Source organism: Entelurus aequoreus, linkage group LG09 (genome assembly GCF_033978785.1).
Source record: "Entelurus aequoreus isolate RoL-2023_Sb linkage group LG09, RoL_Eaeq_v1.1, whole genome shotgun sequence".
Classification (NCBI taxonomy): domain Eukaryota; kingdom Metazoa; phylum Chordata; class Actinopteri; order Syngnathiformes; family Syngnathidae; genus Entelurus; species Entelurus aequoreus.
Genome location: NC_084739.1, coordinates 18,478,990 through 18,613,821, shown reverse-complemented (window position 1 = coordinate 18,613,821; position 134,832 = coordinate 18,478,990). Strand labels below are relative to the sequence as shown.

General features: G+C 38.4%; 1 protein-coding gene across 1 annotated transcript; it reads right to left on the bottom strand.

The window, feature by feature from the left end:
• Window positions 1–15,285: 15,285 nt before the first annotated feature.
• Window positions 15,286–113,322, bottom strand: mlip (muscular LMNA-interacting protein). The gene is made up of 13 exons (XM_062059621.1): window positions 113,307–113,322; window positions 98,746–98,914; window positions 73,167–73,277; window positions 58,166–58,297; window positions 56,458–57,906; window positions 52,761–52,832; window positions 49,449–49,532; window positions 49,285–49,368; window positions 49,160–49,189; window positions 37,168–37,206; window positions 36,558–36,620; window positions 36,325–36,459; window positions 15,286–19,607 (listed from the first exon to the last, which is right to left on the bottom strand). The coding sequence occupies exons 3-13, from the start codon at window positions 73,224–73,226 to the stop codon at window positions 19,470–19,472; spliced, it is 2,286 nt and encodes a 761-aa protein (XP_061915605.1). The 5' UTR covers window positions 73,227–73,277; window positions 98,746–98,914; window positions 113,307–113,322; the 3' UTR covers window positions 15,286–19,469.
• Window positions 113,323–134,832: the final 21,510 nt, after the last annotated feature.

Sequence of the window (134,832 nt, the reverse complement as noted above, 5' to 3'; positions counted from 1 at the left end):
GTTATAGTAATCTTTCATCACATATGCTAAAAAGATCGGGCAAAATGCCCCAAACATGTGTTTTCTTATAGTAAAATAGGTTTTTTTACAAATGTGTTTTGTATTTATCACTGTTCTGGGTAACTCACTCCAATAGTGTCTTATCATTTGAAGTATGTGTGAGTGAGATGAAAATAAAACTGCATTTTTTACAAATGCTTGCTTTTTTTTGATGAATGGGCATATGTTTTGACCGAAGTGTGTCATTTTGCAAATAATCCAGGATTTAAGAAATTTTAACGTGGTGTTTGGAAAAGTGTTTATATCCTTTTGAAAAAAGACACACGGTTAGTAAAATTGTGTGTAAGCAAATGGAAAAAAACTGTAAAAAGCTAGTTTCAACCAAATTAAATGAATAATTAATGTTTTCGTGCATGTAAACATACTGACTGAGTGTGTGTGTGTTTGTGTGGGAAGATGGTGTTAGGTTTAGGCTGGGGTGGGAGCCCTTCAGGAGTCTAATAATAATAATAGTATTATTAAATAAGTCATGTCTAGGGCCGCACAAAGCCTAGGGCGGGGGTCGGCAACCCGCGGCTCTAGAGCCGCATGCGGCTCTTTAGCGCCGCCCTAGTGGCTCTCTGGAGATTTTTCAAAAATGTATGAAGAATGGAAAAAGATGAGGGGGAAAAAAAATCAATTTTTTTGTTTTAGTATGGTTTCTGTAGGAGGACAAACATGAAACAAACCTCCGTAATTGTTATAAATCACACTGTTTATATTAAATATGCTTCACTGATTCAAGTATTTGGCGAGCGCCGTTTTGTCCTACTTATTTTGGCGGTCCTTGAACTCACCGTATAGTCTGTTTACATGCATAACTTTCTCCGACTTTCTAGGACGTGTTTTATGCCACTTCTTTTTCTGTCTCATTTTGTCCACCACACTTTTAACGTTGTACTTGAGTGCACAAAGGTGAGTTTTGTTGATGTTATTGACTTGTGTGAAGTGCTAATCAGACATATTTGGTCACTGCATGACTGCAAGCTAATCGATGCAAACATGCTATTTAGGCTAGCTATATGTACATATTGCATCATTATGCCTCATTTGTAGCTATATTTGAGCTAATTTAGTTTCCTTTAAGTCCTCTTAATTAAATGTATATCTCATGACACATGTAATATGGCTTTTAATTTTTTGCGGCTCCAGACAGATTTGTTTTTGTTTTTTTTGGTCCAATATGGCTCTTTCAACATTTTGGGTTGCCGACCCCTGGCCTAGGGTTATAACGATGGCTCCACAAGAAAGGAGCCTTATAGTTGAAGGCTCTCGCTCCTGTTCTACATATAACAATACTTGGAAGTAAATTGAAGCTCCTTCATGGGATTCAAAGGAGGCTGGACATATCATGCTGGGTATGTGAGGAGGAGAATTCAGCTTGTTGTATATTTGCGTCAGAATGGTCCTCCACAACATCGCCAGCATTCTTTATGATCAGTTAATCGGAAAATCAGTAGTTATTCCCATCCCTTTTATTTGTAGTGCAGGTTTAGTTTGCTGGGTCGAGTGAATGCGGTGTTAATGGAACAATGCACGATCCCTAGAATCCACTGGCACTGCCTCTTTCATCCAATCGTCTGACATTGTCATGTTTTACCCACTTATGTTCACAGTGGAGCTCTACTGAGTGTCATTCTACCGATGTACCAAGTAGAAATTGTTCAAAAATCAACCTTGACACAATGTTAGTGCAGTTAAAGCAGCGGGTCTGTTATACAGGAACGGTCGATGATGCATCTTGAATGTCAATAAGAGAAAGAAACTGCTTGAAGAAAAGTAATAATTTCTTCTTTATAGTGAACCTTTACAGCAATCGGTACATACAACACTGGAAGGAAAGAAAGGGTATTGACTTGAAGGGTTGTTTTCATACATAGAGCACAGTGTAATCACTTTGCTGGAAGACATAAATAAGAAACAAAACTGACATAGTGTACATACTGAGGGGATGGCGTGGCGAAGTTGGGAGAGTGGTCGTGCCAGCAATATTTTTCCCCACCTTCTACCATCCTAGTCACGTCCGTTGTGTCCTTGAGCAAGACACTTCACCCTTGCTCCTGATGGGTCCGGGTTAGCGCCTTGCATGGCAGCTCCCCCCATCAGTGTGTGAATGTGTGTGTGGATGGGGGAATGTGGAAATAGTGTCAAAGTGCTTTGAGTTCCTTAAAAAAGCCACTGGCTCTTAGGTAGCCTAACAAAGTAGTATTTGAAGTGGCTATTTCGACTGGTTGCTTACCAAAAAAGATCAATTACAATAATACATAATGTTGGATATAGAGAACATACAAACTTGTATTATTTATTAAATCACAATTATTGAAATTCAACGATTTGGTGCTTTTGCAAACAGCTAAAATTATGTACAAAGCAAACTATAACCTGCTACCCAATAATGTACGACAATTCTTCTCAACAAAAGAGGAGAAATATAACTTTAGAGGGAAATGTAGTTTAAAACATTTGTATACTCATACAACACTTAAAACCTTTAGCATACCAGTATGTGGAATTAAATTATGGAATGGATTAAGCAAATAAATCAAACAAAGCACCAATATGATTCAGTTTAAGAGACTGTTCAAACTACAAGTGTTCACAAAGTACACAGAACAAGAATTATGGTGAACCCTTTTTTTTTTTTTTTTTTTTATTAAGGCAAGGCAAGGCAAGGCAAGGCAACTTTATTTGTATAGCGCTTTTCATACACAAGGCAGACTCAAAGTGCTTCACAGACAACAAAGTGAAATGAAAGAAAATAAAAGCAAAATTAAAATGCAGACAATAAAAATAAAAACAGTGCAGACGTTAAAAGTTAAAAGATTAAAAGATTTAGCTGAAAGCTAAGGTGAACATAAAAGTCTTCAGTCTAGTTTTAAAAGTAGTCAGAGTTGGGGAGAGTCTGACATCTTCAGGAAGTTTATTCCAGCTATTTGTTGCATAGTGACTGAATGATGATCTCCCTTGATTTGAGTTTACTCTTGGAACCGCTAACAGATTGGTCTCAGAAGATCTTAGTGATCTAGAGGGCTTATTTAGTGGGAGCATATCAGTGATATACTTGGGCCCTAGACCATGTAGTGATTTATATGTGAGCAGGAGGATTTTGAAATCAATTCTCTGATGTACAGGAAGCCAATGTAAGGATTTAAGAATTGGTGTAATGTGCTCACATTTTTTGGTCTTTGTTAGAACTCTAGCAGCAGCGTTCTGAACAAGCTGTAGCTGCCTGACAGTTTTTTGGGGAAGACCTGCAAGGAGACCATTACAATAGTCTAGCCCAGGGGTGTCAAACTCATTTTAGATGGGGGGCCAAATGGAGAAAAATCTACTCCCAAGTGGGCCGGACTGGTAGAATCACGGCACGATAACTTAAAAATAAAGACAACTTCAGATTGTTTTCTTTGTTTAAAAATAGAACAAGCACATTCTGAAATTGTAAAAATCATAATGTTGTTGTTTTTTTTGTTTTTTTACACTTACATGTTGCGATTAATAGTTTATTTGTTGTTATTTATATTTTCTGAATAAATGATGTGATAATGTTCATCAGTCAACTCATTGGTGTTAATCAAGATAAAAAAATTATATCAAAATTAGACATGTCCGATAATATCGGTCTGCCGATATTATCGGCCGATAAATGTGTTAAAATGTAATATCGTAAATTATCGGTATCGGTTTTTTTATTATCAGTATCATTTTTTTTTTTTTTTTTTTTTTAAATTAAATCCACATAAAAAACACAAGATACACTTACAATTAGTGCACCAACCCACCCCATTTACACTCATTCACACTCATTCACACAAAAGGGTTGTTTCTTTCTGTTATTAATATTCTGGTTCCTACATTATATATCAATATATATCAATACAGTCTGCAAGGGATACAGTCCGTAAGCACACGTGATTGTGCGTGCTGCTGGTCCACTAATAATACTAACCTTTAACAGTTAATTTTACAAATTTTCATTAATTACTAGTTTCTATGTAACTGTTTTTATATTGTTTTACTTTCTTTTTTATTCAAGAAAATGTTTTTAATTTATTTATCTTATTTTATTTGATTTATTTTTTTAAAAAGTACCTTATCTTCACCATACCTGGTTGTCCAAAATTAGGCATAATAATGTGTTAATTCCACGACTGTATATATCGGTTGATATCGGTATCGGTAATTAAAGAGTTGGACAATATCGGCATATCGGATATCGGCAAAAAGCCATTATCGGACATCCCTAATCAAAATCAAATTACAGGATGTTATTTATGTAGTTTGATCATTTACCTCGACTGGTGCACTAACATCATGTGCTTTATTTTGTACATATGTAGCGTCATCTACAAAGATACAAAGAATTGTTATTGCGACATCCAGTGGACACATTTAGAACAGCTGTTTCTTTCATTCAAAAATTTCCGGTTAATTTTTATACTTGGCAAACTCATCCCGCGGGCCGGATAAAACCTGTTCGCGGGCCTGATCCGGCCCTCGGGCCGTACGTTTGACACCCCTGGTCTAGCCTACTGGTAATAAAGGCATGTACAAGTTTTTCAAAGTCTTGAGCTGACATGAGCCCTCTAAGTCTTTTTACATTTTTGAGGTGATAGTAGGCCGATTTTGTTACTGATTTGATGTGACTGTCGAAATGTAAATCAGAATCTAAAATAACCCCAAGATTTCTGGCTTTATTTGAGGTTTTCAGGGAGAGTGATTGAAGGTGTTGGACGACTTTAAACCTTTCTTTTTTAGCACCAAAAACAATTATCTCAGTTTTATCTTCATTTAGTTGTAGGAAATTTTGGCACATCCAGTGTTTGACTTGCTCAATGCACTGGCACAGAAGATCTATGGGGCGATAAGACAAAAAAAATGTATTTATGTAATTAATATTTGTTTGCTTACTATGGTATATGACTTAATTACAATTTATTTGTTCACTGTTCTGTTACAGAGAACAAGGACATTGGATTAAATTGCTATGGTATGAAAAGGGGTAGGATTAAATAAGCTCCGCTTCTTCCTACTCCTTTTCGGACGTGCTATAACACGAAAAAACTGGAAATGTGTGATGCATTACATTGCATCGTATGCATGTTCCAAATAAACTGAAACTGAACTGAACTGAACTGACTTCCTGTCTATGAAGCATGGCTCTAAAGAATCACTTCAGACGTGACGACACAGGAACGGGTGTTACTCGTTGAGTCGGCTGGGTGTCAACTCACATGGTAGAACGACCGCGTTGCTCTCCCGTCGCCAGCAACGTCTTTAATGATGTCACAGAATAGATTTACATAAAACGAGCTGCGTCGTTCAGCTCAGATACAGGCTGAAGTCGCAAACCTTCCAATTGAAATACACTAGAAATGACATCATAACGGTCCTGCACATATAAATTCCTTGAAATGAACTTAAACCACATTTCTTCATGGTATACTACACACCACAATAACACAATATGAACAATGCCTTTTATAGTAATTGGCGCTTATAGTATTTATAACAGCAAAAACTCATTAAAAAAAAAAAAAAAAACCTTCCCAGTATGGTAAGCTTGTGATCATTTAAAATGAATATAAAACATTTAGATGCATTTTGCTAGCCATATTCCTACCCTAGCAGCCCAGAGCATCACAATAGTATGATAATTAAACATTAAAACAAGTCCATGGAATGCAGGGGTGCCAAACTCGTTTTCAATAACTACTTTTACACTGCAGGCCTTATACACAGCTGACTGACAGTGACCTTTATCAGACCCTAACGCGGCCTCAACCAGTCTGTGTCCATGCACTAAATTAGTCAGATTTCTCAAATAGTTCGGCTCTAAATGAGCCCCCGACAGCCCATGAAAAAACCTTAATCCGGTCGTGTTCAGTTTTTGAAAAGTCGGACTAAAACTCTTGGATTATGCAAGAGTTGGGTGCGGTTTTGCTAGTTAAATTAACAAAGTATAATAAAATATGTTTTATTATGTCATATGTATATATATATATATATATATATATATATATATATATATATATATATATATATATATATATATATATTAGGGGTGTGGGAAAAAATCGATTCGAATTCGAATCGCGATGCTCACGTTGTGCGATTCAGAATCGATTTTCATTTTTAAAAAATCGATATATTTTTTTTTTTTATACATAATTTTTTCTTTTTTTTAATTAATCAATCCAACAAAACAATACACAGCAATACCATAACAATGCAATCCAATTCCAAAACCAAAACCGACCCAGCAACACTCAATAAAAAGAGCAATTGAGAGGAGACACAAACACGACACAGAACAAACCAAAAGTAGTGAAACAAAAATGAATATTATCAACAACAGTATCAATATTAGTTACAATTTCAACATAACAGTGATTAAAAATCCCTCATTGACATTATCATTAGACATTTATAAAAAAATAAAAAAAAAGAACAATAGTGTCACAGTGGCTTACACTTGCATCGCATCTCATAAGCTTGACAACACACTGTGTCCAATATTTTCACAAAGATAAAATAAGTCATATTTTTGGTTCATTCAATAGTTAAAACAAATGTACATTATTGCAATCAGTTCATAAAACATTGTCCTTTACAATTATAAAAGCTTTTTACAAAAATCTACTACTCTGTTTGCATGTCAGCTTGGGGTGGGGGAAAAAATCGATTCGAATTCAAATTGCCATTCTCACGTTGTATGATTCAGTATCAATTCTCATTTTTCAAAAATCAAAGTCTGAATTTATTGCCTCTTCTCGTGAGAGAGCTAATTCCATATCCAACCAAGGCTCCTCAATTTATTATGGGCTCAACCATTATTTACTTAAACCTGGTGGTTTGCTTTCTTCAAGTTGAATATAAACATTCAACCGACAAATCCATCAGACCAATCAGTGCATCAAAATGTGATGATGTCGTCCAATAACAGCGCTCATGTCCGCTGGCTTTCTGTCTGCTCTGCCGTGATTGTCACAAAATTACATTTTCAGTAATGAGTACCTTTGATGAAATCAGCGAGCACATGGTGCCCTCGCCAACTGGGCGCAGAAAGAGACGCTGTCTTGATTGCTTGACATAGTGTGGTCGGAAAGATGCCATCTATTGCCTGCGTACGTGTATAGCCACTATTTTCTTGAATCGTGTGTTTACTCTGCTGCTGGTGTCCTGTGACGCAGCTGTCATTATGTCGCGATGCAGCGGTCAATGTAAACCCTGAACTCACCCAGAAAAGGTGTTTGTTTGGATTAAATTAATTCATTACAGTGTTGGAATGGGCATTCCTCTGAAAAATTGCTTCTGTTTTCATTCACTTATAGAGCCAGGCTGAGACCAAATAGGTTTACCGTATTTCCTTGAATTGCCGCCGGGTATATAGTATGCGCCTGCCTAGAATTACCGCCGGGTCAAATTCAGTTCGCAAAATAATTAGCGCATGCTTAGCATTACCGCCGGGTCAGAATTACCGCCGGGTCAAACTCGTTTCGCAAAATATTATTTTTATTAGCGCATGTCTAGAATTACCGCCGGGTCAAACTCGTTTCGCAAAATATTTAGCATATGCCTAGAATTTCCGCCGGGTCAAACACCTCACGTCACGAGTGACACTTCACCTGTCATCATTTTCAAAATGGAGGAGGCTGATTTCAATAATTTAAAATCGCATAAAGGGAAGAAGATAAAGAGCTATTCGGTAGGATTTAAGGTCCAAGCTATTGAATATGCTAAAAAGAACAGTAAGCAGCTATGTTTTATTAATATACCGTAGCTGCGTGTGTCAAATATGAGTCATTAAATGACTCCCGCCTCTTGGTGGTAGAGGGCGCTAGTGATCCTTCTTGCGACTACTCAGCTGCAGAAAAAGTGACAACAAGCAGCAACAGTTAGCAGCGATCGTTTATTTTTTCCTCTCGCCTGGCCTTTTAACATGGAGGATTACATATCTAAAATAAAACAGTTTTCTAAACTGGACTTTCAATCGAAGCAGGAGGTAATAATTAAAGGAAGATCTCCATCGAGACAGAGAGACTTTTAAAACTGAAGAAAGATAAGGAAGACTTCTATAAACAAGTTATCAATGCTTTTGTTCAGAAGGAGCTGCGCATGGACTTCATTTATAAGTAAAGGTAAGACCATAATGACGTTTTTTTTTTATTAAATGTGCTTTTCATGATGGTATCCTTACATCACACTGTAATTTATTAGCGCAGGCCTAAATTTACCGCACGCCTTTGGTAAGCGCCGGAGTGAGACGCGGTTTTAAAATAATTAGCGCATGCTTACAATTACCGCATGCCTTTGGTAAGCGCCGGAGTGAGAAGAGGTTTTAAATTAATTACCGCCCCGGCGCTAATTCAAGGAAATACGGTAGTCCGTTTTTGCAGAAAGAAAACCAACGTATTGCTAAAAAAAGTAAAATGATCAGAATTGAATTTTTGTAATAAACGTGCATTTTTCAAATTGTGACTGTCATTTTGGTTGTTAGAAACGACGCAATTTTGATTGATTGATTGATTGAAACTTTTATTAGTAGATTGCACAGTTCAGTACATATTCCGTACAATTGACCACTAAATGGTAACACCCGAATACGTTTTTCAACTTGTTTAAGTCGGGGTCCACTTAATCAATTCATGGTACAAATATATGCTATCATCATAATACAGTCATCGCACAAGTTAATCATCAGAGTATATACATTGAATTATTTGCATTATTTACAATCCGGGGGGTGGGATGTGGAGGGTTTGGTTGATGACAGCATACTTCAGTCATCAACAATTGCATCATCAGAGAAATGGACATTGAAACAGTGTAGGTCTGACTTGGTAGGATGTGTACAGCGAGCAGAGAACATAGTGAGTTCAGAAAGCATAAGAACAAGTATGTACATTAGAAATACATTTGATTATTTACAATCCGGGGAGGTGGGATGTGGAAGGGGGAGGGTGTTAGTCAATTGCATCCCACATTGGCAAAACGACTGCTCCACAAAAAAAGATAGATTTAAAACAGAGATGTCTGTTTTTGGTTGGAATTGGGGGTTAAATCACCAAAAATGATTCCCGGGCGCGGCACCGCTGCTGCCCACTGCTCCCCTCACCTCCCAGGGGGTGAACAATGGGATGGGTCAAATGCAGAGGACACATTTCACCATACCCAGTGTGTATGTGACAATCATTGGTACTTTAACTTTAACTTTTGCATCTGGGGTCTTCATATTCCCTTCCATAGAAATATAAGTCGTTTGAGATACAGAGCACGTCGTGCAGAGGAGGGAGGAGGGAGGAGGGAGGAGGGAGGAGGGAGGAGGGAGGAGGGAGGAGGGTGCAGACTGCGACGGATTACGCGAGAAAAGAGTCAGGAGAGGCTAATATAGAATCTGATTAAATAGAGAAAATATCCAGTAATGACACACAATGCAGAGGAAATTGAATAAAAGTTACACCATCTACCACTTCATCATTGTTCAAGGCTATTAATTTTACACCTGCTGCTGGAATGATTGTATAAACTATAATGAGGTCAGTCTGACCTTTTTTTGAATGATGCAGCGAAGTTCAAAATCAAAACTGTCTGAAACAGCCAGTGGAACATTTGAATATCCGTGTGGAGTGTCTTCTATGTGCGTGTGTTTAGACATGTTGAGCTCATTGTAGGGTTTAAGTGGCATTTCTTGTTCTATGGTTGTCATCACATTTGACATTAATAACACACTTCTTTGGGGATGACAAGGAAACCGAAACATACTTTAGAAGTTTTTTTTTTTTTTTAAAGATTTTCAGAAGAGGCTTGTTTGAACTACAGGTTTTGTTTGAAATGTGCTGCGTATTTTTATTTACTTTCTTGGTTGAGCTTCATGTTGCACAAACTGTCCGGCAGAAGTGGCTAGAAGAGCCAGAAAATGCAGTCAAGTAAGAGGTGAGAGTACTGTTACTTTAGAGCAGTGGTAATTACCGACCTTTTCAAGCCCAAGATCCACCACATAAATACAGTATATATACAGTATATATACATATATATATATATATATATATATATATATATATATATATATATATATATATATATATATATATATATATATATATATATATATATATGTATATATATATATATATATATATGTATATATATATATATATATATATATATATATATATATATATATATATATATATATATATATATATATATATATATATATATATATATATATATATATATACATGCTAGGTCAGGAAAAAACACAGAGGCTATATCACCCCTACAAGCCTGCTCTTCAGGAGATTTTACAATAAAATAAATAAAATCCCCTGATGAGCAGGGAAACCTACGAAACAGGCTTGTAGGGATGATATAGCCTCTGTGTTTTTTCCTGACCTAACGTATATTCCGCTCTACTCCGGTATTGAGCACTTTATAACGGATAAACCACAGAAACCTTGACTATATATATATATATATATATATATATATATATATATATATATATATATATATATATGTATATATATATATATATATATATATATATATATATATATATATATATATATATATATATATATATATATATATATATATATATATATATATATATATATATATATGTATATGTATGTATATGTGTGTAAATACAGTATATATATATATATATATATATATATATATATATATATATATATATATATATATATATACAGTACAGTATATATATACATATGTATATATACAGTACAGTATATATATACATATGTATAAATAATACAATGTATACATTTATATATATATATAGGAATATATACAGTACATATATTAATACAGTGTATGTATATATATACATATATATATATATATATGTATATATATATATATATATATATATATATATATATAGACATACACACACACAGACTGTAACGATACTAAGAGCCATACATAGTCAATACGACAATGATAATGTCGATATTTTTAGTACCACAAAATATTTTTATGACCAATGTATGATCCTGTCACTACTTGGTATTGGATTGATAGCAAAGGTTGTAGTATCACCCAAAACTTGTGCAAAGAATCAAACCGAAAAATACAGAAAAAACAACACACATATACGTATATACACACACATATATTTATACTCATTTATTGCTGAAAAATATGTCAAGGAGTTGTGACAAGAACGTGTGAAGCCATCACGTCGAAGAAGAGGAGACACGCGGCTGAGTGTCAAGCAGGGAGGTAATGGGTCCCATTTTTATAGTCTTTGGTATGACTCGGCCCGGGGTTTGAACTCACGACCAATACAGAAAATGCATCAATATAAACTTGTTTGATTAAAAAACTTGTTTCACAAAAATCTAAACATGTGAGCAACCGTGTATTAAAGGCCGATTGTATCACTTTCCATCATATTAGCCAATTCCTAATGACCCTTTAGCATCCAGGTATTCTATACCAGGGGCCCTCAAATTTGTCCAAGGGTCAGAAATGTCTTTCAGCACAGTGTCAGGGCCAGATGGAGAGTAATTGGTTTAACACAAATAATCAATGTCAAAGAGATGTATTGTAACTTTCAAAGAGCATTTTTATACCCAAGAGAACACAATTCCGTGCAAGGTAAAAACATTCATTAAAAAAAGCTTATATCAGATGTCCAAACTTTTTCCACTGAGGGCTGCACACTGAAAAATGTAAGCATGTAGGGGCCATTTTGATATGTTTCATCTCCAAAACCAATACAATAAATAGATTTTTTTTTTTTAATCTTTGGGGTGTCAGGTTCAAACACTGATGACATCTATTAAACAAGACAAGAAGCAAGGAATTAAACAGAGACAGAATTAAATTTAGCTCAATGAGGAGAAACGCGTAGTGTCGTCCCACGCTCTGACGAAAGATTGTACGCCTCTTCTTTTATTTGGATTTTCCCTGATTTTCCCGGTCTGATTTTTATACTTTGCAAACTCATCCCGCGGGCCGGATAAAACCTGTTCGCGAGCCGTACGTTTTGACACCCCTGGTCTAGCACTATCACGAATAATACTTTAGTGTCTCTGACTACATTGGCAACGTTATTGCAATTATTCTGTCTGTCTGATGTTTTTGTAGTATTCGGAGCTGCACTTTTTGACAGCTAATAAAATGCCGAATGCAGTTGGCTGACATTTCAAAACCCCGAACAATACACGTTTTTATGAAGAAAGTAAGAAAAACTGTTGACATTATAGTCACGTTGTCTTGGTGAAGAGTCCACCAGTTTGACAGATTCCATGCGAGAAAATTCAAACGCTCCCTTACTTATGGTGTGAGAGGAAGGGATTTAGACATCGCATGCTCTGCAGTGCATGACATAATGAGAAAATGAGTTAAAACATGTCACTTGGAGAATGCCTTTGTACCAACCCGTGTCTATAATCAACCTGATTGCCAGCCCAGCCAACATTTAGTGAAGATTAGATCTGAATAACAAAAATACAAATCCTGCAGGACCCAGGTGCAACTGTCATCCAAATGACACTCGTGGCTTTTTTTTTTTAATGTTTATGGTCTTTGAAAATCACCATTTTTACATCAGTCATTTTACTGTATTGGTACCTTTTTACACATTACAGCAAACTATTGTGTACCATATTTTCCGGACCATAAGGCGCACCGGATTATAAGACACACTGCAGATGAACGGTCTATTATTTATCTTTTTTCATATATAAGGCGCACCCAATTATAGGGCGCATTAAAGGAGTCGTATTATTATTTTTTTCTACATTGAAAACCCTTCCTTGTGGTCTACATAACATGTAATGGCGGTTCTTTGGTCAAAATGTTGCATAGATTATGTTTTACAGATCATCTTCAAGCCGCTTTCTGACAGTCGCTGTGGGCGGTCTTATTTACGTGGCTCACCTTCGACAGCGTCTTCTCCACGTCATCTTTGTTGTAGCGGTGTAGTGTGCAAGGACGGGGGTGGAAGAAGTGTCAAAAGATGGAGATAACTGTTTTAATGACATTCAGACTTTACTTAAAGGCCTACTGAAATTAATTTGTTTTATTTAAACGGGGATAGCAGATCCATTCTATGTGTCATACTTGATCATTTCGCGATATTGCCATATTTTTGCTGAAAGGATTTAGTAGAGAACATCGACGATAAAGTTCGCAACTTTTGGTCGCTGATAAAAAAAAAGCCTTGCCTGTACCGGAAGTAGCGTGACGTCACAGGTTGAAAGGCTCCTCACATTTCCCCATTGTTTACACCAGCGGCGAGAGCGATTCGGACCGAGAAAGCGACCCCAATAATTTGAGCCAGGATGAAAGATTTGTGGATGAGGAACGTGAGAGTGACGGACTAGAGTGCAGTGCAGGACGTATCTTTTTTCGCTCTGACCGTAATTTAGGTATAAGGGCTCATTGGATTCCACACTTTCTCCTTTTTGTATTGTGGATCACGGATTTGTATTTTAAACCACCTTGAATACTATATCCTCTTGAAAATGAGAGTCGAGAACGCAAAATGGACATTCACAGTGACTTTTATCTCCACGACAATACATCGGTGAAGCACTTTAGCTACGGAGCTAGCATGATAGCATCGTGCTTAAATGCAGATAGAAACAAAAGAAATAAGCCCCTGACTGGAAGGATAGACAGAAGATCAACAATACTACTATCAGGAGACACCGAACCAAACACTGGACCTGTAACTAAATGGTTAATGCTGTGCCGCCTGTCGAAGCCTAGCAATGCTGTTGCTAACGACGCCATTGAAGCTAACTTAGCTACGGGACCTCGTCAGAGCTATGATAAAAACATTATCTCTCCACCTACGCCAGCCAGCCCTCATCTGCTCATCAACACCCGTGCTCACCTGCGTTCCAGCGATCAGCGTCGCGACGAAGGACTTCACCTGATCATCGATGCGGTCGGCGGCTAGCGTCGGATAGCGCGTCTGCTATCCTCAAAGTCCTCCTGGTTCTGTTGCTGCAGCCAGCCGCTAATACACCGATCCCACCTACAGCTTTTCTTTTTTGCAGTCTCCATTGTTCATTAAACAAATTGCAAAAGATTCACCAACACAGATGTCCAGAATACTGTGAAATTTTGCGATGAAAACAGAGCTTTTTGTATTGAGATACAATGTGTTCGAATACTTCCGTTTCAACTATTGACGTCACGCGCAAACGTCATCATACATAGACGTTTTCAACCGGAAGTTACACGGGAAATTTAAAATTGCACTTTATAAGTTAACCCGGCCGTATTGGCATGTGTTGCAATGTTAAGATTTCATCATTGATATATAAACTATCGGACTGCGTGGTCGGTAGTAGTGGGTTTCAGTAGGCCTTTAATCCAATAACGGAGCAGCTCTCCTCATCCGAAAACAACACAGGAAATGTGTCCCGTGAAAAACCGTCCGACCGGAACTCTAATAACTAAAGTTCCTTGGGTGAATAATGTAAACTCACTATACCGGTATGTTTTAGTGCTTTCATGGCAAGTTTACTGACAGATATAAGTAAGAACTTTACACTACTTTGTATTAGAAATGGCAACAGCAGAGAATGAATGTCCCATAACAAGAAGATAGAGAAAAAAGAAGAAGCTTATCGACTATGGTGTCGCCACGGACTACAAAGGAGGACGCGCGCAATTTTTCAGGGTTTATGCAGATCCCAAATACAGATCAGCAGGTACCAGAAGGTAAGAAAAGTTGCTTTTGCATAATATTGTGACACAAAACACCAGATAATATGTCTTACCTTATACACACATCATAATAATACTCGTATGTTTAATGCGCTGACAATCCTTCAAGCGGTGCGGCTCCGTAGCTTACCAAAGTCGTACTACAAAATTTTGATGGATTTTTGAGCGCCGTGTGTAATGTTCTACATTTTCAATGGCACATTTGAAATGTTGGTGTTGTTTACTTGAGACATATTGCAATCATATTGCAGTCTACACTTATCTCTTATGTTTGACTGCCATCTACTGGTCACACTTATCATTACACCATGCACCAAATAAAATAGCTTTGAGGTGGGTAAACTCAACCAAACGTATTCCGTACATTAGGCGCACCGGGTTATAAGGAGCACTGTCGAGTTTGGAGGGGGAAAAAAAAGGATTTTAAGTGCACCTAATATTCCGGAAAATACGGTGTTTAAAGTATTGAGTGCAGGCATTTGAAGGTAGAGTAGCATCAATGAAACACTAACACTTACAATGCAATCCAGCAAAGATCTTTATTCGCATGACAAAATGCAAGAAAAATAGACTCCCTCTCAGGAGTGAGAGTGCAGGAAACATTGCAGTACAGTGCAACTATTTGTACTTGAATCAATATGTTGTGGAAAAAAACATATGCCTAAAAGTCGGATAAAACGTATTTTGTTCAAACCATCTTCAAGCGTCGTATCATCAAATAGCATGAAGCTTTAACTCGCCAGCGAAAAATAAATTAACTCAGAAAAGTGTTGGATTTTTTTGGCTTTTTTGCGATACTACCACAGACAAAGCATTACCAGTGATGGCACAGAGGAAGCAGTGTGATGATAACCATAGAACAAGATATGGAACCTTCTCTGACATTGCTCCCTCTCCTCTCCATATGTGTCTCGAATGCATCGTTCTACTTTGTTTTAGTTGTATCTCATTTTATTACATGGTGGGTAACTTGTTACAATCTAATTAACAATGTAACTCCCGCGGTCATACAACCAATGAGTTTTAGCATTTAGTCAAAATCTATTTACTACTGTATAATAAGACTAAATACAACTAAAATAGAATGACACATGTATGACTCTGCCTCTGTCTGGATGTTATAATAGGTAATATGTGTCACCTACTGGAACCTGTTTATGAGCACCAAACCCGAGAAAAATCATGTTTACTTAGTTTTGAGACAAGAGTTACAGTGTGTGTGTGTGTGTGTGTGTGTGTGTGTGTGTGTGTGTGTGTGTGTGTGTGTGTGTGTGTGTGTGTGTGTGTGTGTGTGTGTGTGTGTGTGTGTGTTCTTGTATTCATACCCTTCTTGAGACATCAACAAGGAAAAGTACCTTCCATATGAGGACCGGTGAACAAGTTAGGACATAAATCATGGTCCCAATACGGAAAACCATTGCATCTAATAGACAATGTCTAATTTGCATCCCTGGTGGTGAAATCTACCAAAATTAGGGTGGTCCCAAACAGGAGGGATTTTTCTAATTGACTGTGTGTCGGTTTTTAAAAGTGCTCCCCCTCTGGCCAACATTTGTAATAAGGTGTGTGTAAAAAATTGAAATGCGCCCCTTTTGGCAAAAAAATAATTAAAACATTTAAAAAATATGTGTATGGAGACATACTGTAATAACTTGAAGTAAATAATGAAGACAAAAAAACAATTACAAACAAAAAATTAAAAAATTAACTAAAAGCAGTCTTTTTCTCACAATGTGTAGACTTTTTTCTTATAAAATTGGGAACAATTTCTCATATTCTTTCTGTTTCTGTAATATTGCAATATTTTCTCGTAAAATTATTACCTTTTTTTGTAAAATTATTACCTTTTAATGCAAAATGGTGACATTTGTCATATAAAATTCTGACTTCTATCACAATACTGACAATTTTTTTGTTGTTCTTGTAAAACAGTGACATTTTTTGAGTAAAACAATGACTTTTGTCATAGTTTTGCCAAGTAAAAATTCTGATTATTATTATAATATTGCCAACATTTTAAAGTTTTCTTATAAAATTGTGACTTTTGTCCAGTAAAATTACGACTCTTTTCATAAAATTGCCAAAATGTTGAGCTTTTCTTGTAAAATTGTGACTGTTGAGTAAAATTCCGACTTTTATCATAATATTGCACAAATGTTCAGTTTTTCTTGTAACACTTTGACTTGTGTTGAGTAAAATTACGACTTTTGTTATAATACTGCCAACATTCTAAGTTTTTCTTGTGAAATTGTGAACTTTTTCTGGTGAAATTCCAACTCATCTTTCACAACAAGCTTTTTTATATTTGCATAGTATGTATATCAGAATCAGAATCAGAAATACTTTAATATGTATTGTTAATGTTGTAAATAAACATCATTATATATCTAGAAAGGGTGGTCCTAAAGAGGTAGGCATTTTTCAGAGGTCTCGAGAAGGTACGGAATACAAGAATATGTGTGTGTGTGTGTGATTAAGTACACAATAACACGAACTATTGTGGACCGGTGTGAAAAAGCACAGCTCTTTGAGGTTAATACTACAGACACACTTTAGCCAGGTTTAATAAAAGCACATTTAAGCCATTTAAAATCCAGCATCAAGGCTAGATTTTGGCCAGAACACTGCCTTTTGGACTTTAAACTTACAACATGATTTTTTGGGCCTAGGAAGTCAGGATCTGCGTGGTAATTTTAACCAAAGCTGACTTTGCTCTAAACAATACATTCTTCTTTTAGTTATGTTGACTTATTGTTTGTGTAGCCACACGTCACAAAACCATATCAGTTTTGAAGTAATCGTGGACCAGGGTGACAAAAACATACAAGGGATGAAAATAAAAGTTTTACATGCCTTTATCCACATTGTCTATGCGGGAAAATGGGCTCCAGTTCGGTGGACTGCGTCACACTTAAAGGGGGCATATCGAGTTGGGCGATAGAAAGGGGCCGTTACATGTACAGTTATTTATCTACCCGTTACTAAAAACTAATCAATATTATGGGAAATTAACGCCAAATTAATTTTCAACGGCAAAAAAATTGTCATCTGGACGCTATGGGTCCGTTTAAGCAGCCGAGCATTTGTTTTCAAGTCTCGTCACCAAAGAAAACTTTCTTTTCATGGCTGAAGGACAGTCACTCCTTCCGTCACCATGGCAACAAGGAAAGAATACCAGCTTTTTGGTGACATGCAAGTTTCTCAGCACATACCAAAAATGGTTCATAGAGAGCTGCAACAAGCCTCAAATGTAATCTTGCACTCCTGTTGCATTTTAATCTTTTGTTTTGTGATTGTGTGATGTTTTTTGCCTGGACCCCAGGAAGAATAGTCTCCACTGCGGTGTAGACTAATGGGGATCCTTAATAAACTAAACTAAACTAAGCGAAAGAGCGATTTTAAGGCTTTTGTTGGAAAATAGCAAACTGAAAACTAATTGTTTTGTCAATCGGCAGCTCGTTACTCAACCCACGCCAAGCCGCCAAGGCAAAATCTTGACAAAGGGAGCTTTTATCTAACATCTTTTTAAAAAAAATTAATTTACGAATGCTTGTGTCGCATAGAGGGACGTACGGTGGGGACGAGTGGTTGGCATATTGGATTAACAGTTTGAATTTGCTTAGGCATTTTCTTGTTTCTCCAGGTAGTACAGTTTTCTCCCATCCATCCATCCATCTTCTTCCACTTATCCGAGGTCGGGTCGCGGAGGAAGCAGCCTAAGCAGAGAAGCCCGGACTTCCCTCTCCCCAGCCAATCGTCCAGCTCCTCCCGGGGGATCCTGAGGCGTTCCCAGGCCAGCCGGGAGACATAGTCTTCCCAATGTGTCCTGGGTCTTCCCCGTGGCCTCCGACCAGTTGAACGTGCCCTAAACACCTCCCTCAGGAAACGTTCGGGTGGCATCCTGAGCAGATGCCCGAACCAACTCATCTGGCTCCTCTCAATGTGGAGGAGCAGCGGCTTTCCTTTGAGCTCCTCCCGGATGGCAGAGCTTCTCACCCTATCTCTAAGGGAGAGCCCCGCCACCCGGTGGAGGAAACTCATTTCGGCCGCTTGTACCTGTGCTCCTGTCCTTTCGGTCATAACCCAAAGCTCATGACCATAGGTGAGGATGGGAACGTAGATTGACCGGTAAATTGAGAGCTTTTCCTTCCGGCTCAGCTCCTTCTTCACCACAACGGACCGATACAGCGTCCGCAATACTGAAGACGCCGCACGATCCGCCTGTCGACCTCACGATCCACTCTTCTCTCACTCGTGAACAAGACTCCCAGGTACTTGAACTCTTCCACTTGGGGCAAGATCTCCTCCCCAACCCGGAGCTGGCCATCCACTCTTTTCCGGGGGAGAACCATGGACTCGGACTTGAAAGTGCTGATTGAGCGACTTGGATGGGAATCGGCTTCCTCCCACATTCCAAAAACCTTCATGTTAGCGTAGCTGGAGACTCTAAATGCTGAATATGAACGGCTGTTTGTCTATATGTGCAATATGAAATGATGCCCAGGGTGTCGACCGGCTCCAGCTCACCCGTTACCCCAAGCAGTATAGAAAACGGATCTGACAAAGCACTAATGAGGACATTATACCTCTCAGTTATTTTCTTCCCCTATTTCTTAATTGATGTCGGCAAATGAATATCTTAAAATTATGTGGGGCGTGAAGAGTTGATTGATGTTTGTGTTGGCAAGAGAGAAATGGGGACATCTTCCTCAAAGGGACTGATCTGGCTCCCTGATGTGTAATTCACCCAAAGAGAATGGTCTTCGTCTCTCAGATTTCCTCTCTTCTTGCCCCATTAGACTTTGTCTACTTCTTCTTCCCGTATCTTCAGGGCTCACACTTCCCACCTACAAATACAAAATGAAGGTGTTTAAGAAGGACAACAGGGCAGAAATCTGTTTAGCCTCAGTTCAGCCCCCCCAGCATTTAAGGGTTCTATTATGCAAAATCAACTTTTCTTACCTATTGGTACCTGGTTTTGTGCATTTAGGATCTGCATAAGTCCTGAAAATATTAAATAAAACCATGGAGGCATGGCGGAGATATTTATTCCCCGAAAAATGGATTGACTCGCTGGAATATAAAGAGATTATAACATACATCCATAAACGTGGATGCCTATGCAAAAGTGCAATATATTTATCAGTACAGTAATCTATTTATTTATATCTGCACCTTATTGCTCTTTTATCTTTCACTACAACGAGCTAATGCAACAAAATTGTGTTCTTATCTGTACTGTAGAGTTGAAAATTTAATGACAATAAAATGAAGTCTCTAATAAAACAATCTTGCCTTCCTCCATACTTCCTCCAGTGGAGCTACTCCCTTGTGTGTCTATCAACTTCGCCTTCTTTGGCAGTAGCCAACTGTATTTGTTAGTATTGCTCCATAGTCATCCAGTAAACATATGCTTTTGTTATTTTGCTGGCATTTTAAATGTAGTAATGTCGTTCAAGCGCCCCAATAGCCATAAGGGCTTTCTCGGCGTCTGCACCAAGGCAACATAAGCAGTACCATTTGTATCAACGGGTATATTAAAAGCCTATTACATGACTTTAATCCATTCTCACTAAAAATCATAAATTAACATTATATTTATTTAATTGTGTTGTAAAAAAAAAAAAAAATACATCCAAAGTAATTTAACGATTTCCTATGTGTATATTTATGTGAGAGAATACTGAGTTTGACGTGTATTCTGGTTACAGTGGCTAAGAATAATGAAGAAGTACAAATAAAATGACCGTATAATATCACTATCTCACCCATTAAAGTCCATATCTGCCAAATTACATGACTCTGGTTTTCTATACAGTATAAATAGTGTGTTACGTAACTTATTGTTTGTAAATAGCTATTGTTGTACATTTACTGCACTGTATTTTCCTGACCATAGGGCGCACCGGATTATAAGGCGCACTGCCGATGAATGGTCTATTTTTGATCTTTTTTCATATATAAGACGCACCGGATTATAGGGCGCATTAAAGGAGTCATATTATTATTTTTTTTTTCTAAATAGAAAACACTTCCTTGTGGTCTACATAACATGTAATGGTGGTTCTTTGGTCAAAATGTTGCATAGATTATGTTTTACAGATCATCTTCAAGCCGCTTTCTGACAGTCGCTTCCGGATGCGCCGTTTTGTGGGCGGTCTTATTTACGTGGCTCACCTTCGACAGCGTCTTCTCCCCGTCATTTTTGTTGTAGCGGTGTAGCGTGCAAGGACGGGAGTGGAAGAAGTGTCAAAAGATGGAGCTAACGGTTTTAACGACATTCAGACTTTACTTAAATCAATAACGGAGCAGCATCTCCTCATCCGGAAACAACAAAATCGGAAATGTGTCTCGTGAAAAAACGTCCGACCGGAACTCTAATAACTCAAATTCCTTGGGTGAATAATGTAAACTCACTACACCGGTATGTTTTAGCGCTTTCATGGCGAGTTTACTGACAGATATAAGTAAGAACTTTACGCTACTTTATATTAGAAATGGCAACAGCGGAGGATGAATGTCCCATAACAAGAAGATAGAGAAAAAGCAGACGCTTATTGAATATGGTGTTCCCACGGACTACAAAGGCGGAGGCGCTCAATTTTTCAGGATTTATGCTGATCCCAAATACAGATCAGCAAGCACCAGAAGGTAAGAAAAGTTGCTTTTGCATTATATTGGGGAAAAAAACGCCAAATAACATGTCTTACCTTATACACACACCATAATAATTATCGTATGTTGAAGCACATCAAACGGTGTAGCCTACACTTGTCTCTTATGTTTGACTTCCATCTACTGGTCACACTTATCATTACACCATGTACCAAATAAAATTGCTTCGAGGTGGGTAAGCTCAACCCAACTTATTTCTTACATTAGGCGCACAATCGAGTTTTGAGGGGGAAAAAAGAATTTTAAGTGTGCCTTATAGTCCGGAAAATACGGTACATACAGTATCTTACTGGATGTTGTAAATAAATGTTGTGTGTTTTGTGTTGTATGTGTAATAAAACATGCCACTTTATTATTTTTCTATTTTATTTGCAGTAGATGGAGTGAGGGCTGATATGTTTTTGAGTTTGTTAATAGAAAAGTGAAAAGTTCTACAGTATACAACGGTATACAATATACACAGTATATTTATATAGAGCTGCATGCAAGGTAAAATTAATCACAATTAAATATATGTATAAATACATGTAGATATATTTTACACTATATACATAATACCAGTTAATACCAATTTTACCAATATTAGCAGTAAAAATGGATTACAGTAGCCGCAATCTTTGATACAAATGTTGTAAAACTGTAAAACACCACAGGTGTTGCAGGAAAGGAAAAAGAAAAAAAAGAAAAATATGTTATTTATAACTCAGCTGTGTCCGTCATTCCAATCCTGTTCCCTTTGTCTTTCTCACTCCCCATCTCCCTCCATTTTCCCCCCATCTTATACGGACAGTTCTTCCCCAGCTTGCATAGTTGACAGTTTTCATTAATTATGCATTTATATAGACACTTCTTGCATTTTGGATGTATTGTCCGGTTATTTGCAGGCGCTTGAGCTGCTGTCCTTTGCTCTGTCACCTTTTGCATATAAAACATGTTTGCCATCGTTTGTGTTAGGCTTAACTATTGTGTTGAATATTCTTTGGTCAAATTGGTTAAACCCCCCCTTATCCTCTGGAGAGGAAAAAATCCTGGTGCCGTCCCTGCAAAAGTGGCATTCATCAAGTTGTAACAAGGGTTCTGTTTGGACATGACATTTAAGCTAATTTATTGCAGCTGTGGAATTGCTGGAAATGTGTTTTTTCAACCGTCACATAGTCCGATTGCTGGCTGGTTCCTTCATGGTTCAAACTAAAATGTTAGGGCGTGAAGTGAAGTTTGAGATTGTAGGTCTACAGAAGGAAAAAACACTATGTCCTTTTACATTTTCAAATGCAAATGGAGCTGCGATATGGACAATACAATTATATTGAAAATGACATGCATGCTTGGATGATAGGAACAAATGATAAAATGTTCATTAAAACGTGTTAACTAGCCTGAAAATAATTATGTTTAGCCTATTTCCACAGTGTCACGGAATTAGCAGTTTAGTTTAGTTTAGTTTATTAAGGATCCCCATTAGTCTACACCGCAGTGGAGACTATTCTTCCAGGGGTCCAGGCAAAAAACATCACACAATCACAAAACAAAAGATTACAATGCAGTACAACATGATCAATAATAAAATGTTGTAATACAAAAACAGCAACAACAAAAAACAATAACTTTGGGTTTACATAATAATGTTCATACCAAAGATAAAAATAGCAATATTAAAGTAGATATATATTTTTGCAAAAATAAAACAAAGAACCAATGGCCTAAATATACACATTAGTGTACCAAAGACAAACAATAAGTGACGAAAAAGTACCATACATCCATTTTCTACTGCTTGTCCCATAATCAATAAAATAGTCAATAATCAATAAAACCAGTCATGACACTAGGTACAATCTAGAATAATCTCTTTCTGCAATACTTCTCCTCTCAGTCTATTCTTAAAACCCACTATGCTGGTGATTGATACAAGATATTGTAGTGATGGGCAAGCTACTTAGAAAATGTAGTAAATCAAACTACTTGTTACTCTGGTTTAAATGTAGCTAAACTACTGGAGAAGCCATCCCAGGAGAATTGTAGCAAGCTGGGGCTGTACTTATCAAGCTTCTTAGAGTGCCATTTTACACTTAAGTCCTGAGAATTTGCTAAATTTAGTCCTACTCTCAAACTTAAGAATAAAAGCTTTTTATCAACGTTCTTAAGTCTAAGAATCACTCCTACTCTCCACGATATTTAAGAGACCTTCAGAGGTGTCTTAAGTGGTTAGGAGTTGCCAGCAGGGGATGGCACTGAGGCGAGAGAGACGTGCGCGAACGTTCAGGGAACGGAACAATGTTTTGTTTTTTTTGATGACGAGCAGCTGATCAAATGGTATCGTTTAGACAGAGCGGATATTATTTTTGTCACAGATTTAATACTTTTCGATTCCTTGTTGATTTCTGCATGTGTCTGCAGTGGGCTAGTATATATAGAGCCACCCACACCAGTTTCAAATTAGTTGCCTAATTAATGAATTGGAAAGAAAATGTTATGACAATAGCGTATGTGTGTGGCCGTGAGGTGAGTGACGTCAGTGAGTGTGTGGGCGATAGAAGAGAGGGAGCGGTAGCGTGAGTGCCGGCGGGGACTAGTTTGTTTTGTATTATTTTGTAGTTTATTGTCAAAATATACACTCTCATTGTCCACTTAAATATTTCCAAGATATTTCTTTATTCTTAGACAACGGATTCCCTTCCGTGATTGGTCATTTCTATGGACACAGAAATGACGTCACCTAAAATTCCGTTTACGGCACATAGTAATGTCGTAATTCACCTCTGAGTGTGACACTTAAGATTCAGTCCTACACTTCGCTGAAAGTGTGAGTAAGACGCTTGATAACTAACTTTTAAGTGCAGCTTTCAGCGAAGAATTTATTTACTCTTAAGTCAACTCTTAGCAGACTTCTTAGGAGTAATTCTAAGAAGCTTGATAAGTACGGCCCCTGTACTACAAGCTACACGGCAAAAGTGGCTTGCTACATCAACACGACATATCAAATTAACACTCATTAGCCCCACGGACCTCCAATTGAAAAGATATGCCAGGGAGCCCCATAAGAGAAGATTTTATAGGTATTACGGTTTTAGCAGTGATTATCCTCCCCCAGTTTAATTTCAAGGACCCCCAAGTTTCTATGCATTAAGCTACATACCCTCATCTAATGGCATCCCTATATATGAGCCCACATGTAAAATATCAATGTAAATGTAACTGAGTGTAGAAATGGAACCAAATGGAGCCAATAAGGGTCCATTACTCTTAACTATCAGTCATTTAGCTGGGTACACCCCACAATTTGCCTTTTCTTTGGCCCACCCCTATAATGTTATTCATTTTCTCCGCCTACAGCAGGGGTGTCAAAGTCAAAGCCATGAATTATCTATGGCCCCCGGGATGATATTTGATTACTATTATAACCGGCCCGCAGGACACAGCCGCCTGCTGCTGTTTTGCATACACCAATACTCCGCTATGAATTTTCTAAATGGGATCCCATGTGAGTACAAATATTTTATTTCTTAATTTTTTCCATATTTCAATTGTTTTATACAAGTCTTTTATTTTTGACAGAACCACGTAAGATATGTTTTAATTGCTGAAGCGGGTTTATTGAATGTTAAATGTGCCGAAAAATAGACCGTTTTGTACACTGTTGAGGGGATTCAATGTCCAGTAGTGTGCAAGTGTGTTTCTGTATAGTATCTCCAGCCATGTCCATGTGGTGACATAAATTACGGTATTTTGAGAGGTGAATTCGGACGAAGTAGGACATCGCTGAAGGCCTAGGTGAGAAACGCACGGCCCGCCACTGATATGTGATACATCATTTAGAAGGTCTGTGTTCTGTAAATGAATATAAATGATATTTCCTGCTGAGTGTAAGTATAATAAATAGAAACAGTGATGTATCTGTGTGCTCTTCACAAGATGATGACATAACAACTGCATAAACAAACATAGTTGACTTGTTTAAGACTTAAAAAGTAAGTGTTAATAAAAGACTTCCCTGCTCTGAGTTGTTACATGATGTTGTGGAGGTGTACAACCGCTTGTGCTAATACATTTTTTTTAATAAAAAATTATTTTTTTCCACATCTTTATTTACACCAATTACCTATGGTACTGATAAGAGCACCAACAAATACCGGTATCGATAACGCATATCTATAAGGTTATCAAATCAATAAAATCTTCACGATATACATCCCTAATCGTGACTCATTATTCGTAAACCATCATGGATTATCTCCATGTTTGTTTGTCCCTTCTATTTTCCTTCTTCGTAGCTTGTAGTTTTGATGTAAGCTACCCCGTTACATAGGTCTAAACATAGGCTAAGCAACAGGATCGCGACTGGTTCAAAAAGTTGCGATGCCACGCTAGGGATGATGTTTGACAAGAAATTATCGAGTTCGAGCCTATTATCGAATCCTGTTATCGAACCGATTCCTTATCGATTCTCTTATCGAGTCCAGATAGGTTGTTGTATATGGAAAAAAACACACAATATTTGGTTTAACAAAAGCTCACTTTTATTATATAAGAAAAAAATAAAATCCAACCATCCATCCATCCATCCATTTTCTACCGCTTATTCCCTTCGGGGTCGCGGGGGACGCTGGAGCCTATCTCAGCTACAATCGGGCAGAAGGCGGGGTACATCCTGGACAATCTAATAAATAAATAAATATTGACTGTTACCCCCCTAAAAAAATAAAATAAAATAAATAAATATTGACTGTTGTTACCCAAAGTATATTAAGTGTGATTTTTCGGAAAAACAAATATATACAGCAGGGGTCTCAAACTCAATTTTCCTGGGGGCCACTGGATGCAGAAACTGGGTGAGGCTGCGCCGCAAGAAAATATTTCTTTAAAAAAATCTAACATGCACTTTTTAATGAATTCACCTTCTTTGAATGGCTTTCCCGCCCTAACAACCATCTCACTCACCATGTAGTTAGCTTTGACTGCTGCATCGTTCTTTTCGCTTGCTTTGAAAAAGTCTACGTCGTAACCGCGGGGAACCGCACAATTTCACAAAGGCGCACACATAATCATGCATGGACGCACCAGTTGTCTCATTGAAGAGTGTTTATTTCCTTCCTGATGATCATGGTAATCATTGTTATTTATCAAACAAACAAGGAGGCACCCCAGTGGTATCAATATGAATTACTATTGTGGACCAAAAAACAACAACATTGACCTGTGGGAACTTTTTCGACAGTTGTATCAGTTTTATTTTTAGTCCTGACCTGAATTAATTGACTGACCTTTTGCACCTGCAGTCTTTGTTCTGCAGCTGCTCACACAACAGAACAACCATTCCGTAGCAAGCTCTTTTTTAGAAACCAAATATACTCTCAATAAATGTGATGAATTTAAATATATTTAACAAGCTTTTCTGCTGCATATTCGGTGCTTTTTATCTGCTGTGTGGGATAATATAATGAGCTACTAATGTGTCAATGTTCAGGAATTAAACAGAGGCTAAGAGGGTGGAAGGAACATTTTAAAAAAAATGCTATCTGTTTTCAATTAGGTTAGAATTTGTGACACATGGCATTATTTTTTATCACATCTGCACTTGCTGCTTTCTATATAGCCTAATTAAGAATATGATGAAGAATTAAATGAAATAAAGGACAGCTAGAACAATAGTGTAAGACTCTATTGTACAAGCCCCATATGAGTTGGGAAATTGTGTTAGATGTAAATATAAACGGAATACAATGATTTGCAAATCCTTTTCAACCCATATTCAATTGAATGCACTACAAAGACAAGATATTTGATGTTCAAACTCATAAACTTTATTTTTTTTTGCAAGTAATAATTAACTTAGAATTTCATGGCTGCAACACGTGCCAAAGTAATTGGGAAAGGGCATGTTCACCACTATGTTACATGGCCTTTCCTTTTAACAACACTCAGTAAACGTTTGGGAACTGAGGAGACACATTTTTTAAGCTTCTCAGGTGGAATTGTTTCCTATTCTTGCTTGATGTACAGCTTAAGTTGTTCAACAGTCCGGGGGTCTCCCTTGTGGTATTTTAGGCTTCATAATGCGCCACACATTTTCAATGGGAGACAGGTCTGGACTACAGGCAGGCCAGTCTAGTACCCGCACTCTTTTACTATGAAGCCACGTTGATGTAACACGTGGCTTAGCATTGTCTTGCTGAAATAAGCAGGGGCGTCCATGGTAACGTTGCTTGGATGGCAACATATGTTGCTCCAAAACCTGTATGTACCTTTCAGCATTAATGGCACCTTCACAGATGTGTAAGTTACCCATGTCTTGGACACTAATACACCCCCATACCATCACAGACGCTGGCTTTTCAACTTTGCGCCAATAACAATCCGGATGGTTCTTTTCCTTTTTGGTCCGGAGGACACGACGTCCACAGTTTCCAAAAACAATTTGAAATGTGGACTCGTCAGACCACAGAACACTTTTCCACTTTGTATCAGTCCATTTTAGATGAGCTCAGGCCCAGAGAAGCCGACTGCGTGTCTGGGTGTTGTTGATAAACGGTTTTCGCCTTGCATAGGAGAGTTTTAAATTGCACTTACAGATGTAGCGACCAACTGTAGTTACTGACAGTGGGTTTCTGAAGTGTTCCTGAGCCCATGTGGTGATATCCTTTGCACACTGATGTCGCTTGTTGATGCAGTACAGCCTGAGGGATCGAAGGTCACGGGCTTAGCTGCTTACGTGCAGTGATTTCTCCAGATTCTCTGAACCCTTTGATGATATTACGGACCGTAGATGGTGAAGTCGCTAAATTCCTTGCAATAGCTGGTTGAGAAAGGTTTTTCTTAAACTGTTCAACAATTTGCTCACGCATTTGTTGAAAAAGTGGTGACCCTTGCCCCATCCTTGTTTGTGAATGACTGAGCATTTCATGGAATCTACTTTTATACCCAATCATGGCACCCACCTGTTCCCAATTTGCCTGATAACCTGTGGGATGTTCCAAATAAGTGTTTGATGAGCATTCCTCAACTTTATCAGTATTTAATGCCACCTTTCCCAACTTCTTTGTCACGTGTTGCTGGCATCAAATTCTAAAGTTAATGATTATTTGCAAAAAAAAAATGTTTATCAGTTTGAACATCAAATTTGTTGTCTTTGTAGCATATTCAACTGAATCTGGGTTGAAAATGATTTGCAAATCATTGTATTCCGTTTATATTTACATCCAACACAATTTCCCAACTCATATGGAAACGGGGTTTGTAAGTCGAGAAAAAAAAGAGACAGCATGTAGTGCAAAAACTAATAGTATGGAATAATTTTACTTGGAGTCAGTAGTTAAACCTAATTGTTTTTAGTTTTTTTTGGCCAGGAGTTATTCACCTTTTTGACCTCGGGGTCCAACTTTTCCACAACAGAGAGGTCTGGGGTCCACTCAAATCTTAACACTGTATTAGTAATCTTACTCTTGATTTTAATTGTACTTAATAACCTTGTGAAAGGATATGAAACCATATATTAATCAGCAACCATATGTCAATCACAAAGATTATTATTTATTTAACACATAAACCTTAAGCCTGTCACAGTCTCTGTCTGTTTGTGTCTGTTTGTCTCTGTGTGTGTCTTTGGGAGAGTGGGCGTGTTTTGGGCGTAGGCTTGGCTCCAGCTCTCAGCCTTCAAATGTTTGGACTTCTCTCGGCGCGATCGGCAGATCGTTTCACCTTCTACATGTGTTCCCTACCTGCCGTGTGTGCCTGCCTCCGCCTGCTAGCCTCCGCCTGCTAGCCTCCGCCTGCTAGCCTCCGCCTGCTAGCCTCCGCCTGCTAGCCTCCGCCTGCTAGCCTCCGCCTGCTAGCCTCCGCCTGCTAGCCTCCGCCTGCTAGCCTCCGCCTGCTAGCCTCAGCCTGCTAGCCTGGACTGCCAAGCCAAAGACTACGAGCTCCCTCCTTTCCCTCTGGTTTTATGAATAATAACCCTTGAACTTTAATTCTGCTTGTCTTTTCTGCATTTGGGTCCACCAGTTTTACCAATCGTGACAAAGCCTAGGTCAGGTTGATTAGAAAAATAATTATTATCCAAATATACTGCATAAGAAGGGACTCAAGAATACATGTACATACAATTACGTATGTTGTGCTAAAATAAACTAGATTAATAATAAATATGTTTCTACCCCAAGCGATTCGAGTAACACAATTTAGACAGAGCTGACCGCTGAAATAGCTGACATTGTTCAATTTAATTTGGCAAACTTTAAACATGTAAGGCCATACTTGACAGTAGAGTCTGCAAACCTCTATGTGCACTCTATGATATTTAGTCACATTAACTATTGCCACACAACTTCGTCCCACACATCTGAGAGCACTTTGAAGCCACTCAAGTCTTGTTTAAAAAACACTCAAAACTCTAGACAGGAAGCCCTTGCATTACCATTATTGTAGCATTGTAAGTAAAAAATAATATTTTAGATTTGGAGAGATATCAGAAGTTTTAAAGTTCTAAGTGGACTTGCTCCTCCACCCTTGATAGATTGTATTAGTAAAAAAAACAATAGTGGAGTCAGAACCAGAGCACTAACCAGGGGAGACTGTAGTATTCAAAGGCGCAGGACTAAATTCAGCCAAATGGTGCCATTTATTAGAGGCACAACATTATACGTTTGTAGAATACTTTACCGGAGCACATACGAAACTGAGGCACATACATTTTAAGGGGTTCTTAAAGGCCTACTGAAACCCACTACTACCGACCACGCAGTCTGATAGTTTATATATCAATGATGAAATCTTAACATTGCAACACATGCCAATACGGCCGGGTTAGATTAGTAAAGTGCAATTTTAAATTTCCCGCGAAATATTCTGCTGAAAACGTCTCGGTATGATGGCGTTTGCGCGTGACGTCACGGATTGTGCGGACATATTGGGACAGCATTGTGGCCAGCTATTAAGTCGTCTGTTTTCATCGCAAAATTCCACAGTATTCTGGACATCTGTGTTGGTGAATCTTTTGCAATTTGTTTAATGAACAATGGAGACAGCAAAGAAGAAAGCTGTAGGTGGGAAGCGGTGTATTAGCGGCCGGCTGCAGCAACACGATCACGTAGCCGGTGTTTCATTGTTTACATTCCCGAAAGATGACAGTCAAGCTTTACCATTGGCCTGTGGAGAACTGGGACAACAGAGACTCTTACCAGGAGGACTTTGAGTTGGATATGCGGTACCGTGAGTACGCAGCTGCGGCTTCCAAACATTTGATCGCTTGCCCGTACGTGCGTGCCGCTATGTGCATGTCATGTACGTAACTTTGGGGACTTTGGGGAAATATATGTGCTGTATGAACTTTGCAGAGGTGAACGGTACTTTGGGCTGTGGGATTGAGTGTGTTGTGCGGGTGTTTGATGTGTATTGGCGGGTTATATGGACGGGAGGGGGGAGGTGTTTGTTATGCGGGATTAATTTGTGGCATATTAAATATAAGCCTGGTTGTGTTGTGGCTAATAGAGTATATATATGTCTTGTGTTTATTTACTGTTTTAGTCATTCCCAGCTGAATATCAGGTCCCACCCGCCTCTCACAGCATCTTCCCTATCTGAATCGCTTCCACTGCCCTCTAGTCCTTCACTCTCACTTTCCTCATCCACGAATCTTTCATCCTCGCTCAAATTAATGGGAAAATCGTCGCTTTCTCGGTCCGAATCGCTCTCACTGCTGGTGGCCATGATTGTAAACAATGTGCAGATGTGAGGAGCTCCACAACCTGTGATGTCGCGCTACTTCCGGTACAGGCAAGGCTTTTTTTATCAGCGACCAAAAGTTGCGAACTTTATCGTCGATGTTCTCTACTAAATCCTTTCAGCAAAAATAGGGCAATATCGCAAAATGATCAAGTATGACACATAGAATGGACCTGCTATCCCCGTTTGAATAAGACAATTTCATTTCAGTAGGCCTTTAAAAATTGGTTTAAGTCAAACCAGTTATGCTCCCATAGAATAACCTCTTCTTGGACTCTCTCTTTTAAAATTCTGATTATTTGTACTGTACTGTATTTTTATGTTGGTCATTATGGTGGTACTTGGAGACAGATTTTTTTAGTATTTGGTGCAAAAAAAATTTAAGAACCACTGTTTAAGAAGACATCAAAAGTATTTTGGAAAAAAAATACTTTCAAAAGAATGAGGAGAGACAGCCTAGTTTGGGTGTTGGTCAGATTTTTGTTTGTTTGTTTTTGTCGTATCCCAAACTGCCCGTCAATTCACATGATGAAATCATCAGTTATAAACACAGTAGTACACACATCAACATAATCGGGCCGATGTTGAGCCAGATCCCAGCACAGACACAGATCAGCATAAACCAGATTATTTGATACCACTAAAGATTACTCTGACCGCACATTCTGGTCTGAGAATACCCCCCAAAATCCGGTGGAAAAAATGGTTTGTGCCGACCATAGGCGTCGATCCCATGGGTGCTTCGGGGCCCGAGCACCCACGGACAATGCCGAGCCCCCACGTGGGATTGATGGCAACTTTCAGTCTTTAAAATATATATTTTTAAATCAATCTTGTCGTAGTTAATTTTGTGGCGAGTTTGGTCCGTTTTACAAAACAATAAAGCCACAAATCATATGGGATATTAACTTCGCTGATCGTCTTTTTTTTTTTTTTTAAACACACACACAGAGCACCCACTGGCAGAAACGTAGAACGGCGCCTATGGTGCAGACTATTAAAAATTAAACATGTTCAATATTCACGATCGAAAATTCTGACGTGTGTGTGAGCCTTGCACTCAGATTGTCCAATGAAACCAAATGTTACGACAATCACGAGGCGCACTGGCTGAAGAAGACGGAAGCACAACAAATAATAGCAACCGATTAATGTGATTACTGTATATTTAAGTATGCTAGCCAATTACCTGACAGTTAGCCCGGCTCCTCTTTTTATTTTCTGGCATTCTGAATGTTGTGCAGCGTGTTAGGAGAAAGATTGAGTAGGATAATAAAAAAAAAAGGGGGAATGATAATGTAACGTGGAAAAAAAGGGGGGACACTATTAGAGTTTACTCAGATCGCACCAATAGTATTGTTAAGACCCCTATATATTTTTTCCCAAATTTTGTTTTAATATTTTAGAATTATGTTTTTTTACCATTCACACTTATTTCACCAACATAATTGATGTGCTTTTTGTGTCAATTAATAAAATGTCTCTTAAATAAATGCAAAAATCCTTACATTTATTGATACATCATTGGAGACTTTTTCCCAGTAAGTCTGTGATGTATTATTAGATAATAAAGTGTACATGCTTTCAATTAAAAGAAAGCAAACACAAATATGCATCTGTTATTATTTTGATATGGTCAATCAATCAATCAATCAATGTTTATTTATATAGCCCTAAATCACTAGTGTCTCAAAGGGCTGTACAAGCCACAACGACATCCTCGGTGTCGAGTGGGTCTGATATAATATTGTGAAAGTGGCGGGTATGAAAAGCTATCAAGTTATCATTAACTTGCTAAGCAATGAAGAGGTTTAAAACACTACAATCACTGGAATTTGGTACTGTTGTCTACAATAACAGCCAACTTGCTAGCATTAGCAGCAGCACAATGTTTTATTATAAGGTAGCGCATGCAAAGCTTTAAGCGTGACACCAAGATGCAGAGACTGGCGGCGTAGCCCAGGTAAAAAAAAATATTTTGAATAAGAGCATGTGCAGCTAGGAGAAGTTATGCAGCTAAGAAGTGCACAAAAAGGTTTACACTTGTTCAGGTAGCAACAAACAATGATCTTTCCCTGTCCTAATTGGCAACCAAGGTCAGGTGTATCCTGATTGCCAATTAGGGACAGGTGAGGGAGACAAGCACTCAGGCCACCTCATCGCAGGGCCAACACAAATAGACAGACAACATTCATGCAACATGCAAACTCCACACAAAAAGATCCCGAGCCCGGGATTGAACTCAGGACTATTTAGGACCTTCGTATTGTGAGGCACATGCACTAACCCCTGTGCCAACGTGCTGCCTTATATATATATATATATATATATATATATATATGTATATATATATATATATATATATATATATATATATATATATATATATATATATATATATATATATATATATATATATATATATATATATATATATATAAAATAAAATAAAAAATTATATATATATATATATATAATTTTTATTTTAGTTTATTTTTTTCCTGTACACACCGTCACACATATTGCTCTTCAAAACCTTAATCATGTCTCCTACATATTGTTTGCCTTTCAGGAGGTAAACTGTGTGGCTGATATGATGAGGGTTGAAATGGCTGATATGATGAGGGTTGAAATGGTGACAATATAATTACTTGTGTGAAGTCATTTCTTCCCACCAGTCTAAGTTTGACCTTGGAGATTAGATCATATTTGAGAGACACTTTCTTTTGGACATGTTTGCTGCTTCGTTTCCTCACCAGTGCGCTTGTAGTAATTATAACAATAACTCAGTGTGGACAGTTAGGCGGCGTCATTGAGTTAACTGATGTTGAAGTTGACTTGTCTTTGCCTGATGTTATATAGTGATATGATATTTCAGTCATGTGGGCCCTGCTATATGGACTAGCCAGCTGTGTGTGTGTGTGTGTGTGTGTGTGTGTGTGTGTGTGTGTGTGTGTGTGTGTGTGTGTGTGTGTGTGTGTGTGTGTGTGTGTGTGTGTGTGTGTGTGTGTGTGTGTGTGTGTTTTGACATCAACTGTCAAAAAATCAATCTGATTAATTGATAGGCGCCACATTGTATATGCATTTTCTATTAAATAGTCACATAGTTCAATGTTCACTGTCCAGATGCATTAAACGTCCGTTAATACCAGTATGTTCACACGCACCGTTCCCTTCCGCTGTGGATGTGCATTTTGATTTTTGATAATTAATACTGAGTGGCATCATGGTTCTTTTATCCTATTCTCAGGGGACGCTTCCAGGTGTCTCCTTTCAAGCGATCAGAATAGATTTGATCGTTTTTCTGGCAGGTTTCTTTTATCATTTCATTGCGTGTGGTGTACATTGCATCCAAACGTCATGTTCACCTTCCCGGGGAGCTTTTCCTACCTCAAAAGCGCGTAAGAGCAAAAGTACCTAAGTCAATGGGAGAATAAGCGCAACTCAAATTTGACTGGGAATGCCAACATTAAAGGGGACCTATTTTGCAAAACCCGTCTTACCTATTGGTAGCTGTTTTTTATGTGTTTGGGGTCTGCATAAGTCCCACCAAAACCAACTTATTATTTTTTTTGCTAGCATCAAGGCTGACAACAGTTTTGAGCTAGTTAAATAGTTATTTACACCAGGGTTTCCAGCGAAGCCGCATACAAAAACATCCTTTTTAAGGGCTTTAGTAACACCCTAATCTTGCAAGGATGTATAAACAGTAAGACTGTTTTTTTGTGTGATGTTCTATTTTGTGTCTTTGAAAAACAAGCTGTGGGCCGCACTTTGGTGAGCCCTGATCAAAATTATAGCTTCCCCCTTTACTCATTGTGTAAAAGCATAGATCAGGGCTGTCAAACGTACTGCCCGAGGGCCGGATCAGGCCCGCAAACAGGTTTTATCCGGCCCGTGAGATGAGTTTGCTAAGTATAAAAATGTACCTTAAATTGTTGATTGAAAGAAAAATCTGTTCTAAATGTGTCCACTGGATGTCGCAACAGCAATTTTTTTGTATCTTTGTAGATGATGCTACATATGTACAAAATAAACCACATGATGTTAGTACATCAGTCGAGGAAAATGATCAAACTACGTAAGTAACATATTGTAATATGATTTTGATATTTATTTTTTTATCTTGTTAGAATGAAAATTAACACCAATGAGTTGACTGAACATTATCACATAATTTATTCAGAAAATATAAATAACGACAAAGTATATACACTATTGTGTGTAATGTTCTATATTTTCAATGGAACATATACAATTTTGGTGTTGTTTACTTGAGTCATATTGCAATCTGCACGTATCTATTATGTGTGACTGCCATCGTATTGCAGTCTACACATATCTCTTATGTGTGACTGCTATCTACTGGTCACACTTATCGTTTCACCATGTACCAAATAAAATAGCTTTGAGATCGGTTAGCATAACCACAATTATTTCGTACAATAGGCGCACTGTCGAGTTTTGGGAAAATGACAGGATTTTAAGTGCGCCTTATAGTCCGAAAAATACGGTACTTGCTCTTATTCGTGTTGGCTTTCAGTAATCAAATGTTGTTTGTTTGCATCTTCATTTTCAATGAGTTTCATACTTTTCTAATTTTCTCCAATTCCCGGTGGCTTGATCTATACATTTTTAGTGAACAAAAGACTTCTACAGTGATTGTGTATGTGAAGCTATGTTTACACCGCAAAAAATACTGATATTTTTATGTCAACGTGATCAGCACAATTGTGGATTTTTTTAAATCCGTCTCAGGCCTCTCTAGTAATACGTAATTGTAAAAAAAAAACAACAACAACATTATGATTTGTACAATTTCAGAATATGCATGTTCTATTTTTAAACAAAGAAAACAATATGAAGTTTCTTTATTTTTAAGTTATCGTGCCATGATTTTACCAGTCCGGCCCACTTGGGAGTAGATTTTTCTCCATGTGGCCCCCGATCTAAAATGAGTTTGACACCCCTGGCTTAGATGACAAATACTGAGAAGCTGAATATTTAGAATTTGACATGAAAAACACAAAGTCCTGTTTGTTGAAGACTAGGTAGAAGAGCTCTGATTCCAATAAATGTCCATGCCACAATTTGAGAGACAACACGGTATCAGTGTGACAACCAACCCCATTCTCTCTTATCACATGTTTGTAACTATATGAAAACGATACCTACCTCGTATGACTTGCTGAAGCCCGGAATACCCTGAGTGGCCGCTGTTTCTCCGAAGGGATTGTGTCGATAATGTTCTCCATCTCTCACTGACAGTCTTGGAATGGCCGTCATCGGGCGAATAATCCCAGGCATCGTCTGAAGACCAGAAGTGATGGAAGTCATTACACATATGTACATGGGTTTACATAATTTAAGTTTTGTGTAATTAAACACAGTGACTGAATAACTTCTACCTTTTTAGACTCCATCAGCTTTCTTGTGGTAGCCTCAGATTGATGCAATCTGCCTAAAGATGCCTTATTACACCATGTCAAAGAAAAATATTGACAAAATATTAATTTGGATGAAAGGCAGAGAAATATCGACATGACTCAAGTAGAGACCGATATGAATTACGGTAACTATTTTTTCTTTGAAAAATATTTTTTTGTTTAAACATCATGAGGTAGTTATTTGGGAGGAGGCCTTAATTTGTACAAATTGTGTTTTTTGAATTGGCCACCCAAAAATGGTTGCTGTGGGGCTAAACATTTCACATTATCTTTTTGTATTACTATTTTGCAATCAGTAAGGCTGGACATTTAAAAGTTAAACTAATACTTTATTTCCAGCACGTCACACATTAATGCATTCAAGTACCCTGCTGATGTGGATTTTGTTTTCCTCATGTTTATAATGACAAAATAGACTGGGTCTTCCCTTTAAAATAATAAAGTGTCAAATGGAATGGGACAAACATCCCACAATATGTATACATATTCTATATACAGTATGACTTGATGTTGTCATTCAAGATGTATTATTCCATGAGAACACACTTTTTAAATGTGCTTATTTACTCACATATTTGGTTTCACGTCCCAAGGATTTGGATGAGATGTTCTGCAAACAAATAAGAAGGGAAATGCTTTGTTGAAACATAAAATGTCACAAAACCGAGTGAATGTAACAAGCATAGCTTTTAAAAGAAATTGTACAAAATAAAACATAATTAGACCAATTAGAAGAAGAAGTTCTTTATTGTGACATATACAATATATGTACAGCGAAATGTCGTCTCTGCATTTCACCCATCCTCTCTTGAGGTCAGATAATAATCAGTTAGTCCACATGTATACATGATACAGAGAGCGGAACATTTTACATGTTAAAGATCAACAAAAAAAGGCTATTTCAAGGTACTTTATAGACCTTTTAAACAGGAAATTACTTATTTTGTGTTCTGGCGCTACAGTACACGGAGAATAAAATGAACTTGACTTTCTAAAAGGACTAGGGCCCCAATCTCATATAATTGTAGCAGTAACACTTTGTACTTCTAAAATGCCAACAGGGGTATGAAGGGGAACCGCACTTTTTGGGGAATTTTAGCTGTCGTTCACAATCATTATGAGGAACGAGGCCGATGTAATTTTTTAATGCATTCTCCTAAATAAACATAAATATAAGTGTGCTTTCAATGGAGGTAATCTTTTCCGCCTTATAAAGCCATCTAAATCACTGGTCCCCAACCACCGGGCCGCGGCCCGGTTCCGGTCCGTGGATCGATTGGTACCGGGCCGCACAAGAAATAAAAAAATATATAATAAAAATATACATTTTTTTAATTTTTTTTTTTTTAATTAAATCAACATAAAAAACACAAGATACACTTACAATTAGTGCACCAACCCAAAAAACCTCCCTCCCCCATTTACACTCATTCGCACAAAAGGGTTGTTTGTTTTTGTTATTAATATTTCTGGTTCCTACATTATATATCAATATAGATCAATACAGTCTGCAGGGATACAGTCCGTAGGCACACATGATTGTATTTTTTTATGACAAAAAATATATATAAAAAAAATACCTAAAAATAATGCCTCTCACATGGATGGTAGGACAATGAGGGAATAATCCCACAAATTGGTCAACTTTGACAGCCAATTTAGTCCCAGGAAAGGAGAAAAAGACCCAAAAAGACGCTGGGTTCCACCCCACTTTTTTCTCAAAGAGAAATGACAGCAGACATTATACAGTAAGTGATGTTTTATTATGTTTGTTGGCTCTCTTGAAGTCTGCAATGAGTGGTAATCAGTGATGTTGAAGGAAAAAGGGAATGATGCATGCTTAAAATGAGCAAAATACGTAAATAATACATGTTATTATAAATGTGTCTGTTACTATATTACATATATATTTACATCATGTATATAAAACCTTGATGGAAGTGATTGGAGGTTTTTTAAGCACTTTATAGGCAGAATAGAGCGACTCCCATAAGCATCATTTTAAATGCATTTATTTACTAGTTAGAATGAAAGAAAAAAAAGAAAAGAAAACGTGTTCTTGTCTTACTTAGGTTTTGTGAGTGATAGCGGAAATTCCACCAAAAAAAGAGCAGTTCCCTTTTAGGGCTCGCTCTGCATACACCTTCTTGATCTCTCCATTCCATGTCTGTCAGGAGTCTTCAAAGGGTGAGAAGTTTACCTAAATAGGTCTTATTACGATTTTTTTTCTACATTTAAAACACTTCACTGTAGTCTACATAACATGTAATGGTGGTTCTTTGGTCAACATTTAGTATATTATGTTTTATAGAACGTTTTCAAGCTGCTTTCTGACCATCTCTCCAGGCTGCGCCATTTGGTGGGCTGTCTTCTTTTCATGCATCCACTTTGACTGTGTCTTCTTCCCGCCATCTTTGTTGTAGTTTTTAGCGCTTCCATAGCGAGACTACTGACAAATTAATTTTGAACTATGTTGAGTATGTGCGGCACAACAACACACTGTTATCTCGTTAACACCCTTTATTCAACTGACGCATATTACGACAACCGCCACTTGGCGGTCCAACCTTAAAGGGACAGTAACCTATTAACAGAACCCACACACGTTGTGAACATCACAAATTATACGCTACTTTGTATTACAAATGGCAACAGCGGAAGATGTGTTTGCATGTACAAGCCAGTTTGCCCCATAACGAGAGGCTGGAGAAAAAGAAGAATCTTATTGATTACTACGTCGAACACGAGCAAAACATTTTGGTTAAAACTTTAACATATGTGGCTATATAAAAAAAATCCCAGACTGCTCGTTTGGAAGAAGTATGAAGGAAGGTAAGATTGTTTTATAAATAGCTCTGCCATGCCTTCACTTTTTATTTTATATTTTAGGAACTTCTGCAGATCCCAAATACACAAAAGCAGGTACAGATAGGTAATAAAAGTTGGTTTAGCATAATAAGGCCCTTTATTTGTACTTTGGACAGTTTCAGTTTATATTTGCATGACAGTTAAATGTTACTTAAAACATTGCCTGTACAATTAATGATACATCCATCCATCCATCCATTTTCTACCGCTTAATCCCTTCGGGGTCGCATGGGGCGTAACATATTTTAAAACATTTATAATGGAGACAGTAAATACTTCTCAGACGGAAATGTTAAAAATGACAATATGAAGAAAGTAGTGTTAATGTGAAAGTGAATGTTGTCTATCTGTGTTGGCCCTGCGATGAAGTGGCGACTTGTCCAGGGTGTACCCCGCCTTCTGCCCAAATGCATCTGGGATAGGCTCCAGGACCTCCTTGACCCCGAGAGGGACAAGCGGTAGTATATGGATGGATGGATAGTTGAATGTTTCAAAAAGTACTTTGTGAACATTGGACCAAATCTGGAGGAAAAGATTCCAGATCCCAAGTCAGTTGAGGACTGGAATGACACCATAGACAGAAATCCCAACTCAATGTTCCTCAAAAGGTGTGACAAAAGAGGAATTAATTAATATTGTAAAAAACAAAACAAAAACAAAAACAAGATCTCAACTGTTTGAACGGAATTGATACGTAAAATATATAAAAGGTTATTGAAGAGATTTCAGAAAATTTTACATATATCAGTAACCTATCAATTCAAACAGGCAAATTCCCAGATAATACATAGCAGAAAATAGCAAAAGTTGTACCGATTTATAAGACTGGAGAAAAACACAAGTTTACAAACTATAGACCTGTTTCTCTACTTCCACAATTTTCTAAAATTATTGAAAAACTGTTTGACAACAGATTGGACAAATTCATAAATAAAAATTAAACATTCACAGACAACCAATACGGATACAGAGCCAACATCTCAACATCAATGGCATTAATCGAAATAATGGAAGAGATAACCAATGCAATAGATAGCAAAACAATTGTTTATGAATTTAACAAAAGCATTCGACACAATCAATTATATTATCATAATAGACAAATTAGAAAGGGATGCAATCAGAGGGTTGGTCTTGAACTGGGTGAAAAGCTACTTAACCAGCAGGCAGCAATACGTGAAGCTAGGAGAACACACGTCTACAATATCTTGTGGCGTACCTCAGGGATCAATACTCAGACCAAAATTGTTCAATCTTTATAGAAACGACATTTGTAAAGTTACAAAGGACTTAAAGGCCTACTGAAATGATTTTTTTTTATTTAAACGGGAATAGCAGATCCATTCTATGTGTCATACTTGATCATTTCGTGATATTGCCATATTTTTGCTGAAAGGATTTAGTAGAGAAAATCGACGATAAAGTTCGCAACTTTTGCTCGCTTATAAAAAAAAGCCTTGCCTGTACCGGAAGTAGCGTGACGTCACAGGAGCTAGTATTCCTCACAATTCCCCATTGTTTACAATGGAGCGAGAGAGATTCGGACCGAGAAAGTGACGATTACACCATTAATTTGAGCGAGGATGAAAGATTCGTAGATGAGGAACGTTACAGTGAAGGACTTGAGAGGCAGTGATGGACGTATCTTTTTTCGCTCTGACCGTAACTTAGGTACAAGCTGGCTCATTGGATTCCACACTCTCCTTTTTCTATTGTAGATCACAGATTTGTATTTTAAACCACCTCAGATACTATATCCTCTTGAAAATGAGAGTCGAGCACGCGAAATGGACATTTAAAGTGACTTTTATCTCCAAGACAATACATCGGTGACACACTTAGCTACTGAGCTAACGTGCTAGCATCGTTCTCAAATGAAGATAGAAACAAAATAAATAAACCCCTGACTGGAAGGATAGACAGAAGAGCAAAAATACTATTAAACCATGTACATGTAACTACACGGTTAAAAATTCTCAGCCTGGTAAGGCTTAACAATGCTGTTGCTAACGACGCTAAGGCTAATTTAGCAACTTAGCAGCCGGAACTCACAGAACTATGATAAAACATTAGCGCTCCACCTACGCCAGCCAGCCCTCATCTTCCCATCAACAGCCGTGCTCACCTGCGTTCCAGCGATCAACGGCGCGACGAAGGACTTCATCCGTGGGTTTGGCGGCAAGCATCAGCTAGGCGTCTTCTATCAGGGTAAGTAGTCCTTGTTGTGTTGCTGTAAGTATTGTACTTAGCCGCTAAGACACCGATCGATCCCACCTACAACGTTCTTCTTTGCAGCCTCCATTGTTCATTAAACAAATTGCAAAAGATTCACCAACACAGATGTCCAGAATACTGTGGAATTTTGTCGAAGAAAACAGAGCTTTGTGTATTGTGTCCAATAGGGCCCAAACACTTCCGTGCATTTTATGATGTCACGCGCATAAATCATATCCAAAGGAGATTTTCAACCGGAAGTGTGGCGGGAATTTTAAAATTGCACTTTATAAGTTAACCCGGCCGTATTGGCATGTGTTTCAATGTTAAGATTTCATCATTGATATATAAACTATCAGACTGCGTGGTCGGTAGTAGTGGGTTTCAGTAGACCTTTAACATTTGTATTATTTGCAGATGATACAACTGTGTTTTGTTTAGGAGAGAACACACAGAAGCTAATACAAACAATAACAGAAGAAATGAACAAATTAAAAAGATGGTTTGACAATCTCAGTAAACCTAAAATAATGCTATTTGGTAACAGTAAAAGGGAAAGTCAAACACAAATACAAAAAAGAGTAGACATTGAAAGGGTAAAAGAAAACACGTTTTTGGGTGTAAAAATAGGTGATAAAATGAACTGGAAACCTCATGTAAAAAATATGCAACATAAAGTAGCAAGAAACACGTCAATAATGAATAAAGCAAAATATGTTCTGGACCAAAAATCACTTCATATTCTTTACTGCTCACTAGATTTACCATATCTGAGTTGTTGTGTAGAAATATTGGGAAACAACTACAAATGTGCACTTCATTCACTAACTTACAAAAATATCAATTAGAATAATGCATAATGTTGGATATGGAGAACATACAAACCCTTTATTTATTGAATCAAAAATATTGCATTTGCAAACAGCTAAAATTATGTACAAAGCAAACCATAACCTGCTACTTAAGAATGTACAACATGTTTTCTCAACAAAAGAGGAGAAATATAACCTCAGTGGACAATTTAATTTAAAACATGTGTACGCACGTACAACACATAGGACCTTTAGCAAATCAGTAAGTGGAATCAAATAATGGAATGGATTAAGCAAGGAAATCAAACAAAGCAATTATATGATTCAGTTTAAGATTGTGTTCCAAGAGTTTACAAAGTACAAAGAAGAAGAATTATGATGAACATCTTGAACATTTTTTTTTTTTTTAATAGTCTGTAATTTGTCTACTTAACTATGTTTTTTTTAATGTATTGACTTATTAATTTCTTCACTGTTGTGTTACAAACAGAAAACAAAGAAATGGGCTAAAATTGCTATGGTATGGAAAGGGGTATGATTAAATAAGATCTGCTTCTTCCTACTCCTTTGCGGACGTGCTGTAACGAATCAACTGGAACTATGTGAGGCATTACATTGTGTCGTATGCATGTTTGAAATAAACTGAAACTGTTTTGAAATGCTTTGAACCTTGATTTTAGCCGTTTCATTGTATCCAATGCACTGAAACACACACATACACTGATGTTTTCTAGTGGGAAACTACAAGGTGTGACTTCCCTTTTGATTAATAATGTACATACGGCTTCATTTCTCCTCATGATGATTACACAATTTGAATTCACTTTTATCTCACAATTTCATCAGGGCAATGTGATACATTGGTTATGGTTTGAGTTTATTTTCAACATGCATACAATTACAACATAATACATCACAATTTCCAGTTTCTCTTTTCAACATGTTCAAAAAGGAGTAGGAGGAAGCAGAGCTTACTTAATCCTACCCCTTTTTCATTACATAGCAATTGCTAACACTTTTGTTCGCTTCCCGTTCTCAATTTGTTCACAAGATACTCTATAAATAATGACATTCCAAAAAATTAATGAATAATGAATAGGGAAGTAAGATGTACATAATATAGTGAGATTAATTAGTTGATCATGATTCTTCTTCTTTGTTCTTTGTAAACACTTTAAATGTGAACAGATTTTTAAACTGAATCATATTAGTACATTTCTTTACTTAATCCATTCCATAATTTAATCCCATGTACTGCTTTACTAAAGGTTTGAAGTGTTGTATGTACACACAAAAGTGAAATTTTTCTCTGAGGTTATATTTTTCCTCTTTAGTTGATAAGAATGGTTGTGCATTCTCAATGGTAACAGGTTATAGTTTGCTTTGTGCATCATTTTAGCTCTTTGCAAATTCCCTATATCGTGGAATTCCTTTTTTGTATTCAATAAATCGAGGTTTTGAATGTTCTCTATATCCAACATAATGTGTTATCGAACTGACCTCTTTTGTTACATGGTTAGTGAATGAACTGTACTATTTTAGGTATTTCTCCATATTTCTGCACAATAGTTCAGATATGGTAACACTAGTGAACAGTAGTAGAGATTATAATAGCGAACGTCGACAAATTGTGTAAAAGTTTTTATGAGTTTGAACCTATGTCACCAATATCTCTCACTGACTTGATTAGTAAACTGAAAGCTTGCTCTTTTCCCACAGACCCTGTCCCGCCTCTCTTTTTCAATGAGGTTTGGGAAACTATTGGCCCTACTGTGAAGCATACAGTCAACAGCAGCCTGACTTCTGGGGCAGATGTTCAACTTTTGTTAAAAAAGACTAGTCTTGACCTTTCCATCTTATCCAACTACCTACCTATTTTAAGCTCCTATTTGTATCTAGGATTTTAGAGAAAATTGTTTTTGTACAGATACAGCCTTTTTTAAATCACAGTGGCATTTTAGATACTATTCAGTCGGGCTAAAGAGCCTACCACAGCACTCTGAAAGGTTTTTAATGACTTGTTTTTAATGACTGATCCCGGCACTTCAGCCATTGTATTGCTTTTAGACCTGACTGCTGCTTTTCGCACAGTTGACCACACAATTCTTTTATCTCGTTTGGAAGACTTTGTAGGTGTCAGGGTAACTGCTCTGAAGTGGTTCAGGTTTTACCTGTCAGGGAGAAGTTTCTGTGTAAAATTGGGCGACTCAACTTCATCCATCGCCCCCCTTGACTGTGGAGTCCCCCAAGGATCAATTTGTGCAATTTTCAGAAAGCAAGGCAACTTTTACCATTTTCATGCAGCTAACTGCCAAATATATATTTTTAAATGAGCGTAGCCCCCTGGTACCCTTACTTGAGTGCTTATATGACGTCAGGGCCTGGTTGGCTCAGAATTTTTTAAAGCTAAACGAGGAGAAAACTAAACTTGTGCTGCTGGGCAACAGTGATCCCCTGCTTGACTTGGACTTTCTTAAGAACTCTGTACGTTCCACAGCCACTAGCCTCGGAGTCACTATAGACAGTGGTTTTAAATTTGACAATCAAATCAACGCCGTTGTAAAGCAAGTTTTTATCCCCTTCGGCTATAATAAAAGATTAAATCTTTTAAACAATTTGAACAGGCCGTGCACGCTTTTATCTCATCACGTCTGGACTACTGTAACGCACTTAACACTGGAGTAAGTCAAAATGCACTTTCACGTTTACAGTTAGTCCAGAACTCTGCGGCACAACTTTTAACATGAACCAAAAAAAGGGAGCACACCCCGATTCTCGCTTCCCTGCATTGGCTTCCGGTTCGTTTCAGAATTGATTTTAAAATTGTACTATTTATTTTTAAAGCTTCGAATGTACTGGCCCCAAAGTACATCACAGACCTCATCCAAATGTATGCCGCAGCTTTCATGAGTCTTGAGGTCCTCTGTGTCTTTTATTGTTTTATTCTATTTATCGATTTGTTTTAAACTTGTTTTATTTTAAATGGTTTTAATTTGATTACTTTTTATTGTTTATTTGTATCTGCAGCACGCTGGAAACAGGGCGGTTGTTAATAGTGCTACATACTGTAAATAAAGGGGATTGGATTGTATTGAATATGGACACTTTTTTTGTCCAATACTTTTTTTTTTTGCTTTATTCATTATTGATGTATATCTTGCCACCTCATGTTGTATATTTTTTATATGACATTTCCAGTTCATACATTGGCAATGTGGTTCAGCGGGTAGAGGATGGTCGAGAAACTTTGGTTCGGTTCCTGCATCTGCTTTACTAGCCACTGCCATTGTGTCATTTACCCATCTTGCTTCTAGTGCCACTCACACTGGGATAAACGAGCTTACCGCCAACCTTAAATGTATGGGTTTCTCAATGTAAAGCGCTTCAAGACAGTCGTGGAAAAAAACGCTATAAAAATATAATTTAATTTCAGAAGTAATCCACACCAACCAATCGTTGACAGAGTGCTCCTTAAAGGGGCCATATTATGTAAAAAACAACTTTTCTTACTTGTAGTTACCTGTTTTTATGTATTTTGGATCTGCACCTACTCAGTGGCCTAGTGGTTAGAGTGTCCACCCTGAGATCGGTAGGTTGTCAGTTCAAACCCTGGCCGAGTCATACCAGAGACTATAAAAATGGGACCCATTAAATCCCTGCTTGGTATTCAGCATCAAGGGTTGGAATTGGGGGTTAAATCACCAAAAATGATTCCCGGGCGTGACCACCGCTGCTCCCCGCTGCTTCCTTCACCTCCCAGGGGGTGAACAAGGGGATAGGTCAAATGCAGAGGACAAATTTTGCCACACCTAGTGTGTGCGTGACAAACATTGGTACTTTATCTTTAACTTTACTTTAACATATGTCCCGAAAATTAGAAATCAAACCATGGAGGCATTGCGGAAATTTTTATGAAATAATCTTGCCTTCCTTCATACTTCCTCCAAACTCGTCATATTGTGACATCATTGATTGGGAAAAATGTAACCGGATTATTCACATATTGTATAAATGTACCCAGAGTGCCAAGCGCACGTCCGCCATTTTAGTCCTTGCTGGAGTTATTAAGCTACTTATTTTTCGCTATCTTCCTCTTGTGGGGCAGACTGTCTTGTACATGCACATGCATCCTCTGCTGTTGTCAAAAAAAATGTTTTATTATTTTTGTTTTGTAGGTTAAAGTGTTTAATACTGTATATTGTGCTCCTGAGTTATTGTTGCTGATGAATTTGAATGTATTAATAGTTATTGAGTTTATTAATTTAAATTTTTCAGTATTAAATGGTTCAAGCCGGTCCAAAAAGTTTTATAGTTTAAATAAAGTTAGATTTTTTTTTCCGGCAAGTTGATGCACTTTAAATCTTTTCTGTCACAGACTAAAAAACGATGTTAATAAAGTTATTCTTTGTTGTAAGTTGATTTATACCGGTCTTTTTCAAATAGTGGGGCGGAGCCATGTTTTTTGCCTTACTAGAATATGACAGAGCGTACGTAGCGTTTGGCTTCACTCACTACGTTTTCATGCACTAAATTAGTCTGATTTCTCAATTTAAAAAAAAAATTTCACACATACATGTGAAGTCCCAGTGTCTATTGGTCTTACGCCATGCGCCTCCCGTACATTTTAGCGCGGACAACTGAATGACTTTTCCGGTTGACCTATGACGTCACATTAGGATTTGCGGATCCTTACAACTTGTTTCAACTGAGGTTTGCTGCAACATTGGCACAGATTGCAAATATCATGTCTCTAATGGCTCTGCGGATGTTAAATATCAGACAGCATAAAGAAATTATCTTGGATTGCACTACAAACATGACACTACTGCCAAGAATGCATTGGGTGGATGCAAAGACAGGCAGCAGATGACTTTTTTCAAAATCATTTTCGGACGAAAATCATGGTAACAAAACTTTTGAATGTCTCAAAGTTACTAGGCCACTTACTCTGTGGCCTAGTGGTTAGAGTGTCCGCCCTGAGATCAGTAGGTTGCGAGTTCAAACCCCGGCCGAGTCATACCAAAGACTATACAAATGGCACCCATTACCTCCCTGCTTGGCACTCAGCATCAAGGGTTGGAATTGGGGGTTAAATCACCAAAAATCATTCCTGGGCGCTGCCACCGCTGCTGCTCACTGCTCCCCTCACCTCCAAAGGGGGTGATCCAGAGTGATGGGTCAAATGCAGAAAATAATTTCGCCACTTAAGTGTGTGTGACAATCATCGGTAATTTAACTTTAACTTTAAAGTTCATTGAAAAGGTTCTGTGGATTGATGGAAGGAGTTTTAAATCCAAAGGAAAAGACCATTTGTGCCCCGACTGATGTCCAGAGAAAGGTTGCTATCGTTCTGGACTATCTTGCCCGTTGTGCGGAAAGTTAATCAGTTTGGAGTGGACAAATGCAGCGTTAAGAGGTTTGTCTTAATATACCTGCTTCATTAACTTTCATCTCATTCGTATGCACTTCTAAAACGTCTGGGTTTTTTCAAATTGTGAAGCAAATAAACAGTCTCCTCTTCATAACTATTGTTGCTACATTTTTATTGAAAGGTATCTGCTTCTGGGTTGTATCCCGCACGTTAAGACTTGCGCATGCGCGATACGAAGAGTCCTCTACCGCCGCACACACCCCCTCGAGAAAACTGGTTTCTAATCGCATAATCCAGGTGTGTTCGTCTGATTTTTCAAAAACCAAACACGATCAGATTAAAGTGTTTCCATGTGTTGTATGGGGCTTAATTAGAGTCAAACTATTTGAGAAATTGGACTAATTTAGTGCTAAGTTAGGAGGCAAGAAAAGTGTGTTGTTTTCTTTGCTGTTAATGAGGATACAATGTTATGCAAACGTGTACTTATAATAGTTATTGGCCAAATGATACTATTTATAGTCGCGGTGGAGAGTGGGGGGGGCGCAAAATATGTCGTTGTTCCTAAGTGGGCATAACAGGAAAATAACTGAGAAGCACTGATCGAACCTGACAAACCTGATGTTCTGTTTCACACATAATTTAGAAATGAAATGAGTTTGGAAAAGGTGTTCTGGTTCTGAATGTAGTGCCAGTCTGAAAAGCCGCCAGTGTTTCTGGAGCCCATCAGGAATAAAGTGATGACATTGTTTTTATAAAGAAAATTATATACTCTGAAGTGCAGCTCTATGCTCTTCTTCATCTGGGTTTTCAAGACCGATTGAAAAAAAACATAACAAGGGTTAGAAGACTTCATCAGAATTCAGCGTTTGACATGTTGAAACGAAAACATTCCTTCCTATCTCTTGAAAGGACGCTGATAAGCCTGACATTGCATATCTGTAATCTTCTTGTTAACGCAGCTGGCTGTCAAGAGTCTAATGTACCTGGGACGGTATAGCTCGGTTGGTAGAGCGGCCGTGCCAGCAACTTGAGGGTTGCAGGTTCGATCCCCGCTTCCGCCATCCTAGTCACTGCCGTTGTGTCCTTGGGCAAGACACTTTACCCACCTGCTCCCAGTGCCACCCACACTGGTTTAAATGTAACTTAGATATGTAAAGCGCTCTGAGTCACTTGAGAAAAAGCGCTATATAAATGTAATTCACTTCACTACCCACTTTCAGTTTCAATTTGACAACAATCAGACAAAAAGATTAATGTTTTGAGGCATTAACAGATAGTAGGGAAAATAGATAACTTACAGAAGTTGATATCTTGGAAGATGTTTTGCTCTAAAACAGGGGAGAAATAAACCCAAGGACATATGTAACCAACCCATTCTCAACAAAAGTAGCACAATAGTATCGGTAGAATGACCTGAACTCACTGGTGGAATGGGATGAGCCAATATCTCGTCAATGGCTGCATACAGCTCCTCAGACTGCTGCCGGAGTTCAGCAGGCGAGCACATCTGAATTGGCACACAAAAGCATTGACGTCCGCGTGCATTTATGTGGAATTTATGGTAAAAATGTCAAGTGATGCGTGCACCTCAGCGTGGGTGTCTTTGTCACCCCACTCACTCGTCACGACTCCTTTCAAAGTCTCCCCTCTTTCCACCTGTTCGTCTATCACCTGTGAATATAAAGCATGGTGAGTAGCTTCAAATGTTTTTTTTTTGTTTTTTGTTGTTGTTTTTTTTCATTTATTTATTTATTTCAGGCAATGACATAAAAAATACAAAGTTGACAACACATAATAATATAAATTAATATAGTGCAAAAGGTAATGTTTAGTATGTAATGCATGATTGATTTCCATTTCCGTCTCACATGTCACTCCTGCACAATTATTATTCATGCACTCTGCATTGCTATCCGCCAGTTACGTCCAGTTGGATGGTGATTTATGATTTTGCATCTATAGGTCGCCCAAACTGATTTACAATAAAACCACTGGCCAAGTCAGGGGCCTATGAAGGCACCAAGACAAGGTGGCTTCGAAGAAGACCTGGCCAGAAAGCATCTCCATTTAAGAAAGCGTTTAGTGTTGTTTTTTATTTGTTATGTATTGTATATATTATATAACAATATAATATAATGTAATAATATAATATATCAGTATACATTATATACTGTATATATAATATGTAAATATTACAATATATTGCTACTAGGGTACATTTTTATTCTACTCTATACCTGCATTATCCTTTCCATCCTTACCCTTACTGTCTGGAACAATTTCACTTGTGGATCAATAAAATGTGTCTAAGTCTAAGTCTATGTCTAAGTCTAAGTTCATGTGCTCCAGACTTTAAGTAAATAATTTGGATCCAAGCAATAAACATGACAATTATAGCTACAATAACTTTCCTGTCTCAGAGGTCCTACAATAGTGTATTTGGAAGTGATTTGTCCAAAATCTAGCCGTAATGCTAAAATTTAAACAGTTTAAAAACCCTACTTAAGCCTTACTCGGAAAGTGTTTTTTTGTGTGTCTGTGGCTTTAATGCTAATGAGCTGTTTGTTCATACCTGTCTCTGACAGAGTGTGTGTCTCCAATTAGTGCTATTGTGTACTTAATCTGCTTTGCCATATGTCATACAACAACGTAACATTAACGAGTGGGACAGGAGGACACAAATGTTAGCAAAACCAGCATAGCTATGCTAGCTACACCGCTAATGTTGCGGTCTTATTTTAACAGCAACATCATGCAAGGTTATATGTAACAGAGGCCAGTCAAGTTGTATGTTGGTAAACCTCACTCCCTGTCAACCTTGAGAGCAGTGCTGGTTGCCAGTTTGAGAGCTTAGGCTCCGTTGCTAGCACGCTCATCTCTCATGCCGGACGACCGAGATTTGAGTCCCAGGCGGAAAGAAAAGCAGCGATTGAATCATTGCTTCCAGAAAGCTATGTATAGGGGGAATGGCCTTCTCTCTTCACTGTTAGTCTTATTTGGTGAATTCCAGAGAACCAGCTTCCTCTACAGTAGACTTTTGAGTTTGGTCTTTTTATTTTGTCAGAGTTAAAGGAGAGCTCTGCTGTTTTTATGGATCTTCTGCAAAAAAGAGAATCTATTGATGACAGCACTCCATTGTCTTTAAGAATCTGCTGCAAAAATGTGAGTCATCAGTTGAATAGCCCAAATGATGAAAAGGAGGGGACCTAAAATGGAACCTTGAGGAACACCACTAGTAGGGATGATACTCGAAACCGGTTTTCCCGGTTGTTTGATAAGAAAAGAACCGAGTCCTCGGACTCGAATCCCTTTTTAAGAACCGGTACCTGTTATCGAGACCACTATAGTAAAGGAAAAGAGTTGATTATTTATTCGAATCCCGTCCCGACCAGAAATGCTCCGTGGGACATCACAAGAATTGACGTCATGTAGCTCAGTCATTAGGCGCAGATAGCGAAAGCAGGAAAACAATGGACGGGAAAAAGCGCTCCAAGGTGTAATAAAGTTCAAAACAAAAGCTATAATCCATCGAATAACTTTACTGAGAGATTTTAGCAGGGTAAGACACATGACGAACACTTTTACGACCAACCGGAAACATAGCAACCAGGCTAGCAACGCACCTCCTTTACGGCAGCTGTCGCAACGTTCTTAAGACAACCGCAGCACATACATATATATACAACACATCTCCCTTTTTTAACTTTTGTTTTTCTTTCCTTGTAAACAAAACAAAATCACACTGTAGATGTGTTGTCTGTCTAATTATAAATAATGCAGACGAGGCGTGTTGGCTGAGTTCTTGACGTTTACTTTCACAGCGTGGCAACATGCAACACTTTTCGGGGCTACCGCGCATGCTCGTAACTCCCGTTGCATGCTGGGTAGTGTAGTTGTTATAATCTCCAGCTCATAACATTTTTCCCCCTATAAAGAAATAATGTTAACTCAATAAAGTGTATTTCTTTTTTTAGCTTTAACTTTTCATTTTTTAGCTTTGTAACCACATTTGCAAACAACTTTTCTCTTCATAGAATTTTCTTTCAATAAAGAAATAAAGTGCAAAAATGTCAAAGCATCATAACAAACAGTTATGTCAAATAGCAGCAGAAGTGCACTTTTTGGAGAGCTGTATTATTTTCAGTTTTGTGCCCAAGGGACTGATTTTATTTAACACTATATTATTATTTATACACCTATAGTGATCACAGAGACAGCTTGTTTTTGTGTTACTGTATATATTTGTTTCTCTGAAAAATCCCACTTAATATACTTTGGGTAACAACAGTCAATATTTATTATTTTTTTTTATTTTTTTAGGTGGGTAACAGTCAATATTTATTTATTTATTACATTTTATTTTTTTATTATATAATAAAAGTGAGCTTTTGTTAAACCAAATATTGTGTGTTTTTTTCCATATACAACAACCTATCTGGACTCGATAAGAGAATCGATAAGGAATCGGTTCGATAAGAGGATTCGATAATAGGCTCGAACTCGATAATTCCTTATCAAACATCATCCCTAACCACTAGTATAACTAAATAAGTTGAAATAACTGCTGACTGCATCTGAAGTAAACAAGCAACAGCAACACTTTAGTTACATACATTACATTATGAAAACATTTAATGTAACTACCAAAAAAGAGAGGATCTATAGGGGAACTGCAATCTTTTGGGAATTTTGCCTATCGTTAAACATCATTATGAAAGACATGACGACGGATTACTTTTTTAAAAATGCATTCTAACTCATAAATAAAGGTAGATAAAAGAGATCTTAGTGGGACATGGTTTTTAGGAACACTATGTCCCACTAAGATGCCACATTGCAGAACAACCCACAGCATAACCAGACGCTTTCAAGGAATTACAGACTAATAAGTGAGTGTACCTGTTGATCCAAAAGTAGGGTGTTTGTGGGAATTGCAGCAAGCGATTTGTAGTTGGACGTAATCTTGTGAGGCTTTGGTATGCAGAGAGACAGAGAGAGAAAATGAATTAAATCAGTTTTACCATACAGTTGCTTTAAGCATGTCATTTATTCCAGAATGTTTTATCGCTCACTGCCCCACTAAACCTTGCAGTCATTTAGTCAAAAGCCAATTACTGAAGATGGTAAGTTTTTTGTATACAATAAATATTCAAAATTACAGAATAATAACAAGCGAAATACAGCTACTCCATGATCACCTGAATTGCCAAATGCCCATTCGTGTTTCTGGAAATGTATTAAGAAATAAAAACATCGTAACGGAAAAAAAAAATCATAAATATATGCATCCGTTTGTCTCTTGAGCCTTGTTAGACAAATGCTGATTTTAAACATACTTATTTAGAATACAAAATGTATATCTTATCTCTTGACAGTCGCCCCAGGGAGACTGGAGTGATGGAGCTCTATGTGACACAGGACAAAGGAAAAGTACATAATTATAATAGCTGTGTACGTGTGGATGGAGAGCAGTTTTGCAAAAAAACATTCCATTATGTGAATTAAGGACTATATGAATATGCCCGGGGGTTGTTATGTCCCAGAATAAGGGGTGACGTCAGAGTAATATTGATTGAAATCTTAGTACAGTGACTGCTTTGAGGTCCCTCCCTAAACAGCCACACATATGGTGCGGAGGTATTGTTCTTGAGAACAATATTTAAAGCAACCTACAGAAAAATAAGAAGTAGATTCGAATTCTCATTTCTAAAAAGCCGTGTTCACACTGACAGTCCAATATCAGATCTAAACCACACATGGAGGTGGTTTGGGATTAAGTGGGATTAAAATTAGATTTCTACAGATGCATGTGTCTCTTGAATGGTTTGCAACCATACAAGCACAACACATGTCATGGAAAAGACAAACTGCCGATGGAATTTGCATAATTGGCCATGACGCATGTGCATATAATTTGTTTAGATGGCGTGGGTGATGGAAAGTGAGCAAAACATGAAAAGAAAAACAAATGTTCAGAGAAGCAAATTCAATTTGTAATGTTGCTTCCTTTTTGTGGTTTTTGTTTCAAAAGCGAGACAGATCCGCCTTTGAGGGCTTTCAGATGTGGAGGAAGGGCTGTTTGTTGAGAAGAGCTATATATGCAATTAAGTTAGTTTTCAAAAGTCTCCAATCAGACAGCCAAAAGTCAAAAGACTTGTCGCTAGTCACTTTTTGAAAAAGACAATCTAGAAGGGCGTGACCACTCGCTAAATTAAAAAGGCAATAAATTGGCAGTATTCTAGTGTGAGGTGTGCTAAGAAGCCGAGTTACAATGCCATCTACTGTTACAAAGTTGTAATGGCAAGCAACATCCATCCATCCATTTCCTACCGCTTATTCCCTTCGGGGTCGCGGGGGGCGCTGGAGCCTATCTCAGCTACAATCGGGCGGAAGGCGGGGTACACAAGCAACATTCTCATTTATAATGTGTTTATGAGCGTGAACAAACGTGTAGATCCAAGTTTAAATGTATATGTGGTAGGCCGCCACAAATAAATAAATCCATTGGAAACACTGTTTGTGCTCAAAATGCTCATATAATACAATCATCAAATGTATAAAATAATTAGACAATTGATAAAATACTTTTGACCAAAGACTTGCCAAGTGCTGCCAATGGCTCCGCAGCGACTTTTTGCATAAGAACGGCCGTGTTTTTCTACAAATACTGCTCCAATTTTACATAAAAGTGCTTGACAGTGATCTCAAAATATGTACCAAATTTCAGCCAAACACCTTAAAGCAGGGGTCCCCATTGGGGTAAAACAATTTGGCTGGGGGCCGCGCTATATATATATATATATATATATATATATATATATATATATATATATATATATATATATATATATATATATATATATATATATATATATATATATATATATTATATGTAAATGTGTGTGTGTGTGTGTATATATGTATATGTATATGTAAATGTGTACGTGTGTGTATATATGTATATGTCTATGTATATGTATATGTCCATGTGTATATATATATGTATATGTGTATATATGTGTATATATTATATGTAAATGTGTGTGTGTGTGTGTATATATGTATATATCTATGTATATGTCCATATATGTGTATATATACAGTATGTATATGTGTATATATGTATATGTGTCTATATGTGTATATATATATATATATATATATATATATATATATATATATATATCTATATATATATATATATATATATATAGATATATATATATATATATATAGATATATATATATATATATATATATATATATATATATATATACATATATATATATATATATATATATATATATATATATATATATATATATATATATATATATATATATATATATATTCATACATATATATTCCTCACGCACTAATTGACTTAAAGAGCGCACTTGCTGCATGTCATGTTATCGATGGTAAAATGCATGTTTAGACAATATGATTTGCCTGAGTGGCTAGGAGACGGTAGAAAATGGACTAGTAAGGACAAATTTAAAAAAATAATAATAATACAAAAAAAATATATATATATACATTTTTTTTGTTTGTTTTTTTGTTTTTGTTTTGTTTTTTAACTTGGGACTTTCCGCGGGCTGGATTTTGAACGCTGGGGGGCCGTATCTGGCCCGCGGGCCGTAGTTTGGGGACCCCTGCCTTAAAGTAACAATGAGGTTGTTTAGTGCGAGGTATTTGGATCTTAGTAAATCAGGCCCTTAGTGTGACAACGGCCCTATCTTTATCTAAAAAGAAAAGATATAATGTGTATAGTAACGCAAAACCAACATTTTGGACGGTCAGAAAAAAAAAAATATTGCTGCTTGAGGATTTACAGGGCAGATTAAAATAAATTCAATTGATCGGTTGGCGCATGATAACATGAACAAGCAGTAAATGAGAGTGTCTCTGTAGTGATGCCCCGTTTAGTACACGCAGAATTCTCATCTAATAAGGCGGTCTGCGGCGCTTTACAATTGCACGTGCAGTCTTAGTAAATCGTCTACTAATAATACACGCTATTTTACAGATTGCAGACGCTGTTTAGCGCGAGGTATTCGTATCTTAGTAAATCAGGTCCTTAGTGTGACAACGGCCCTATCTTTATCTAAAAAGAAACGATGTAATGTGTATAGTAACGCAAAACCAACATTTTGGACGGTCAGGAAAAAAAATATATTAGACATATCGTCTATTCAGCAACATCATTTTAATAATGTTATTGCTGCTAGAGGACTTACAGGGCAGATTAAAATAAATTCAATTGATCGGTTGGCGAATGATAACATGAACGTGCTGTAAATGAGAGTGTCTCTGTAGTGATGCGCACGTTATTTTACAGATTGCAGACGCTGTTTAGCGCGGGGTATTTGTATCTTAGTAAATCACGTCCTTAGCGTGACAACGGCCCTATCTTTATCTAAAAACAAAAGATGTAATGTGTCTTTCTGCAGTCATTTACTTCTTTTAAAGTATCAAAAAATAATTTTGTGTGCATTGATCTCTGTAAATTGTTGCGGCCGGTGAGTGTGACTTTGAGCGTGTTCAATAATATCTTCAGTTTGAAGTGGTGCACGTGGCAAACAGTGTGGCTACCTTTCTTTTTTTACCCTCCCTGTCACCGCAGTCCGATATTCTACTCCCCGGCCTCGGGGAAGGCGTAGAGCGCAGGGAGAAGGAAGGAGATGGCGTGCGCTCTCGAACTAGTGTGGCGGGAGAGGGCGTCGGCGTGGGAGAGCTGATGGGCGAGGGCCATTCGGAAAAAGCGACGGGTGTGTAACGGGAAGACGTCAGATTGTGCACTTTAGGGAAACCTTGTGGTGAGGTGGGAGAGAGAGGAGGCAGAGGTGATGCGGCGTAGCCGGCTGAATGGGAACGATGTGACGTAGCGGACAGGGAGGGGCATGGAGGAGGGGATCGCAGTCGCTCAGAAAGCCAGCGAAGCTTTGACAGAGAGGAATTTGGCGGTCTGCTCCGGATGTTTGCTGGGTGATGAAAAGGTGTTGGAGGAGGGATTGATTTTTCGAGGTTCGGGTCTTTTATGCTCCTGAGATACGTGTGGGCAATGCTGGCCTTCAATTCGGGAGGCTTTGCCACAGAGTGCTGCAATGAGCATGAACGTTGTGGTGGTTCTATTTGCAGAGTAGTGCTTTTCATTGGCGGCGGTGAAATAACCTGCTCCCATCTTGGCACGCTTCTACGCTCAAAGCATCTTTTAAGTGGCGTGTGAGGCCTGCTGTGCTCATTAGGCAGCTCAGGCGGGGGGGCGATAAGAGGCCTACTAGGCTCCCTGTTAGCACAAGTCTGACTATCGATGGATGAGGATGAAGAGAAGCGAGTTGAAAACTCCAGGGGAATGGAGGCAACACTGGAAGCTGCTGAGCATGCCTTGCAGAAAGTGAGGGTCACAGGGTTAACAGGCCAGCAGGGGGTGTAAGGCCTATGCAGGGAAGCAGACAGAACGGGCAAACGGCCTTTCCTCAGGATGGCTGTCAGAAGGGAGAGTCTGGTAAGAGGAGGCCGGTGCCGGGGAGGAGGAGACTGTGGACGGACAGAAGAAACCAGGCTGTCGCAGGAGGAGAAACAGGACTGAGGGATGTGAACCAGACTGGAGCCTGGGGCAAGGTTGTGCTTTCGCATTTGAACCACAGAGGGGGAGAACATGCCAGACCGGACTGAGGAACAGGGGGAAACAGTGCGACTGAAAGAGGCAGGAGAGCCGAGAGAGAAAAGCCAGTTCCTGTCTTTATCCCAGCTGTCTGAGAGGACGGACTCTCTGGATGAAGCCGGCGTGGGGAACACGTGCGCCGAGAATGCGGGGCTTGTCGTTCTGTGAGCCAACCCAGACGGCTTATCGCTAGAGAAACCCGAGCTAACCTCAACACGTCCAGAGGAATCGTGACCCCACTGCCAGGAAAGGCCCCTGGGTTTACTAGCAGTTGTTTCCATGGAGGTAGAGCCGCCGTGTTTGGGTGTATTTTCAGACTGGCCACTGAGTGACGCGGAGGTTTGGGAGAGGCTCGCAGGGTCCAAAGCAGGCTGCAGCTGACGAAAAAAGTGGTTGGAGATTTTGTTTAGTTCGGATTGAGAGCTCATTTTTATATCAAATTCAGACAAAGTTGGTTCAACTATTGACTTCATTTACATCTCATTACAAAAGAAAGTACTATGACATGTTGAACGGGAAACTGCTCTTTCTCCACTCATAATTAAACTGTCAAATCTACAGTTTAATTTAACTTCATGGATTGTATTAAATAGAAAGTCTAAATACACCTGAGCAAAACTGACAGAGCTCACATACCTCAATGTTTGTCTTGCCTTCGATTCTTGCTTCTCCCTCCACCGACTCTTTGATATAGACAATCTCCGCTTTTAAAATCTCCCCGCCATACATGATCTTGGCGGTTGTCTTCTCATGGGACCCCCTTATGTTCTGACAGGAGAAAGGCAAAGCGGAACCGTGAGAGTGAAACATGAGAGTGAAACATGAGAGAACCCGAGGTGAAATTGAGCTGGGGGTCGGGGGGGTGCTTGGTGTCGGCACACCACATGTCAAGATATATAATTCACATGTACACACACGTCATGCTGACACTGATGCACGCTGCTCTTAGCGTGCATAAGTAAGTATGAAGACTAAATGCAAGCATCACTAGGGGCATTTGTGTCAATTCATTAAAATCGACAACCAAACAAAATTGTTACCAAGCAAATGTAACGACATTCATTTGTTGGTTTACGTGTTGGAGGCAACAAATACATAATCCGGCACCTCAGCATTAAAGTGATATGTTGGGGGTGGTTGCAGAATGTCACTATCCAGTCAACCACTTTAATTTTGACAATTTGTTTACAAAAGTTGCCAAGTAAACACCAATCTTTTCTGGCTTACTATTCAATGCCGCAAAGCACACCGTTTAAAAACGGCGACAGCTGATAGTTTTTACGACTCGTGTAGAAGGTTAGCATTCCCTTCAAGCCAAGATGCTGAAGATAATCATGAATATGTTCCATGTTTCACGACCTCCGAGGAAACAGCGATCCACTTCAGGGGAACTTTGGGTTTCACATACCAGGGCTATTTTTATCAAAAATGTGTAAGTCTGACAAAAGAAATGGAGTAACCACTGCAGAGGACCCTACTTCTTAGAAGGAAGAAGGATATGACCTTTGCACAACAACAAGAAACTAAAAGACCACATTGCTGTTAGGCGCTAGTTAATAAACAGCTGGAGCTAACTAGTTAACGTCTAGCTAGTTCTCCAAACAACGACAAAAAAGAAGCCTTCACTTTCCTTAGATCAGTGGTTCTTAACCTTGTTGGAGGTACCGAACCCCATTAGTTTCATATGTACATTCACCGAACCCTCCTTTAGTGAAAAATAAAATGTTGTTTATTTTCAAATTCAAGACAAGGTTATAGGTTTTTGGTAACACTTTAGTATGGGGAACATATTCTAAGTAACAAAGACTTAATTTAGAGTTATTTGGTTAGGGTTAGGTTAGGGCCAGGGTTAGAGGGTTAGGGTTATAATAAGGCCATGTCGAATAAGGCATTAATAAGTACTTAATAATGACTAGTTAAGAGCCAATATGTTACTAATTTGCATGTTAATAAGCAACTAATTAATGGTGAATATGTTCCCCATGTTAAAGTTTTACCATGTTTTTTTACTGGTGCCCAAACAGACCCGTGCATGAACATCACCTTGTTCAAAGAACAAAACCAACACAGTGCATAAGCTCACAACAAATTACACACCTGTAAATCAGTGTGACTTCTGCTGTTGCCGTATCCGTAATACGCCGATAGGGAGAAGTTTGTATTTACACGATGAGTCGGGTGTGTTTTGACCTCCGCCGAACCCCTGAGGCTGACTCACCGAACCCCTAGGGTTCGATCGAACCCCGGTTAAGAACCACTGCCTTAGATCCAAGTTGTATTTTGTTTTTGCAGCAACTATAAAAAAGTGGTATTTTTTTCTAAAGCTGAATTTTTATAAAATTTTAATACATTTATAAATAAAAAAGGCACTTGGAGAGTGCTGACCTCCACCAGGCCGTACATCCCAATAGTAAAAAATCCTGTCAAAAATGTCAAAATGTGTCCATAATTTATTTTGCTATCTAAAGCAGAATGAAATAAACTGAGTGAAGCCTCTTGTAAGTTATCCGCCCTCGGGAACGTTTGCTTACTCATACACAGAAGGAGTGGCTCATGACGTAAACATAGCAGAACGCAGTAGAAATTAGCTCCAAAATGTGATGACTTCGTCCTTATCCCATTACGAACATTTCCTGAAAGTTTGAAGAAAATCAACCCATACAATGTTGACATGGCTACGGCGGAATGAAAGAAACTGAGCAAACCCTCTTGTCCGTCTCTATGTTCGTATCTGCAGGGCCGATAACATACGCACACAGAGAAGTTGAAACGCGCATTATTACCGCTAGGTAACATAGTAGAAATGATCCAGATCAGCCTCAAAATATCATCAATTATTGCTAATCCTTCTTTGAGAATTGCTTTTAATGTTTATTATTTTATTGTTGATTGTTTGACTGCTTTGTTTTTTGTTCAGCATCTTGAAAAGTGCTTTATAAATTAAACTTATTATTATTATTATTTATTTCGGACATTTCTTAAGTTTTATCAACTTTAATTACTTTAACGTTATAATTCTGTTACAAACAGACATGCCTTGGCTTTCTACACAACAGGCTTGCTATATTCAATGGGGTTTTTTTTTTCATTTAAAATGTATGAATTGGTATAGTAATTATATTTGTTTGTATTATTTTATTTTATTTTATTGTTGCCCTAATATTGCTTTGTAAAAAAAAATTACCTGCTGTTTTGAGTAACTTTTTAAAGTTATGCTGATAACCAAATAATTACATACACACATGAAAATATAATTAAATTAAACCAAATGCATTCCTATTGAGGACTCTTATTTCAATGTTGTACGGTATACCAGTAGTAGTATAGTACCGCGATACTAATAATCATATTCGGTACTATACTGCCTCTAAAAAGTTCCGGTGCCCCCCTCATTCCTTTTCTACTACTTGTCTTTAATAATTTAGACAATAATAGAATGGAAAATTACCCAATATGTTACTGCATACATCAGAAGCTAATTTAGGAGCCTTTGTTTGCTTACTTACTAATAAAATACAAGTTGTCTAGTATGTTCACTATTTTATTTAAGGAAAATATTGCAGTAAGAAACATATGTTTAATGTACCGTAAAATGTTTTGTTAAAATAAAGCCAATAATGCAATTTTTTTTGTGGTCCCCTTTATTTAGAAAAGTATCGAAAAGTATATACCGGTACCGGTACCAAAATATTGGTATCGGGGCAACACTAACAAGACCTATTTTAAATTAGGAGACAATATCATGACAAAAATGTACTGTGAGCTGAGATGCAGTTCAAGTTAAAATGACTGAATTGATTCAAGATGGTGGCTAACCAGTAATAGTGTCATGTAATGAAACGCATGATTTCCCTCTGTGTCTGGGTTGGTTAACACATATTTTCATATTGACAAACTTCTCTCATTCAGTTTTAATCCATTCGTTTCATTTTCATGTATTTAAAGCAACATTGCTACAGTGATTGAGTAAGTGAAGTGTATGAACTAGAAAAACGACAACAGCTGCTATTTAATTGAAAATCTGGATGCAACTATAATACCACAATATGATGTCAAGGATTAATAAAAATGCAAAATGATTTTATATTTTAGGGACGTATATTTTCTCTCTCTTCTTGGCATCCCCTGCCTGCTGCACGTGACATTCATCATGTCTGACATGGACTCTTACATGCATGCTAATTAGAGCCCTATATATAGGCATGAATCTATACCAGAACGACAACCCTCCATTTGTCAAATCAATGACACAAGTTGCAGTGCTGGGTTTTTTTCCCCACACACAATAATAGAACAAATGTCAGGCTGCAATAGTTTCCCTGTCACCCTGTCTTTATAAGCCTTTTTTTTTTGGTCGCTGCTCTGCATATACAGCACTGACACAGAATGACAACAAAGTTGACCTGTCAAGGTTTTCTATTCATCCATCTATCCATCCATTTCCTACCGCTTGTCCCTTTGGGGGACACGGGGGGTGCTGGAGCCTATCTCAATTTTCTATTCAGAGCCGTAATAATTACTTTTTGTAAGGGTATTCCATTATGTTAGGTCGGGGGCCAGCAACCCGCGGCCCTAGAGCCGCCCAAGTGGCTCCCTGGACCTCTTTCAGAGATGTGTGAAAATGGAAAAAGATGAAGAAAAAAAAAAGTTTTGTGTTAATATATTTTCTGTATAAAAACAAACATTACACAAACCCTCCTAATTGTTAGAAATCCCACTGTTTATTTTATACATGCTTCACTTATGAGAGGATTTGGCAAGCACCGTTTTGTCCTACTAATTTCAGCGATCCTTCAACTCACCGTAGTTTGTTTACATGTACAACTTTCGCCGATGTTGCCACAGAAAGACGTGTTTTATGCCACTCTTTGTTTGTCTCATTTTGTCCATCAAACGTTTTATGCTGTGCGTGAATGCACAAAGGTAAGCTATATTATTGACTTGTTGGAGTGTTAATCAGGCATATTTGGTCAGTGCATGACAGCAAGCTAATTGATGCTAACATGCTATTTAGGCTAGCTGTATGTACATATTGCATCATTATGCCTCGTTTGTAGGTATATTTGAGCTCATTTAATTTCCTTTTGTAGTAGAATTTCTGACCTTTTGACCTATATTTCTTGTCTTTTAAGAATGTCCGCTCATTTTCAATACTCTTGTATTTTTGTGCCATTGAATGGACCAGCTGTGGGACAAAAGTGAATATTAAGTCGTGCCAACCTGTCTATAGAATGTGTTGACTGTCTACAGAATTCGAGTTGTTATGGAACAGATAGGAAAAGCAAAACAAGACATTGACGCATTTGATAAGGAACGATGACGCACAACAGACATATAAAAAATGGGAGAAGACCGGAACTCGGGGGTGATTTTGGCTTGTGTGTGTCTTGTTGGCTCCGGAGTAACTTGTGGTTTGTCTGCACGACCAACTCAATTCAACGTGCACTTCTGATAATGGGTAAATAAATTTGTTGTACTAAACTACTTTTGTTGCCTGCTTAAGCTTCGGACAATCCACTACACTTTACTTCTGTCCTCGGTGTATTTAATTTATATTTGCATGTCTCATGACACGTTATCTGTATGTAATATTGGCTGCATTTCTCATAGTTGTTTGTGTGCCATGTTTTTCCAGACCACAGCAAACGTTACCCAGCTTGCAAAGGTTGTAATTAATTCATTAGAAAAAGACAGCCTGCAGTTTCCTTAAACTTGGACACTCACATCTATAACTTTGGCCATTATAGGCCAGTAATTTCCAGGAGTTATCTCACCCTGTGAGAAGCCTCCATTTTACCCATGATTTCATGTGTTGCAAAAATGTGTAGAATAAATATTAAAATACAACATTTCTGTCAACGAAGATTTGCGTCAGCCTTTGATAGTAGGCTAATATAGGTAATATAGACACTTACATCATGTGTTGCCTTCATTATAACACTTATATAAGGCTTTTAAATTGTTGTGGCTCAAGACATATTTTTTTGTTTTTGGTGCAATATGGCTCTTTCAACATTTTGGGTTGCCGACCCCCGTGTTAGGTCAACACTCCACTTTCGCATGCATTATTGTATCCGTGTAGAAATATTTGTTTCCAATAAGGATTTTATATGTACCACCACACGCTGCTTTTCATGTCCTCACATCTACGTCACGTCTCCCCAAATTCAGGGTCGTCTTACACAGTACTAGAGCCAAGAGGGTAATTGCCTACTTGCAAGCTGCTGTGTTCGTGTGTGTGAAAGTCAACTCAGCTGCGGCAAAATCCCGCTTTGGTTCTTTGGTGGGTTGTCTTCAAAAGGCACAGGCAAATAAATGCAACATCTAGTCACTATATAGCAATTTCATTTTGCAGGACGTCTTTATGAAATAGCTTAATGCGATTTAGTGTCAATGCTATCATTGTTACACACACAAACACTGTACATATATGATTTGTATCTTACTTTATTCGCTTACCTTAGCTCGTAATCTTATATTGTACAGTTAAGCTAAGGACTGTGTCTCTTAAATGAGCAAAATATGTATATGCAGTAGGGTTGTCCCGATACCAATAATTTGGTACCGGTACCAAAATGTATTTCCATACTTTTTGGTACTTTCCAGTACTTTTCTAAAGAAAGAGGACCGCAAAAAATGACATTATTGGGTTTATTTTAACAAAAAATCTTACGGTACATTAAACATATGTTTCTTATTGCAAGTTTGTCCTTAAATAAAATAGTGAACATACTAGACAACTTGTCTATTATTAGTAAGTAAGCAAAGAAAGGCTCCTAATTTAGCTGCTGACGTATGCATTAACATATTGTGTCAAAATTATGAAGGACAAGCTGTAAAAATTGATTATTAATCCACTTGTTCATTTACTGTTAATATCGGCTTACTTTGTCTTTTAACATGTTCTATCTGCACTTCTGTTAAAATGTAATAATCACTTATTATTCTGTTGTTTGATACTTTACATTAGTTTTGGATGATACCACAAATTTAGGTTATCGATCCGATACCAAGTATTTACAAGATCATACATTGGTCATATTCAAAGTTGTCGTGTGTCCAGGGACATATTTCCTGAGTTTATAAACATAATATAAATTTTAAAAAGAAAAAAGATTTTGTGACGATAAAAAATATCGATGTAATCATAGTAGTATCAACTAGATAGGCTCCTGTACTTGGTATCATTACAGTGAATGTTAGGTGTAGATCCACCCATGGCATTTATTTTACATTCAGGAACAGCGTCATTAGCGGTGACGCCGGTGAGCTACGGTGTGTAGTGAAGCATGTTTAGCTATTCCTCGTCCTGCAGGGATGATACTTGTAAGAAACTTACTTTATTTGTCGCCATGGAGGCGAGGATTAGTGATTTAGAAGTAGCTAAAACACTGCCAACTGCGGCTGGACGCTAGCTGCTAGCCATGTCTTAAAGCACCTCTTCCTGAAGGTGTTTCAGTGTTATATTTTCACCTTTATCGTTAAGTTTTAAGCCAAAATGCGTCCGTTCTCCCTACACACATTGTGTCTGCTTGTAACTACTCTGTGATTGTGCGCTGCCAAACATGCTCCTCTGCTCCTAAAACCAGCAATCTAACGACGTGACGACGACGCGCCGTCATACCCATTAAAAGAAAAAGTGGCGCGGGGACCAGTACTTTTTAGAGGCAGTATAGTACAGAATATGATTCATTAGTATCGCGGTACTATACTAGTACCTGTATACCGTACACTCCTAATATGCAGAATATATTATTATTAGACCGCCCACAATAGTAGGAGAAGCAAATGTGTTCATTGGATTTATCAATCGTGAAACGGCTGCTGACTTGCGACCATATTTAGCACATTTGGAAGATATGTGCAAACTGGCACAGTTAAGCACAAATGGTTGTAAGGAGACGATCGCGCTGCAATGACACGCAATGGAGAGAGACTACTCTGTGTGCATGCCAACATATTTGGACTGTCAGAAATAAAAATAGTAGACATATCGTCTACTCAGCAATGCCACTTTAATAATTTTATAGCTGCTGGATGACTTAGGGGGCGGATTGGATCCGGCCGTCACAAAAATAAATTACGTGTTCATATTGGTGATTTTGTTTTTTTTTACTCATGGCTTCAGTTTTTTTCATAAGAGATATATTGCTTCTATATTGACCCGAAAAGAAGGTAGATTATAATAGCTGTGTGCCGCATGTTCCACCACATGGCCAAACGCCACAGTTTGTAGCACATAGGTCGTGCACCGTAAATGTGTCTCAATGCTAACAGGTGGCAGTGCACACCGAAACCTCAATTGTACACACATTCTAAGAGTAGAACACCTGCAACACACTCACTAATAGTCCACACAATTTGCTATTTGCACGAACTACACTGAACAAAAATATAAACGCAGCACTTCCGTTTTTGCTCCCATTTTTCATGAGTTGAACTCAAAGATCTAAAACTTTCACTATATACACAAAAGCCTTATTCCTCTCAAATATTGTTCACAAATCTGTCTAAATCTGTGTTTGTGAGCACTTCTTCTTTGCCAAGATAATCCATCCCACCTCACAGGTGTGGCATATCAAGATGCTGATTAAACAGCATAATTATTGCACAGGTGTGCCTCAGGCTGCCCACGATAAAAGGCCACTCTGAAATGTTAGCGTTTGCCCACTCAAGTCGGTTACGGCGACAAACTGCAGTCAGGTCGAGACCCCGATGAGGAAGACGAGCATGCAGATGAGCCTCCCTGAGATGGTTTCTCACAGTTTGTGCAGATATTTTTTGGTTATGTAAACCAATTGTTGCAGGAGCTGTCCGGGGGGCTGCTCTTAGACGATCACGGAGGTGCACTTGGGCTGGTGGGGTTACACGTGGTCTGCAGTTGTGAGGCCGGTTGGATGCACTGCCAAATTCTCTGAAACACCTTTGGAGACAGTTTATGGTAGAGAAATTAACATTCAATTCACGGGCAACAAAACTTGCAACATTTGTGGCATTGTGCTGTGCGATAAAACTGCACATTTCAGAGTGGTCTTTTATTGTGGGCAGCCTTAGGCACACCTGTGCGATAATCATGCTGTTTAATCAGCATCTTGAAATGCCACACCTGTGAGGTGGGATTAAATTAAATTAAATGTTCTTTATTTAACCATATCTCTTTTTCAAGAGCGACCTGACAAAGAGGGCGGCACAAACAAAGTTACAATAATAATTACAACAAGACAATACAACAGAACAACAGCAGTCATACTACAACAGGTCAAAAAAAATTTTTTACCGATTAAGTAATAATTCAATTTAAAAGCAAGTACATTGCCCAAGAGAACTGGTTTCTCAATCTTTTTCAAAATTGACTTAAACTCCCCCAAAGTGATCAATTCTGGTAGCCTCAGATCTTTCTGGATGTCATTCCATGACCAGAGAGCAGCATAACTGAATGTTTTTTTTTTATTATCTTGGCAATGAAGAAATGCTCACTAACACAGATTTAGATGGATTTGTGAACAATATTTGAGAGGAATATGTCTTTTGTGTATATAGTAAAGGTTTTAGTGTCAGGCTTGTCCCTGACAGTTTGGTCATGTTTTAGTTTTTCCTCTGTGTCTGTCTTTATATCCTGCTTGTATCCCTGAGTGTTTTTTCCCCTCAGCTGTGGCTGATTGGCACCGGGCCACACCTGGTGTCAATCAGCCAGCTGCTATTTAGATCTGCCATAGTCTCGTTTCTTGCCACGTAAGTGTTTGTTTTTTCACGTCACAGCAAGTGTAGTTTTTCATGCCCATAGTTTCTGTCTAAGTGTTAGTTTTGTTCATAGCCAAGTTTGTTCTCCGCCTTGTGCGCACCTTTTGTTTGTACCCTTTTGTTTGTTTTTGGTTATAGTGTTAAATTAAATCATGTTTTCCTGCTCAATGCCTGCCGCCATCTCTGCATCTTGGGGTTCGCCATCAACACACTCTGACATTTAGATCTTTGAATTCAACTAATGAACAATGGGAGCAAAAACAAGAGTTTTGCGTTTACATTTTTGTTCAGTGTATTTAGCACAAGTTATTTGGGATCATAGTAAATCAAGCCCTCGATGTATGTTCATATTTTCTTTCTTTTCAGTGTGGTTCTAACACTGCTTTGTACACAATACAGTAGACATGCTGTGCTAACATTTTTCCTTTAAATCGTTTGTTTTTGCCTCAGGTTGAGGTTTAAATATTTGGGCTATATGTTCTTAAACTGATAAAAGGCATAGCTAATAAAGTCCTCTCTGTAAACGTTGAACTAAACGATAATAAATGATAACATGTGTGAGTTTTGTCAGAACCAGCTCTCTATTCAGAAAATAGAATGTTATGCAAAAGCCCTTCTGTGTTAAATAGCACATATTCCAATATTTTGATGTACACCTGATTTGAAAGAAAATAACTCAAGCGTGTGCACTAGCTTCCACCTCCGCTGATTGAAAAACAACTTTCAGTTCAACATGAAAAGCTGAGAGGTGTGTGCAGTTGTGTGTGTTTCAATCAATGGCTGGTTTATGTGAGTGCTCACTTTATAAAGTGCAAACAAAACACCTTTGCAGTTTCTTTGAAAAAAAAAAAAAAGTACTGAGTATCTCAAGCTGTTTTTCATCATGGGTTAATGAATGGCACGTGGCATGGTTCTGTATGGGTTGACTAAAAAGTTCAAGTTAAAGTACCAATGGTTGTCACACACACACTAGGTGTGGTGAAATTTGTCCTCTGCATTTGACCCATCCCCTTGTTCACCCCCTGGGAGGTGAAGGGAGTAGTGGGCAGCAGCGGTGCCGCGCCCTGGAATCATTTTTGGTGATTTAACCCCCAATTCCAAACCTTGATGCTGAGGGCCAAGCAGGGAGGTAACGGGTCCCATTTTTATAGTCTTTGGTATGACTCGGCCGGGGTTTGAACTCACAACCTACCGATCTCAGAGCGGACACTCTAACCACTAGGCCACTGAGTAGGTCATGTATGTATGTCATGTAATGTATGTATGCCGTCCTGGCATACAGATTACATGTCATTTTCATTCACCGTTTGCAAGACTGAAGTCGATTCTAAAAGTCTTTACCTATATCTTCCTATTTGCACACAGTACAAATTAACTGTGCGCACGTTGAAATGCACCAATACTTAACGTGTTTACCAGAACCAATAGGTGGCTAAATGAACAAATAGATCAATTTGATTTGAAATAACGGAAAATTAACACAATAATGTGTATTTATGTACAATGCCAACTTTGTGAGGAAAACGGTGGGGCTGTTCAAAGTTTTGACTCTTTGCCATCGGTTAATATGGAAGGCTTTAGGTGGTCTCAGCAGGGAAGGCTGAGAAGCGAGTGATGTCCCCCCCATACCCCCCCTGCTGAGAACACCTTTGAAGTCCCTTATGAACCAAGCAAACTGACGTTAGACATCAGAGGCAATCAGCCAACCGGAGGCAGCACTCACTATGACATTGGTGCTGGATTCACACCTAATAGCATGTTAACAGCTATATCCACACGGCTGGGGGTCCGTGTCGGTTGCAAAATATTTGCTTGCCAGTGGCCATTTTCATTTCCAATTGTACGTGTAGACATTGCATGTTCTTTACATGTTCTCTATGATGTTTTGTGGGGTTAATTTAAGATTGTTGCTTGAGGTTACAGCATATGTCTCTATTTGTTGTTTACTTGGAACGTTTTGTTTTTATGTAAACATTTTCATCATTTAGCTGTACTTATGACTACCCTTTTTTTGGACCATAAGGCGCACCGGATTATAAGGTGCACTGCCAATAAGCGGGTCTATTCAGGTCTATTTTCATACAAAAGGCGCATGTTATGATATATTTTTTCAACATTTAAAACACTTTCTTGTGGTCTACATAACATGTAATGATAGTTCTTTGGTCAACATTTTGCATAGATTATGTTTTAGAGACCATCTTCAAGCCACTTTCTAAACGTCTCTTCAGCATGCGCCGTTTGGTGGGCGGGTCTTATTTACGTGGCTCCGCTTCGACTGCGTGTTCTCCCTATCATCTTTGTTGTAGTTGTTAGCGGTTAGCACTTCCATAGCGAGTCTACTGGTTGATATAAGTTATAAGTTAGCTACTTTGTATTAGAAATGGCAACAGCGGAGAATGAATGCCCCCACAACAAGAGGATAGAGAAAAAGAAGAAGCTTATTGAGGGCTGGTGCAAATTTCCGGGACTTGTGCAGATCCCAAATACACAACAGCTGGCAGGGGCGCCGAAAAGGGGGGGTAAAGGAGACGGATTCTAGGGGCCCATGATGGAGGGGGGCCCAGAGAGGCCCCTAATGATGATGAAATTATAATACAGAAAAAATAATGGGGGCCCTGTAAAGATTATTTTCATGGGGCCCAAAATCCCTAGCGGCGCCCCTGACAGCAGGTAACAAAAGGTAAGAAAAGTTTGTTTTGCATAATATTGCAAAACAAAACGCCAGATTATGTCTTCTAATAGGTGCCATTGTGAGCTCCTTATACAATCCATCAAGCGTTGCGACTTCGTAGCTTAACAAAGTCATACTAAAACATTTAGATATATTCTTGAGCTTTGAAACATCAAAGTTTTGGTTTTGCTTGCTTACGGGTACTTGCTGGCATCATTAATTGAACAGGCGTCAACCTGCAGTCCACGGGTATCTCTTATTTGTTGATTGCCATCTACTGGTCACACTTATAATTACACCTTGTATCACATAAAATCAGTCAGTAAGCACAACTAGAATTAAGACATACACAAGGCGCACCGGGTTATAAGGCGCACAATGTAAATTTTTTAAAAAATGAAAAGATTTTAAGTGTACCCTGAAAAAAACGATATTGAACGTTAATATTCCACACATTCACATTTTATACACAAGTAATTTACCTGTACTAATACATTTATTAGCCAAATGTTTTATCACGCCATATTATTCATCTCATTGATCAAAACAATCCTTTAAAATAAAATGAAAGCAAATTGCGACCAGAATAGGAATTGTTTTGATTTTGTCCCTGAGGTTTTCAATAAAAACATTGTATTGGTGTACTTCCACATGTTTTAAAATGACTCATTGAAGGGTTCTGCCAGCATTATATAAATATTATGTATATATATGTAAGGGAAATGTTTAATGATATTCTATCAGTCTTTGCAATCTACACAACTTAGAGGAATGTACATTGCACAGCATGTTGTGAATAATAATGTTCAAACTCTATCATTTAAACCAGGGGTCTTCAAGGTTTTCCAGACAGAGGACCCCCAACTGATAAAGAGACGGCGCGGAACACTATAGTGTTCTGTGGTTACTTTTTGGTTGGCCAACGGTTTACGTTGTATTGTGCACCCTGACGGCAAGTGTGGGAGTCGGTTCTGAAGTATGAAGTAAAGAGACGGAACAATATCACCTCGCCTGGTTATTGACTCCAACCCAGAATATTACACTGCCCATACCTATGCTCCTTCAAAGGCTGTCCTACTGGCTGCAAAGCATTGCACTTTCAAATACAACAATGAGTAGAGAGGAGTGTTATGTGTGTGTATGTGTAAATAAATGAACACTGAAATGTAAGTATTTATTTTATTTATATGTATATATATATAATAAAATACATCATTATATATAGCTAGAATTCACTGAAAGTCAAGTATTTATTTTATATATATACACTACCGTTCAAAAGTTTGGGGTCACCCAAACAATTTTGTGGAATAGCCTTCATTTCTAAGAACAAGAATAGACTGTCGAGTTTCAGATGAAAGTTATCTTTTTCTGGCCATTTTGAGTGTTTAATTGACCCCACAAATGTGATGCTCCAGAAACTCAATCTGCTCAAAGGAAGGTCAGTTTTGTAGCTTCTGTAACAAGCTAAACTGTTTTCAGATGTGTGAACATGATTGCACAAGGGTTTTCTAATCATCAATTAGCCTTCTGAGCCAATGAGCAAACACATTGTACCATTAGAACACTGGAGTGATAGTTGCTGGAAATGGGCCTCTATACACCTATGTAGATATTGCACCAAAAACCAGACATTTGCAGCTAGAATAGTCATTTACCACATTAGCAATGTATAGAGTGTATTTCTTTAAAGTTAAGACTAGTTTAAAGTTATCTTCATTGAAAAGTACAGTGCTTTTCCTTCAAAAATAAGGACATTTCAATGTGACCCCAAACTTTTGAACGGTAGTGTATATATATATATATATTTATATATATATATTTTTATATATATATATATATATATATATATATATATATATATATATATATATATATAAATACTTAAATTTAAGTGAATTCTAGCTATGAATATACTCCTCCCCTGAACACCGCCCCCTGGCCCCCGCCCCCCAAATCTCCCGAATTTGGAGGTCTCAAGATTGGCAAGTATGTTTTCAAATAATAAAGTATTGCGCCGCTAATAGCAAATTGACAACTAGTTTAAGTTAACTAGTTACCTAGTGCACTAATGGCTGAAAACTAGTGCCGCTAATCGCTAGCAGGCAACTAGAATATTAATTGTTAGCTACCTTAGATGGTAATATGAAAATCATAACATACTTATTTATTCATGTTATTATTTCAAATCTGCAAGGTACAGTGAGTCGGGTGGTCACTCCGTCATAATTTACAAACTAATGTGTACTTAAAGACATTTACATTTTGTGGAAAAATTGTGGTGATATACAAATAAATATATATTAGATCAACTGTAAATCCACATAACATTCCCCGACCCCTCTGCAGACCCCCCAGGGGTCGCGGACCCCTGTTGAAGATCTCTGATTTTAACGCTATTAAAACCTAAACCCGATGGTTGTATTCTAAATTGAAACATTGATGCTTGTAGAAGAATGTTGATTTAAATTAGTCTAATCCAGTTTTTCGGAACCATAGAGCCAAACGGCCATAGGCCCCAAAAAATATCTGTTTCCTAGCTCAGGTCTCTATGGGCGCCGGCGGTACTCAGTTGTAATACACTTCTCAACAACTTGTGGCAGTAATGACAATATAAAAAAAAACAATAAGTCTGGCACTAAAGTCATAGGAAAGTTTTTAAGCACAAAAATTATGACTTAAGTGGTGAAGCTGTATTTTCACTGGCATTTAAATTGTATTGACATTTTATTTATTTATTATTATTTATTCTAAATTTAATTGTTTAATATTAGCACAGTGTAATTGTATGTAAATGTATATTTTTATAATTTTGTGAGTTCCTTGTTTTGCAGTATATTTTATAGGTATTTAATTTTGTAATCAGCCTGACCTATTCCTTGACCGTAATCTTTGTGATTAATGCATGGTTTCATATCATTTGACAAGGTTTATCCTGTTAAACTGTAAGTACCTTAGATATAATTATTGAATATAATTAAAATCCAGAGGAAGTGGACTAAATTAGTTTTAATATTTGAGAGGGGCCCTTTGTAGTGGAAATTTGGGCCCTGAAGTCAAAAAGGTTAAGAACCCCTGGCTTAATCTAAAGTCATTTGATAATACATTATTCATGTTACAAGCTTCTCTGTGGACCAAAAAGTACTCTGTGATTAACCATATAGTGAAACAATATCAACACTGAATGGCAAATGTGACCAACAAAAATCTACCTTTTTTTACCTGTGTGGTCTTCTGGCCTCCTTCAGTTAAAATAACACTTTCAGCAGGGAACATCTGCATTGATGGAACAAATGTGAAACCAGAAGGCTGAGCTGGGACTCCTCACAAAACCTGCAGAGAAGAAAAAAGTTTGTCTGTGCACAAATAGACACAGGCTGACCACAAAGTCGTTCAATAAATAATGGTTTATTTCTAGCTGTAATTATTTTCATTTGTACACACACATCCAATTGAAGTGGTTCCAACTTCTCACTGCTGCCAAATAACTGAGAATATTTTATGTTTTGTCCCTGCTTCTTAGGGTTTCTTATACTTATTGAGCTACCACCTCAAACACAAAGGTGACAGTTTAACACCCTGCAGCAAATTGCCTCTACACATGAGGCCTAATGAGTTTTTTGAAATTCTCAGTTAAGTTCAATTGCACGTGCTTGGACACATTTGGCTTACTTGCTTGTCTTATTTGAAATTTGTATGAAAATACAGTTGACATGCAGTGATCCGCAGAGGCGAATTTAGAGTTGAAGAAGATGAGCCAACATGAGTGATGGATGTGCAAAAAGATTTTTGTTCGATTTTATTTGTTTTCCTTAAGGTCTATGGCAGGGGTGTCGCGGGCCGGGTCATGCCCCGCGGAATGAGTTTGTTAAGTATAAAAATGAGCGGCAATTTTTGAATGAAAGAAACTGCTGTTCTAAATATGTCCACTAGATGTCGCAATAGCAATTCTCTGTATCTTTGTAGATTATGCTACATATGTGCACCAGTCGAGGAAAATGAGAAAACTACAAACCCTGTTTCCATATGAGTTGGGAAATTGTGTTAGATGTAAATATAAACGGAATACAATGATTTGCAAATCCTTTTCAACCCATATTCAGTTCAATATGCTACAAAGACAACATATTTGATGTTCAAACTGATAAACTTTTTTTTTTTTTGCAAATAATCATTAACTTTAGAATTTGATGCCAGCCACACGTGACAAAGAAGTTGGGAAAGGTGGCAATAAATACTGATAAAATTGAGGAATGTTCATCAAATACTTATTTGGAACATCCCACAGGTGAACAGGCAAATTGGGAACAGGTGGGTGCCATGATTGGGTATAAAAGTAGATTCCATGAAATGCTCAGTCATTCACAAACAAGCATGGGGCGAGGGTCACCACATTGTCAACAAATGCGTGAGCAAATTGTTGAACAGTTTAAGAAAAACCTTTCTCAACCAGCTATTGCAAGGAATTTAAGGCCTACTGAAATGATTTTTTTTTATTTAAACGGGAATAGCAGATCCATTCTATGTGTCATACTTGATCATTTCGCGATATTGCCATATTTTTGCTGAAATAATTTAGTAGAGAAAATCGACGATAAAGTTCGCAACTTTTGCTCGCTGATAAAAAAAGCCTTGCCTGTACCGGAAGTAGCGTGACGTCACAGGAGCTAGTATTCCTCACAATTCCCCATTGTTTACAATGGAGCGAGAGAGATTCGGACCGAGAAAGTGACGATTACCCCATTAATCTGAGCGAGAATGAAAGATTCGTAGATGAGGAACAGTACAGTGAAGGACTTGAGAGGCAGTGATGGACGTATCTTTTTTTGCTCTGACCGTAACTTAGGTACAAGCTGGCTCATTGGATTCCACCCTCTCTCCTTTTTCTATTGTAGATCACAGATTTGTATTTTAAACCACCTCAGATACTATATCCTCTTGAAAATGAGAGTCGAGCACGCGAAATGGACATTTAAAGTGACTTTTATCTCCAAGACAATACATCGGTGACACACTTAGCTACTGAGCTAACGTGCTAGCATCGTTCTCAAATGAAGATAGAAACAAAATAAATAAACCCCTGACTGGAAGGATAGACAGAGGAGCAAAAATACTATTAAACCATGTACATGTAACTACACGGTTAACAATTCTCAGCCTGGTAAGGCTTAACAATGCTGTTGCTAACGACACTAAGGCTAATTTAGCAACTTAGCAACCGGAACTCACAGAACTATGTACTCTCTCCTTTTTCTATTGTGTATCACGGATTTGTATTTTAAACCACCTCGGATACTATATCCTCTTGAAAATGAGAGTCGAGCACGCGAAATGGACATTTAAAGTGACTTTTATCTCCAAGACAATACATCGGTGACACACTTAGCTACTGAGCTAACATGCTAGCATCGTTCTCAAATGAAGATAGAAACAAAATAAATAAACCCCTGACTGGAAGGATAGACAGAAGAGCAAAAATACTATTAAACCATGTACATGTAACAACACGGTTAAAAATTCTCAGCCTGGTAAGGCTTAACAATGCTGTTGCTAACGACGCTAAGGCTAATTTAGCAACTTAGCAGCCGGAACTCACAGAACTATGATAAAACATTAGCGCTCCACCTACGCCAGCCAGCCCTCATCTTCCCATCAACAGCCGTGCTCACCTGCGTTCCAGCGATCAACGGCGCGACGAAGGACTTCATCCGTGGGTTTGGCGGCAAGCATCAGCTAGGCGTCTTCTATCAGGGTAAGTAGTCCTTGTTGTGTTGCTGTAAGTATTGTACTTAGCCGCTAAGACACCGATCGATCCCACCTACAGCGTTCTTCTTTGCAGCCTCCATTGTTCATTAAACAAATTGCAAAAGATTCACCAACACAGATGTCCAGAATACTGTGGAATTTTGTCGAAGAAAACAGAGCTTTGTGTATTGTGTCCAATAGGGCCCAAACACTTCCGTGCATTTTATGACGTCACGCGCATAAATCATATCCAAAGGAGATTTTCAACCGGAAGTGTGGCGGGAATTTTAAAATTGCACTTTATAAGTTAACCCGGCCGTATTGGCATGTGTTGCAATGTTAAGATTTCATCATTGATATATAAACTATCAGACTGCGTGGTTGGTAGTAGTGGGTTTCAGTAGGCCTTTAGGGATTTCACCATCTACGGTCCGTAATCACATCAAAGGGTTCAGAGAATCTGGAGAAATCACTGTACGTAAGCAGCTAAGCCCGTGAGCTTCGATTCCTTTAGGCTGTACTGCATCAACAAGCGACATCAGTGTGTAAAGGATATCAACACATGGGCTCAGGAACACTTCAGAAGCCCATTGTGAGTAACTACAGTTGGTCGCTACATCTGTAAGTGTAAGATAAAACTCTCCTATGCAAGGCGAAAACCGTTTATCAACACCCAGAAATGCCGTCGGCTTCGCTGGGCCTGAGCTCATCTAAAATGGACTGATACAAAGTGGAAAAGTGTTCTGTGGTCTGACGAGTCCACATTTCAAATTGTTTTTGGAAACTGTGGACGTTGTGTCCTCCGGACCAAAGAGGAAAAGAACCATCCGGATTGTTACAGGCGCAAAGTTGAAAAGCCAGCATCTGTGATGGTATGGGGGTGTATTAGTGCTCAAGACATTGGTAACTTACACATCTGTGAAGGCGCCATTAATGCTGAAAGGTACATACAGGTTTTGGAGCAACATATGTTGCCATCCAAGCAACGTTACCATGGACGCCCCCGCTTATTTCAGCAAGACAATGTCAAGCCACGTGTTACATCAACGTGGCTTCATAGTAAAAGAGTGCGGGTACTAGACTGGCCTGCCTGTAGTCCAGACATGTCTCCCATTGAAAATGTGTGGCGCATTATGAAGCCTAAAATACCACAACGGAGACCCCCGGACTGTTGAACAACTTAAGCTGTACATCAAGCAAGAATGGGAAAGAATTCCACCTGAGAAGCTTCAAAAATGTGTCTCCTCAGTTCCCAAAAGTTTACTGAGTGTTGTTAAAAGGAAAGGCCATGTAACACAGTGGTGAACATGCCCTTTCCCAACTAATTTGGCACGTGTTGCAGCCATGAAATTCTAAGTTAATTATTATTTGCACAAAAAAAAAAAAGTTTATGAGTTTGAACATCAAATATCTTGTCTTTGTAGTGCATTTAATTGAATATGGGTTGAAAAGGATTTCCAAATCATTGTATTCCGTTTATATTTACATCTAACACAATTTCCCAACTCATATGGAAACGGGGTTTGTACTTAAATAACATCCTGTAATTTGATTTTGATATTATTTTTTATCTTGATAGATTGAAAATTAACACCAATGAGTTGACTGACGAACATCATCACATAATTTATTCAGAAAATATAAATAACGACAAATAAAGATAGAATACTAATAACCGCAACATGTAAGTGTAAAAAAAAAAACAACAACATTATGATTTGTACATTTTCAGAATGTGCTTGTTCTATTTTTAAACAAAGAAAACAATCTGAAGTTGTCTTTATTTTTAAGTTATCGTGCCGTGTTTGTACTAGTCTGGCCCACTTGGGAGTAGATTTTTTTCCATGTGGCTCCCGATCTAAAATGAGTTTGACACCCCCCGGTCTTTGGTAAACTGCAGCCAATCCCACTTGACTTCGGGTAAGAGGAGGGCTGTGCCCCGGTCTGGTCACCAGCCATTCAAAGGGAACATTTAGACCAGGGGTCAGCAACCCAAAATGTTAAAAGAGCCCTATTGGGCCGAAAATACAAAAAAAAAATCTGTCTGGAGCCGCAAAAAATTAAAAGCCTTGTATAAGTGTTATAATGAAGACAACACATTATGTAAGTGTCTATATTAGCTATATTAGCCTACTATCAAAATGACTATGTGTCGCAGGCTGACGCAAATCTTTGTTGACAGAAATATTGAAATTTAATATTTATTCTACACATTTTTACAACATTCAAAATCATTAGTAAAATGAAGGCTTGTCAGAGGGTGAGATAACTCCTGGAAATTACTGGTTTAGAAATGCCAAAGGTATAGATGTGTGTGTCCAAGTTAAAGGAAATGGCAGGCTGTCTTCTAGTAGATTTATTACAATCGTTGCAAACTGGGTCACCTTTGCTGTGGCTATACAAACAACAGAAATGCAGTCAATATTACTTACAATGTGTCATGAGACATGCACATATAAATCAAATTAAGAGGACTTAAAGGAAAGTAAATGAGCTCAAATATACCTACACACGAGGCATAATGATGCAATATGTGCATACAGCTAGCCTAAATAGCATGTTAGCATCGATTAGCTTGCAGTAATGCAGTGACCAAATAAATATGCCTGATTAGCCCTCCACACAAGTCAATAACATCAACAAAGCTCACCTTTGTGCCTTCGCGCACAATATTAAACGTTTGGTGGACATAATGAGACAAAAAAGGAGTGGCATAAAACACGTCTTAGAAAGTCGGAAAAAGTTGCACATGTAAACAAACTATGGTGAGTTCAAGGACCGCCAAAATTAGTAGGACAAAACAGCGCTCGCCAAATAGTCTGTAATCACTGAAGCATGTTTAATATAAACAGCATGATTTCTAACAATTAGGGAGGTTTGTGTCATGTTTGCCCTCCTACAGAAACCATATTAAAACAAAAAAAATATTTTTTCCCTCATCTTTTTCCATTTTCATAAATTTTAGAAAAAGCTCCAGAGAGCCACGAGGCCGGCGCTAAAGAGCTGTGGGTTGCCGACCCCCGATTTAGATAAACAAGGGTTCACAACTATGAACAATTTAGAGTCTCTAATTAAGTCAGCATGCATATTTCTGGAATGTGGGAGGAAGTCGAAGTAGCAAGAGAAAACACACACAATGCAACAGGGAGAACAAACAAACGCCACTCAGAGATACCCCAACAGAGATGTGAACTCTCAATCTTCTGACTGTGCAGTCAGCATGCTAACCACTCGACAACCATGCAGCCTAACTAAGTATAACTACTAAAATACCTACTTTTCATGTATCTTTTGTTCTTTTTCACAAATTCAAACATTAACTGTTTGAAGATGTATTTTGGCCCAATATGTGTAATTCTGTCCAGTCAACATCTGTCCAAATAAACTCAAAGCAAACCAAAAAATATGACCAAAACTACAAACCCCGTTTCCATATGAGTTGGGAAATTGTGTTAGATGTAAATATAAACGGAATACAATGATTTGCAAATCCTTTTCAACCCATATTCAATTGAATGCACTACAAAGACAAGATATTTGATGTTCAAACTCATAAACTTTATTTTTTTTTTGCAAATAATAATTAACTTAGAATTTCATGGCTGCAACACGTGCCAAAGTAGTTGGGAAAGGGCATGTTCACCACTGTGTTACATGGCCTTTCCTTTTAACAACACTCAGTAAACGTTTGGGAACTGAGGAGACACATTTTTTAAGCTTCTCAGGTGGAATTCTTTCCCATTCTTGCTTGATGTACAGCTTAAGTTGTTCAACAGTCCGGGGGTCTCAGTTGTGGCATTTTAGGCTTCATAATGCACCACACATTTTCAATGGGAGACAGGTTTGGACTACAGGCAGGCCAGTCTAGTACCCGCACTCTTTTACTATGAAGCCACGTTGATGTAACACGTGGCTTGGCATTGTCTTGCTGAAATAAGCAGGGGCGTCAATGGTAACAATGCTTGGATGGCAACATATGTTGCTCCAAAACCTGTATGTACCTTTCAGCATTAATGGCGCCTTCACAGATGTGTAAGTTACCCATGTCTTGGGCACTAATACACCCCCATACCATCACATATGCTGGCTTTTCAACTTTGCGCCTATAACAATCTTTTCCTCTTTGGTCCGGAGGACACGACGTCCACAGTTTCCAAAAACAATTTGAAATATGGACTCGTCAGACCACAGAACACTTTTCCACTTTGTATCAGTCCGTCTTAGATGAGCTCAGGCCCAGCGAAGCCGACGGCGTTTCTGGGTGTTGTTGATAAACGGTTTTCACCTTGCATAGGAGAGTTTTAACTTGCACTTACAGATGTAGCGACCAACTGTAGTTACTGACAGTGGGTTTCTGAAGTGTTCCTGAGCCCATGTGGTGATATCCTTTACACACTGATGTCGCTAGTTGATGCAGTACAGCCTGAGGGATCGAAGGTCACGGGCTTAGCTGCTTACGTGCAGTGATTTCTCCAGATTCTCTGAACCCTTTGATGATATTACGGACCGTAAATGGTGAAAAAAAAATTGCCTGTTCACCTGTGGGATGTTCCAAATAAGTGTTTGATGAGCATTCCTCAACTTTATCAGTATTTATTGCCACTTTTCCCAACTTCTTTGTCACATGTTGCTGGCATCAAATTCTAAAGTTAATGATTATTTGCAAAAAAAAAAAAAAAAGTGTATCAGTTTGAACATCAAATATTTGTTCTTTGTAGCATATTCAACTGAATATGGGTTGAAAATGATTTGCAAATCATTGTATTCCGTTTATATTTACATCTAACACAATTTTCCAACTCATATGGAAACGGGGTTTGTAGAAATACAATTTATTTTCGTGTGTGATTCACTGCAATACTGCCAGGCTGTTAAGTTTTATTTTTGGTTTGTTGATATTGTTCACACATTGCACAGCTTTTGTTTTTCCATCGATAAACAGCGATGCCTCAAAGGCAGGGAGGAACTCAACCCTCTTGAATAGTTTCGATCTCAATTTGTATGGTTTGTTAAGTTAGCACAATATTAATATTCAAAAAAGACAAATGAGGTAGTTGACACTTAGAAGAGTTTTTATTTATGCGTTATTTTGTGTTTGTTCAATCCTAGATGGGCTGTGACTAAAAGTTTAATTGCTTTGTCGATACACTGAGATGAAGTCTAAGTTCATTGTGTTCTTCATGGTGTTTTTAAAAGTGCATAATTTTTTTACTCAGAATGATCAACTAATTTGAAGTGTTTTGTCAAGAGGATTATTTGTGATATGTACATTTTAAGAATGGTGTTTTTCTAATTTGGCCCATGTAAAACAAAGAAAACAATCTGAAGTTGTGGTAGTTATATTTTTAAGTTATTATACCATGATTTTACCATCGACCCACGTGCGAATACATTTTCCTCCACGCGGCCCCTGAGCTAAAATGAGTTTGACACACCTGGTCTAGCGATTTCCTGATCGACGCCAGCGGTCGGGAACGACGTCATTCGTCGTCGGCGATCACTCGAAACGAGTATGATTGTCCTCCTGTTGGTGGGATTGCCTTCAGGAGAACGCCTGTGCGTGGAATCTTTTAAAGTGGGGAGACTGTTGCACAGACAGCCACCACATTGTCCTTGGCAAAGAGAAGGCCAGGGTGACCAAGACAATTGGGGGCCCAACTTTGCTGCAGCCTTCTTCCGCCTTTGTGACCGTTGTGGAGCTTCTATGCAACCATCATCCGCCCACTCCGCCATTGAGGTCTTTTTCGACGCGCAGACTCCTACGTCACTTCTTTGCTGTGGGGAGCTGTATCCGGTGGCAAGGGAAACCCAGGACGACCAGCACTTCCTCACAGCTGCAGGAGGCTGCCAGAGCTCCAGTCTGTCGGAGGACCGCCTATCGTGCGCCTACCAGCACTTGCTTTTCTCACAGGGTGTGCACCCCTAGACTTTTGTCTTCCCAGACTAACCCACAAGGCAGCGGAGCAACGTCATTACGCAACGTGCAAAGGGACGTCGGAAAGCACAATGGCGGCGCCCTGCCAAAACAAACGCTCTGGAGTTGACTACATTTTACAAGAAACGATTGCAACAATGCGACTTGTAATAACTGCGAGGTTGCTACTTCATCTAGAGCGGTGGTCCCCAACCACTGGGCCGTGGATCGATTGGTACCGGGCCGCATAAGAAATAAAAAATTATTAAATAAATAAAATAAATTTTTATTTTTTATTTTTTTGTATTAAATCAACATAAAAAACACAAGATACACTTACAATTAGTGCACCAACCCAAAAAGCCTCCCTCCCCCATTTACACTCATCCACACAAAAGGGTTGTTTCTTTCTGTTATTGATATTTCTGGTTCCTACATTATGTATCAATATAGATCAATACAGTCTGCAGGGATACAGTCCGTAAGCACACATGATTGTATTTTTTTATGCCAAAAAAAAAAAAAAACCCAGCCCCCCCGGTCCGTGGGACAAATGTTCACGCGTTGACCAGTCCGCAGCTACAATAAGGTTGGGGACCACTGATCTAGAGGAGGGCATACGTGCAATATGCTGAAACATTTGAACCATGTTTTTGAGACGCGTCAATCTCATCCCAATTCCATCCATCCATTTTCTTCCACTTGTCCCTTTTGGTGTCGCGGGGGGTGCTGGAGCCTATCTCAGCTGCATTTGGGCAGAAGGCAGGGTACACCCTGGACAAGTCGCCACCTCATCGCAGGGCCAACACAGATAAACAGACAACATTCACACTCACATTCACACACTAGGGACCATTTAGTGTTGCCAATCAACCTATCCCCAGATGCATGTCTTTGGAGGTGGGAGGAAGCCGGAATACCCGGAGGGAACCCACGCAGTCACTGGGAGAACATGCAAACTCCACACAGAAAGATCCCCAGCCCGGGATTGAACTCAGGACCTTCGTATTGTGAGGCACATGCACTAACCCCTGTTCCACCGTGCTGCCCGCTCATCCCAATTCATCTGGCATAAATACAACAGGTACTAACTAACCGCCTATCATTTTGTGCGATTATTTGTTAAATTGAAACGAATGCCTTCTCATTTAAATGAGCACTCACTCACTGGCTCCGCGGTGGGCAGTAAGTACTAGCTCCATTTCATCTTTGCCCCCCGGCGCTATCGCGTCTCCTTTCATCGCGGCAGGGAAGTGTACAAGCAGGGACCAAGGCCCAGTTTACACTGCACACCAAATATGATTTTTTTGTCCTTAAGTGACACAGATCTGATTGTTTTACCAGTTTAAATGCTCTAAGGTGCTTCAAATCGGATCTTTTGGCATCAGGTTCAGGCCACATTAGGAGGTAGTCCGGAATCTGATCTTTTGAAATGTGACTGCAGCCTAAACGCAATGCGACCTGAATGTAATTTTTTTCGTCAGTTTGGGCCATCTTTGTCACTCATGTGCAAAAAAGACGCCATTACGAGTAAGCGTGTTTTTACCCGTCTTCATCAAAATATAACTGTGGATGTCAACATTGTGTATGTGCTGAAAGATTCATTTGTGATTACTGCTTTTGGTAAAATCTTAATTCTTTTAGGTTTTGCTCTCATTTGCTTTCTTTTATTTAGACTCGCCGAGTTATTGGCTTATGAAACACTTTTAAGAACTCTGAAACAAGATAAAATACTATTAATATTGAGATATTACTTAAATGGGAAATACTAAACTTTAAAAGTATGTCAAACAAATAGGGCTGCACGATTATGGCCAAAATAATAATCACGACTATTAATCACGATTATTTACTATGCTAAAGTTAAAGTACCACTACTAGTCACACACACACACTAAGTATGAAATTACTCTCTGCATTTGACCCATCCCCTTGTTTCACCCCTGGGAGGTGAGGGGAGCAGTGAGCAGCAGCGGTGGCCACGCTCGGGAATAATTTTGGTGAATAAACCCCCAGTTCCAACCCTTGATGCTGAGTGCCAAGCAGGGAGGTATTGGGTCCTATTTTTATAGTCTTTGGTATGACTCGGCCGGGGTTTGAACTCACGACCTACCGATCTCAGGGCGGACACTCTAACCAATAAGGCCACTGAGCAGGTTTTGTAAAACAGTATGTTAACTAGGCGTCCATTTCAAAATTAAATGTAATAAAAAAAAATAGTTAATCTGTCAGGTTCTGTTGGTCTTGAACTCCAAGATGCAGAGATGACAGGCGTAGCGCAGGTAAACATGACTTTAATGTCAAAAAGGAAATAGTGCAACTGTTAAGTGCACATGCAGGGAACATTGACACAGGAGACAATCATCGAGCCCTGACTGGAGGGCGAGGCAGGCATAAATAGCAGCCTGATTAGCAACTGCAACCAGGTGTCTCAGCCTGCCAGGTGAGGGAAACGAGCGCTCAGGGAGACATCCAGAAAGTGGAACTAAAATAAGTGCGCTGACAGGAAATAAACACAAACTAAGGAAACATAACAAGACGTGAATGTGACAGACCGTCACATCAACAGTTATAAAATAAAGACAAAGGGTTAACTAAAAATACATATGGAATTTGCAGAGTGCAAACAAAAAGTGCAAACAAATGAACAAAAAAGATTATGCGCAAAGGACACATACTACAAAGAACTGTTCACAGTATATATAGGACATCCAGTAATCCAGTGTTTTTCAACCACTGTGCCGCGGCACACTAGTGTGCCGTGAAATACAGTCTGGTGTGCCGTGGGAGATTATGTAATTTCACCTAATTGGGTTAAAAATATTTTTTGCACACAAGTAATTATAATCCGTAAATATTGTGGCAGAGTAACCATGTTATACTCGTCCATATCAGTAGGTGGCAGCAAGTAGCTAATTGCTTTGTAGATGTCGGGAACACGTTGTGTCATGATCACAATATGCAGACGACAGCGAGAAGCAGCGTGCAGGTAAAAAGGTATCTTGTGCTTAAACCAAAAATGCACAAAAGGCGAGTGCCGTTATAAAAAGGCATTGAAGCTTATGCATGGCTATGCAAAACGAAACTAAAATTGAACTGGCTGCAAAGTAAACAAAAAACAAAATGCTGGACGACAGCAAAGACTTACAGTGTGTGGAGCGGAGACGGCGTCCACAAAGTACATCCACACATGACATGACAATCGACAATGTCCCAACAAAGAAGGAAAGCGTCCGCACAATTTAAATAGTCTGGATTGCGAAAACAAAGCAGGTGTGGAGAATAGCGTTCAAGAAGACATGAAACTGCAACAGGAAAATACCAACAAAACAGGAAAAAACACCAAAATAGGAGCGCAAGACAAGGACTAAAACACTACACACAGGAAAACACCAAACAACTCCATATAAGTCAAGGTGTGATGTAACAGGTCGTGACAGTACACCTACTTTGAGACAAGAGTTATAGTGACGCATGCTTGGTTATGGTTTAAATTCATATCCAACAATTGCGAGAACAATTTTTTATTGTCAATATCGGCTACTGAGTTTCGTTTTTTAATGATTTCTGCTTTTGGTGTACCTCGGGATTTTTTCAATGAAAAAAATGTGCCTTGGCTCAAAAAAGGTTGAAAAACACTGCATTAATCCATCCATTGTCCTACCACTGCTAAATAAAACAGTATTACATCCATTATTTATGCATGTCTGAGAGGTGGATGGATATGGGGTCACCGAGGGACCCCCTATCCATTCACCTCTCAAAGATACGTCGGGCTTTGCGCCTGTAGCGGGCGGACCGTTCTGGGAGCAACCATAACTCTGTTTGGATTATTAGCTTCACGTCGCGGGCAAACAATGGCGGTTGAGGAAAGAAGGCAAGTGTTTTTAATGCTTAACCTGTCACCGCAACTCAATCATTTGTTTAAATGTGCACTTGTTGTGGCGTTTGTTTATTTTTACGCGCAGGAGCATTTCCGGATTTGCGGCAACGAGGGGGAAGATGCCCAGAGAATGGTGTTAAAATGTGGGAGAGAAGGGCACCAATGTAATAATGCATTTATTTTTCCAAATATTTTCGGGAGCTATCATGAGTCCACTGTCTTTTGGTCGCCCACTGGTAGTTGGCTGACTGTTGGTTGTGAAAATATTTTAATTGATCTGCAGTGGAGCCTGATTTTTAAAATGTTAAAATGTCAATGGAGAAAATGACTCATATATTACATCTGAGAGAAGAACTGTTAAGAAAAGATGGATGAAGTGGACAATTTCGAGAACAAATTGACGCTTACAGTGTGTTTGGTATTGAAGCACCTTTTTGACAATACACAGCCTACTGGAAGGGTGGGAAAAATGTGTACCGTATTTTTCCGACTATAAGTCGCAGTTTTTTTTCATAGTTTGGCCGGGGGTGCGACTTATACTCAAGGGCGACTTATGTGTGAAATTATTAACACCTTACCGTAAAATATCAAATAATATTATTTAGCTCATTCACGTTAGAGACTAGACGTATAAGAGTTAATCAGATTTAGCGATTAGGAGTGACAGATTGTTTGGTAAACGTATAGCATGTTCTGTATGTTATAGTTATTTGAATGACTCTTACCATAATATGTTACGTTAACATACCAGGCACGTTCTCAGTTGGTTATTTATGCGTCATACAACGTACACTTATTCAGCCTGTTGTTCACTATTCTTTATTTATTTAAAATTGCCTTTCAAATGTCTATTCTTGGTGTTGGGTTTTATCAAATACATTTACCCAAAAAATGTGACTTATACTCCAGTGTGACTTATATATGTTTTTTTCCTTCTTTATTATGCATTTTCGGCCGGTGCGACTTATACTCCGGAGCGACTTATACTCCCAAAAATGCCGTATAATATTTTTATTTATAACAATTATTATTTATTTATTCACATTTTTTTTCAACAAAATATATTTGTATTTATTTGCACTATTTCAACGAAGATATCTTTATATTCCTATGTAAATTGATTCCCTCCAAAAATTCCAAAAAATATTAAGTTCAAAATAAATGTGGTCTTGATGAGCTGGATTCCACAACAACTAAATGAGTGCAACTATATTTTGTTAACCACTGGAATAAGGATTTGTGAATTCAGGAACGCTTTATTGACATTGTAGTCAACACATATCAAACTACTGCAGCAGCTCTGTTACATAAGAGCATGCATGACATATTTGAAAACTGTTTAGATTTTTTTGTTGACGCCAGTCTGAGGGGCGGGTTTCACTAGGATGCTTCACTTTACTGTGTTACAACTAAAACTAAAAGTAATTGTGATACTTTTGTAACGTACTGCCAACACGTGTTCCTGGGCTGCACATTTCTATAAGGCAACAACCTATGATACATTTGTTCAAAGCTACTGCCATTGCAGTTCTACAAACCCCGTTTCCATATGAGTTGGGAAATTGTGTTAGATGTAAATATAAACGGAATACAATGATTTGCAAATCCTTTTCAACCCATATTCAGTTGAATGCACTACAAAGACAAGATATTTGATGTTCAAACTCATAATAAAGTTTTGGTTTTTTTTGCAAATAATAGTTAACTTAGAATTTCATGGCTGCAACACGTGCCAAAGTAGTTGGGAAAGGGCATGTTCACCACTGTGTTACATGGCCTTTCCTTTTAACAAAACTCAGTAAACGTTTGGGAACTAAGGAGACACATTTTTTAAGCTTCTCAGGTGGAATTCTTTCCCATTCTTGCTTGATGTACAGCTTAAGTTGTTCAACAGTCCGGGGGTCTCCGTTGTGGTATTTTAGGCTTCATAATGCGCCACACATTTTCAATGGGAGACAGGTCTGGACTACAGGCAGGCCAGTCTAGTACCCGCACTCTTTTACTATGAAGCCACGTTGATGTAACACGTGGCTTGGCATTGTCTTGCTGAAATAAGCAGGGGCGTCAATGGTAACAATGCTTGGATGGCAACATATGTTGCTCCAAAACCTGTATGTACCTTTCAGCATTAATGGCGCCTTCACAGATGTGTAAGTTACCCATGTCTTGGGCACTAATACACCCCCATACCATCCCACATGCTGGCTTTTCAACTTTGCGCCTATAGCAATCCGGATGGTTCTTTTCCTCTTTGGTCCGGAGGACACGGCGTCCACAGTTTCCAAAAACAATTTGAAATGTGGACTCATCAGACCACAGAACACTTTTCCACTTTGTATCAGTCCATTTTAGATGAGCTCTTGCCCAGCGAAGTCGACGGCGTTTCTGGGTGTTGTTGATAAACGGTTTTCACCTTGCATAGGAGAGTTTTAACTTGCACTTACAGATGTAGCGACCAACTGTAGTTACTGACAGTGGGTTTCTGAAGTGTTCCTGAGCCCATGTGGTGATATCCTTTACACACTGATGTCGCTTGTTGATGCAGTACAGCCTGAGGGATCGAAGGTCACAAGCTTAGCTGCTTACGTGCAGTGATTTCTCCAGATTCTCTGAACCCTTTGATGATATTACGGACCGTAGATTCCTTGCAATAGCTGGTTGAGAAAGGTTTTTCTTAAACTGTTCAACAATTTGCTCAGGCATTTGTTGACAAAGTGGTGACCCTCGCCACATCCTTGTTTGTGAATGACTGAGCATTTCATGGAATCTACTTTTATACCCAATCATGGCACCCACCTGTTCCCAATTTGCCTGTTCACCTGTGGGATGTTCCAAATAAGTGTTTGATGAGCATTCCTCAACTATATCAGTATTTATTGCCACCTTTCCCAAATTATTTGTCTCGTTTTGCTGGCATCAAATTCTAAAGTTAATGATTATTTGCAAAAAAAAATGTTTATCAGTTTGAACATCAAATATGTTGGCTTTGTAGCATATTCAACTGAATATGGGTTGAAAATTGTATTCCGTTTATATTTACATCCAACACAATTTCCCAACTCATATGGAAACGGGGTTTGTACTTGACAGGAGTTGATATATTGATTTTTTTTCCCCCTCAATCAATCCAACGGGCAGTTCACCACCATGACATACCTGTATGTGCTTTGTTTACACTAACACTATTTGTCAAGACCTGTGAGAGCCTTAATGAGATTTGAAGACAATTTCAGACACAGCACAGGATTGACACAAAATAATAAAGTAATCAAACCAAAAGGGTCTTTAATGTAAATTATTGAATTTAATGACCTTTAAAGCAATGTGTTGTAATTATATCCTTATTGCAATTTTTCAATTTGGGCCATTGTCTCTTAAATATGAAGCTGCATTAATGTGTGTTGGCTATTTCCACATCTCTAGCAAACTCACTCAAAGGCCTTGCAGAAAGTCTTCCCAGAAGAGTGGAAGCTATTCTATGATTAAGAATTGGATGCAGAAATAGACCCTCCAGTAGACTGCTGCTTAAAATTCTATATGTCTTTTTTTTTTGACAGAAATGTGCAATGTGCAATAGTGTTGTCACGATACCAAAATTATTTCAATACTTTTCAGTACATTTCTAAATAAAGGGGACCACAAAAAAATGCATTATTGGCTTTATATTAACAAAAAATCTTAGGGTACATTAAACATATGTTTCTTCTTGCAAGTTTGTCCTTAAATAAAATAGTGAACATATAAGACAACTTGTCTTTTATTAGTAAGTAAGCAAACAAAGGCTCCTAATTTAGCTGCTGACATATGCAGTAACATATTGTGTCATTTATCATTCTATTATTTTGTCAAAATTATTAAATATCTGCTTACTTTCACTTTTAACATGTTCTATCTACACTTCTGTTCAAATGTAACATTCACTTATTCTTCTGTTGTTTGATACTTTACATTAGCTCCTGTACTTGGTATCATTACAGTGGATGTCATGTGTAGATCCACCCATGGCGTTTGTTTACATTGTGACGCCGGTGAGCTACGGTGTGTAGTGAAGCATATTTAGCTATTCCTCGTCCTGCAGGGATGATACTTGTAAGAAACGTACTTTATTTGTCGCCATGGAGGTGAAGATTAGTGATTTAGAAGTAGCAAAAACACTGCAGACTGCGGCTGGACTTTAGCTGCTAGCTAGTTAGCCATGTCTTAAAGCACCTCTTCCTGAGGGCGTTTCAGTGTTATATCTTCACCTTTATCGTTAGTTTTTAAGCCAAAATGCGTCCGTTCTCCCTTTTCTGTCCACACACTCCGTCTGTTTGTAAATACTCTGTCGTTGTGCACTGCCGAACGTGCTCCTCTGCTCGTAAAACCAGCAGTGACACGACGTGACGAAGAAGGGGCGGCGGGGGGTGGCGGACCGGTACTTTTCAGAGGCGGTGTAGTACTGAATAGGATTCATTAGTATCGCGGTACTATACTAATACCGGTATACCGTACAAACCTAGAATGCAGCAATGTTTTTCATTAGATTTGTGAAAATAAGTCTTGAACAACGTTTCCTCTAAGGTGCGCGCCTGCGCAATTGCGCACTGCTCACGCATCCTCTGCGCACAGCAAATTAATGCCGCGCAGAAAATCAAAAATCCCATCTGAACTCTAAACGAAATAAACACATTACAATTTATTCTGTATGATTTTGCAATGCAACTCTGTGAGTGACAGGTGACAACAAGAGTGGCCCCAATGAATAAAACAATCTTTGTCAACACCGTTCAATTATCGTCTGTCGAGACACTTTACGGACAGGAATTCCATCAATCACTTTATTGGTCAAAAACCACACCAAAAACATGAGTAAAAAAACTTTTATCTAGAATAACTAGTCATTTTCTGCCATACAAACCAGGCTTAAACCAACTTTGTCATCCGTCATATCAACAGAAGCCGCTCGCTCTGTCTCACCTGCGCCAACACACACACTCATGGCACTTAGCCAGTGCTGCGTTTATGGCCACACAAAAAGTCGGACAACCCCAACGCCACACATTGTGTAAATGCCAGGTTGTAAAACTCTGACTCCTCAATCAGATGCGTGCTTATTTTACTGCCATTTATTAAGGATGTTAATTTAAGGATATTATTCATGAAATATTGTCACTAGATTTCATAAATGCTAATAAAAAGATGTATTTTACAAACAGAAAGTTACAGGAACTAAATGTAATCTCTGAAAAGGGTAACATTTCTTTTAAAGGCAGGACCCGCAGCCAGACATACAATACTAGCACATAGGTCATGAAAAACATGTTTTTTTGTTATTGTCATTGTAAGGGGGCAAAATCACTTATATCAGAAAATAATTTTAATAAAACATTTAAATTGTTATGATGGTGTGACGCTGGTGTGGCCACAGTGTGCACGTCTGATGTTGCACACATGTGCTCCACTGAATGCTCAGGGAGTTTGTGCGTTTGCTCACACACATGAAAAATTAGAGGGAACGTTGGTCTTGAACCTAACAGGGAAATTACTGAATGCATGTTGTGGTTGTCCTTGTTGGGGCATTGCTCGTACGTAGACACACTGTGGCATCCAGATTACGTAACTTCTTTACAGTGTGACCTAGAACATGACGCTGTCCCTGTCGTCTATTGGTAGGTGGCACATGCGTCATGCTGTCCAGGTCATCAAATAGTTGACTATAGAATATCATTGAGTTTGGTTGCAATTGATAAAGAAAAGACAGCCATGACAGTAAAGAATGCTATAGGATAGTTTATCATTTAATAGCATGCAACTGCAACCTTGTCCATTATGCTTCATTGTTCCTTTCTCTCCGTGCTATTATAAGTTGTGCAAATGTCAACAGTGGCAACATATTTTGATTTCAAGAAGGTGCAGGGAAGAAATGTGCATTATAATTGTAGTATGTCCTCAAGCCCAAAATACAAAGAACTACCTATATTATCAGAAATCTCTAAATGAATGATTAATTTGCTTCTTTATGAGCGTCATTGTGGGTCATTAGCATGCAGATAAGTACCCTGTAATTTCCTTCATTAATCAGAAGTGGTGATGATAAAGAACTGCAATATTAAAAATGTATCACAGGCCTCTCACGTACTGATGTAGATTACAGTCACAATTAGCATATTGAGTGCCGCCGTATCAATAAGTGTTTCCCACAGGACAATTGTCGCTGTACGACACAGAAATAATCGTTGTGGGAGACACGAAGTGGGTAAAGCCACTTTGTGGTGCTTCATTTTGTTTGTTGTTTTTAGTGCTAAAAGTGCTGTTAAAATCCCCAGAATTTTCACGTTTGTTTTTTTAATGATTTTCTTCTCACTTTTTTCAAGGGTCTTTGAATGCACCACAGTTATGCCGTTTGTTACGCTTCAATGACATGCAGTGCCAAGCGTGCTGCTAAAAGCAGCCTTTTGTTTGCAGTCTGAACTGATGGGAAAGTGTGCAGGTGTACATATTGTTGTTTATTTTCTGGAAAATAGCTGTGACAACTTCCAGGTATATATATATAAACAGTGTACATTTTCCGAAGATAAAATATGCTCCTTTTTGAGAGGGTGGGGCGTGGTTTCAATTGCAATCTGGGAACGCCTCCAGAATCGAACGTCTTTCAGACGGACTCCAAATACGAGTTCGAAATTTATACCAAAGCATATCCAATACAGTTTTTATGGACCACAAGGAAGTGTTTTAAAGGTAGATTAAAATACAATAACAAGATGCCGCATTTGTTAACTTTAACACACACATTTCGATTTCCTTTGCCACTCCAAACCAGTTAAATCCCAGAAAACATCTCACCCTTTTCTACCAAAAGTCTCTTCACTAGATTTGTTGCCAGTCACTTTTGGAAAACTGTATAAAAAGGGGTCGATTTCTCGCTTATTATAACACTGATCGCTCCTTATACATCTTAATGCTAAGGCTAATAGGCTGTCATGCAGGACTAATGTAAAGCTGCAACATAACAATAATCAAGAATATGTTTAATGAATTGAATCTGGTGTCCCCAAACTATGGCCTTATGGCCATAGTTAGTAGTAACTATTATTTGACATTAGAGTCACAAAAAACATTATCTTCTGCCTGAGTTTTTCTATCAGTCCTTAACATCTTGCGTCATTCTCCTTTTTTTTTTTTGTTACTTTTGTCAAAACAAGTTACTTTTCCTTTTGACATTTGAGTCATAATGTATTCATGCGTCTCGCTCTTCTCAAAATAAAAATGTCTCACGCCTTCAATCATTTTATACAAACCAAAAACCAGCTAGCTAACTAACAAAGAGTGGAAGAAACACAAGCCCGGTGCACCACTATTTTCAAAAAAAGTATTATTGTATTCACCTTTATGTCATGGGCGATAGCTCTAACGTTGTTTGTCATTCTTCTGCCAATTTTACATGTTTGTTCATAGAATTTTGCTTTTACCATTTAAGTCGTGATTAAACTGTTCACACAGCCCAGTAATGAAAATATCTATTTTATTACTCACATTTCGGTCATTCTTTATAAACCCAGAAGAAGGCTTCTAGCAATCAAACAGTAAAACAAACAAACATGGCTCCCCACTAGGTTTACACTTTTAAGTTATTATTTTCCCTTTTTTGCCATTTAACACATGCTGTGTTATAATGAAGCAACTGAGAAATTATTCTTTGTGACCTATTGGTTAAAATGTTTTTCCTTGGTATGTAAAACATTTCCAACAGAGAGCACAAGCTTTGTTATGGAAATTAATTCTTTATTCATTAATGATTTACTCAGACGCAAATATCTGTTGAATATTTATTATATTCGAGCATAGGAAATAAAAGCAACAAAGACGTTTTTCTTCTTAGTCGAAAAGCCACCAGGGTATTGTTTTTATTGTATATAGGATAGGATAGGATAGACTTTTATTCATCCCACAGTGGGGAAATTACGTTGTTGCAGTGCAGGATTTTACATACAGCAGCAGAAGTAAAACGTAATGAAAAAACAAAAAAGTTGTAATAAATACTACGTATTGGGCATTAATATGTATAGATAAAAGATAAAATAAAACAAAAAAACACTAACATCTGTATTATAGATAAAACAATTTAAAAAAAATATATATATATATATCCATCCATCCATCCATCCATCTTCTTCCGCTTATCCGAGGTCGGGTCACGGGGGCAGCAGCCTAAGCAGGGAAACCCAGACTTCCCTCTCCCCAGCCACTTCGTCCAGCTCCTCCCGGGGGATCCCGAGGCGTTCCCAGGCCAGCCGGGAGACATAGTCTTCCCAACGTGTCCTGGGTCTTCCACGCGGCCTCCTACCGGTCGGACGTGCCCTAAACACCTCCCTAGGGAGGCGTTCGGGTGGCATCCTGACCAGATGCCCGAACCACCTCATCTGGCTCCTCTCGATGTGGAGGAGCAGCGGCTTTACTTTGAGCTCCCCCCGGATGGCAGAGCTTCTCACCCTATCTCTAAGGGAGAGCCCCGCCACCCGGCGGAGGAAACTTATTTCGGCCGCTTGTACCCGTGATCTTGTCCTTTCGGTCATAACCCAAAGCTCATGACCATAGGTGAGGATGGGAACATAGATCGACCGGTAAATTGAGAGCTTTGCCTTCCGGCTCAGCTCCTTCTTCACCACAACGGATCGATACAGCGTCCGCATTACTGAAGACGCCGCACCGATCCGCCTGTGGATCCACTCTTCCCCCACTCGTGAACAAGACTCCAAGGTACTTGAACTCCTCCACTTGGGGCAGGGTCTCCTCCGCAACCCGGAGATGGCACTCCACCCTTTTCCGGGCGAGAACCATGGACTCGGACTTGGAGGTGCTGATTCTCATCCCAGTCGCTTCACACTCAGCTGCGAACCGATCCAGTGAGAGCTGAAGATCCTGGCCAGATGAAGCCATCAGGACCACATCATCTGCAAAAAGCAGAGACCTAATCCTGCAGCCACCAAACCGGATCCCCTCAACGCCTTGACTGCGCCTAGAAATTCTGTCCATAAAAGTTATGAACAGAATCGGTGACAAAGGGCAGCCTGGGCGGAGTCCAACCCTCACTGGAAACGTGTCCGACTTACTGCCGGCAATGCGGACCAAACTCTGGCATTGATCATACAGGGAGCGGACCGCCACAATCAGACAGTCCGATACCCCATACTCTCTGAGCACTCCCCACAGGACTTCCCGAGAGACACGGTCGAATGCCTTCTCCAAGTCCACAAAACACATGTAGACTGGTTGGGCAAACTCCCATGCACCCTCAAGGACCCTGCCGAGAGTATAGAGCTGGTCCACAGTTCCACGACCAGGACGAAAACCACACTGTTCCTCCTGAACCCGAGGTTCGACTATCCGGCGTAGCCTCCTCTCCAGCACACCTGAATAGACCTTACCGCTGAGGAATGTGATCCCACGATAGTTAGAACACACCCTCCGGTTCCCCTTCTTAAAGAGAGGAACCACCACCCCGGTCTGCCAATCCAGAGGCACCGCCCCCGATGTCCACGCAATGCTGCAGAGTCTTGTCAACCAAGACCGCCCCACAGCATCCAGAGCCTTAAGGAACTCCGGGCGGATCTCATCCACCCCCGGGGCCTTGCCACCGAGGAGCTTTTTAACTACCTCAGCAACCTCAGCCCCAGAAATAGGAGAGCCCACCACAGATTCCCCAGGCACTGCTTCCTCATAGGAAGACGTGTTGGTGGGATTGAGGAGGTCTTCGAAGTATTCCCTCCACCGATCCACAACATCCGCAGTCGAGGTCAGCAGAACACCATCCTCACCATACACGGTGTTGATAGTGCACTGCTTCCCCTTCCCGAGGCGGCGGATGGTGGTCCAGAATCGCTTCGAAGCCGTCCGGAAGTTGTTTTCCATGGCTTCCCCGAACTCCTCCCATGTCCGAGTTTTTGCCTCCGCGACCGCTGAAGCCGCACACCGCTCGGTACCTGTCCGCTGCCTCAGGAGTCCTATGAGCCAAAAGAACCCGATAGGACTCCTTCTTCAGCTTGACGGCATCCCTCACCGCCGGTGAGGGATATATATATATATATATATATATATATATATATATATATTAGGGGTGTGGGAACAAATTTCTCACGTTGTGCGATTCAGAATCGATTCTCATTTTTTAAAAATTCATTTTTTAATTGTATTTATTTATTTAAATGTTTTTTTATTTTAGATGTTTTTATTAATCAATCCAACAAAACAATACACAGCAATACCATAACAATGCAATCCAATTCCAAAACCAAACCCGACCCAGCAACACTCAGAACTGCAATAAACAGAGCAATTGAGAGGAGACACAAACACGACACAGAACAATCCAAAAGTAGTGAAACAAAAAAGAATATTATCAACAACAGCATCAATATTAGTTACAATTTCAACATAGCAGTGATTAAAAATCCCTCATTGACATTATCATTAGACATTTATAAAAAATAAAAAAAAAGAACAATAGTGTCACAGTGGCTTACACTTACATCGCATCTCATAAGCTTGACAACACACTGTGTCCAATATTTTCACAAAGATAAAATAAGTCATATTTTTGGTTCATTTAATAGTTAAAACAAATATACATTATTGCAATCAGTTGATAAAACATTGTCCTTTACAATTATAAAAGCTTTTTACAAAAATCTACTACTCTGCTTGCATGTCAGCAGACTGGGGTAGATCCTGCTGAAATCCTATGTATTGAATGAATAGAGAATCGTTTTGAATCGGGAAAAAATCGTTTTGAATCAAGAATCGTGTTGAATTGAAAAAAAAAATCGATTTTGAATCAAATCGTGACCCCAAGAATCGATATTGAATCCCAGGGACCCCATCAAGTCATAAAAATGGGGCCCTACAGTAAATTTTTGGGGTCCCACTTTTTTGCAAGCGTTTTCAAAAAAAAAAAGGATAAACGTATGCATTATTCTGTTGTATCTCACATTCTATATTGTGTTTCGGAAAAAGGTTGTCATAAATGTTAATTAATTCATTAAAAAAAAAGAATAAAAAAAGAAAACAAATTTGTATACATATGTAAATGTATTCAGTTATAAACATTCATTCACTTTCTTCTTTCCTTCATGGATCTAAACTTTACCGCTGCTGGTAGTTTTTTCTATGTTTTTATTTCATAAGTTGTAGGTGTATTTATTTCAGTATAAAAGTGTAAAAAGTGTTTTGCTTCGGTCATGAAATGGTGTGCCAGGGCATACATACATTTTATATTTAACGCTTAAATCTCTGGTGTCTACATCAACTTCAGATCTATCCCTCATTTCAAAATGTTTTAGGTTTTTTTATGTTGTTTTTCTGTTTATTTGTTTTCCGCCCTTTTTTTGTCAAACAAAACTATGTTTTTAATGGCACACACACAAAATATGCAAAATCAAAAATATTTTTCAAAGTGGAATATTTGATGTGAAGTAATCGGAACCTTGGATAGGTCAATAATTCATACTAACATTGATTTTGATTCAATATTATGTTTTGAGCAATGACAGTTTGAAAGAAATTGATTAGCGTGGACCCCGACTTAAACAAGTTGAAAAACTTATTGGGGTGTTACCATTTAGTGGTCAATTGTAGGGAATATGTACTGTACTGTGGAATCTACTAATAAAAGTCTCAATCACTCAATCCACTCCCTCACTCTCTCGCTCTTTCTGTCTCTGCCCCTCCCTCACGAATGCTGCTGCGTGCGCACAATTTGTTTTGTTTTTAACCCCTTCTTTACCCTGAACGTACATTGAAAATTCACGCAACCCTAACTCAAAATGCCGGACATTTGAGGCATTTAAGAAACTCCGCCCGCACAGCCCTGCAAAAGAAACCATGTCCGGGGAAAAGAGGACGCATGGTCAGTCTAAAATATCTCCATGTTAAGAAACTCGGCTTCAGCTGCACCATGTCTTGTTAGTAAACACAGACAACTTCAGATTGTTTTCTTTGTCTTACTTTGGCCAATAATAGAACAAACACATTCTGAAAAAAAATACCGGCGGCGGTAAAGTTTAGATCCATGAAAGAAAGAAGAAAGTGAATGAATGTTTATAACTGAATACATTTACATATGCATAAAAGTTTATTTTCTTTTGTATTTTTTTTTTTAATGAACTAATTAACGTTTATGAAAACCTATTTCCAAAACACAATACAGAATGTGAGATATAACAGGATAATGCATACATTTATCTTTTGTTTTCAAAACGGTTACAAAAAAGTGGGACCTCAAAAATTGTATATGGGACCCCATTTTTATGACTTGATGTGGGGTCCCTGGGACCCGATTTTGAAAATTCTTAGCGCCAACACTGATGGAGTATTGGTGCGTGCAAAACAACAACAGGCGGCTGTGGCCTGTGGGCCGGTTCTAATACTAATCAAATATCATCCATTGACAATTCATTTGCGGGCCTTGACTTTGACACATAGGCATTACTTCATAAAACTATTGTAGTGGTTTGTGTTACATTTTATTGTATTGTTTTTCCATACACGCATTTATTTTTCAGAAGCATGTAACATGTTGTGTTGTGATGTTTTGGGGAGAGGGAGCAAGCAAGGGTTCAATTGGTTTCAGTGTATTTAAATGGCTGACGCTGTTTCGCAATAAGAGTATTTTAAGGTACGATATGAGTACCCCCCGCGACCCCTTAAAGGGACAAGCGGTAGAAAATGGATGGATATGCATTACAAAACCAACCACGTCAAGGGAGTTGCAACACTTTTAACGCAAGTGCCATTTCTTTTTAACTCAAAGTTTTAACCTGCAGGTTTCGATACATCACACAGCTTAAAAGGCAGGATCGGTGTGATTACCGCAATATTACGGGATGTGTTTCAAATCTGAGTCTATAGGGAGCTCGTTCACTGCAATCAGCCATCAAAGCCCTGATAAAATCATCAGGTTCAAATTGTGCAGCAATTTGCAGAAATGGTATTGAGTGCCTGGAAAAAAAAATCAGCCTTATATGTCCATGTTCTCGTTTCTTTGAAATAACGAGGCCATAGCAAAGATGAAACATGTTTCGAATAGTATCACAGCTCTAATTTATGATTAAAATGAGACAGCTGTCATTCAAAATATTCATAAATGTTAAACAAAAACAGGTTAGAGAAACAAGTAATAACAATAATAATAATTTTAAAGAAATCTGTTTACATAAGTCCATGCCCTCAGTAGTCAAAGCAGAGAAAGTTGACACTTTCAAAAGGTCAAAGAGAGTATTTCCTACCAGAGTGGCCCTGAATGTTTAATGGCGCCAAGTGTTGCCAAGGTCACGTCGTCCCCATTGATCACAGTTCCACACAGACGCCGGATCCTCGTGCTATGCGTGGCATCGCAGGCCACTTGCCGGAAGTCCCTCAGCTATCTCTTTTGGCACGCCATGCCCGTTCCCAAAACTAAACACACAGCACTAAATCACTTCCTGGAGCAGACCACCCTACAGCAGAAGCTTTAAAAGGGACACTCATAAAATGTGACCAACCGGAAAGTGAAAGACCTTGCTTTAGTGCCACGATAATAACATTTCATCTTTTTTACTTTGTTTAAGGTTTTTTTAAGAATTATGTAGCCTATATACTAGTATTTACAAAAAAGGTTTTACTACTTATTTGCATAAGATACATTTTAACATGTATTTATTAAAGAAAAATATTAGGCAAGATTTGAAAAATAATAATAAACAAGAAATCAGGTTGATTATAATCTTTTTGTTTTTTATTAAAAAAAAAAAATTTTTTTGTCCTGTCCAGCTATTCAGGCAAACCATATTGTTGATGTAGATGCCCATATCGGCTGTACAGATATACTTTACAAAAGAAAAGTGTGGGATACTTCTCTTGTTGACTTATGTGTATTTGACTTTATTAAATGGATTTATATTATTATTTGGTGCAGCCGGGCCGGAGCAGGAGGGGATGGAAAGAGAAAAATATAGTACAGGCCAATAAGCAGTTAGTGAAATAAATAAATAATAATACAGAAATGACAATGAGCATTATTACACTACAAATGGAGCAATACAAATAACAATAGAATTAACACTATTGTTAATGAATATGAACAATATTTACCTCTATTATCAACAATACAATTGTTTCAAATGCAACAACACATATATGTAATGATAACTTGAAATACAAAAGAAAGCAGATAAATGGAGGGAAAGAAGGAGAAGCGAACTGTATTAACCTTGTAGATTGTTATTATTGTTATTGTTGAAACCAATCTTGAACTGTGATTAATTGCGATTAATTACAGGTTATTATTTGCTGGCATTAATTTTTTTTTAAAATGCCTAGGAAAATACCCTAATATTTGGATACAAATGCAATTGTGGTAGTCAGAAAGTCATACAGGAATGTTTTTTAAATGTTTTACTGAGCTGCAAGTCATTAAATTGTTCAAAACTTGGATAGTAAGTATAATATTTGTCTTGATGTCCAAGACAAATTTCTCCTCAGAGACAATAAAGCTAATTATTATTATTAATAATAAGAATTAAGTGCACATTTAAAAGTCTTTGCAATAATATTGCAAACAAGGTACAGTTAATGTAGTAAACACACTCATAAACAACTATAATACTGCTATAATGCAATCCCAGCTTGTTGTGATTATTTAGCGATGTTCTCCAGTAAGACAAATAAATTCACATTCAGCCAGTGGTTGCAACTTGATGCTCTTGTTTGAGTAGTGCAGTTGGTTTATCCTTGCTGTAATTGTGCCTCTCCAAGGTATGACAGATCAGCGGTGGTGATATGAATGACATCTTCTTTCAGGACTCGGTCTTTACAGATGTTAGGTGGCTTAAGTTCATTTAGCAAAGGCATATGTTTAACCTAACTGTGCTACTTTTGTTGACAACATTGACGCAGCCAAAATGCCAGCGCATCGGTCTCCTCTGTTGTCGAACTAAAATTAATGGCATCGGCGCCATCCTCGAGTCCATGTTTTGCTTCAAAATGGTATTTTAAACTTGATACGCGCTAATGATAAGAACGTTTGTCACTGCAATACCAACAAGTTATCTCCGTTTAATCTGAAGTTCTGTTTTTAAAAGCAAAATTGGCCACCTCATCGCGATCACAGACCGTGTAACAATGGACGCATCTTCCGGGTTAAGCCTTAACCCGGATGTAATTAATCTTCACTCATATATGATAATGCGATACAATTTAAAAAATGAATCACATGTGTCAACGCACTAACATTGACAGCCCTATACATACATATACATACAGTACAGGCCAAAAGTTTGAACACACCTTCTCATTCAATGGATTTTCTTTATTTTCATGACTATTTACATTGTAGATTGTCACTGAAGGCATCAAAACTATGAATGAACACATGTGGAGTTATGTACTTAACAAAAAAAGGCAAAATAACTGTAAGCTTGTTTTATATTCTAGTTTCTTCAAAATAGCCACCCTTTGCTCTGACTACTGTTTTGCACACTCTTGGCATTCTCTCGATGAGCATCAAGGGGTAGTCATCTGAAATAATTTTCACTTCACAGGTGTCATAGTTTTGATGCCTTCAGTGACAATCTACAATGTAAATAGTCATGAAAATAAAAAAACGCATTGAAATGAGAAGGTGTGTCCAAACTTTTGGCCTGTACTTTATACATACATACATACATACATACATACATACATACATACATACATACATACATACATACATACATACATACATACATACATACATATATATATATATATACATACATACATACATACATACATACATACATACATACATACATACATACATACATATATACATATATACATATATACATATATACATACATACATACATACATACATACATACATATATATATATATATATATATATATATATATATATATATATATATATATATATATATATATATATATATATATCAGAATCAGAATAGTTTTATTGCCATTGTTTGAGAACGGGTTCACAAACTAGGAATTTTTCTAGTATATTTATATATATATATATATTAGGGGTGTGAGAAAAAATCAATTCGAATTCGAATCGCGATTCTCACGTTGTGCAATTCAGAATCGATTCTCATTTTTTAAAAATCGATTTTATTTTTTAATTATATATAATTTTTTTTTTTTTTTTTTTTTAATTAATTAATCCAACAAAACAATACACAGCAATACCATAACAATGCAATCCAATTCCAAAACCAAACCCAACCCAGCAACACTCAGAACTGCAATAAACAGAGCAATTGAGAGGAGACACAAACACGACACAGAACAATCCAAAAGTAGTGAAACAAAAATTAATATTATCAACAACAGTATCAATATTAGTTACAATTTCAACACAGCAGTGATTAAAATCCCTCATTGACATTATCATTAGACATTTATAAAAAATAAAAAAAAGAACAATAGTGTCACAGTGGCTTACACTTGCATCGCATCTCATAAGCTTGACAACACACTGTGTCCAATATTTTCACAAAGATAAAATAAGTCATATTTTTGGTTCATTTAATAGTTAAAACAAATTGACATTATTGCAATCAGTTGATAAAACATTGTCCTTTACAATTATAAAAGCTTTTTACAAAAATCTACTACTCTGCTTGCATGTCAGCAGACTGGAGTAGATCCTGCTGAAATCCTAAGTATATATATATATATATACACAAAACCCAAAACTAGTGAAGTTGGCATGTTGTGTAAATGGTAAATAAAAACAGAACACAATGATTTGCAAATCCTCTTCAACCTATGTTCAATTGAATAGACTGCAAAGACAAGATACTTAACGTTCAAACTGTAAAACTTTGTTATTTTTTGCAAATATTAGCTCATTTGGGATTTGATGCCTGCAACATGTTTCAAAAAAGCTGGCACAAGTGACAAAAAAGACTGAGAAAGTTGAGGAATGCTCATCAAACACTTATTTGGAACGTCCCACAGGTGAACAGGCTAATTGGGAACAGGTGGGTGCCATGATTGGGTATAAAATCAGCTTCCCTGAAATGCTTAGTCATTCATAAACAAGGATGGGGCGAGGGTCACCACTTTGTGAACAAATGCGTGAGCAAATTGTCGAACAGTTTAAAAACAACATTTCTCAATTTCTCAACTTGATGTTTAATATTATGCAAATAAAGTCATAATGTTCCATGAAAGTTTGAAAGTCTGAACATTATGATCAACTGTATGAGAGTACTTGCATAAAGTGATAATATTACAAGCTTATTGTTCTTGTAATATTATGAAGTGTTTGTAAATATCTGTATATTCTCCTGATATACGTCACCGAGATAAGTGATGCTCTTTAAAGCGTCTCCCCAGAGTACAATGTTCTTGGTAAACGTTTAATCCTCTGACGTTCAACTCGGTTCCTCTGTGGTCACGTAAACAGTCGGGTGTGTCTCGGTAAAGCCAAACACTTAAATTACAGAGCAAGACAACCCCTCCCTCCACAGTAGATAGGACGTTCAAATATAGCATAGGGCTAGCTTCTCTGATAGCCTCTGAGCACAACATTCGAATGTAAATTGTGAACGTCTGAAGTGGAAATGTAAACAAGCAAACATTTTAATGCCATTTAACACCTTTACAGTAGACCATGGATTGTGGTACACGGGCTCCATCGAGTGGTACGCCAAAGAATCACTTGAATAAAGTACATTGTTTTATTTTCCTACATTCAAACTAGGGTTGTACGGTATACCGGTACTGGTATGGTATCGCGGTACTAATTCATCAAAAACGGTACTATACGCTGTTTGAAAAGTACCGGTTACCGGGCATGACGGCGTGTCGTCACGTCGTGTCATTGCTGGTTTGACGAGCAGAGGAGCATGTTCGGCAGCGCACAATCACAGAGTACTTACAAACAGACACAGTGTGTAGACAGAAAAGGGAGAAGGGACGCATTTTGGTCTAAAAACTAACGATAAAGGTGAAGTTATAACACTGAAACGCCTTCAGGAAGAGGTGCTTTAAGACATGGCTGGCTAGCTAGCGTCCATTCGCAGTCGGCAGTGTTTTAGCTACTTCTAAATCACTAATCCTCGCCTCCATGGTGACAAATAAAGTAAGTTTCTTACAAGTATCATCCCTGCAGGACGAGGAATAGCTAAACATGCTTCACTACACACCGTAGGAGGATACGATTGCTAACTGCTAACAGCAAGCTAGCACCCTAAATGTAAACAAATGCCATTGGTGGATCTACACCTAACATCCACTGTAATGATACCAAGTACAATAGCGTATCTAGTTGATACTACTATGATTACATCCATATTTTTTATCGTCACAAAATCTTTTTTCCTTTTTTTAAAATTCACATTATGTTTATAAACTCAGGAAATATGTCCCATGACACATGAGGACTTTGAATATGACCAATGTATGATACTGTAACTACTTGGTATCGGATCGATACCTACATTTGTGGTATCATCCAAAACTAATGTAAAGTATCCAAACAACAGAAGAATAAGTGATTATTACATTCGAACAGAAGTGTAGATAGAACATGTTAAAATAGAAAGTAAGCAGATATTAACAGTAAATGAACAAGTAGATTAATAATCCATTTTTACAGCTTGTCCTTCATAATCTTGACAAAATAGAATGAGAAATGACACAATGTTACTGCATACGCCAGCAGACGAATTAGGAGCCTTTGTTTGTTTACTTACTACTAAAAGACAAGTTGTCTTGTATGTTCAGTAATTTATTTAAGTACAAAATTGTTCTTCCATTTTTTGTTAAAATAAAGACAATAATGCCATTTTTTTATGGTCCCCCTTATTTATAAAAGTACCGAAACACATTTTGGTACCGGTACCCAGTCCTAAAATATTGGTATCGGGACAACACTAATTCAAACCCTGTGTTACTGTTCAAACTGTGTGTAATGTTACAGCGGCCAAAAATAGTAAATATACTTGTTATATAAAACCTGTGCCTTGTTTTTAATGAATACTTGGGCCTACTGTCATACAGTATTTTAATGTTGGACATCATGGTGGTACTTGGAGAGCCAAGTTTTCTTTTCTCTTTTTTTTTTTGAGGGGGTACTTGGCGAAAAAAAGTTTGAGAACCACTGCAGTAGACCATAATGTCACAATGGCATTTACATGTACCAATACCGCCAGTTAATTCAGTCAAAATGTTTTTTCTAATCGTTGAGTGGGTCTTTTAGCTGAAAATAACATGCAAATGTCAACTATTTTCATCACATTTTGACAAAAAGATGATGCAAACTTTTAGTAGATGAGGCCCTTAATATTTCCTCCTATTTTTCGCCCATCCTTTTTTTCCCTTTTACATTCCTTTCTAGTTTTTACATCCTAGTTGTTCCCTCTGCCACACTTTTTGGGTTTTTTGATTATTAAATAGTGTGAATCCAATACTCAGGGTAGCTCTACTTTGGGTCTTGCATGCTACTTTCCAAAAGTAGCCTCAGGAGAACGTGTTTTTTCATCCGAACCTTTCAGTTAAAATCCATCTGAAGTATTTCATTTTACAGCACTGAATCACCCTTATTGTATGCTGCCTTGGATATCAAAGCTATGTTCAGTATTGTCAGTGACAATATAAAATGTGTTTTCTGTGTGGGAATAAGATGAGCTGCCTTTTAGTTATTTCCGGCCATTTTGTTTCCCGTAAATGATTAGAACCTTTATTTAACCAGATAAGAAAACCCATTGAGATCAAGATCTCTTTCACAAGGGTGACCTGGCCAAGAGGTCAACAGCACATGTCACAGAGCAGTTTCAAAATAAATACATTAAGACATACATTTTAAAATACATAAGAGAACTGTAAAACAACAGAGATTTACATCTTTAAAAACACAGGCACTGTGCAAACGTCTCTCGCTGTTTGTCCCTCAGGACAGAACGGAAGGCTCCAAATGGAAGTAGTTCTGTAAGTTTCAGTTTCGTCTGCAATTCATTCCATGCCATAGGGGCAGCAATGCCAAAAGCTCTTTTGCCAAATTCAGTCCGTACATGAGGAACAGTTAAAACATACAAATTGTTAGAACGTAATGCGTAAGAGCTGCTTTTTCTTTGTAACAAGAGTACACAAGTATGGAGGTATTAAACCTAAAAGAGCCTTATAAATTAAAGTCAGCCAATGTGTGTATCTGCGTGCACTCAATGAAGATAAGTCTGACTTCATATACAGTTGACAATGGTGGGTGAGACTACGACAGCCAGTAACAAATCTTAGAGCTGAATGAAAAACAGTGTCCAAGGACTGGAGGCATTTAGATGAAGCACTAAAATAAAGCATGTCTCCATAATCAATTACAGGCAAGATAGTTGCTGTCACCAATTTCTTTCTGACTTTAAGAGAGAAGCAGTTTTTATTTCTAAAAAAGAAACCAAGCTTTACCCTAAGCTTAGAGACCAAGTTGTTAATATGGGCTTTAAATGAAAGCTCCTGATCAAGAGTAAAACCCAAGTACTTGTAATTTAAGACCTGCTCTATAGGGTTTCCATTTGATGTTACAATATTTGGAATATTTTCCAGTAGCACCCTTGAATGAGAGAAAACCATTACCTTGCTTTTATCTGTATTTAAAACCAATTTAAGATCAAATAAGCGAGCCTGGATGACATCAAAAGCAGCTTGTAAAAACTCAAAAGCCTGAGTGATGGAGGTTGAACAGCAATAAATAATGGTGTCGTCTGCATAAAAATGGTACATTGCATTTGACAAATTATTACAAAGATTATTTATGTAGATAGAAAATAAAATGGGCCCCAGCACTGAGCCTTGTGGAACGCCCTTGGTAATGTCCAGTAATGAAGAGGTGGTCCCAGCCACCTGTACACATTGTGTTCTGCTGGAGAGATAGTCTGTGAACCAAGCAGCTGCATTTTTAGATAATCCAACGTGATGAAGGGCTTGAATTAACAGACTGTGGTCTACTGTGTCAAATGCTTTTGACAAATCAATAAATAGGGCGACACAATATTTCTTGCCGTCTACAGCCTCGATTAAATCATTGAAGACCTTAAGAGCAGCTGTAATAGTGCTATGCTGTTTTCTAAAACCAGATTGAAATGGAGATAAAATATTGTTTGATTCTAAAAAATCCTCTAGCTGGTTACTGATGATCTTCTCAAACAATTTTGCTAAAATGCATAATTTAGAAATTGGTCTGTAATTATTTATATTTGTGGGTTCACCCCCTTTTAGCAGGGGAAGAACAAAGGCCGATTTCCAGATTTTTGGAATGCTTTTACTTGTTAGACTTAGGTTAAAAATATGCGAGAGAGGCTCAGCAACAAAATCAGCAGCCAATTTTAAGAAAAAGGGTTCAATTTGGTCAGGTCCTGCTGCTTTAGTTGTGTCCAGGCTCTTTAGTGCACTGTTTACCTCGGATATTGATACAGGTGTGAACTCAAAAGTGCAGGTGCTGCGTCTATTTACAGCCTGTGGTGTTTTTGGTATATTAACATTAGTTAAACCAACATTTGACAATTGAGGATTCAACGACTCAAACAAGGATCCGGCAGAAACAAAATACTCATTAAAACAATTTGATTAAATGTTGATTGAAAAAGTGTAGTATGTACTTTTTACGCCTCTTAAAGTTAGCTTTTCTGTCCTTTTCTCCATTTATGGTATGCTTTTTCCAGTCTCCTATTCGACAAGGTGGCAATTATTATTCATAACTGGCGAAAGGAACAATTTTAGTCAGTTATAAGACACGGCGCAGGTGTATTTTACGTTTTTACTTGTGGATTACCGTATTTTCCGGACCAGAGGGCGCACCGGATTATAAGGCGCTCCGCCGTTGAATGGTCTATCTTCGATCTTTTTTCATATATAAGGCGCACAGGATTATAGGGCGCATTAAAGGAGTCATATTTTATTTTTATTTTTTTTAATTGAAAACACTTCCTTGTGGTCTACATAACATGTTATGGTGGTTCTTTGGTCAAAATGTTGCATAGATTATGTTTTACAGATCATCTTCAAGTCTCTAACTTAAATCAATAACAGAGCAGCATCTCCTCATCCCGAAACAACAACAACGGCGGAAATGTGTCCTGTGAAAAACCGTCCGACCGGAACTCTCTAATAACTAAAGTTCCTTGGGTGATTAATGTAAACTCACTATGTTTTAGCGCTTTCATGGCGAGTTTATTGACGGATATAAGTAAGAACTTTACACTACTTTATATTCATGGGCTACAAAGGCGGACTCGCAAAATTTTTCAGGACTTATGCAGATCCCAAATACAGATCAGCAGGTACCAGACGGTAAGAAAAGTAGCTTTTGCATAATATTGCGAAACAAAACACCAGATAATATGTCTTACCTTATACACACACCATAATAATACTCGTATGTTGAAGCAAAGTACAATCCATCAAGCGGTGCGGCTTCATAGCTTACCAAAGTCGTACTAAAAACATTTTGATAGATTTTTTACTTGAGTGATATTGCCGTCTACACGTATCTCTTGTGTGTGACTGCCATCATAGTGCAGTCTACACCTATCTCTTATGTTTGACTGCCATCTACTGGTCAGGCTTATCATTTCACCATGTACCAAATAAAATAGCTTCGAGGTCGGTAAGCAAAATCAGAATTAATCCGTACATTAGGCGCACCGGATAATAAGGCGCACTGTCGAGTTTAGAGGGAAAAAAAGGATTTTAAGTGTGCGTTATAGTCTGGAAAATCAGTCATATTGTAGGCAGTTCAACATGGCTAAAAGAAGTAGGAAGAAACAAAGCTTACATATTTCTTCCTGTGTTGAATTTGTACCATTAACCAATGTTTTTGTAATGATGGAAGGAAATAATAAAGATGTGTAATACAGTGGAGCTAACTGTTTGTGGGTTGCTATTAAAGTAATATAAATAAAGGGCGGTATAGCTCGGTTGGTAGAGCAGCCGTGCCAGCAACTTGAGGGTTGCAGGTTCGAGCCCCGCTTCCGCCATCCTAGTCACTGCCGTTGTGTCCTTGGGCAAGACACTTTACCCACCTGCTCCCAGTGCCACCCACACTGGTTTAAATGTAACTTAGATATTGGGTTTCACAATGTAAAGCGCTTTGAGTCACTTGAGAAAAAAAAAGCGCTATATAAATGTAATTCACAAATGTAATTCACTTCACAAAGCATTAATAGATAAATGAATAAATATTTTTGAGTTATAGTTGACAGAAACATTGATTGGTGATAAAGGAGTACGAAATATATATTTCATGGGTATTACAAGTAATAAGTAACTGATGCTAGAAGTTACCAGGATGGTGCAAAAGATTGCATGACCTCATAAGTGTCAAGAATATGATTATTTTGAAAAATGAATGTTATTTTGAAAAATTGTGTTATTTCCATATTAAAAAGCTGTAAGGGAACGCTAGAAAGCACAGCTAAGGAAGGAAGTTAAATGAGTATTCGTCAGTGAGTTGTCATCTGGGTCATGTATTCAGTAGATAATTGCCGTTCCTCCATGCAAAGCCTCTTACCTTAGCCAGAGCTCCTCATATCTACGTCAAGTGCCTCCCCCTCTCTCAAAGTCTGATACAGGTTATTGGGCCTCAATACGCTCCTCTTGGGTGTTTGATCAAAGCAACATGACCACTTTTCAGCCGTGCCACATGGAGTCTAATGCTTGCCTTATCATCAAGCCCCCGTTCCTTTTATAGACTCATAATGGATGCAAATAGCTGGCAGACAGCAGTTGTGTCTGCAGGGGACTGCCAACAATGTCAACAACACAGTGCTGGAAATAGCTACTAAGATCCAAATAACACGCACTAAACAGCGTGTGCAAACTATAATATTGCATGTACTATCTGTGGCCGCATAATACAAATGAGGTTTTTGCGTATACCGTATTTTTCGGAGTATAAGTCGCTACGGAGTATAAGTCGCACCGGCCGAAAATGCATAATAAAGAAGGAAAAAAACATATATAAGTCGCACTGGAGTATAAGTTGCATTTTTGGGGGAAATTTATTTAATAAAACCCAACACCAAGAATAGACATTTGAAAGGCAATTTAAAATAAATAAAGAATAGTGAACAACAGGCTGAATAAGTGTACGTTATATGACGCATAAATAACCAACTGAGAACGTGCCTGGTATGTTAACGTAACATATTATGGTAAGAGTCATTCAAATAACTATAACATATAGAACATGCTTTAAGTTTACCAAACAATCTGTCACTCCTAATCGCTAAATCCCATGAAATCTTATAAGTCTAGTCTCTTACGTGAATGAGCTAAATAATATTATTTGATATTTTACGGTAATGTGTTAATAATTTCACACATAAGTCGCTCCTGAGTATAAGTTGCACCCCCGGCCAAACTATGAAAAAAACTGCGACTTATAGTCAGAAAAATACGGTACTACCAGTATAATGTGCCCTAGGAAAGACTCATTTACCTCCACGGTCATGTTATTGTGTCGCTTTTTGATGCAGTACCGCCTGAGGGGTCGAACGTCACAGGCATTCAATGTTCGTTTTCAGCCTTGCAGTGATTTCTCCGGATTCTCTGAACCTTTTGATGATATTACGGACCGTAGATGGTGAAACCCCTAAATTCCTTGCAATAGCTTGTTGAGAAATGTTGTTCTTAAACTGTTCGACAATTTGCTCACGCATTTGTTGACAAAGTGGTGACCCTCGCCCCATCCTTGTTTGTGAATGACTGAACATTTCATGGACGCTGCTTTTATACCCAATCATGGCACCCACCTGTTCCCAGTTAGCCAATGCACCTGTAGGATGTTCCAAATAAGTGTTTGATGAGCATTCCTCAACTTTCTCAGTCTTTTTTGCCAGTTGTGCCAGCTTTTTTGAAACATGTTGCAGGCATCAAATTCTAAATGAGCTAATATTTGCAAAAAATAACGTTTTCCAGTTCGAACGTTAAGTATCTTGTCTTTGCAGTGTATTCAATTGAATAAAGGTTGAAAAGGATTTGCAAATCATTGTCATCTGTTTTTATTTACGATTTACACAACGTGCCAACTTCACTGGTTTCGGGTTTTGTAATACATTTTCCCAAATTAAATAATAAACGTCAATAAAAAAAATATTTTAAAGGCCTACTGAAATGAATTTTTTTTATTTAAACGGGGATAGCAGATCTATTCTATGTGTCATACTTGATCATTTCGCGATATTGCCATATTTTTGCTGAAAGGATTTAGTATAGAACAACGACGATAAAGATTGCAACTTTTGGTATCTGATAAAAAAAAGGCTTGCACCTACCGGAAGTAGCGTGACGTAGTCAGTTGAACATATACGCAAAGTTCCCTATTGTTTACAATGATGGCCGCATGAAGTGAGAGAGATTCGGACCGAGAAAGCGACAATTTCCCCATTAATTTGAGCGAGGATGAAAGATTTGTGGATGAGTAAAGTGCAAGTGAAGGACTAGTGGGGAGTTGAAGCTATTCAGATAGGGAAGATGCTGTGAGAGCCGAGGGTGACCTGATATTCAGCTGGGAATGACTACAACAGTAAATAAACACAAGACATATATATACTCTATTAGCCACAACACAACCAGGCTTATATTTAATATGCCACAAATTAATCCTGCATAAAAACACCTGCGTGTTTGTTATGCTAGCTCCTAGCTCCTCTGCTAGCTCCTAGCTCCATAGAACACGCCAATACAATTCAAACACCTGATCAACACACACAATCACTCAGCCCAAAAGACCGTTTACCTAACCCAAGGTTCATAAAGCTTATATATTTTTAAAAAGTTACGTACGTGACGCGCACATACGGTCAAGTTATCGAATGTTTAGCAGCCAAGGCTGCATACTCACGGTACCTGATATTCAGCTGGGAATGACTACAACAGTAAATAAACACAAGACATATATATACTCTATTAGCCACAACACAACCAGGCTTATATTTAATATGCCACAAATTAATCCTGCATAATAACACCTGCGTGTTTGTTATGCTAGCTCCTAGCTCCTCTGCTAGCTCCTAGCTCCATAGAACACGCCAATACAATTCAAACACCTGATCAACACACACAATCACTCAGCCCAAAAGACCGTTCACCTAACCCAAGGTTCATAAAGCTTATATATTTTTAAAAAGTTAGTACGTGACGCGCACGTACGGTACGGTACGTGTTATGCTAGCTCCTAGCTCCTCTGCTAGCTCCTAGCTCCATAGAACACGCCAATACAATTCAAACACATGATCAACACACACAATCACTCAGCCCAAAAGACCGTTCACCTAACCCAAGGTTCATAAAGCTTATATATTTTAAAAAAGTTACGTACATACGCAAAAAAAAGCCAAAGCTGCATACTCACAGTAGCACGTCTGCGTCTTTGTCATCCAAATCAAAGTAATCCTGGTAAGAGTCTGTGTTGTCCCAGTTCTCTACAGGCGTCTGTGTATCCAAATCAAAAGTCCTCCTGGTTAGAGTCTCTGTTATCCGAGTTCTTCCATCTTGACTGCATCTTCCGGGAATGTAAACAAAGAAGCGCCGGCTGTGTACTGTTGTGGCTGACTACGTTCGAAAAATACGTCCATTTCGCACCGACAACTTTCTTCTTTGCTTGCTTGGCTTCCTTCTCCATAATGCAATGAACATGATTGAAACAGATTCACGAACACAGATGTCCAGAATACTGTGGAATTATGAAATGAAAAGAGAGCTTTTTCGTATCGGCTTCAATGTGGAAGGCATACCCGTGTTCGCCGGGCTACGTCACACGCATACGTCATCCGCAGAGGCGTTTCGAACCGGAAGTTTAGCGGCAAATTTAAAATGTCACTTTATAAGTTAACCCGGCCGTATTGGCATGTGTTATAATGTTAAGATTTCATCATTGATATATAAACTATCAGACTGCGTGGTCGGTAGTAGTGGGTTTCAGTAGGCCTTTAATCATTGTCATAAGTCATCCAGCAGCTTTAAAATTATAAAATTATATTGCTGTCTATTATTTTTATTTCTGACAGTCCATATGTGTTGACACACACGTAGGTCAAATAATTCTCTGTGACGCCATACGCAATCCCCTCCTTTCTCACAGCCGTGAGCATGACTGTGTCAGTTTGCACGTACTTTTCTGACGTGCCAAATAGATAAGCAACACAGCGCCCACAGAACAGTTTCAGCATTGATAAATCACGTCACCTTATTTGCATTTTCTCCTCCCGGTATTATGGCGGTTCTAATGATCAGCACATATTCTGCATATTTATTAAAACAGGCAAGCTAAATGGATTGTGCTCCTTATTTTGCTCACTTAGGAGACGCAATCCTCTCCTTTCTCACAGCCGTGAAAATGACTGTCAGTTTGCACGTACTTTTCTGACGTGCCAAATAGATAAGCAACACAGCGCCCGCAGAACAGTTTCAGCATTGATAAATCACGTCACCGTATTTGCATTTTCTCCTCCCAGTATTATGGTTATTATGATCAGCACATATTCTGCATATTTATTAAAACAGGCAAGCTAAATGGATTGTGCTCCTTATTTTGCTCACTTAGGAGACGCAATCCTCTGCTCATGACCTTGGAAGAGCTTGTTGCACGTGTTTTAGCACACGCAAACTCAGGAAGACATTGGTTGAGGAGCAACAGATTGGCAAACACAAATACAAAAGTCAAATAAGAACCATCAGAGATAAAAAATAAGAGCTTTGAGAAGTGAATTTCAGCAGTGCACAAATAATAAAGACTACAAAAAACATTAGCGGTCCCCTGGTCGGCTAAATAGACCTTTTAATGATGTCTAAAGAGTTATGCGTACCTTTGTCTGGTTTTTGAGCAATTCTTTAGCTCCATTTTTCGGATAAGAGCCGCTCAAAGTAAAGTGGAAGTTCTAGGTTTTCATGAGGACGCGAAGGGATCCTGGGGGATAGACAGTGTGAATAATTATTTTTGTCCTACAGCTCTTTTTTTATTGCATCGTAAAATGGATGTCTTAACTAATTACCTTCCTGCAACTGCTTCTGTGACATGTGCTGCTGACCTCTTGGCCAGGTCACCCTTGTGAGAGAGATGTCAATGGGTTGCAGTGGCGGGCCGTGCGTTTCCCACCTAGGCCTTCAGTGATGTACGCCTTTAATGATTACCTCTCAAAATACCATAATTTATGTCACCACATGACCATTGCTGGAGAAATACTATACAGGAACACATTTACGCCCTGCTGTGCATTGAATCACCACCAAGAGTGTACACAACGGGTTATTATCTGGCACATTTAAAAATCAATAAACCCTCATCAGCAATTAAAACATTTTATGTGGTACTGTCAAAATTTAAATTGTAAAAAACATTAAACGTGAAAAATTAAAGAAATAAAATATCTGAACTCACAATTTGTAGCACCCATTTGAGCTTCCGGGGTTGGCCGACATCGACTCACAAGATGTAGTTTCTCTTTAAATATTCTTCTTGAAAATGGCCTTGCAAATATATGTGTTGTCTTGTCTAATCATAAAAGACGAGGCGTGTTGGCTGGGTTCTTAAACTTTACCCCACAGCATGCTCATCAATAACATGTAGCCGGCATGGCTACATTCAACAACCTAAACAAGGCTACTGCGCATGCTCTTCATTACTGTGGCATGCTGGGTAATGGAGTTCTTATGTTACCTAGCTCATAACATCACAATATACATTATATTGCCAAAAGTATTTGGCCACCTGCCTTGACTCACATATGAACTTGAAGTGCCATCCCATTCCTAACCCATAGGGTTCAATATGATGTCGGTCCACCTTTTGCAGCTATTACAGCTTCAACCAATCTGGGAAGGATGTCCACAAGATTCGACCATTCTTCCAAAAACGCATTGGTGAGGTCACATACTGATGTTGGTCGAGAAGGCTTGGCTTTCAGTCTCCGTTCTAATTCATCCCAAAGGGGTTCGATCGGGTTCAGGTCAGGACTCTGTGCAGGCCAGTCAAGTTCATCCACACCAGACTCTGTCATCCATGTCTTTATGAACCTTGCTTTGTGCACTGGTGCACAGTCATGTTGGAAGAGGAAGAGGCCCACTCCAAACTGTTCCCACAAGGCTGGGAGCATGGTATTGTCCAAAATGTTTTGGTATCCTGGAGCATTCAAAGTTCCTTTCACTGGAACTAAGGGGCCAAGCCCAACTCCTGAAAAACAACCCCACACCATAATTCCTCCTCCACCAAATGTCACACTCGGCACAATGCAGACCGAAATGTACCGTTTTCCTGGCAACCTCCAAACACCGACTCATTCATCAGATTGCCAGATGGAAAAGCGTGATTTACCACTCCAGAGAATGTGTCTCCACTGCTCTAAAGTCCAGTGGCGACGTGCTTTACACCACTGCATCCGACGCTTTGCATTGGACTTGGTGATGTATGGCTTAGATGCAACTGGTCGGCCATGGAATTCCATTCCATTCCATGAAGCTCTCTGCGTACTGTACGTGGGCTAATTGGAAGGTCACATGAAATTTGGAGCTCTGTAGCAACTGTCGGCGACCTCCTTGCACTATGCGCTTCAGCATCCACTGACCCTTCTTTGTCAGTTTACGTGGCCTACCACTTGGTGGCTAAGTTGCTATTGTTCCCAAATTAGAAGGCCTTATTGACAAAAACTCGTGATCTGATTGGATATCGCAACTGTCTGTCAAATGTTTGTGTCCGTTCACTTACAGTGCACGGACGCCCGCATTGTTGATTCTGAAGGCCCCTGGCAGATTTTGTACAGTATGGCAACATAAACTAGCTGAATTTATTCTGATTGGATAAAAACTCTATAACCTAAAAACAACAGTGCTGGAAGGAGCATAATATGACATCAAGAGATATTTTAGATATTTAGGGAAAGTAAATAAAAAAATAATTTTATCTTTAATTATGATCATGATTTCAGGTTATGTTAGGCCAGCAGAGAAGGCCTTGCTGGTCCTGACGGCCCACCACTGATGGGTTGTTCTCTGGCTAGATTAATATTTAAAATTTAAAAAAGGAGTGAGGGCGGGCTGCGCTACGGACTTTAAAATAAAACTGTAATCTTTGCCAACTCAGCTTCAGAGGTGCGAGCTGTTAGTTTGATCAATTTGGGGGTGTTTTCAGCAAACAGACTAACCTATATTGATGTTACTATTAAATTGTGAGTGTATTGTTAGCACTTTTGCACACATAGCTTTGCTCGTGTTGCTAAAGTTTGTGTCCTGCCGTCCCACCCCTTGTTGTATGTGATATACTGCATGTGTAACGTACGACAAGTGCAAAGTTGATGTGAAAAGTGGATGAAGTGCACAATAGCACTTCTTGGAGATCCACTAACTCAAGGAAGCTATGCAGACACAAAAAAACACAATGTTCCCAGTTGGACTTACTAAAATTAGCATTTGTTTGTTCGTGAATGATGTTGTTGTTGTTGTTGTTGTTGTTGCCTCACAAGTGAGTGAAAGTAGACCTGTATAGGGGATGCTAACCCTTTAAGAACATTGCGTTCTTCATTCCTGTCACAGCTGCTCATTTCTATTTCCACCTCTCCCCATCTGTCTGTCTATACGCAGCACACAATCACATAGCATGCGGCGATGACAATAGGGTTTGTAATACTGTTCTCAAATTATCAAAAGTCTTCAACTATCCAAATTCCTCCAATGCAGCAGTTTCCAAAAATGTTCTCACCAACTACCACCTCACTTGACTCTCCAAGTACCACCCTAATTACCAACATTAAAATATAGTAGCATAGTAGGCCTAAATATTAATTCCAAAACAAAGCAGAGGTTTTATTTAACAAGTATATTAAGTAACATTACACACAGTTTGAACAGTAACAGTCTATTTGAATATTGAATTAGTTATTTGGCATACCACTAGATGGGGCTCGCGCACCACTGACTGCTCCAATGGTATCTGAAGCGAAATACTAGCTGATGTACGTTATATACGGGTCCTTATGCTAGTGAGAGGGAGAAACGGTATGTCGATTCTTCTGTACGTCTTGCATGATCAAGGGTGATGGGTCAAATGCAGAGAATAATTTCGTCACACCTAGTGTGCGTGTGACAATCATTGGTACTTTAACTTTTTAACTTTAAATGTATGGAAACATTTTAAATAAAGGATCTTTGAAGTCCTAGGGACTGCGTCAAAGAAAGTCCAGGAATGCAAGGATTCAATGTGAAGCAAAGTGGGTAGTGATCAAGCCTATGTGACAGAGAGAGACACAGAAGCAAGACAACGTTTCATCAGACATTTGGCAGTTTTTTAGCGCTTGCTTTTGTGTTGCTGCGTTTATGCTGGGTTGCAAAACATGCTGAGAAGGTCGCCTGGAAAGTAAACAAGGAGTGACGTTCACATACTCTTGGTATTCAATGTTTTATCGTTCATAGTTGTCCATCTCAAATCCTTTATTAATGTTATTCTGGGTATCTTATTCATTCAAAACCTGTACAATCCAGTTCTGGTCTGTCATTAAGGTACCCAATTTTAGGACTTTTAGGCCTGCAGTAATGCAAAACAACCTCTGTATCTGTTACGCCGGGGTCGCCTAGTTTTGCGGCGGTCGTTTCCCCAAGATGCAGATGGACGTCCGGAGAGAGAGATAATTTATTTCAGCCAAAATACAAAGTGGTACCGATGGCACAGGAAGCTACGGTAAAGCGCAGCAAAAGACTATCCTAAACAGGAACAAGAAGCAAATAGAGCCAACGTGTTGTGAAATAAAACTGCCAGGCAGAGTGTGGCGAGAGACAGGAATAAATAGCTTTCTGAATAGTGATCGGGAGCAGGTGAGCGTCCTGACGACTAATCAGAGGCAGGTGACCATAATCAGCACCCATGGCAACAAAGAAAACAAACCAAGGTGCTGAAACAAAACTAAATCAACAGCGAAGAAAATACTAAACTAAACAAAACATAATTCGGCCAACGGATCATGACAGTATGTTTAAAGTTGTCATGTAAAAAGGAACCCAAGCACACACTTCTGCAGGTAAAGTAAGACAAATACATTCTATGATGACACCTGTGCCAACATAAACGGCAGCAACCACACCGAAACAAGAAGTAGCTAACGTTCCTAATTTTGGTGCTAAATAATTGCCAACTCAGCAACCCTGCAACAAGTGCCTGGCGGTCATAATAATAATACCTTATTTTCTGGACTATAAACCGCTACTTTTTTCCCCAAGCTTTGAACCCTGCGGCTTATACAAAGGTGCGGCTAATCTTTTTTTTTTTTTTTTTTTTTTTTTTTTTGCTAACGGCTAAGTTATGGAAGAGGTTAAGCAAAGAAATCAAACAATGTACTAAAATGATCCACTTTAAGAAACCGTTGAAACTCAAAAGTGTTTTACAAAGTACAATGAAGAAGAAAAATCCTGATAAACATCATGAACCTTATTAAAAAAGGAGAAAATCTTATTCATCTCATAAAGGATTAATAACGACATCAATGACTTTTCTGTTTTGTTTGATCAGCCGTTTTAGTGCCGTGTTACAGGCACCGTTTGGTAACAATTACATTTACAAAATCTTTATATGTAACCCTCTAATTTCACAATTTACCGTATGTATCTGCGGCTTATAGTCCAAAGCTGCTAATATATGAAAAACACTTGTTTTTCTTCTAAAATTCAGTAGGTGCGGCTTGTATAGCGATGCGGTTTATAGGATAATACGATATTAATAATATAGGATTAGTTTTATATTGTGCTTTTCTAGACACTCAAAGCGCTTCACAGAGAACTGAGAACCCATCATTCACACATTGATGGTGGTAAGCTACATATTGTCATGACTCTTTTCATGTCATTGGGATTGTCATTTTGTACAAGTAATTTAGCGTCCTCACAGGAGCACAATGTCTGACGCTCTTTTTAAACTTTATTGCCGACCTGAACACCCCTAAACAGCGTAACACTGCTAGCACCGCAGGCTAGCCTAGCCTGTTGCCACAACAATGACACAGCACTTCCTTTTTGAACCCATGACTGTTAAGGCGAGCTAGGTTGCATTCACAAACCCCTGGAAATATAAGTATCCACATGTCGATCTTTGAACGTTCTTTGTTCTGCAACGTTAAAATACAATTTGCTGTGGATTTCTTTCTTATTTTTTAATGTATTACTTAGAGACCATTTATTTTATTGAATTATTTACAAAACCCAAAACCAGTGAAGTTGGCACGTTAATTGTAAATAAAAACAGAATACAATTATTTGCAAATTCTTTTCAACCTATATTCAATTGAATAGACTGCAAAGACAAGATACGTAACGTTCGAACTGAGAAACATTGTTATTTTTTGCAAATATTAGCTCATTTTAAATTTGATGCCTGCAAAATGTCTTTAAAAAACTGGCACAAGTGGCAAAAAAGAGTGAGAAAGTTGAAGAATGCTCATCAAACACTTATTTGGAACGTCCCACAGGTGAACAGGCTAATTGGGAACAGGTGGGTGCCATGATTGGGTATAAAAGCAGCTTCCATGAAATGCTCAGTGATTCACAAACAAGGATGGGGCGAGGGTCACCACTTTGTGAACAAATGCGTGAGCAAATTGTCGAACAGTTTAAGAACAACGTTTCTCAACAAGCTTTTGGAAGGAATTTGGGGATTTCACCATCCACGGTCCGTAATATCATCAAAAGGTTCAGAGAATCTGGAGAAATCACTGCACGTAAGCGAGGATATTACCGATCTTGGATGCCTCAGGCAGTACTGCAACAAAAAACGACATCAGTGTGTAAAGGATATCACCACATGGGCTCAAGAACACTTCAGAAAACCAATGTCAGTATCTACAGTTTGTTGCTACATCTGTAAGTGCAAGTTAAAACTCTACTATTCAAAGCCAAAACCATTTATCAACAACACCCAGAAACGCTGCCCGCTTCGCTGGGCCTGAGCTCATCTAAGATGGACTTATGCAAAGTGGAAAAGTGTTCTGTGATCTGACGAGTCCACATTTCAAATTGTTTTTGGAAACTGTGGACGTTGTGTCCTCCAGACCAAAGAGGAAAAGAACCATCAGGATTGTTATAGGCGCAAAGTTCAAAAGCCAGCATAGTATGGTATGGGGGCGTATTAGTGCCCAAAGCATGGGTAAAGGCACCATTAATGCTGAAAGGTACATACAGGTTTTGGAGCAACATATGTTGCCATCCAAGCAACGTTATCATGGACGCCCCTGCTTATTTCAGCAAGACAATGCCAAGCCACGTGTTACAACTGTGTGGCTTCATAGTTTACTGAGTGTAGGGCTGCAACAACTAATCGATTAAATCGATTAAAATCGATTATAAAAATAGTTGGCGATTAATTTAGTCATCGATTCGTTGGATCTACGCTATGCGTAAGTTTCTTTTTATAAACCTTTATTTATAAACTGCAACATGTACAAACAGCTGAGAAACAATAATCAAAATAAATATGGTGCCAGTATGCTGTTTTTTTTCAATAAAATACTGGAAAGGATAGAAATGTAGTTTGTGTCTTTTATCCAATTATTAATCGATTAGTCGAAGTAATAATTGACAGATTAATCGATTATCAAATTAATCGTTAGTTGCAGCCCTAACTGAGTGTTGTTAAAAGGAAAGGCCATGTAACACAGTGGTAAAAATGCCCCTGTGCCAACTTTTTTGCAATGTATTGCTGCCGTTAAATTCTAAGTTAATGATTATTTGCAAAAAAAAAATTAAGTTTCTCAGTCCGAACATTAAATATCTTGTCTTTGCAGTCTATTCAATTGAATATAAGTTGAAAAGGATTTGCAAATCATTGTATTCTGTTTTTATTTACGAATTACACAACATGCCAACTTCACTGGTTTTGGGTTTTGTACTTGAGAGACAAGAGCTGTTTTTTGAATGAGTTTAAAATACTGGTACTGCTTGTCAGATACCTAAAAATAGTTTGCCCGCTCCTGTAATTTAGAGCGTTAACAAGCCTGTCCTCCACAGGTGGTGGGCAAATACACTTCTGTAGGTCAAAGGTGGTATCAGGGCAATTTATGAAAACCTGGAACTGCAAAAATGATGAGCATCTGCGCTTCTCTGAAAAGTGGAGCAAAGTAGATAATACATTCTTTTCACGTTTGGTGCTCATAAACAGATTCCAGGGAAACATAGGGCCTGATTTACTAAGATCCAAATGCATTTACTATTAGTGGGTGTGTTGCACATGGTTTACTAACATTGCACGTGCTATTCATAACTGGTGCAGACCGCCTTATTTAAATTAGGCTTTTGCGTGTTCTACGCAGCTTTCACCATGCTTTCAATTATTTACTGCACATTCATGTTATCATGCTCCTCCTTGCAGCAGACATGTATCACTTTTTATGGGCATTTTAGAAGCAGTCCGGTGCACTTTTTTTTTGTGCAATGCAATGCGCTGATGGGAGGCACACTGTACTAACTGGGCTCAAAACGCAAAAAAAATGCATACTTCAAGAAGTTTTTATCATATAGGACAAGGGTGTCAAACTCATTTTCATTGAGGGCCACATCGCAGTAATGGGTGCTTTCAGAGGGCTGCTTTTTTAAAATTAATTTACATTATGCATGCGGGTAATAACCTGTGATTAATCGAAATGCATATGCATTTCATTAATAGATTTTTTTTTAAATCATAAATAAAGGTGACAAGCCGATATTTAACTATTTGTTTTTATCTCACAAAAATAGTTTTGCAATACAGTATATAATAATTTAATTGGCATGATCACAAAATATTAAAGTTTAAAATGTGTATTTTTTTTCTTTCATAATTGAAAGAACGAATGCATTTAGTAAAAAAAATAAAAAATAAATAAGTATTTTATTGAAACCCATTTTTTCCAGGCTTTCGCGGGCCACGTAGAATGATGTGGCAGGCCAGAACTGGCCCCCGGGCCTTGAGTCTGACACCTGTGATATAGGAGATATATTAATCAGTTTTCTTCTTAATGAAAAAACAATCGGCATTACAAAATACACCAGCAGACACCAAAATAAAGCAATTAAGTTGGTATTAATAACTCACCCAGCATGCAGCTATACAATTATAAAAGTATGCTGCTGAATAGCCGATGTATCTAATATTTTTCATTTCTGATAGACCATGCAAATATGTGGACACACACAATCTCTGTTCCACGTCTGTCGTTTTGCTAATCAGCATATATTCTGCATATGAATAAAGACAGACGAAAAATGGATTGCACACCTTATTGTGCTCTCTTTACAGACACAATCCCCTTTGCACACGTTTAGTAGATCCGCTCTGCGAGAGCTGTCAAGTTTGCACATGTTTTAGTACACGCAAACCTTTAGTAAATCAGGGCCTGACTGTGTTACTGTTATGACTTACTGTAAATAGTACATTTGGCATGAAATTATTTTCCTGCATTGGATATGTGTGGAAAAGGTCTTTAACATGCTTGTATAACACACGCGTTACTAAATATTAACATTTAGCCTGCAGGCAGCTTATGTTGAAAGAGGAGATTTACTGGAGCCGTGGCCCACTGGAAGAAACCAGCAATGCTATTTTTATTCATGTGAAAGTAGAAAAACCTTTGTAGCCAAAACATCTTTCATTCGTTAAGATTTTGCGACCCATTTGTGGGAATGTTTGTGGCATTTATTAGGAGTAATCCAATTACTTTTGGGGTATAGTCACTTGCAACTATAACTAACTGTGTGTAATGTATCTTTGGAAATGGTAAGGTGGGAATTCTGTCCTTTTCTGAGACCAGACTTGATAGTTCTATCGAGGACTCTGAGATAGAAATTGTCAATTGCAGGGTATTCAGAAGGGACAGAAATCAACGTGGGAGAGGGGTTTGTACGTATGTAAGATCTGATATCTGTTTTAATGTACGGGATGATTTGAAGGAAAGTGATATAGATCGATATCCTTTTCCCCAAAACCAAACCACTGTTAATTGGCTCCCTGTACAGACCCCCAACTCAAAACTAATTTTATGAACAGCTAAACAAGGATCAGCTGATTTATGCAATTCTGAAGTGATACAGATCAGTGATTTGAACACCAACATCCTGAAAAAAGATACTCCTATCTACAAATCCTTCAGTAGTTACTGTGAGCTACATAGCCTGAAACAGCTGATCACTCAATTCACACGGGTGTGCCCTGCTGCTCAAACCGTCAATGATTTGATTTTGAGATCAGACCGAACCAAGATCTCCAGAAGCGGTGTAATCGAGTGCGGAATAAGTGATCACTTCATCATTTTCTGCACACGTAAAATTCAGAAATCTGTATCAGATTGTCACAACACAATAAGATTCAGATCGATGAAAAAGTACACCAGCGAAGCTCTAACAGCAGCCCTGGAGAGACTGGACTGGTCAAATGTACTAAATTGCTCATTGGTTGAAAAAGCATGGGCATGCTTCATAGCCAACTTCCTGTATGTATCTGACCAGCTAGCACCCATGAAAGCTTCCAGGGTAAAAATCCAGAACAGAACCCTGGATCAATGCAGACATAATAGAAGCCATGAAACATACAAATGACAAACACGCTAAGTTCACTAAAAACAGGACTGAAGAGCTCCTTAAATAATACAAAAAGCTAAGAAACGAAGTAACTAATATGATCTGGAAGGCCAAATCCAGTTATTCAACGAAAAAATAGCGGAAAATAAAAAATAACCCGCAAAAACTCTGGAAGACGCTGAAACAATTGGGCCACAGCAGTCTCAAAACAATAACTACCAACCTCAAATTGAAAATAAATGGCTCACTCATCACAGACAAACTGAATGTGGCAAATTGCTTTAACAGATTTTACTCAACCATCGCTTCCACGTTGGTAAGCAAATTGCCCTCACATTCAGGCCTCTACGTTGAACAGCACATCCAAAACATTTACAAAAAACAAAGGATGACTTCAAGTTTGTCAAAGTTAAAACTGATGACGTGTTAAAGAAACTCAGCTCGCTGCAGCCAAACAAAGCCAAAGGACATGATAATATTCCCACCAGATTTCTCAAAGACGCAGCTGTCACGATTGCCCCAATGGTTCCGCATACCACCAACTTGTCTATCAATCAGTGTCAGGTCCCACAAGAATTCAAGCTGGCAAGAATATCACCACTGTGTAAAAAAGGAAACAAATTAGACCCCGGCAACTACCACCCTGTTTCCATCCTTTGCTCCATCTCAAAGGTTATAGAGAGGTTAATATATGAGCAAATAGATCATTATATATCAAATCGCGAGCTCCTACTCGAATTTCAATCAGGATTCAGAAAATCACATTCCACCGATACATGCCTACTGTACCTAACTGACTACATCAGGCGAGACATAGACATGGGCAAGTACCGTGTAATGGTTATGCTGGACCTTCAAAAGGCATTTGACACAGTTAACCACTCAATACTGTTAAACAAGTTGAGGGCAATTGGTTTTGACAGCGCAGCCACAAACTGGATGAAATTCTACCTTGAGGATAGAGAACAGGTGGTCGAGGTGAACGGATCACTGTCTTCTCCCCTCAAGGTGAGCTGTGGTGTCCCACAGGGGAGCATTCTGGGACCATTGTTATTCTTGATTTACATTAATGACATTAAATCAGCATGTAACAGCAATTTGTTCCTGTTCGCGGACGATTCTGCAATCCTGGCCTCGGACAGGGACAAATTGAAGGTTGAAAGTGCACTCAGCACCGAACTAAGTAATCTCCGTCTCTGGCTTTCCGATAACAAACTGTCACTACACCTGGGTAAAACAGAGTCCATTATATTTGGGTCCAGGCACAACCTAAGTAAATCCCCGGGCTTTACGATTTAAAGCAGGTGATACCATAATCACCAGCAAAGACAAGGTAATTTACCTAGGTTGTATATTGGACAACACTCTCTCGGGTGAAAAAATGGTATTAAAAGCAATCACCAAGATCAATATTAAAACTAGATTTTTGGGCAGGATTTCTGCGTTTATCAACAGGGATACACTTAAGACCCTTGCCGGTGTCCTCATACAGTGTCATTTTGACTGCGCCTGCACCTCATGGTTCACCAGCATCCCCAAGCCACTAAAAACGAAACTGCAAACTTCCCAAAACAAGCTGGTGAGACTCCTGCTCAACCTCCCATACAGGACTCACCTAACTCAAGCCCACTTTACCAAATTGGGATGGCTTAGAGTTGAGGAAAGAGTACACCAAATTGCAATGTGCCTGGTATTCAAAATACTCAGAGAAACTGTCCCCAAGTACCTGTCCAACTATTTCACCAGAGTAAGTGATGCTCACAGGTACTACACGAAAGTCAACATGTGCATAGTCATGTACACTAATAGCGTCATGTACATAGTGTATATACCCCCCTCCCCCCATTTTTTGTATATATTGTTTTTCAAATCACCTGACATCTATACTGTGTATATGTACATAATTTATCAATTTTTTTAACGTATATCTTCATATACATGTTACATGTTATATATATTTTATTATTTAATGTATCAAATGTGATGAATATTAAATGTCTTTTTTTTTTCCAAATAAGAATCGATAAGCGAACCGATAAAGAACCGAATCGTTAAGCAGACTTAAAAAGGGGAATCGGAACAAAAAAAATCTTATCAATTGTCATCCCTACACACTGTTTTTTGTTTTTGTTTTTGTTTTTTATTATTAATCAGTCCAACAAAATAATACACAATAATACCATAATAATACAATTCCAAAACCAAAACCAAACCGGGCCCAGCAACATTCAGAATAGCAATCAACAGAGCAATTGAGAGGACACGCTAACATAACATAAAACAATACAAAAGTAGTCAAACAAAAATGAGCAATATCAACAACAGTATCAATATTAATAAGAATTCCAACATAGCAGTGATTAGAAATCCCTCATCTACATTATCATCACAGCCATTTATCAAAAATTAACAATAGTGTCACGGTGGCTTACACTTGCATCGCATCTCATAACACATTGTGTCCAATATTTTCAAAAAGGGAAAATTGGATATCATATTCCAGTGTGTACTCTTTGAGCACATTAAACAATACCATGATAATAATGATTTCCTTGACCATTTTAGTCACAATAGCCGTGATATGAAATCTTCATATCGTTACATCCCTGATGACCATTGAAGCGGCTCAACCACCGAGTCACCACTGCAGCCACAGCTAACGTTAGCAGTAAAAAATGTAAGCAATTTAGTAAGCTATAGCATTACGATTGCTAATAATCAAATGTAAACAATCAAATGCAGATACTTTTTCTTTTTCTTATGCCTTCTGATCTCTCTCTCTCTCTCTCTCTCTCTCTCTCTCTATGTCCACCACTTGATGTCCATACCCCCCCCCCACCCCCACCCCCCCTCCACACCACTGATTGTAAATAATGTAAATAATTCAATGTGATTATCTTGTGTGATGACTGTATTATGATGATAGTATATATGATAGTATATATCTGTATCATGAATCAATTTAAGTGGACCCCGACTTAAACAAGTTGAAAAACTTATTCGGGTGTTACCATTTAGTGGTCAATTGTACGGAATATGTACTTCACTGTGCAACCTACTAATAAAAGTCTCAATCAATCAATCAATCAAATTAACTTTTCACCAAACTAAACTGGAGAACAACACGCGTACGAGAAAGTATTCCGTAGCCAATGGAAAGCTGTCAGTCCTCGCACAAAATGACTTGACCTTCCCGAAGAAGAAATAACTGCTTGTCCTCTGCAGCCTACAAGAAGTGATTGATTGATGTTATTTTATCATCACTTTATTTTGAAATGATGAACAATATTTTGATGTTCTACTGTAACTAACAGCACTGTGATTGATGGGTCTGTTTTATTTATCGTATATTCTCCCGAGCAGAGGTAAAACAAAAAGTTCAACAATCAATACTTTTGTGGTTCTCGGAACAGTGTTTTTTGATGTGTTGACTTCAGCATTTTATCAGCAGTCTTAGCTGGATTTGTCTAAGACTAAAAATTAAAAATAATAAACACTATTTTTTGTTGTCTATCAACCTTTTGGTCTGTCACAATAATGTAATGTATTTAAAAAAAAATGTAAATCCTCAAATTCAGGGTTTTTCTCAACATTTTTAGATGAGATTAAAAACAGATTAATTCAATTGGAATTAACTACAGTTCATAAATAATTAATCTCTTCTTTTTTTTTCAAATTGCTTGACAGCACTAGTTATGTTTACCAAGTGTTTTAATTACGTTCGATAACGGCCCTGTCCATTTGTGTTTGGTTTTACAGCCTGTGTTCTGGCGAGACATGCTCTTTTTTGCAATTCACGCATCACCTGCCTCTGCGCATGTGTATGAATTCAAGGAATGCGCATTAAAGTACTCTTTCACGTTAGTACAATGGTTACACTAAATATTGCTATTGCTATTCTGTATTTCGTACTTTGATGTACATGTCCCACACTACAAACAACCTAATGTACAATTTATTAGGTCATTGATTCGTGTGACAATGTCAAAAATCATGTACGGCAATGCATGTTTGGAGCACTTTTGGTTATTTTTAGTATGAAACATGTATATTAAACGAAAACACACAAATACAGCGTAACCATTGTACTCATGTTTAAAGGGGAACTGCACTTTTGGGGGGAATTTTGCCTATTGTTCACAATAATTATGAGAGACAAGAAGACAAAAATGTATTATTTTTTCAGTCTATCATGTAAAAATCGGCTCGTTCTTGGTGACTAACAATGCAGCTAATGAGAGAAATCAGTTCCATCCATTTTCTACCGCTTGTCCCTTTCGGGGTCGCGGGGGGTGCTGGAGCCTATCTCAGCTGCATTCGGGCGGAAGGCGGGATACACCCTGGACAAGTCGCCACCTCATCACAGGGCCTTAAAAAATTTTTCAAAAACTGCCAACAATATTTCATTTACATTCCAAAACCTGTATAATAAACCAAACTTTAGCAACATTGTTATTTTAAGAGCGAACACTGACAAACTATTTTTCTAGTGTACTAACACATCGGGATGCTACGGTATTAGCCGTAAAAGCTAGCTACACACAGAGATACGACAACACAAAACGAGTTTGACTTTGTATTGCACAACACAATGTGATACGACACCAATGTGTACTGACTGAAAAACATGAACAATTATATTACAGTATCTGTAAAGTATTAGCCTACATGTTTTGCTTGTACACAACTAGCTTAACAGCGTATGTACTGTAGTTGAAATAACACGCATGGTGTGCTGCGTGTATCATGATCGATATTTAAAGTGTGACTCACTCGATGGACAGTTGTGCGTTTGGTCCAGCTGGCCCGTAACGTTATTTCCGGTTTATTTGGGTAAGCACTCCATTTATCGAAATAGCTTGTCTCCAAGTTCCACCTTCATAGAGTCGTCACTTTCACCTCACTTTCTCAGCTTCCATCTGCTCTGACGTCTCACCCTCTTCTAAGTGCTCGCTTCTGGAAGCAGAAGTTAATTCTTAGTATATTCAGCTTCAAAAAGATAAGGTTGTGAATCCTCATTTGTCCAAAAACAGTCGTCTTTGTTGTCTGTTACCGAGTATGTCATGATTATAAGACGCACGCGTTTACTGTTTCCCACAGTAGGAACACACATTTGTTGCCATAAGTCAGACGTGGAAATGGAAATCAATGCGCTGAAGAAATCGATTAAAATGATCAAATAACGGTAAATATTGTACATATTACTTATTGTTGTGAACATGTATATTACTACATTATATACAGTATAGACTTGCAGTGTGTATATAAAACATTGAGGGTTTTATAGTTGTTTTAGAGGGCATCTTTTAGGCGCTTTTTATCATCTTTAAAATGGTAAAAAAGAAGAAAAAAACATGTGTGTTCTTGTGTCTGATAATGATTGTGAACCATAAGCAAAATTCCCCAAAAACGTGCAGTTCCCCTTCAAGTAATGATGGGACTTGTGCGTTAGTTCATAACACATAGAGACTTGTCATATAAGTGCAGAACAGAAAAGGTCAGAAGACAATTGAATGAGCCTTCAGTGGCACTTGAAACTCCAATAAGAGCGCAGTGATGTACTGTAGATGTCAGAGGTGTGCACACCTCAGAACTGCTCAATCTAAAAAGCGTGCTAAGGACAGAGCTTTTTGGATTCACGTATTGATTTTTCCTCTGGTGCAAATGAATGCACTGTCGGTTGCCAAAAAGAAGTCTTGTGAGGTGAAGTTCACCCCTCACGGCTACCGCATTGACTACTTCAACTTACTTTATATTCTAAACATTTCCTTTCTATTTGGTATATGACTGGCACAGGTTTCACATTCCTTGTCACTTTTTCAGGTTCTTAATTGCGTTTCAATTCCAGAGGTGCGAAAAATGTTCTATTCCCTCGGGGGACAGAGCAGGAAATAATTGAAAACAGCTGCTCTATTTTAATACAACCAGTTTAGGCAGACAGAAATGTCTTTTAGTTTTAGTCAAACTTTTGTCATTCAAGGTTGATTTATTCATCCATCCATTTTCTACCGCTTGTCCCTCTCTGGATCGCAGGGGGTGCTGGAGCCTATCCCAGCCGCACTCGGGCGGAAGGCACCCTGGACAAGTCGCCACCTCATCGCAGGGCCAACAGAGATGGACAGACAACATCGACACTCACATTCACACACTACGGACCATTTAGGTAATGGGTGTCAAAGTCTGGCACGCGGGCCAAATTTGGCCCGCCGTGTAATTTCACTTGGCCCTTGAAGCGATATCAAATTAACACTAAAGCTGGCCCGCCGATTATATATTGCGCCGGTGCCGCGGTAAAACCGCATTCACCGCTAATTCTAATACTTGCCAACCCTCCCGGGAGTGACTCCAGCGCCCTTCCCGAAAATCGTCAGGTCTGCTTTTCAGCCAGTCCAGCGAGTGCTGGCCCAGTCACATAACATGTGCGGCTTCTGCACGCACACACAATTGAATGCAACGCATACTTAATCAACAGCGATACAGGTTACACTGAGGGTAGCCGAATAAAAAACTTTAACACTGTTAGAAATATACGCCACACTGTGAATCCACCCCAAACAATAATGACAAACACATTTCGGGAGAACATCCCCACCGTAACACAACATAAACACAACAGAACAAATACCCAGAACCCTTTGCAGCATTAACTCTTCCGGGACGCTACAAGGTGTGTGTGTGTGTGCGGGTGGGGGGAGGTTTGGTGGTAGCGGGGGTGTATTTTGTAGCGTCCCGGAAAAGTTAGTGCTGCAAAGGATTCTGGGTATTTGTTCTGTTGTGTTTATGTTGTGTTACGTTGCGGATGTTCTCCCGAAACGTGTTTGTCATTCTTGTTTGGTGTGGATTCAGTGTGGCATATATTTCTAACAGCGTTAAAGTTTTTTATACTGGCACCCTCAGTGTAACCTGTATCACTGTTGATGAATTATGCGTTGCATTCACTGGTGTGTGCGTACCGAAGCCGCACATATATTGTGACTGGGTCTGAACGATGTTAGAATCGATGAAAAGCGGACGTGACGATAGCTCGTAGAGTACGTTAAAGGCAGTGCATTTAAGGCATGCCCCCAAGACTGTGGTCCGGGTGGACGAGATATAATGACTGATGAACACCTTTGTTCGATAATGAAGGTTGCCTCAGCTCAAAGCCTGAGCCATTACATTAATGAACTAGCATCCAAGAAAAGATGGCAGGTATCTGGCTTGGGCACATCAGATTAGATCAGTGTGTTGCAAACTGAGCAGTTTAAAGTCCTGAATGGTTGTTTTATTCATTGTTATTTTATTTTCAAATTTATTAGCCTGTGGAAAAAGTTAATGTTGATATTTACCTCAGAAGGCTGCAAATAGATTTAAATTGTATTTGATATGCCATTGATATTTTTTAATTATTATTATTATTATTTGAAACTCGATTTTGCATGTCACTATAAAGTTATATAAGCCTTGCTTGTTCAATATTCAATGCAAAACTTGTTTGGGTCCCTATTAAAAGGTTAATTTGTTCAACCTTGGCCCGCGGCTTTGTTCAGTTTAAAATTTTGGCCCACTCTGTATTTGAGTTTGACACCCCTGCACTACACTCATACAGATGCAATATATACATACATATAGGCTAGCTGTATGATACAGCTAGCCTATGTAGCATGTTAGCATCAAATAACTTGCAGTCATGCAGTGACCAAATATGCCTGATTAGCACTCCACACAAGTCAATAACATCAACAAAGCTCACCGTTGTGTCTTCACGCACAACATTAAAAGCTTGGTGGACAAAATGAGACAAAAAAGGAGTGGCATAAAACACGTCTTAGAACGTCGGCGAAAGTTGTAAAAGTAAACAAACTGCGGTGAGTTCAAGGACCGCCAAAATTAGTAGGACAAAACGGCGCTCGCCAAATAGTCTCTAATTACTGAAGCATGTTTAATATAAACAGTGGGATATCTAACAATTAGGGAGGTTTGTGTCCTGTTTGTCCTCCTACAGAAACCATATTAAAACAAAAAAATATTTTTTTTCCTAATCTTTTTCCATTTTCATACATTTTTGAAAAAGCTCCAGAGAGCCACCAGGCGCTAAAGCGGGTTGCCGACCCCCGCACTGATAACCCCTGTGCCACCGTGCTGCCTTGATTTATTCATAAAGCACATTTTCTTAGATTAATTTAGTTTTAGTCAACTAAATTAAAAACAAACACGTCAGTTAAAATATAAAATATAGACGTTTAAAGTTTCCTTGAAAGAACATTTATTTAGGCTACCTACTGCCTACCACTACTGCATAGTTTCTCTTGTTATATTCTTATTTTTACTGTTATATTTTGATTCTTATGGTTCCTTTTTATTTTGATTCTTATTGTTATATTTTCTATTTTATTTCCATTTATACCTCCATTATTGACTTTTTACTTTTTAAATTCGATATCAATTCTGTACACTGCTACTGGCATTTTAATTTTCCTGAGGGAACTCTCCTGAAGGAATCAATAAAGTACTATCTATCTATCTATCCATCAATCTACCTGCTAAGCATTTGTTGAACAAAAAGCATATGAGCATATAGCTAGGAATGATGCAGTTAGTCCTTATTTTTGGTCCACATTTCAATATCAATACATTTTTGAAGCTCAAATACCTCCATATTTCGCTTCACGCACCCTCTTTGTTAAACAGTAAAATTACCTTTATTTCCCATTTTTACTCCCCACTGTGTTTATGCTTGTGTGCTGATACAGTCAACATGCTCCTCTGCTCTGTACGTCACCGCAGCTCGGCGCCATGCCGATAAAAAAAAAGACACCAATATTTTTGAAAGTCAGTATAGCTCCGTTTTGAATTGATTAGTGCCGCGGTACTTTATTAGTGTGAGTGTACCGTACAGCCCTTTTTATTACTATCATGTTTGGTTAGTTTTTGACACACTCAGTTCCGGTTTTGTGCACCCCTGGGATTATGTTTTAGTTGCCATTGGTGCAAATTACTTTCACCTGCCTCTGATGAGTTTTCGGGACGCTCACCTGCTCCCAGGCACTAATCAGAGAGCTACTCATTCCTGTTTTTCGCCACACACACAGTCTGGCTTTCTTATTTGCTTCCATGCAACAGTTACATCTACTTATTTGACTCCTGAGCTAAGCTTCGCCATTTGTTTGCCCGTTCATATGCTAAGTTTTTCTTGTTAGCTATTCTGTGCTATAGGCACGCTTGTTTTGTTTTTTGTTTTGCATGTTTCATGGACAATAAATCATTGTCTCACCTGCACCTTGCCTCCGGTGTTCCGTCTGCATCCCCGAAGAACGATCCACGCAGCAAAATGCGACGACGACGTGACAATTACTAATAGCAGCAGTTTGTTACAAAAAACTAACACCGTCCAATAAATGTCCTCATGGCCCCGTTTACACTGCACAACAAATATGATTTTTTTGGCCCTCAAATGACATAGATCTGATTTTTTCTCCAAAGTGCTTCAAATCTGATATTTTTGCATCAGATTCCCCTGATAGCGAAATACATTGATTCGATGTTGGATTATGGTCAGATGGTTGAAGGTTGGTTGAGGTTGAAAAATCAATGTTGATTCTATGTTTAATTATAGATATAATTTCAACGATTGAAAAACTGTCGTTGAATTAATGTTAAATAGATGATGATTTTTAAACGTTGAATTGCCCTCCATTGAATTGACGTTGTTTCAATGTTACTGATGGGTACCGGAAGACGGTCCACGCATGCACAAAGACTCCATCACTTCCTGTTGCGTTCGTTCAGGCCCTCACTGTTACAATGGTTCCCTTTTTTTTTTGTAATCTTTTTTTTTTTTTAACTATGTCATATAAAATCACAAGTACAAAACATGAATGAGCTAAATAATATTATTTGATATTTTACGGTAATGTGTTAATAATTTCACACATAAGTCGCTCCTGAGTATAAATCGCACCCCCGGCCAAACTATGAAAAAAACTGCGACTTATAGTCCGAAAAATACGGTATATATTTTCTTTCCGAAGAAATAACGATTGTGGAAGGACCAGAATTGACGCTGTGGCGCATTTGCTTGTATGTGAGTTGAAAAATAAAGCTTACTTAGATGTCCATGTCTCCTCTACTTATCCTGTGGCTTAAAGTCCTATGTACTTTCACATCGGTTACCTGTGGGTAGCAATGTTTAATTGTACTGTCCCTGTCAAATAAATACATAAATAAAATAACAGCCATTAAAAGATTAGAGCCCTCCCAAATATATTACACTATATACATCCATTCATACATTATATTACTTTCATTTACTTTCACGTGAAAAAACGTGAACATTTTTTATTTTATTTTGTAGTAGTAGCGACTTCTTTGTTTTCACTTTATCGCACTGAGCATGCAAGGGACGTCACGGCCACCTTGGGGCCACATTGGAGCCAGTGCGCGTTTACACTGGAGTCTGATAAAAATCACAATTTACTTGTAAACAGTCAGCTGGAAAAAATCTGATAAAAAAAATATATATATGTTATACCCGCTTTGGAGTGTCTTCTAAGTCAGTGGTTCTCTACCTTTTTTCAGTGATGTACCCCCTGCGAAATGTTTTTTAATTCAAGTACCCCCTAATCAGAGCAAAGCATTTTTGGTTGAAAAAAAGAGATAAATAAGTTAAATACAGCACTATGTCGTCAGTTTCTGATTTATTAAATTGTATAACAGTGCAAAATATTGCTCATTTGTAGTGGTCTTTCTTGAACTATTTGGAAAAAAAGATATAAAAATAACTAAAAACTTGTTGAAAAATAAACAAGTGATTCAATTATAAATAAAGATTTCTACACATAGAAGTAATCATCAACTTAAAGTGCCCTCTTTGGGGATTGTAATAGAGATCCATCTGGATTCATGAACTTAATTCTAAACATTTCTTCACAAAAAACTGTCAACACTGAATATTGCATTGTTACATTGTAATGAATGGAATAGCCTACTTGATTTGATGTTCAGTTTATGAACTTACATTCATATTTTGTTGAAGTATTATTCAATAAATATATTTAAAGGATTTTTGAATTGTTGCTATTTTTAGAATATTTTTAAAAAATCTCACGTACCCCTTGGCATACCTTCAAGTACCCCCAGCGGTACACGTACCCCCATTTGAGAACCACTGTTCTAAGTGATGGTGTCAAGACAGGGCCCCACACCATGAGTGTGGATTAGAAAAAGGAAACAGACACAAGAAGCAACAGGTTTAAAAATAAAGTGTTGCTGAAATAGAACAGAGGTGTTTGATACACTGGAAGCCTGTAATCTATTTGTGGCAGTCGTGGGATCGAGGGGGTTACATAGTTCAAATACGTTTAGATCTACAAATAAACTTTCGTCTGTCGCTTCTTTTTGTTGTTGCCGCCTTTGAGTGCCTTAAAGGGGGTGGGGGGGGCTCAGCAGCACTGGCCTGTTGTGAAGAACCATACCTGCTTTCATGTCAGATCCTGCAAGTCTCTTCACTAAATGTGTGGCTAGAGAGTAATATACTGTCTTTGACTGAGGATTGTAGTAGTTGTACCTGATCCTCACAAATGAACATCGCATTGGGACTTTTTCCACCTCAAAGAAAAAGGCTAGACATATAAACACAGTAAGGATTGGATAGTTTAGTGAGGTCCTCGGATCGGCCCCAACTATTTGCCAGATTTTGCACTTTGATACGTTGTGTACACTAAAGATATTCAAACCAATAAAACTTAGGTCAATCAATACTTGCTTAAAGGCCTACTGAAACCCACTACTACCGACCACGCAGTCTGATAGTTTATATATCAATGATGAAAT

What these genes read in the sequence shown, in the direction of transcription:
- mlip (XM_062059621.1), bottom strand. Translation starts at nt 73,226, where the DNA reads ATGCAGATGTTCCCTGCTGAAAGTGTTATTTTAACTGAAGGAGGCCAG. An exon ending in GAGGCCAGAAGACCACACAG is followed by an intron (nt 58,298 to 73,166) that starts GTAAAAAAAGGT and finishes TTCTCCTGTCAG; the next exon opens with AACATAAGGGGGTCCCATGA. An exon ending in CCCTACTTTTGGATCAACAG is followed by an intron (nt 49,533 to 52,760) that starts GTACACTCACTT and finishes TTATATTCACAG; the next exon opens with GTGATAGACGAACAGGTGGA.